The following is a 143647-nucleotide window of genomic DNA, read 5'->3' on the forward strand; positions in this document are numbered from 1 at the left end:
ATGAAGAACCTTTCACCATTCACGACTTGAAGGTACACTGGTGGCAAAACACTGTGTATGTGCTGTGAGCTCAGCAAAGTGCAGATTTTTCATAATGGGGTGGCACAAAGAGTGATCTCTCTGCACTGGTGAATGTGCAGAGAGGAAGAGGAGAGCATGGGAAGGAGGATACATTCTGCGGCCGGGGGGGAGGGGGCGGAATGTCACCCACAGAAAGAATTTTGGCTGACTATGAATAGATTCCTCTTAGGAATCACTGTCTCTTAACTGATTTGCCCATTTTGTATAGTAGCCTTTTAAATGACCTGAGTTTCTTCTCTCTTAGCTGTCTTTTTGTTCATTGTCTGCTGTGCTTTTGATCAATTCTAATGTTCTCCAACGGGAGCACAGGATTACCTGGCCTAATTCCCTCTGTAGCTAACAAACAACATTTCCTTCTTCTTTCACCTGAAAAGTTAACGCTATAGTCTTGAAGCAACCAAAAGCTGGTCCAATGAAAGCTGCTGTTCTCTTTCTAGGCAAATGTTGAACACTTGACTGACAAAATGAAAACGGACATTCAGAGAGGGCTAGTTCTGCGGTGAGTAGCCGTGCTGCCATGGCTTCCCAGGATTTGTGGCTGGCTTTAACTGTGTTCTGGTTTGTTTATTTGCCAGCTGCATCCCATACGGGTCTGGCAGAACAAAGGGCTGGCAACATTCTGCACACTTCCTGGGGTGCCTTGCTATCCATAACATTTTAAATTTTATTTTATTAAAAACCAAACATCCATCTTTACCTTGGAGTTATACACCAGAATATTTTGGGTATTGAAGCCTTATTTGTTAATGAAAACACAGAATAAAGTAGTAAATAAAAATCAGGACCCAGTGACTAACCAAAATCAGAATGTCTTTGGTTGCCTTAAGAAGATTAAAAGTAACTATTTCTGACATATTTCTGTTTGGAGTTCCACAGGGCTGGAGCTGCCATCAGAGGAGGGCCTGCTCCTTGCTGTTCATGAGGGGCAGTAATTAGGCTCCATCCTCATTAACTAAGAGTGTAGGAGAGCTCATATGAAGGGAACTGCTCTGTGAGATTCATGGGACTCGTTCACTGAGGGGCTTAAAGGTTTTGTCCCAGAAACTCATCAGCAAGCAGCCTCTCGTGGATGTGGCTGTATTTGTGTCATGTGTCACAGTGCCTTCTTTACCGCACTTCCCCCTCAGGAACGAGAAGTGCCATGAGCACTATACCACTGAGTTCCTGTACAACCTGTATTCCTCGGAGGGGAAAGGGATATTCGATTGCAGGATCAATGTCCTCGGTCACCTTCAGCAGGTAGGTGGAGCAGAATAGTGGGTGGCCCATAGGTGACATCAGCACTCTGAGGGGCTGCAAAATTACTGAATGATAGAACTGATTAAGGGTGTAGGTGGGCAAAAGGAATAATGAGAGGAAAGGTGTTGTCAAGGAGTCTTTACTCAGGTTGCCCTCATCAAAACTTGACACTCAAATCTGTGTGGTGCATGGCTAAGGGTTCCTTGACACAGAGAGAACTCCATCTTTCTGTGTTATACCTCTAAGGATGCCAGTCACAGTTACTGGCAAAATGTCAGTTTCTACAAGACCACAGCCACACAACCCAGAAAATCTACAGCAACTAAAGGTTCCATTTTCTGGGGGTTTTTTTCTTTTTTCTAAGTGAACCTTTTCTGTTTGTTGTTTTTTGGTTTTGTAATGGTGTTTTGTCTCTCACCATGGTCTTTTGCCTCCACCCCTGCCATTAATTTCCTATTTCTTTCTAGGGAGGTGCTCCAACACCATTTGATCGCAACTATGGCACTAAGCTAGGTGTGAAAGCAATCCTTTGGATGTCAGATAAGCTGAAGGAGGCTTACCGCAAAGGTATGTTGGTGTTATCACCTGTGTGGTGGAAGTGCTTGCTGTAGCATCTTGTAGGAGGGAAAATGCTTGAGACCCAGTCAGTAGAATGGAAAAAAGCTCTCATGCACCAGGCCTTGGATCCTCTGCCTACCAGCCAGGTTTGCAGCAACTGCCATTATTGCAAGTCAGCTTTAAGTCGAAGGTCACAGGACAGCTGGCACAAATGACTTCCAGAGGAAGCCCTACCATATATTGCTTGAGCTATTTGCCCCTAGGCCAAGGGACAGGCTTCCTGAGGATGCTCTCTAAGCTTTTCTGCTGACAATGTCACCATGAGGGACAGACCTTCCCTGGCAGCTTGCTCACCTCAGAGGGAGAGACGCACTGGCAATTCTTGGCCTCTAGTAGAAACTGTTGACACTCTGTGCTTGGCTAATGCATTGCATCCAGACAGGATTCCCAAGGTCCTTCTCCCTACAGACCTCTGTGTACCATACATGGAAGTCATTGCTCTGTTCTTATACCCTTCCATTTCCCTCTGCCTGCACCAGTTCATCCTGCTGTTCCAAAGATTACATTACTCATCCAGTAGCCAGATTATTCTGAGCTAACCTCTGCCCAGAGCACGGATGTCTTTTGGTTCTGAAAACTGCTGTTTCAAGGCTCTAGTAGTTCCCTTAAACCATGCCGTCACCTGCCCTCAAAACAAATGAGGCCTATAATTAATAATGTTCATCAACAGGCACCAGAGCCTAGGCATGACAGGACAGCATTGCGTCCCTCTTGTGTGTTTGGGCTCCTGAAGTTCAATCTCCTTGCTCTGCTGATGTTGTGAAGCCATGGAGTGTCTGTGCTCCACTACTTGACCATGTTCAGTGGAGAAAGCATGCAGCTGTTTTCCTTCACCCTTGCTTGATTGTAGAAACCTTTGCTTTTCTGTGGCTGCTGGCTCTTGACCACCTCACTCTAACATTTAGCTATTTATTGAATGTCGTTACTGTCTAGCACTGCAGGCACCCATCACATTTGCATCCCACCCTTCCACTCCTCCTCCGTTTGATTCTTGTGACAACCCTGTGATGTAGGTTATAAAAGTGCATGACTGGCCCAACCGGTCAACCAGTTAGCTTCAAGGAGGAGAAGGGATCTGAAGCCCAGGTGCCCTCAGTCCTAGACCACTCCATACCTCACACTGGCCCTTTTCTTTCCAAAGGGCGTGTATTTGCCAATGGTGCCGAATCTGCTTGTGTGATAGGCCTGAAGAGGAAGACTGTGTCCTTCAGCCCTGTGACTGAACTCAAGAAAGTCACAGATTTTGAGTAAGTAGCATTCCTTCCACCACCCAAGTCATGGGATTCGAGCCTCTGGCAATAGCAGGAGGAGCATATTCTACCAGAAATAAGACCAAACTCAGGGAAAGGGCTAGTGTGTAGATAATTGTGGCTGGGAGAACATGAAGCCAAATACGTCAGTATGCGATAAATCCAGAAGCACTCACTGTCTGCTAACCTTCCTTTATTACCTTTTATTGTTGTATTTTTTAAAAAAAATTGCCACCAAGTCACAGCTGACTTAATGGCAATCCTGTGGTGTTTTCAAGGCAAAAGACATTCAGAGGTGGTTTGCCATTGCCTGTCTCTGTGTCACAACCCTGGTATTCCTTAGCGGTCTCCCTTAGCTTAGATCTGACAAGATCAGGCTAGCCTGAGCTATCCAGGACAGACTCAGGTGGAACGGGTGGCTCTTGAACTGTCAGGGAAGCCCTTTTCATTTGACACTGCGGAGTGAGGAGGTTTCTTCCTTTCTGGTCAATACTTTGGCCTTTTCATACAGAATTGAAGAGGGAGCTTGGTGGACTCACTGTGTCTTTCTCACCATAGGCAAAGGATGGTTGTGTAGGGGAAAATATTCTGCACATGCCCAAAGCTGCTCTCTTCATCAGTTTGGTGTAGTGGTTAAGTGCACGGACTCTAATCTGGGCGAACCGGGTTTGATTCCCCACTCCTCCACTTGCACCTGCTGGATGACCTTGGGCAAGCCATAGCTCTGGCAAGAGCTGTCCTTGAAAAAGAGCAGTTTCTGTCAGAGCTCTCTCAGCCCCACCTACCTCACAGGGGGTCTGTTGTGGGGAGGGGAAGGGAAAGGAGCTTGTAAGTCGCTCTGAGACACCTTTGGGTAGTGAAGGGCGGGGTATAAATCCAATCTCCTCTTCATCATCATCATCATTATATCTGCAGCCCAGCTGAGAGCTGATGCCCTGGCACTGTGACCCTGTTCTTTTCCTCCCTGCAGGCACAGGCTACCCAAAGAGCAATGGTGGCTGAACCTGCGCTTGATGCTGAAGATGCTGGCCCACTACCAGATCAGCCTGACCGAATACGTAACTGGGAAGATGGAGCATGTCACCCGGCGAACACTCAGCATTGAGAAGGGATTCTAGCTATAACCTTTTCTCTCTCCTCCCTTTCACCGCCAGTTTGCTGTAATCCCACACCCCCTCCCTGGCCTTCTCAAGCCTTTTGAGTGCAGTGCTGGTGCCACTAAGAGCCTGCAGGAGAGTGGCCGGGGGCAGTCTGGCTGTCTCCTGGCCCAGGGCAAGGAGCTTCATTCTGCCTATGAGGTGGGGGGGAGGGCAGGCAGGCAGGCAGGATTTCCTTGGTAGCAAAAGTGTGGATACAGGCCTTGGAGCCCATTCCAATTTCAGAGGCTTTTGTTTTATTCTTCCACTTCAGGTGTTCCTTTAGGCACCTGATGAGTCCTGTTACGGCCTGAGAACTGCTGTTGGCCACTGTTGCGTCACCCAGCAAAATCTTATCTCGCAGGTCTTTCGTCTGCATGTTTTGCCCATGAAGTAGCAGCAACTGTCAGAAGAGCTCTTCTCTTCCCCTTCCACCAGGCTCTAAGTGCCAACTAAGCAAGAGCAGTGCGTCTGAATGCTGGGTTGGGAAGGCAGCATGTTGTGGCTTTGTGTGGAAAATGCTCTTCTCCATGCCATTCTGGCTTAGTGTGCCTGATTCATTGTCTGTGTCTAGTGCTGTGGGAGTGCCACCAACAACTCTGTGGCCATGTTGTGTCTGCACTCTCCCTGATGCAGTTCTGTGACCTCAGTATCATGTAATCCACCTGTGGTTGTCTGTAGCAATTAAAAAAAATCACTGAATCAAACCTGTGTGTTGGCCAATTCTGCTTCTGGTTGGGGATCAGACTCTGACTTCACAGAATGAAGTGAACTAATTATGTCATGTTCTGCAACTTTAGTGTAAAGGAGAAATCAAGTGGCAGATAGTGGGAGTTTATAATGACGACTGTTCTGGCACAGGCCTGTTGGTGCTCCAGGTAGATACTAAACTCCTCCCTGCACAATCCCATGCCTGCTTTCTGCTACAGGTGGAATACTGCTTCAGTGAGGTTAAATGATATCTGGAATAGCAGGAGATCTTGGTGCTGGCTGGATTTGTTTACTGCCAGGTATAATCAAAGGTACTTTTCAACACCTGCTTCAAGCCAGAGCCTAAGTTTGTGCCAAGTGCATACCTTTGCACTTGTCCAGGCAGGGAGTGGCGGATGTTTTGATGCGTGTACTACCAAAACAAGCAAGGCCGGTCCTGGTAATATTGTAGTACAGTGCACTAGGTAAGTTAGCATTGTTGAGTAATAGCACACCATGCCACCACAACTCGTCTGCCAATTCCCTCAGGGCTAAGAAGCATGATGTTTGGGGGGGAAATTCATGAATGGATCTTCCTGGTCTTTTTTAAAAGAGCAATAGTTGCCATAGAGCTCCAATTCAGATTGGAAACGAAGTGGGTAGGTGTTATCCTTTCTTTCCTGTGCGGTTTTGCCAATCTAAGTCTTTTTAAAATTGTAGGAAACTGTTAACAGACTCCCAACATTATATCTGTTTTGGTCCTTATGTTTGTTCCAGTAAACAGGAAATGCTAGAACTACTAGCAGGCTGTGGTCACACACACTAAATAGTGTACTTTCTAACTGGATTTTACTGTGTGAACTGGCAAAATCCAGTTGGAAAGTGCATTGAAAGTGGATTGTTTAGTGTGTGATGGCAGCCGAAGATACTATTCTTGGTGTTAAACTATCGAGAAGTATTGTCCCTGGGCCTTGGTAAGCGGAAAGTCTTTTTGTTTTCTAATTACTTGATCCAGGTCTCCTTGGGAAAGAGGGAAAGCGCCAAGGCTTTGAACAGAGTTCTCAGCCGTATCTACATAGAAACAGGAAGGCTCTGTAAAAATAGTGTATCTTTATTAGCCCTCACTAAGTCCCGTAAATGTACCAGAATGGAGTCTGAGCTGCACCCATCCTGATAGCCTTATTGTCTTGCAAGTAGAAACAGCCTAGCCTTAGCGCTGAAAACACCTCATACTCAATTTCTGAAGCCTAATTTTCATACCTCCATTAAAGTTTTCTACCATGAAATCTCCTTTCTGAAGCTCTAAAAACCCCAAGGTTTCTAGTGTGTGCTCATCTCTTCTTTCAGCTACCAGTAGTCCACTGTCAAGTTCCTGCCTGCTGTAACATCTATATTCTACTACAGTGCAGCCAAAGCTATTGCTGTCCTCCTTTCCATGTTCTCTTCCTATTTAAATAAAAGTAGCAGCTCTCTTATTTTCCTTTGTAACTCTCCTGGCATGCTACAGTGAGAGTTCATCACTCTGGCCCACCATGTTTAGTCAAGCCACAGTTGTTCAACCAACAGAGGCAGAGCTCATGCTCTGCATGTTCCTTTTAAACAGCATTTTCCCCTATACCTGTTCAGTACTATGAGTTTGTATTTCAAGACAAGAAGCGTAGCTTGCTTGTGTCAAAAAGAAGCAATCTTGGAAAAGGACATCATTGCAAAACCATTTTCCTCAGTACAGTTTTAGATAAATGGCTGAGGTAGACAGAAGGTTAAGAAATAAGCTATTTTTCTTTAATCGAGTTTGTATATTTTCTGCTTCCCAAAAAATGAAAAGCCTATATTTAAACACAGAACATTTATAACTGACATCCCATACTTTAAAAAATTCCCAGTTATCACTTATAAAGACAGCCTTTGGCTATCACTTCAACAAAATTTGAGCTTTTTCTGAAAATTATTACAACCATAAGACTGCCAGTTTTTACAGGCCGTTCTTAATACAAACCTCAAAAGAAGGGCAAATTAGAGAGCCATGAACTGTAGCTATTAAAATAAGGGTACAAATACATCTCTGCCAGTGCAGAGACATATGAAAGGCCCCTTTATGGCTCATTATCATGTATTGTGACTAATTTGAGACTCTTGGCCGCCTGAAAGAAGCTACCTTGGGACACATAACTAGAACTGATTCCCCCCCCCCCCTTAAAACTGAACTATTAAAAGATGTTTTTCAGCTTTGCAGTGGCTGGGCACAAAATAGTTTGTGCTCTTTTGGGCTAAAGTAGATGGACACTGACATGGGCGGGAGGGCCAAGCTCTATTATAAGGAGTGCAAGTACTGGGGGGGGGGGGTCCTATACTGGGGGCATTATCAGTATTCCACAGGGAGAATGCCAACTATAATTTCTGCTGTGACCAACTGTAGCTAAATGTTTTAGAAGGGGCTAAAAGTTACTTGTAGCACTCAGGATGATATTTTCGTTGAACACAGTATATTCTTGATTCTCTGTGTTCAAAGAAATTGTTCTCCTAAGTGTTACAAATAACTATTAGCTCCTTCTAAAACAGTTAATAACAGTTGATCACAGCAGAAACTGAAGTTGGCATTCTCTTTGTGGAACACTGATATGTGTGACTTGCTCTAGAAAGGTGGATAACCTTAGCAAATGTTACCTTTTGTTGGGTTAATCCTATAGCACATGAAGTAAGATTCCAGAACCCCTTTTTAGCTTTGAAAAGGTAATTTTCCATTGTTGGTATGTTTTCTGTCTGATTTCTTTCCTAGAGTAGTACAACTGACTAGCTGTACAATCACCAATCAAGGCAGGTATTCCAAGACACACTTTTTGCTTTTTAAAGTAGAACTGGACCCCTCTGAGCAATAGTGCTTCAGGAATACTAACAGGAGGACCAGCCATAGAAAGAAATGGCACTTTCTAACATAATACCATATCTCTCCATCACTGTGGTACCTAAAACAGCTCAATATTTCCAATACTCATGTTCATCTGCAGCTACTTTCTGGTGACTATCATTACTTTGAACTCCTAGTAGACTTCAGCACAAGCTAATCAAAATGAACACCAGGAAATCATTTATGCAACCAGACTGCACATTTTTAAAGCACCAATGCCTTGCACTTACATGCAAAAACATAAACCTTCAGTAGCTCAAGACCCAGAGCCAAGGTTGAGTGCTGAGGGTTCCGAGCTCACTTGGACCTGTGAGATAGCGGTCTATCACAAGCTCAACTGGAATTTACAATGGTAGATGACAAATGGTACATCCTTGAAAAGGCAACAAAAAATCAGTCCCATCTATAAAGAGGTGGATAACTTTCAGATCCTAACAAAGCATAATGAGGTGAACACACAGACACCCTACCTTCATGAAGGAACAGGATTCACAACTTTGCTTGTTGAGAAAGTTGTCCTTTCCTTGAGACAGGAACAAACTCCCTATTACAGGCTAGAAAACGTCAGTTTCTTAATATTATTTCAGTGTGTGGTGTGTTATACTGTACTGAGCAGACAGCCTATCTCTACAATCCCATCTGTCCTCGTACCATAACCAGATTCTCACTTCTCCCATGTCAACGTGTGTATGCAGCCCTGCCCCCATGCTAGTGAACAGATGAATTAGGCAAGTGAGTGGACAAAGCAGAAGCAGACTTCCAAGGATGCTTGACAGACTTCTTTATCAAACAAAAACAAATCACAAAATGATCTGACTGAAGCTGATACTCCTGTTTTCTAGCCCAAAGCACCATAGGGAGAGACTAGAAGGGTACCACTGAATTTGAAGTCTTTGTTGCTCAATTTAAAAGTTCAATGATTTTGTAAGGACTCTTCTGTGAACCTCTGGCCTTCAGTGGCCAAGTTATTGTCAAAGGCTCCTCATTGTAAGAGGAGGAAGGTATCAAATTCATTCTTGCACCAGCACAGCAGTGCAATACAAGGGAAGAACATCACGCTAGCAGAATCACTACAGTCCAGGCTTATTCTTAACAGAGTGAGACTAGGAGCAATTCTTCTAGCTGGAGGCACATCTTGGACACAGAGGGCACAACAGCTTTCCCCTTTCCATGTAAAAACGACCTTCCACAGTTCTGGGTATGCTTGTTTGCTCTCTTGATGGAGAGCCTTTGTGGAACACTGAGTAGAGGATGCACAGATACAAGCATGTGAGTTGTGACAACAGGTGAAGTCTCATTGTAGAGCAGGGTCCTCACACGTGAAGCACACGGGGATGCATGTTGTTTCTTCCCATGCATGACAGCACACCCCAACACCCTGCTCAGCAACGCAAAGCGCATTCAGTGAGAGCTGGTGATGCAAGTCTGATAACAGTTACACTGCCTGGCATTCGCTATCGCTCCTCATGAAGCTCCTTCTTCTGCAAGGCCTGCAGTTTGTTCCCAGATGTCTGATAGACGACTTCTAGGCCTTCCAAATCCAGCTCTTCCAAAAGCAGCAGGATGGCATTCAAGATGTTCTGTTCATCCAAGACATAAAAAGCATCAGAAAAGACTACAGAATAGCTTCTTTTCTCAATGCCTAGTCATCACTTGACTATTTTGTTCTTTCAAGTTTTATTCTGTTCAGTTCACAGCAATCCACCACTGAGATTCCATCATCCTTCTACCCCACTACTGGGGGGGTAGATGTCGCCCGGCAGAGATGGGGAGAATATCATTCCTGGTGCTCATGCCATTAAATAAGCCGGCCGCAAATGCGGAATGTTGCACATCTTGGTGATTTTATGTAAATTATTAGAGCACCGAATTTTATTATGTATGTAATATTGTTTTACTGTTTTAAATTTTTTAATTCGGCATTGCCGCTTGTTAGCCACCCTGAGCCGCTGGGTAGGGTGGGATATAAATCCATAAATAAATAAATGTAAATTCCCAAACTCAAGGAAGATAACTCTATTAGTAGCCACAAAAGCTAAAAGTGGGACCCCTTAATGAGCAATTGGGTTGACACACCATCATGGCCTTATAAGCTTCAGAGGGACACTAGACCAGGACCTGGTTGAAGGCCAAGGTAAAGGTTTCCCTTGCTCGAAAGCCAGTCGAATCCGACTAGGGATGTGGTGCTCATCTCCGTTTCCAAGCCGAGAGCCAGCGCTGTCCAAAGACATTTCCGTGGTTGTGGCCGGCATGAATAGATGCCGAGGCACATGGAATGCTGTTACCTTCCCACCAAAGTGGTACCTATTTATCTACATGCAATTTCTTGCTTTCGAACTGCTAGTTGGCAGGAGCTGGAGCCAGAGATGGAAGCTCACGCCGTCATGTGGCACTCAGGTCTTGAACTGCTGAACTACCGACCTTCCGGTCTGTGTCTTAACCACTTGAGCCACTGCAGCCCTTGAAGACCAAATACTAGTCTAAATAGAAATTGAGTCTGATTCAACAAGGCAACTCCAGCGTTCTTATGATCCCATCACATTCTCTAGGTGCCCCCTATGAATACTGCCAATTGCTTTGCCTCTTTCGATCCCTAAACGGGGATGTATTTATTTAAAACATTTCTATGTTGTGTTTCTTATTCAGGGTTCCCAAGGCAGCAAACATTAGAACAAAACATTAAAACACATGAGATTTTCAAACATTTAAAATACAAACATATATAAAATTTTGAAAACACATAATTTAAACACAGAGAAACAAACAGGTAGGAGGGCAAATAAGAGTTAGTGAGGAAACTATTCCATTCCAACTCATTCTGTTCCAATAGTTTCTTGTACCATTCATCTCTACCTGAGACTGCTCAAACACAATTCAGAAATACACTGCTATCGATAAGGAAGACCGATTCTCACACTCACCCGATTCTTTCGATTCCCATCCACTTCCCTTGGTGAGAAGGAGGAAAACTTATCTCTTGGAACAGGCTTCATACCAAGTTGCTGACGGATTTTGCTATATGAGAATGCAAGCAACAAGCTAAGCAAAGCAGCAGTCTTAGGTGATCATCACCCCCTGAAATGGGACAGCCTAGCAACTGAACACAAGAGTGAACATTAAAGATGTTTCAACATACATTGTGTGTCCTTCAAAATCATCTGCTAAGGGGACCTAAGGCCAGACCACAGCACAGACTCAGACATTCCATGAGAAGCCCAGTAAAGAAACCCCAATTACTGACAACCAAACCCTCCTCACTTTGTCTCCTCCAAACTGAAGTTCATGAGGTCATTTTCACTCTCTGCTGTAGAGTCTGTCACACTGGACTCCATGGTGGTGTTTTGGCAGCAGTTATCCAGGTCTAATTTGGCTGGGGGCGCTGTTATCTCTTCCCCTTCCAGAAGTGCATGGGACAATTCTTCCTCTGTCACCACTACAAAACCAAGAAGAAAGCAACCCTATGGCCACCACATACAGAAAGCTTTAAGGTGCTAAACATAGCAAACCATTAATAGTGTAATGGCCTTCTGAGTGATTTGCTCCATGCCACTGACAATGCTCATCACCCAAAGTCTCCTGCAGATATCTGGGGAAGGGGATTAGCCTACCTGCATAGTATGTTTCTGCCCACTAACAGCTCAACACAGCCATCAAAATACTAGCTCTCATGGGAGGTGATAAATCTCTACCGATTTGAACAAGACTCCATGTGGAAGGTCACATGATCTGAAGGCAAAAACATTTCCTGCACATAAAACCTAGCCTGTCAAGGAGCCTTGGGTTCAGACAGCTAGGCTTTCTATGTGGAAGGAATGTTTCCACATGGAAAAGCTTCCATTTGCAGACTCAAGTAATACAGTCCAGACACAGGTCTACCACCTCCATGCAAAGTAGGCCAGGACTAACAACTCAGCCAGTAGCAATTGCTCTTCCTGCACCAGCAACAGCATATGGGGAAAGTGGCCAAGCTTTAACTGCCCTTCCCTTCCTTCAGGCAGTTTGCACTGGTCCCCAGCAAGTAGCCAGGTTATACCAGAGGGTGAAACTAAACATTTGCACCTCCCAAAACCAACTGCTCATCATTCCTCCTCCAAAGAGATGCACTTGAACCTTTTAGAGAGGCACTTAGCCTGGACATCCAGCAACCACACCTCTACTTCTGTCTTGGTGCAAATGCAACCCATTTTCACAATATCAAACTGAAATCACAGTCCCTCAATGAGATTATGACAACAGGTTGTGCTTTGAAAGGGAGGACCCAGGAGGCAGTTTTAAATAGCTGATTGAAGCTGTTATGATGCACTTCATAACAAGTTAATAGGCTGAAGAACCCAAAGTGGCTTTTTTCATTACGCACACTGGTTGTCAAGTTTCTGGAGGTTGGGAAGGTTACGCAGCACAGTCATGCGATAACGATGAAGGTCTGGGCCACAGCAGGGATTTTCAGACAGCCAGAGGATCCTCAAGTGGGGTAGTTTTTTCAAGTGGAATAGCTCAGCAAGGCTTGCAATCCGGTTCTTCCTTAGATACAATTCAGTTAAATGCTGGCACTGGCTCACTGGCTCAAGGTCAGAGATGTTATTCACACTAGTTGGAAAGAACAAGTGAACAATGGAAACCAGAGACAAGCCTTATCTGCACCACATCTGTACAACGTAAAGCCCACAAGACAAGTTGCAGTCCTCTGTGCAGGTACAACCTCCCAAGCCCTTCAGCCATGAAAGTGGAGAGGAGAAAATGACTACATCTATACAGTCCCCTCTTCTCCCCAAGGTTCAAAGGCATGTGGAGCTTATGGTGCCAACTCTTCCAGTCTGTTGCTGCTATCTAGACATGCAGCACTGCCTGCCACTGAAATGACTCCTCCTGTCCAGCATGTGAATTTGATGGGAGAGTGAGAGACGTGTGCAGTGGCCACTGAACTTTGTGAAGAGGAGCAAGAATGTCTTGTTTTCAAAAAAAAGGACAGAAAATGAAAAAAACAGAGGGGCAATATAGTGAGATCTGCAGGGCAGGGGCAAAGTGGAAGAGGTAGAAGAAGGCAGAAAAAGGAAGAATGCAGGGTGCAAAGAGAATTGGAGGCAAGCAAAAGAGACACCTGCAAAGACAGAAGACTGCATGCATGTTGTAGGGTTGGGGGGGGACTCAAAATGGGTTAAAAATGTTAACTAACAAAAGTTGGTTCCTCCCCCATTGATAATGTAGTGACACAGCTGGGATAAAACAAGACTGGACCTCAGCATGAGCTGAGTTGTGCACTCTTGATCAACACACTCACTTGCAAGGGTGGGAGGACTACAATCTTGTCCCTCTTTATGAGCTGTTTCTGCATTGTTTCACAGCCAGCAAACTTGAAGCTGCAAGTTTAAACTTGTCACCATAAGCCCAAAATCTATGGATACTTCTTTATTTCATACAGTGTGCATTGCCTTTATCTGTGCTTGTCCCAGAGTTCTTCTGCACTGTACCATTCTCATTTGTTCTGCTATGTTCTTGTTTGTTCTAGTATGTAAATGCCAGTGCGGTGTTGTGGTTGAGAGTGTCAGCCTAGTATCTGGGAGACCTTGGCTTGAATCTGTACTCATGCCATGGAAGCTCACTGGGTGACCTTGGGCCAGTCACACACTCTCAGCCTAACCTACCTCACAGAGTTGTTGTGGGAATAATGTAAACTACGTTAGGTCCCCACTGGGGAGAAAGGCAGGGTATAAATGAAATAAATAAATAAATGTTCTGCCATGGTATATCTAATACTGTGAAAGGATACCCTCCCTGCCAGCCGCCCTGCCCTATGTTGACAGAATTCATTCTCAAGTCAAGCACTCTGATCAACAGTTAAAGTGAAATATTTATTTACTGTTCATTACCATTATACTTTGCATTTCACCTACATTGAATATTCAGATTTCCTGAGTTCAAATTCATAAAGCACAAAATACCTTGGAAAGACTACCCGTATTGTCCACCCTGCCAGTTAAGAGCCGCTTTGCAAGCCTTGCTCCCTCTGACCCCACCTTCAGAGGTGGTGTGGGTGGCAATCAGAGACAAGGCTTTTCCAGCACTCTCCACACAGTAGTGGAAGACCATCACTGGTTATGGTGCAACTGTTAGGACTTTCTAGAGAGCGTGGTAAAAGGGCCACTTCCCTCACCTTGCTGTGTTATGTCAGGTTCCAGCACTTACCTGAAAGTGATCACTTCAACATTGGGAAGCTCATGGCAGATTGAGATCTAGACATAAAAAGTAGCAGACAGCAGCTTTAGCAGCCTTGCACAATACCATGGAAAATGAAACACACATCCAACATTCCTGTTACCAATATTTTAGAATGGAAGTTTTGCATACTGAAGACAAATTCTTTGATGTTCACATAGCCAGAAGCCAAACCCAAAAATGCTGGATCAGACACTAACGAGACTTATTTTTGCACACAGTTGTAGAGGTGGACAAGACAACATCTACATCAAGGCAGGAAGCTCTATTCCCCACTACCGATAAAATATTGGCAAATATGTTTCCTTAGATGCTGCCACAGATGCTGGAAAAAGCAAGGGCACCAAGACTGCAGAGCCAGGAAAGAGACTGGTTTCACTGCAGAGCCTAGGAAGCTAAATGGCTCCAAGAGGGAAAATACTATACTCTGGTGTACAGTATAATACAGCATTTCCATTCCACTGAAAAGAAGCAGTTTGAGCTTGATTTTGTAAAAAGTAATAAACTGCAAGCATCTGCCCAGGAATGGTGTATATTTCCATACTAAGTCAAAATTTTGTGTCTGGGCAACCAAGATTTTACACCATGAAAAGAAGAGCTCTGTAATCTGTGTAAAGTATGCAAACTGAACAAATATACCAAATTTATATAGTTTGCATGTTCATTATCCTAACCATAAGAGTAAGGACACTGACATTCCAGCCACCAGATGTCTTATTTAGCCACTCCTATTTAGCCAGTCCCATGCCCCATCTAAACATAATCTAACCCCAATAAAGCTAGCCTTGGGTTTAAAAAAACAAAACAAAAACCAGTGGAAAAACTCACCAGAAATTACTCCCACCAAAACTAGGCCAAAGGCCAAGCACAGAAAGAGATTCCTTCTAGCAGGGTGCTTCCTCACTGGCAGTTCTCTCAGGGGCAGAGGTAGGCACTGACGTTTCCCACAAACCACTGTAATGCCACTTCCTTACCCACTCACCTCCATGGTTAATAGTGGCAAGAAGAAGGAATTTGGACTCAGATTCTCTCTCCTTCCATCCACCCCAAACGACTCTCAGTGCTCACTATCTCTGTGGGTTAGGCAAGTGCTCTGAGGCTACTCATACATGAGCTCACCCAGGGTCTCAGGCAGAGGTATTTCACATCACCTACTACCTGATCCCTACAACCTGGGACCCAATGGGGTGGATCCAACCGTCCTTCAAGTAGCCTTCCTAGAGCTTAAGTGGTTCTTCCGCTAACAGACTAATAAAACAAACAATACTTTGCTCAGTGGAGGGGTAGGATCCACCCCTCTGTATTCAGAGCAGATGCTCTAACACTGAACCACAGCCCCACTGTTATCCCCAGTCCTTTGTTATCTCTACTGACCACAGGAAGGGTGCAGACTGTTTGCTTCTTCAGTCCACCAACAAAAGAATCGAGCTCTCTGCCTCCCTATACTCTTCATTTTGAAATAAAGTTTGAATTGGCTTTGAACTTGCAAAGAAAGATGGTAATTCTGGAGCTAGCATGCTAAAAATCAGTGTAAGATGTAGAACAAAACCATTTGAACTGTTCTGTATCTCAGAGCAAACATGGCAATTTACAGTATTTTTAGAAAGACAGGAACAAGACTCACATCTGTTAGGCGGCTACCCCTAGAAAAGAAAAGAAAATTACTCAACAGAAGTCATATAACAGCATATGCTGTTAACAAACTGAAGCAGCATGGATACCAAGCAAAGAGGCAACATTGTTTATGCTATAGCAGCAAAAAACCCAGAAATGACTGAAGTGTATCTGAAGTCCACAGAGTTAGCATCACAAATGTATCCTTTACACTGGGCTATCTATTCCAGCTCTTATCCCAAGGCTCTACACATACAGGCCCCACCAACGGTTTCAATGGATGGGGAGTCAGAAAAGATATTGTACCTGAAAAGTTGCAACTCATTAAAAGGTGGTTCAGAAAACAAATGAATTCTGGGTATTCAGAGGGAATCAATGACACCAAAAAGCTAAATTTAAGCAAGCCATCACAAATCAGGCAACTGTGTTAGCTCCCAGGGCAGAACTAGGTGAGGGTAGCCAAATACTGGGGAAATCTGAAGGGAGGGCAACGATGCCAGTCAGAACCACTTCAAGGTAAAGATCAAGAAGTTCTGAACAGATGCTAAATGAACTGTTGAGAGCACCGCCAGGATAACAAAGTGGCTTTAATACTGTGATGTCAAAACCACTACCTGCAGGCCAAACTAGACAAAATGCTGGGAGATATAGAGAGGTGTTACAACCCTATCTCGGGCCCTTTTTTTTTTAACTGCAAACAGCTCCTTAAAGCTAAAATTCACCCCAGTGGGGGAAAGACACTAGTTACCTGTAAGGTTCCTTCATAGGTCAAAAGGGGGGGGGGGATCTTTGAGACAGGGAAAACAGCACAGAGGTAAAGCCAACTCCCTCCACCAAATGTTTGGGTGATCCAATCACAGTTCTAGGATTTTTGAGATGGGAGGCAGATTCAGAAAAGGATCCTTGAGGCAACCTGGCTTATCTCTGTCACCAACAGTAAGGGGCTAGAACTTTTTCCTCCTCGTCAAAAGGCTCTTCTTTCAAGAACTGAAAGGCAGGCAGGAATTCTGCAAGGAAAACATCCTCAATGAGCCTGCTGGGGAGGAAGGGGTGGGAACAACCTAACCGTTTTCTGCCAATTGTGTCGCTGTTACAGGCACAAGGAGTCCCGCCTGGGAAAAGCAAGCCCGGGAGGGGGAGGGGGGGCCTCGCCCTGCCTCTCTCACCCCTGCCTCTGCGGCTAAAAGGGTTGCGGGGGGGGGGAGTGGGTTACCCAGTCCCCTCCGCCGGGCGAGCTCCTCCCCGCCCCTCACCAGCAATTCAGCTTGCGGACGCTGCCCAGCTCTGTGGCCTTCGCCCGGGACAGCACCGCCTTGCGGGTGAGTTTCATGGTCCCGGCAGGGGCATCGGGCTTGCCGGGACGCGTCACCAAGGCCGCCTCAGTCGCTTCCATCGCGTTTCCAAGGGCGGGCCTGGACGCAGGCGCCATCGCATCCATCCCGCCCGCTCGCCACGGAGGGGTGGGGCTTCTAATAGGTCCCGCCCCACACGGTCCCGCCCCTTAACGGCACCGCGCGAGTCTGAGCCAACGACTGCATGGGCGGGGCTAGACGCGACAGAGTGTGGGGAGGGGAGGAGATAGCCTCCCTGCGAGTTACCTACGTCCTGGGCGGTGCGTCCCACAGCAATGGCTTAGGGTTGAAAAGGGAGCTTGTAGAATAAAATTCGAGTCCAGTGGCACTTTTAAGGCCAGCAAAGTTTTATTCAAGGTATAAGCTTTCATATGCATGCAGACGTCTTCAGATATATTGAAATGGAAGTTACCAGTCCATACATATAGGTAGAGGGTGAGCAACGAATTAGCATACAACATAATTAAGATGTTTAGCAGATGCAAGTAGGGTTGCCAGGTCTGGGTTGAAAAATACCTGGAGACTTTGGGGGTGGGGTTTGGGGAGGGGAGTACGAAGAAAGTGACCCTGTGGCCAGAAATACACTACCTAAATAGAGTGGAAAGCAAACAGCCCCAGTTAGCCTGTTTAGGGTTGCCAGGTCTGGATTGGAAAATACCTGGAGACTTTGGGGGTGGATCCAGGAGAGGGCAGGGTTTGGGGAGGGGAGTGGCCTTAGCATGGTACAATGCCATGACACCAAAAAGCTTCAAAGCAGCCATTTTCTCCAGGGAAGCTGATCTCTGCCAGCTGGAGATCAGCTGTAAAACCGGGAGATCCCCAGGCCCTATCTGGAGTCTGGCAACCCTAGATGCAAGTACCAAACAGGAATAGCAAGCTTAGTGTATATGGTCACCATTTGTTTGAATTTAATTCTGGGGGAAAACAGCGAAGCAAATAAATATATCAAAACTGGAGATCGATGTGTCAATATACCCTTCTTGATTGTGGAATGCTGAGAGTAATTAACTGAGACCCTGTTGTTACACTCCATCTGTCTTAAGCATGGAGGTAACTAACAGCATCCTTTTCTTTTAAGGTGGGGTGATTGGTTGTGCAGTGTTTTGTCTCCTCTCACCAGACCAGAGAAATACATTCCCATCTACCATTCCAAATTTCATCACATTCTGCTATTCATTGCTTTACATTATAATCACTATTCCAAATAAGAAATACAATAAAATAAAGAGGATGTATGGCCCTTCTTGGTGAGAATATAGATGTAAGGATTCAATGAGAGTAGTAGTATGTATTGAGATAAGAAACCAATGTCCCTGTTAAGCCCTGAGGAGGTTGTTCTGAGTGGTGTAATAACTTGTAATTCAGCAATTTCCCTTTCCAATCTCTTCCTACAGTTCCTTTGCCATAAAACAGCTACTTTGAGGTCACTCACTGAATGTCCTGGAAGGCTGAAGTGTTCTCCTACAGATTTCTCAGTCTTGGGAATGTTAATGTCAGATTTGTGTCCATTTAACCTTTGGCATGGGGTTTGATCAGTTTGTTAGAAGATGAGCAAGTGAATGAGCCTGAGATGGTGTAGTTGATGTTAGGTCCAGTGATCGCGTTGCCTGTGTGTATGTGGCAGCAAAGTTGGCATCTGGGTTATTGCAAGCAATGTTCCCTCTAAGCTGTGGAGCCTTGTGAGCAAAAATTCTACTTTGTGAGCTGCTGGCATTAAAGTTGTGAGTGAGCCATTTGGCTCCTGCATAAATCAGTTTGCTCTGGAGCCACCTCTCCTGAGCTAAGACAAAAATGTGTGAGCCGAAGGCTAAAAAACTGTGAGCTAGCTCACACTAACTCAGCTTAGAGGGAACACTGATTGCAAGCTCTGGTACCAGTGTCCATGTTCAAATTAGATGTTGTATCATTGTGGGCGAGGAGTTGTTTTAAGACTGGAGGGCTGTCTGTGTGCAAGAAAAGGTTTGCTCCTCAGTGCTTGTGAAAGAGAACTATCATTATCCAGTAGAGGTTGTAAGTCACTGATGATATGTTGAACAGTTTTGAGTTGAGAGCTGTATGTAATGTGACTACTAGCGGTATTCTGTTATTGTTTCTTTTGGGTTTGTCTTCTAATCGGCTTTCTCTCGGTATAATTCTGGCTTTGTTAATCTGTTTCTTGACTTCATCAGGTAGATATGTTCATTCCAAAAAGGTTTGTTGTAGATTCCTCAGGTGAGAATCTCTGTTTGTAGGATTGGAACAGATGTGGTTGTAGTGTAGAGCCTGGCTGTAGACAATAGATTGTTTGATATGTTTAGGGTGGTAGCTGGATGCATGTAGATATATTTGTTGATCAGTAGGTTTCTGCTATAAGGTGGTGTCTATGTGTTCATCATGTATTTGTACAGTAGTGTCTAGAACAGGGGTGTCGAGCTCATTTGTTATGAGGACCAGATCTGACATAAATGAGACCTTGTTGGGCCGGCCCATGTGTGTCATCAAATGTAATGCCAGGTAGCGGAGATATAAACTTTATAAAGAACACAAACGCAAAGGGTTTTTTTTACTTAAAATAAAAACATTTTTAAAACATTAGCACTCTTGCAATATTTTGTTTATTTAACAGTGTCTGATAACTGATACCTTTTGCTCTGGATTATTGCATCAAAATGTCTGTGCTGTTGCAATACTGAATATGCTGTTCAGGTGTGTATCTGCAAGCTGCAAACCTACAATGATGCAGCAGAACTGGAAGAAGAAGCAGAAGACAGCCAGTTCCACTGTGGGCCTGATAGAAGCCCTCCAGGGGCCTGATTCGGCCCCCGGGCTGTATGTTTGATACCCCTGGTCCGCATAGTCAAAGCAATGGTATTCCCAGTAGTCATGTATGGCTGCGGGAGTTGGACTATAAGGAAGGCCGAGCGCCGAAGAATAGATTCTTTTGAACTATGGTGCTGGAGAAGACTCTTGAGAGTCCCTTGGACTGCAAGAAGATCAAATCAGTCAATCCTAAAAGAAATCAACCCTGACTGTTCCCTGGAAGGCCAGATAATGAAACTGAAGCTCAAATACTTTGGCCACCAAATGAGAAGGGAGCACTCACTGGAGAAGACCCTGATGCTGGGAAAGCCTGAAGGTCAAAGAAGACGGGGACAGCAAAGGATGAGATGGTTAGACAGTGTCATAGATGCAACGAACATGAAATTGAGCAAACTTTAGAGGAAGGTGGAAGACAGGAAGGCCTAGCGTGATCTAGTCCATGGGGTCGCGAAGAGTCGGACTCGACTGTATGACTGAACAACAACAACAAGCACATCTTAAACTTCATCCTTCAAAAAGGATGTGGATGGAATGGAGTGGGTACAGAAGAGACCAATGAGGATGATCAGGAACCTGGAGACCAAGCCCTACAAGGAAAGGCTGAGGGACTTGGAAATGTTCAGTCTGGAGAAGAGGAGGTTGACATGTTTGCTTTCTTTAAGTATTTGAAAGGCTGTCAGAGGAGGGCAGGGAGCTGTCCCTGTTGGCAGCAGATAACAGGACTCTCAATAATGGGTTTAAATTACCAGTGGAAAAGTACCAGCTGGATTTTTTTTTACAGTAAGAATAGTTCAGCATTGGAATTTGGCTGCCTAGGGAAGTAGTGAGCTCCCCTTCACTGGCAGTCTTTAAGCAGCAGCTGGACGGACCCTTGTCTGATCCAGGCTTTAGTCTTATCCTGCATTGAGCAGGCAGGGAGTTGGACTAGATGGCCTGTATGGCCCTTTCCAACTGTATGATTCTATGAACTCTGTACACCGCACTCTTTGCTTTGGAACTGGCCCCAATGATACCAATAATGAAGCCAACAGCTAAGTAGCACAGAGAAAAATCCTATGAAATAAGTATTTTTTTAAAAGCCCACAGCAGATCTTTTCATTATCTTTTCCTGGGTCTTCTTTTTTAAAAACAACAACAACAACCCAGTTTTATTATTTTAAATAACAATAACAACAAATAATAATAATAATAATAAATTAAAAATCAAATAATAAAATAATTATAGCAACAGCATATTTCCAAGTTACACAGCTGGTACAATAGAGCAAGTGTTTTCCAGGATTGAAAAATTAAACATTTAGACCAACTAACCATTCTTACTATAACTTCATTGTTTATATAGCTAGGTTTGGTTCACGTGTGGTCTCTTGTCTGTTGCTTATGCTGATTAGAGGTATTTGTGTTAATTTATTGTTTGTTTTATTGCTTTATATTTTTGTTCTTGTTGTATTTTATCAATCGTAAGCTGCCTTGAGGATTTAAATCATTAAGGTAGCATATAAATATTAACAAAAAATAATTAAACACCCCCAACATATGACATCATGTACATCTTCTGCAACAAAAAATAACAATTCTGCATTTATTGTGTGGAAAAAATACATGTTTAAAAAGGCCCTCCATCTCAACCACCACAGTACCTTTCGCTTTGCTTTGCTTGATATCCTAGAAGCCCTTTGGTAACCTCAGTGTCTGAGAATAATGTAGTTTCCATCTTTTCAAAAATACATTTTACATAATTGTCGTTTGCTGTATCCTTTCAAAGAGCTATAAAAACGTGAAAAACAATTTTCTTTTCATGTGCACTCAGAGTCTCCTCCTAAACCCATTAGAGTTAGTAGGGACCTCATATGAGCCTAACAGTGCGGTCATAGGTGGAATTACACCCTTCTTAAGTCCATTGAGGTCACTGGTTTAGAGGGGTGTAACTCTGCTTGGGATGGCATTTTAAATGGACTTAGGTAAAGGTAAAAGTTTATCTTGCTCGAAAGCCAGTCAAATCCGACTCTAGGGTTGCGGTGCCTATCTCCATTTCCGAGCCGAAGAGCCAGCGCTGTCCGAAGACGTTTCCGTGGTCATGTGGCCAGCATGACTAAACGCCAAGGCATAGGGAACGCTGTTACCTTCCCACCAAAGTGGTACTTATTTATCTTCTTGCAATTTCTTGCTTTTGAACTGCTAGGTTGGCAGGAGATGGAACCAGAGACAGGAGCTTACTCCATCATGCGGCACTCAGGTCTCGAACTGCTGAACTACTGACCTTCCAGCCTGCAGTTCAGCGTCTTAACCACTTGAGTCACTGCAGCTCCCTTAACTGGACTTAGTCAAGGTCTTTAGTTTTACATTGTAAAGTCAGTATGTTAATGGGTGGTGGGAAAGCAGGCACTGGATGGCAAAGGAGCGGCTGAGCTCACATTTCATATGTATTAAGCACCAAGTTCATCTCCAGTTGAGAGCTCTAAGGTAGCAAGGTGGGAAATGGTCTGGATCAGAATGTGAGACCCTAGGCCATTCTGCATTGGCTTTTCCTTCCATTGTTTTACCAAAGGAGCAGCTCAAAACCACAATCAAATACGCTGGGGCAATGCCATACTGACTGTGAAGTCACCCCTGAACAGCCATAAATCTATGCAGAAGGTACCATAAAACCTGATGATCAAAGAAAGTGAAAGCGGCATGCAATGCAGAGGGGAATTTCTGTTCCAACGTGGGTTTGGTAAAACAATGGAATGAAAAGCCAGTGCAGAATCACCCAAAGTCTTCTGCCAGTCAAAGGAGACAGGACAGGAAATGATGATCTGAGTTTAGGGTTGCCAGCCTCTAGGTGGGGCCTGGAGACCTCCCGCTTTTACAGCTGATCTCCAGCTGAAAGAGATCAGCTACCCTGGAGAAAATTTGATACAAAATAACAACACTAAGACTGTAGCACTGTGTAAAAAATTCAGATGGACATGTAAAGTCCTAAAGATAATTTAATACAAAGTTTGTAATATAAACAACTAATATCTAATACAGTCATACATATTCAATATGGTCCACATAGGACTCTATAAACAGCTTAAATACATTAGAATACAGCCAAACTCTCTTCCTGTACAGCCAAGGTCTTCTCTGAAGTGGTCAGTATTCAATATGGTCCAATATCCCCTGGAGAAAATGGCTGCTTTGAATGGTGGACTCTATGGCATTGTACCATCCCGAGCCCCCCCCCCCTCCCGTGGATATTGCACTACTGATACACTGTGGTAATAGTAATTCACAACTGGGTGTTCCTATTCAGTTACAAATAATTGCTGTAGTGTGACAACAGCACATATCCAACAACGTAGGGATGCAGCCTAAAGGTGACAGTGATCGTAAGATTGCTGCCCAGAGTGGCATTCCTCTGTCCAGTTTCCCTTCCCTTTCATTTATAGAAACACGTGACATGATATTGTCATCATATGTCCCCACCCCACTTGTGGTTGCCAACAATGTGAAGCTAGGGTGGGGAAACACATACTGTGATGATTAAATGTGGAGGCAACTGAATTCAGGGTTGCTGTTTGTGGCTGTACCTCTGTGGTTGTTATCTCACTTCATTCCAGCTTTATATTCTTAAATGTTGTGTTTTTACTGATGGTTTCTAATAATGATATTCTTCCTCCTAGCAGATGTGCTGTTTCTTATACTTAAATTGACATCATATACCTCACATACAAATGCTGTCATAAAGAAAAATGGTCTGTTTGTTCTAATTTACTTATTTGTATCCTCCATTCCTTGAAGGGGCTTAGGGCAGTATACATAGAGTTATTTTATCCTCACAACAGTCCAGGTTAAGCTCAGAGATGATGACAATGCTAGCTTGTGGTACTGAGACAGTAGCTGGTCAACAACTGAATCTTTCAAATGCAAGCCTGATACCACTCTGGCTCTGGCCTGAGGCATAGCTCTTAGGTGGTGTGGCTGCTACTCATTATTGGCTTCCATCTTACTGTTTTCCCATAACATAAGAATATAGGCCTGGCAAGATAACATAAGAAGAACCACACTGATATTAGAAACTCGACAGGGGAGAAGGGTGTACAATTGAGCTACATGGGAATGGCAGTCATATGCTCCTACAAGATTAAAATGTGGCACACATAGAGGCCTTGAACACTTAGGAAATTAGTTCCCTCACACCTGACATCCGTCTCAGTCAACTTGCAGAACCAAGAAGCTCTGCTGTGTGTAGCCTGTTTGTGCACTCTGCTAAACTGATCCAGGTTCCTGACTTACCATAACAAGGAAACTAACATATTTTATCATTATTACTTTGAAGAACTTGAACTAAATGCAGACTTGTTTCTTAAAAGCAAGCACAGATACTATCAGGGAGGGCTGCTGGCTTTCCAAACTGGAAATGTGTTTAGTATTGCAGCAGTGTATAATATATGCTGATCAGACCCCAGGCATCTTCTGCAATAGCTTGGATAATATATTGGATAATATATGCTTGCCAATGTGGACTCTGTAGGTAATGAAACAGTCACATTTAAACAGTTTTGAAAAGCAGCTTGAATTTTGTCCCATGATTTGTAATACTCCTCCTCTGCCCCAAAGTTCCAAAGACTGGGCTGCTGTGAGGTGCAGCTGCTTTCTTTGTGGATCAGGACAGATGTGTGATTCACTGCACAGTTTGGCAAACTCAGGAGGGGGTGGTATTTATCATTCTATCCCAGGCTCCTGAGCTGGCTTGGGACTGGCTTCTGCAGTGTGATTTGCTGGCAATCTGTCAGGCCTTGGACCACAGTCTCCTCCTCCTAGCTGCAGTCACTTCAGAGAAGCTTGTGCCGATTCCTAGCTCTTCTGCCATAAAGTGACCTGCCTGCAACATGAGACAGAGGTACGTCTCTCATGTCTAGCAGGGAAAACATGAACAAGAATGGGATCAGGAAGATGCTGCAGGAAAGGTACATACATGTGGGGGGGGTAGTTGATTTTGTGTGTGTGTGTGTCTTCTCATTGCAAATTCTAAGACCCTTAAGTTGGACCCTTCCAGTGACAAGGCAGGGAATTTACATCTCTAGCCGGTGTGGAAACTAACCATGCCCTGGAGAACTACAGATGAGCAGAATAGATAGCACAAAATTGCTTAGCAGTTGTACTGACTGGAATGCAATCTTCTGCACTGCAAGGTCATGAGAAAAATCCGTAGTGCATTTTAAACAGTAGCAGCTTGCTCTGTGCTGTGCTGATGGAACTGGGTGCTCTTCTGCATAAAGTTATTAAGGATGTATTGTGTGTGCACTGGGGAGTCACCATGTAGTTTTTGCTTTTCAAACTGTGTACAGCCTGATTCTGTAGATAGCTGTAAGTCCCACTGAAGTCAATAGCACTTACATTTAAGTAAGTGTGCATAGAACTGTTGCCTGTGTCTGCAAAGAACTTACTGTAGAGTGCACCTAGGGTGACTAGTTCTAGCATATCCAAAACTGGAAAAAAAATATGTTGGTTTCTCTGAGCCAGCAACAATTTTTTAGGAAGCAGTTCTGCACGGGGATGCAGATATCCTGCAAAAGCTGGGTGGCAGGGTCTCCTATGAGCACAGAGAGATGTCAGGCAGGATGGCCATTTACCCTAGCATATGGGCCTTTTTAGCTGTGGTTCTGCCTCTCAAACCACTTTTGACACTGATTCAGCAGGGCTTCAGTTGCAGAAATAAGTAATGATGGCTTGAGTGTTTTGGAATCCGCTGGGACTGGTAGTGAACGCTTGTTTGTATGTTTGTTACAAACTTTAATTCCACTGAGGCTTGAGCCCTGAACAGTGTCTATGGATGCAGCCCTATGCCACTTACCTGGGAGTAAGCATCAATAAATCTAGAGGCACCTGCTTTTGAACAGCCATGCATAGGATTGTGCTGCAAAGCTTTGTTGGAAAACTAAAGAAAATATGGAAAGATAGTGAGATACATGGGGACAGAGGTCATTTCGGGGGGGGGAACGCAGTTCCCCGGGTGAGGTGCAGGGGGCGGGGCACATGATGAAGCCCCGCCCCCTGCTTCCGGCCGCCCCGCTTCTGACCCTCATTCAGCCAGGAGGAGGCAGGAGAAGAGGGAGGGTAAGTTGCTTCCTCCCTGCCTCTCCCCACCCCTGCCTGCCTGGGGCCAGGGAGGGCCTTCGCGGGGCTTCCTTGTAATGAGTTCCCCTAGCTCTTTTTCTACTAAATGACCCCTGCATGGGGACATCCAGACCAAGGCAGTGAAGTGACCTTTAAACTCAGCCTGTCTATGAATGCAACCCCAAGAAAGCAAGGGATGCCTAAATCCCATGGAACTATGACCAAATTATTCTGCACTGACATTCCATTGATTTCAGTGGGATTTAGGAACCCTGACTTTCTTTGGACCGCAGCTTAAATTAATACTTTTTCAGTGCAGCTAATTGAAAGCCAAGGGAGCTAACTGAAAGCCAAGGGAATTTGTGACTTCATGCCATTTCTGAGAATTACATCCCATCCAATCACATAAATTAAGGCAACTGTATTCTGAAGCCTGGTTTCCTACAAAGGATAAACTGATATGCTAACTAGCTAGCCTTGGCCAATCTACAAATGTTTTAAATAAATAAAACTGTCCCATCTGCAAAACTGAAACAATACAGAGCTGTTGTATGATTGAAAAGAAAATGATAGCATGGAATTTTCACATTACTTGTGAAGTTGCCTTTCACCAAGCCAGGACATAGGTGCATTAAACTCACTATTGTCTATTCTGATTGACAGCAGCTCTGTGGGATCTCAGGTGGAAAAAGGTCTTTCCTTTCTACATAAGCTCCTTGAACTGGAGATGCCATGGACTGAACATGGGACTATCTGCATGTGAAGCAAATGCTCTAAGCTTGAGCTATAGGCCTTCCTTCTAAGAGGAATAATAAGCAACAAGCAGTTTAACTGCTGGTTAATATCAACATGGTAATATGTTGATTTGGGGTAACTTTTTGGTTGCTTAATATTTTCCTTGGCTTGGGACAAGAATTACTTGAAAGGTGAGATGGTTAATGAGAATGAGGGCAACAGCACCAGAAATGTCACAGGGTATGGGGGTAATGATGAGTCATTAGCCATCCTATAACACTTGTGCAAGATCATCTCTCCTTATATATAATTGAATAGTGGGTGCCAAAGTTCTAATTCTAAAATGTACTCCCTTAGTGTATGGCTGATGGCACTGCTCCTCAGCATATATCGCCACCAATCAGAAGGCAAAGCCCAGGTCCCGCCCACACCACAACTGCTGCGACAACCAGGTCTTTTGCATATGGAAGCTGATTGGACTTCCCTCCATTCCCCACCTCAAACTCCCCCCCCCCCGCAAGGCAGTTGGAATGTCAGTTGCATATGGAATCTGCTGTATTCTGGTGGTGTGCAGGTCCCAGGTTCATGTTTTAAAAGCAGACTGACACTGTTTGCCCAAAGCCAGAGCACTCTCCCAGAGCCTCTTTCTAGCTCCCGTTGTATTTATTTCCACAACGGGCCTTATTTCTAGTTCTATAGATAACATGGAAAACTAGGTTGCATTCCTCACATTTTATGTTTTAAATTCTTCCAGGTTTCTGAGAGAAAGTGATATTTTTTAATTGTTGGGCTAATATCAACTGATGATAAGAATGCTGTTTGCATTCTCTAGCACCTCTCCCCATTCCTCTGGCAGTACCAACTCCAGTATCAAATACCACCTATTTGTAACCCTGTCAAATGGTGTTATCCTAAGCCAAGTTACATCTTTCTAAGTCCATTGAAGTCAGTGGGCCTAGAAGGGTGCAATTCTGCTTAGGATAGCACTGTGCGGGCAATGATCCCTGGTGAGCGACCAGAATCATCTTGGATATAGGGTTGTTTTTTTAATTAGGGAGAAACTAAATTACTAATCTAAAGGAAAGATTCAGCCCACCAACTATAACCAGAAATATGAACATCTGAGATCAGTGCTGACAATCGGGGTAATACAATCCATTCAGCTTGGTATTTGAGTAAGTAATATTTTGCCAGTGTGTTAACTCACCATCTGAAGTTTTTCGAATGCTTCACGGCTAGATGAAATAAACCAGAGTAAGGGTGGCTTGAAGAGAGGTTGCTATCTATGAGGAATGGACAGCACAGTCATCCCATTTAATTCAAATGGACTTAATCTCTTCTAAGTGATCTTAAAACTGTAACCTTAAGACAAGATGAACAGCTGTTGTTATGTCTTTGAGAAGAGATGGAGATAGTGGTGGATCTGAGAAACCACCTCCATTGGAGAATGTGGGCTACTGGACATAGCTCCTCAGAGCCTATGAAAAGTCCTATTCATTCCTTAAACCAGTGCTGTGACTAAACCATCCTAAACTGAGTTATACTCTACAAAGCCCATTGACTTCAATGGACTTAGAAGAAAGTTGTAACTGTGTTTAGGGTTGTGACCAGTAGATTAATCTCTACTATATCCTTGTAAATGGCCTGGTAATCATAGCATTGTAGCTTGGGAGATTCAAAAAGTTCTGGATTGCATGTTTACAAGTCCACCTCCTATTGTTAATTTATTATGTGTTTATGGAGTGATCAAGAATTGAACTGAAGAAAGTTTATGGACCCTGTTTTAAAGGTGAAGGATGCTTGTTTTTCTTAGATCCATTTCCGTTATTTCTATGTATCTAGGTTTCTGGAACTATCTGGATTTACTCACAATCAGGTAGACTGGTTACAGAAAAATTCTGGCTCAAGAACCCATGGAAATGGGGTTTCCTTATTCCTTCCTGATATATTTATGCTATGGCCAAATGAGATTAGATTCATCCTAGACAACTTGTGCCCAGCAACGTGCTTTTAAAAATGTATGTCTTGAAAACACATAACCCAGTCACAACCCAGGAAATAGCCTTAGTTATCTGTTTTGCTACACTTTCCACACATTTTTGAATCTTGCAAATCCCAAAACATGTTGGGATTGAAGGATGAGGTCTTTCTGGAAGCATTTCAAGTAATAAATTCCTTTTAGGGTTTGTGTGTTTGTTTGTTTTGGTGTTTTTAACATGCAGGCAGTAAGCTCCAGTTGTAATTGTTGTATTTTCTTAACTTCAGCGTGATGATTTCTTTGACCTCTTCTAGTCGCATTTGAGAAGCTTTGGTGGCTGAACAAAGAAACGTAGCCATGGCTGGACCTGGCAGGCAAATCAAGACACTCACATCAGAACTGAATAAGGTCTGCCCTGATGAAGGAGATGGCTACTCTGTGTATCCTAAGAGCTACTATGACCTTGATGTGGTCCCCAACCTCAGGCGGAGTAACAGTACCTTCAGTAAGAGCAAAAGGAGGACTCACTTCACACTCAGCACCAATGAAAAGGCAAGTTCATTGGAAAGGAGATAAATGGCTCATGGTAGAGGGATGGAGTGGTGGTCTATCATGGGATGGAAACCATAAATGCAGATGGAAGGGAAAATAGTTTGATTCTGCACCATTTTGAGTTGTATTAATTATATAAATTTGCAAACAAAAAAAAGGAGTATGTTATTTGGCCTCTGCTAGTAATGATTGCTATTTTGTTCACTGTTCCCACTGCAGGAGAATATTAGCTCATGGATCCCTGAAAACATTCGGAAAAAAGAATGTGTTTATTTTATCGAGAGTTCCCAGATGTCAGATTCTGGGTAAGTGAGCTACCTTTATTCTTTCCTCTAAAACAGCCTTCTTCCTCTTCCTTCTCCTCCATTTTTGCTGTTGGCAGCAGTGTTCCCTCTAAGCTGAGTTAGTGTGAGCTAGCTCACAGTTTTTTAGCCTCTGGCTCACACATTTTTGTCTTAGCTCAGGAAGGGATGGTTCCAGAGTAACCTAATTTATGCAGTAGCCAAATCGCTTGCTCACAACTTTGATGCCAGTTGCTCACAAAGTAGAATTTTTGCTCACAGGACTCCACAGCTTAGAGGGAACATTGGTTGGCAGCTGTCATGGAATTAGGGCCTGGACTGAGCCTCAGTCTCCTGTTACTTTGATTTCTATAGTAACTAGCCTCTATAGTTGAATCTTTGGTTCTGTTTCCCAGGAGGCTTCAGGACTCCACTGGTGCTGTGGCCTTCTGGTACTGATAGCCCTGTACATGATTTTTGCCTTAAAGGGTGTTTATACAGGAGATAGTGATGCCACTATTAGTGTCTTAGAGTTTAAACAGTATATCAGATAGGGTATCAGAACCTAGCTTCCTTGACTTTCAGAGAGCTTCCTGACTCCAGAAAAAAAGGGGGGGAAGGATTTGGGTCAATTCATAGAATCAGTTCTAGTTTGACCTGCATCAAATCCATGGTAGTCCAATGTGATTTTTCTGGAAAAAGAGGTGCCGGAACTCTCAAGAGGGAAATGAAGTTTTCAATCTGTACACTGAAAACTCATGAACTTTTAAACATTTACAAAAGAATTTTGTCAAAGAGGTTCCGGAACTCTGTTTTGGTGCATTCCCCCAGAAAAAAAGCCCTGGGTACATTAGTAGGTACGTTAGCAGCTATAGGCCCAAGAAAGATATATACCTCTACAAATGGTCAGGGCTGCTCATCCGTGCCAAGGGGCCTTGATGCCGTAGCTGGAATATGTTCCTTATTTGAGTGTACACTGTACATTGAACTATAAGTATTGAATTAAGAATTATGAGTCAATTTTGTATGCTGCATACCAGATGCTTATATGTTTGGAAGGTTTTACATTTTGGGTTTGAAGTTCAATAAATAAGACCATGGTTGGACCACCTTGCCCTGAGGGCCCATTTGAATGTTTCACCCCGACCTTGTTTGGGCGGTGAGCATATTTTAGCTTGCCCACGGAGCCAAACGGACCCAATGTGGCTTCAGATGGCTCTACAGGCTCTGATGCCCCCTGGCGACTCATCAGATGAGCTTGTAGAAGATTGGCATAGCCAACTCTCTACAGCCATCGATGAGATCTCTCTCTGACGCCCTCTATGCTCTCACTCTAAGTTTGCACCTTGGTATACCCAGGAGTTGCAGCTGATGAAGCGAAGGCTAATACGGCTAGAGAGACAATGGCAGCGTGCCCACAACAAAGCTACAAGAACATCCTATAGGATGTTTATGAGATCCTATGAGATGGCCGTCAAAGCTGCAAAGAAAGAGTTTTACACAGCTTTGATTGCATCTGTGAGCTCATACCCAGCCCAATTGTTTAGAATGATTCTGTCCATGACTACTCTGCCACAAGGCAGGTCAAACATTAGGGAATTGGACATTGGCTGTGAGGCTTTTGTGAGCTATTTCTCAGATAAAGTCTTGTCACTCCACCATGACCTCCCCGCCAAAGTTGAGACAGTGAGTGAACTCAATGCTCCATGCACATCTTCTAGTCGGGTTATGGATCATTTCAGTCCACTCAGTCCAGAGGAAGTTGACAAATTGCTCTTAATTGTATGCCCCACCACGTGTCTCCTTGACCCATGTCCATTGTGGCTAGTCAAAGCTGGTCGTGTTGGGTTTCAAGGTGTCCTAGGGGAGATTATCAACAAATCCTGCTTGGAGGGTCAGTTCCCTGGGACACTTAAGGAGGCCATGGTCCATCCCCTCTTGAAGAAAACCTCTTTGGATCCGGCCAAATTGGCTAACTACCAGCCGGTTTCCAACTTGACCTATTTGGGCAAGTTAATAGAGAGGGCTGTGGCAGTCCAGTTACAGAACTTTTTGGATGACACTTCCACTCTAGACCCAGTCCGGTTTTCACCTGGGACACAAGACGAAGACAGTACTGGACACCCTCACGGATGACCTCCAGAGGCACCTGGATTGAGGCAGATCAGCAGTGCTGTTGTTGTTGGACCTGTCTCCAGCGTTCGCCACGGTTGACCATCAGCTACTGATCCACTGCCTCGCTGACTCTGGAGTTGCAAGGGGCTCGCCTTGCAATGGCTTGCATCCTTCCTTCAGGATTGGGGACAAAGGGTGGCTCTGGGGGAACAGCTGTCCCAAAGGCATCCACTGACTTGTGGAGTGCCACAAGGGGCAGTACTTTCCCCGATGCTGTTCAACATCTATATGTGCCCCCTAGCTCAGATTGCCCAGAAGCATGGGCTGGGGTGTCACCAATATGCGGATGACACCCAGCTCTATCTGCTGTTGGGTGGCCAGTCTGACTCTACACCAGAAGATCTGGACCAGGCATTACAAGCTGCAGTTGGTTGGCTTAGAATGAGTCGACTGAAACTGAATCCAATGAAGATGGAGGTCCTGTGCCTGAGCCGGGGTAGCCCGAGGGTAGGGATACCACTCCTGACCTTTGATGGGGCACAGTTGGTGCCAGTGCTGGACATTAGGAATTTCAGGGTGCTCCTGGATGCCTTTTTAACAATAGAGGCCCAGGTTGCAGCCACTGCCAAGTCAGCCTTTTACCATCTTCTGCTGATTAGGCACTTGATTCCCTTCCTCGAACACAACAACTTGGCAACAGTGATCCACACAATGGTCACCTCGAGATTAGACTACTGTAATGCTCTGTACATGGGCTGCCCTTGTCCCAAATCTGGAAGCTGCAGCTGATGCAAAATGCTGCAGCCAGGCTGTTGACGGGTCTCTCTACGTGGGAGCACATCCAGCCTGTGCTGAAAGCATTGCACTGGATGCCAATAGCATACCAGATTCGCTTCAAGGTGCTGGTTTTAACCTTTAAAGCCCTTTATGGTCAGGGTTCAGCATACCTAAGGGACCACCTTTCCCAGTACGTTCCCCAGAGAGCACTGCGTTCAGGGGCCCAAAATCAGCTGGCCCTCCCAGGCCCCAAAGACACCAGGCTGGTGATAACCAAGGCCAGGGCCTTCTTGGTGGCAGCTCTGTACTGGTGGAATGAGATCTTGGAAGAGATCAGAGCCCTGCGGGACCTTTTACAGTTCTGCAGGGCCTGCAGAATGGAGCTCTTCCGCCAGGAGTGACCCTGTGCCCTGGCTTTACCACCTCAGCCTGTCTTGCCGCACAAATTAGTTGACCAAACTGAGCTGATGTGAGAATACCATCATGACTGTCACCTAAGTAGTATTATTAATCTAGAAATCTCTGCTCTTGCACTTTATTCGAGTATTGTTCCAGCACTTTATGATAATCAATAACTGATTGTTTATGGCTGTTTTTATGAATGATTTTAATTGTATTTATACATGCATTTTTATGCAAGCCACCCTGAGCCTGCCTCAGCAGGGAGGGCGGGGTATAAATTGAATGAATGAATCAATGAATACATAATTAGGGGTTTTTGAAATAACTGTCTCTTTCGTGATAAAGTTTGGATCCCTGCCAGTTTCTCTCCATCCCCAATGATCACAGTGGGGATGGGAGTCCATGAAAAGGTTCCTGCACTCCTAGTGTCCCCAACAGCAGCTATGGCAGACTTGCCCACTTCTCTCCCTCACATGCAGAATTTTCCCCTAAAATTTGTCTTTCTTTTCCTTTCTGGCTGAGCAGCCCCTTTTATCTATTTTCTTCTTATCTGAATGATAATAGCTGCCCCATCCTGTCACATTATTATATTTTGATGCTGGCTCAGCTCAGGGACTTGAAGGAAGAGACAAGACCACCTCCTTAATTTATATTTCTGAAAATGGCACAAGAAGCTTTTGAACGTTCAAAAATAAACAAAATATTTTGTTTCAATGTAGAGGGGGGAAAGATCAGGTGGAATCGGGGGTAAAATGTCTGAGGTGAATCAGTAATAACTCTGAGGAAACCTAGTAGTGTCACAAACTCCAGTTAATATGTTTCCAGCAAGTGAGAGTTTTAAGCTTTTTACAAAGTCTTAGAATCTTTGAGCGGAGAGGCTTTATTTTTGGTGTCTGCTAAATACTCCAGTATACATTTTTGAGATTAACTGACTCTTCAAGTTTCAGAAGAACTTGGTGTAGTGGTTAAGAAGGGCAGACTCTAATCTGGAGAACTGGGTTTGATTCCCCACTCGTCCTCATGAAGATAGCTGGGTGACCTTGGGTCAGTCACAGTTCTCCCAGAGCTCTCTCAGCCCCACCTACCTCACAGGGTGTCTATGGTAGGGAGGAAGAGAAGGGAAGCCACTCCAAGACACCTTCAGGTAATGAAGGGCAGGGTATAAAACCAATTCTTCTTCTCCTTCTTCCCTGACTCTTCAAGTTTCAGAAGGCAGAGATACACTCCCAAATACCCAAATTCCTTCTCTAAACAAGCCAGGGATCACTCTTCTCTTTGAGCTATCTCCTTTTCCAACTGGGCAGGGAATTACTTCTCTAAACTAGAAGCTCTGTCCCTTTTTCTGGCCCAAATGGGGGTCTTCAATGATCCTCCCACTTCTCCTTGCCAACCTTCCCCAGTCCTCAGTCAGTGCTAAACTGAATTCTCTTCAGCAGTAAGTTCCCAACTCGTTCTTCTTAACTGACGCTAGCCAATGAAATCTGTTTGAGCAGTTTGTTACTCAAAAGCTCTTTGGCTTTGTGAGGCATTAACTCTTCACAGTCTGTCACATGTTTATACAGCACTTATGAGTTTTTGAAGTACAGTCACAGCAGCAAAGACTGTTTTTCTGGATTGTGATTTTGGAAAAGAACTACCATACCAATGAATGAGTTATCAATAGACAAATAGGAGAGATTATGATAACAGGGGAGGAAAAACTAAGAGAAGACAAGGAGCTGGAAGGGAAGGTGGCATGGTATAGCCCGATCCCATCAGATCTCAGAAGCTAAGAAGGGTCAGTACTTGGAAGGGAGATCACCAAGGAAGACTCTGCAGAGGAAGGCAGTGGCAAACCACCTCTGCTTCTCAAATGCCTTGAAAGACCCTTGCTGGGGTCACCATAAGTTGGCTGCAATTTGATCACACTCTACACACACAAATACAGAAGACAAGAAAACCCAGAAGATTTCTTTTTAAAAATTGACCTTTGTGTATAATATTAAAAGAAAACAGCACTCAGAATCCCAGTGAACAAAACAAGTGCAAATGGTTTTTCTCATTGAAATCCATGGGACTTGCAAGTGCTCAACTTTGAATGGAACAAGCTGCAGTTGCTGACATATTCTGATCTTTAACCTGCAACGTGTTCACTAGCTAGAAGGTGGGAGATCTCTGATAGTAGTAGTTCTCACAAGATTACTGTGCCTAAAAGTCAGCCTTTTGCAAAGTGATTAAAAGCCCATAAACTGCATACTGTTTGCAGTTTGACAACTGTAGCAAAGCCAGTGTTAAGGGTTTGCAGCATGTGTAATGGGACTGGTTTGGTGCAGAAAAGGCATCTAGCTTTTTCTATAGTTTTCCTGTGGATATGGCAGGCTGTTGTGGCAAGGCTCCCAATGACTGCTGATATTCTGATTGTGTTCTTTTACAGGAAGATAGTGTGTGAGTGTGGCTATCTTAGGGAACAGCATTCAGAGGAAGCTATAAAACCTGCCATGTTCCAGGGGAAAGAATGGGACCCCAGAAGACATGTCCAAGAAGTACCAACAGATGCTTTTGGGGACCTGTGTTTCACAGGCTTGGGGCAAAAAGCAGCAAAGGTAAGTTAGCACACGACTATCATACAGGGGGCTGTGATTTATTGCATGAGTATGGGCAGTATTCACAGCTGTTAGTACTTGAAGGTTTTCTAGTAAGTGTAAGAAGGGATCATTAGTTGAATATAAGGACATGAGATCAATGAATCCATCAATTAAGTCTTTTGATTGTACATCCAGAATGCAAGTTCAAAAATTAAAGGCACCATCATTCCTGTTTTATGCCATCATTAAGACACTGTAGCAGGCCCCTAGCTAACGTGGGGCCCATGTCCCCCCCCCCCGCGTGGTTTTTGTGGGCACTACCGTCCTTTCGGCCCCCCCCCCCCCCCCGGCTCTAGACGTCTGGGCTCAAGGTGAAGTCAGCCCAGGCAAGCAAGCAAGCGGGCGGCAGGGTTTGGCCCTGGTAGCCACATTGTAGTGTTCTCTGGGTTTGACCTGTAAAGACCAAGGACCAAGCTAGACATGATGTAGTGAGATCTGTCTTCAGTTTCCCCAATGGATTTTTTTTTTTTATTGAAAGCAGCTGTCAGGAAAACAGGGTCTCACAAGCCCTTATTTGCCCAGTGGAGTGTATGGAGGACACGGCTTTTCTACCCAGCCAGGCTTCCCCTTCCCCATACTCCTGGTTACTCCTACTTTATTCTTGTACCACCAACAGCAGCTAGTTGGTTTCTAGAGCCTGATCCACCAGGGGCTAGCTCCTTGGTAACCTCTACTGTTTGGCCACTTAAAGGTTCAGCCTTGTTTTTGCATCTCCCACTTTGGCATCTCCCATTGGCTACTGCAAGAACTAAGTGCACTCACTTGTGCACTTTGGGGATGAAGGGAAAAATCACTGATCCTCCCCCCATTCCTCACTGATTCGTGATAACGAATAGGGTTTAACATGGATCATAGAGATCAGTCTTGTAGCATTCAAATTGTAATAAGGAAATGAAACATATACATCATTTGTAGACACAACAGACTGAGCAAGGACAACAAGGAAAGGTGATAAAACCTCAGTCCTGACTGTAATTCTCTACATACTCTAAATAATGGGAAATTAGGATAGGCTATTAATTATAGAAGTTGCAAGTAGCTAGAAAACATCTGTTATCTCAGTCTCATGCTCTGAGATTCTTCCCAGTGATCACTGTCACATGTGCTTAAGTAGGGCTGCCAAATGCCCCCGGGGGGCGGAATTCCCCCTGGTTTCGAGCCCCGATTCCCGCTCCCGCGGAATCGGGGCCCGGGGGAAACCCCACCCCCGCATCTGCGTCACCCGGAAGTGACATCGGACGCTGGGGGCGGAGTTTTCCCCTCAAATGGCATGGCTCCGCCCCCAGAGTGTGACGTCACTTCCGGGTGACGCGTGCGCGCACGGAGAGGACGCTGGCCGGGAGCCCCCCGCTCCCGGCCAATTTCAATTTGGCAACCCTATGCTTAAGATGGAGACTGCTTACAGAGGCATGCAGTCAGATGGAGACAGAGCAACAATGGAGGGCAGAGCTAACAGAGAAGAGCCTCATAGCAGCAGACCACTGAAGAGAGTTTCTTTCTCATGCCCAAGAGTTTTATCAGTTCCCTTCTGTCCACCTTCTGAAAACTTTCCTCCTCTTCCTGTTTCCTGTAAGGGACCCTTCTATATTTTAGCCTCCTGCCACTCTATAGCTCAGGCAGGGACTCTGACAGGGACCTCTCTACCTATTGTCCTTCCCCTGGCTAGGTCCATTTGCAATTCTATGACACTAGGTGCCTGGAAGGTCAGTTATTCCCACTCCTCTTTCACTGTTCCCCCGCCCAGCCAGTAAAAGGCACTTTGTAACCCATTCACTTATATGGAGTGCAGACCCAAGTTAAAATAAGCTTTGATACAAATTCAGAGGTATAAGGCATTTTACCACAGCACCCACAGAGGGCTCCAAGTCATATTGGGACTGCAGCACTGGGGGGGAGAGATTAATCCTTCCCCTCAGCTATTTTTCCAATGCAAACACATATCCCACAAGCTACTTATGTTTCAAGGTTTCAAATATTCTATAGTCTCAACTTTATTGAGCCTGTGGTACTGGGTGCCACCACAAAATGACTGCCATGGGGGCAGGGTTAATAAAAATGTTTGGAGGTTCCAAACCAAGCATCCCTCCTACAAATGGAAGTAGCTGTATGTGAATAGGGGCTTCCTGCAGACACAAAGGTGCTGCCCCCTGCTCTCTTCTGAAGCAGTTGCTGCTTCATTGAAGTGGAGAAAAGCCTGGATTGGCTGCTTACTTTGGGGAACAGAAGTTTTGAAGTAAGAAATGGATTCCAGGAAACAGATTGGCAAGTGCCATGATGGCCATGATCACTGCTATAACCCATCCACATTTGCTGCCTAATCCTACTTGATTCACTTGAAACTTTCCAGCTGAATTCAGCAGGGTTATTCCAAACTAAATGTTGCAGTCCTGAAATATTCTGCATAGATTGGGAAGTAGAAGACAGACAATAGTTGTCACTGAGTCAAGGTAAGCTGTATGAGGTTTGGGATGGACTCTTGCAAGATCGTTAGGGCTGCCAGGCCCCCCAGGGGGGATTGCCTGCCCAAAGGGCCCCCAACCCCGCCAGTCCGGATCAGGCTGGCGGGGGGAACCCTGCCCCCAAAGTGCCCGGTTCAGGCCAACGTGCCTGGCGCGATGACATCACCCAGAAGTTACATCACTTCTAGAGAGGCCCATCATCACGTTGGGCACGTCGCCAGCCGAAGGTCTAGGAATCAGCCTGGAAACTCTATGGTACCCGGGCAGCTCTCCCCCACTGTGCAAAATTTTATTTATTTATTTATTTATTTGACTTATATCCCACCCTTCCACTTGGGCTCAGGGTGGCTAACAAGAGGCAATTGCCATACAAACAGTAAAAACCAGATAAAACAATCAATTACATCTACATTTTACATATTAGAATCGGTGCTCACAACAACATATCATCCAAGATGGGGTCTCCAATGCAATGTTTCAGAGGTTCTACTGTCTCTTCTTGATCAGTCTGCGCTATGTCCGTTCTTCAATTCCAAGGCCAGTTCGCATTGCCAAAAATGGCAGCGCGGTGGTGGTACAGTGATGGTGGCGGCTCCTACTCAAAAGCCTGGCGGAAGAGCTCCATCTTGCAGGCCCTGTGGAACTGCATAAGGTCCCGCAGGGCCCTGATCTCCTCCGGGAGCTCGTTCCACCAGATAGGAGCCGCCACTGAAAAAGCCCTGGCCCTAGTCACAGCATATTTGACATCTCTAGGGGCTGGGACAGCCAAAAGATGTTTTGCCCCTGACCGTAGTGCCCTTGGGGGAACATATGGGGAAAGGTGGTCCCTTAGGTAAGCTGGACCCTGGCCATATAGGGCTTTATAGGTAAGAACCAGCACTTTGAAGCGGACCCGGTACGCTATTGGCAGCCAGTGCAGCGCCTTTAGAGCAGGCAGGATGTGGTCTCGCCTAGAGAGGCCCATCAACAGCCTGGCTGCTGCATTCTGCACCAGCTGCAGCTTCCGGATCTGCGACAAAGGCAGCCCCATGTAGAGAGCGTTGCAGTAGTCCAACCTCAAGGTGACCGTCGCGTAAGTGACTTGGCAACCCTAAAGATCACAGAAGATCGTTATATTGTCTTTGTCACTTTGCATTGCCCATGGTGTCCTCTGCAGACCCATTTTGTGTTGGGAGTGAAAGACTTTGTGCTGTCTCTTAGCCTCCGACTTCAGAGGGGGACTATAGAGTGGCAGAGAGAGAGATAGGTCGGGACCCTAATCATCCTTCCGTTTTGCTGCTCTGATGCTATCCCTTTGATGTGTAGATTGCTACTCTCAGAGAATCTTCCTTCCTTCTGGCCTGACACCTTCTCGCCACACTGTGCTACTCTTCTCCATCTTGGCACCATGGGGGCAGGACATGCTTCCTGCATCTCTATCCATCCTAGCTAGTTAGACTAGATAGGAATCCTGTTTCTATCCTGTCTAGAACAGAGTTCCTTACAATAAAGGACTCATATTAGCTTTGCAAAGGTAAAGAGGCTCCATCTGTAACTTTGTTTCTTGTCAGCACACACAGACTGGATAGACTCTGCTGCATTATGTGCCTTGAGCACTGTGCTAACCCAATAATCATTCATGTTGTACTGTCCTTCATGAAGGTAAGCAGGGCTGGGTCTATTAAGTGTCCGAATGGGAGACATTCTTGAAATTGAATGCATATGACTCTGAGTTCCATGGAAGACAAGTAGTACATAAATGTAATAATAAATATAGCACTCTGCTGTATTCAAAGCCCTGATAGTGAATGGAACTCTAATGAGCCTGGATATTCTTGCATACTGGTTAGATTTAGTAAATGTGTCCGTTATACATTGAATTTTCCAATTGCAGTTTGTGCGTGTGTCCCTTGACACTCCCCCAAGAGTCATCTACCAGCTAATGACACAACACTGGGGCCTTGATGTACCAAACCTCTTAATATCTGTGACAGGAGGAGCTAAAAACTTCAACATGAAGCTGAGATTGAAGAACATTTTCAGGAGGGGGCTCGTCAAAGTGGCACAGACAACAGGTAAACCAGCTTCCTGGCCCGTCTCTGTCCACAACAAATGCAAGAGAAATGTGGCAGCCAAGCCAGTCCATTCATATTCTTTGTTCCAAAGGTGCCTGGATCATCAGTGGTGGTTCTCATGCTGGTGTTATGAAGCAAGTTGGGGAAGCAGTGCGGGGCTTCACCATGAGCAGTAGCCTCAAGGAAGGCGAGATTGTCACCATCGGCATTGCAACGTGGGGGACTGTGCACAACCGCAACAGCCTCATCTGCCCCATGGTGAGCCAAAGGACCTCCAGACTTTCTGCTTACAGTACAATCCTATGCAAAGTTGCTCCAGCCTAAACTCACTGAAGTTAATGAACTGAGACTGGGTTAGCTTCTGCATATGATTGTACTGTCTGCTATATCCAGGGGAGGGGGTGGAAATAACAACAGCTTGTACTAAAGATGTGGCAATGATGCCTCTGTGGAAGCTGCTTTGTGACTGAAGATCATACCGTATCCACTGTGGGAATGGGGAGTCTGGAAAAAACGGAACCAGGTCGTAAAGCTCTTTTTGGAACCCTAGGTGCAATTGGGGCTTTGATCTCAAAACACGGATACTATCAGGGCTGGCATTATTTATATATACTATATAACAGTTTAATCCCTTCCAGGTATTAGTTATCATGTTTAAGAATAATATTTACCTTAATAGAGAAGGTAAGGAGATCAATAATATGATCACCTATGTAGACATCTTCAGTGGAATCTGTAAGGCCTCACAAGTCCTTTATTCTAACAAAACACAGCCAAACTAGACACTACATTTTTAAACAGGTTGAGTCAGTGTTTCTCCAGCCCAGTTCTCACCTGCCCAGTTGGGGAACTGCATGTGCGTTGTGGGCTGTACGTACAGTCCTTCCAATGGGCAAATAACTCCCCCTGGGGCCATTTTGAGTTGGGAAAAATAGGGCAGGAGGAAGGCTCATATCCCTCCTTCTCCCTCATCTCATTCCTGATCTGATTTGGGCCCCTACAGGACCTGGAAACATAGTTCCCAGCTGTTCCATCCATCTGAGCCAAATTAGAGTTGGACTGAAGAAACCTAACCCAGCTTGTTAAAAAAATATGTCTAGTTTATCCCTTTATAATCTGAGACCACTATTTCTGTCACAGTTCACTAATTTCATTTGACTCTTAATTTCAGTTGAGTTTTTGTCCTGAAACAATGTCCATATATTTCAAATACTCTACCTGGAATATCAGAGGGCTTTTACAATGTACACAGAATTTGTGCAGCTACATGCACACACAAAGGGAGATTTTCATGGAGTTCTCTTGAAAAAGGGATGGCCTGAGTAGCTTGTGACAAGACTGTGAGATAATTTAAGCTTTAAAAAATATTATATAACTCTGTACTCTTTCTTTTCCCTTCTTTTCCCTTTCCCCCTTTCTATTTATAAACTAATAAACAGAGTGCAGGGAGTTGGACTAGATGACCTGCAAGGTCCCTTCCAACTCTAACATTCTATGATTCTCTAATAAAACTCTATTAAAAATATTAGCAGATGAAACTAATAAAGTCTGTAGGTACAATTTGTTACACACAAATTCACCTTAATTTTTAAAAGTGCTTTGATAATGAAGGAATGGCCAACAGCCCAACAAAGACAGTATGAATTAGCTCTGCAGAGCAGTCATGCACGGGAGAAAATACCCTGGAAGTGAAGTGCAAATAGGAGCAAATCCTAGGCTGTTTGTGTGACTTGTTTGGTGTTGCCCCACTACCACCCATGAATATCAGTCCAGCTCTACAGTGATAGGTTTACTGTGGCTCAGTGCTAGGACTGAAGGCCACCATTTAGGAATAAGTGAGTGGTATTCTGATTCTTGTTTCGTGACAGTAGACATCCCAAAGGCACATTGCTACAATGATGGGACAAAGGCTTTATTGTTACTTAATATTAGAAATTTTAAAACTGCACCTGGGCTTCTCAGCATTTTCTTTTTCCTTTGTTACATCTTATAATACTTCCCCAATAGAAATGAGAGGAAAAACCGACTGTGAGATCAATAACAACGGGGGGCAAAAACAGACTGACTCTTCTTACTTTCTGTAGATCTCAACACTTTTCTTACACTGGTCAGATCAGTAATATTTGTCATGTTTCCTTTGGCATTAGGAAAATATCTCAGAATCCTGCCATCTTCCAAAAGATCTGCCATTCTTTTACAGAAAGATTTTAATAATGTCTAATGTGTATACACGTACCCAACAATGGATAGAACTACATATTACATGTATTTAAACTGGGTTTTTTTTACAGATTCACTGGGGCTACACTTTCCAGGGGAGACAGTGGGAGAATGGGAGAAGAGCTTCTTAGCCTTTCCCTCCATCCAGTTTCCCCCACCACCCAAATCAACATCTCTAAGCTGCTTTTACCCTCTCTGGGGAAAACGTACAGGTGCTCATGAAATTTTTCCCCTGTGGGGGTCAATGCAGCATGGAAATAGTGATGGTGAGCAGCACAGGGCTTAAAAATACCCTTTATGCCCTCATCAGTATCCCCCTGTATACCACAGCCTCAGGATCTATGATTTATAAAAGAAACAAAGTCCTTAGGAATGATCACAGAACTCCACATAACATGTCATTCCACCCTAAGGGTCAGAGGTCCAAAAATTACTGTCAGTTTGTCTATTTGTCACTTGCTTTCATGTCTGCAGGGCAGTTTCCCAGCGGAATACCTACTGGATGAGGAGAGCCAAGGGAACCTCTCTTGTCTTGACAGCAATCACTCACACTTCATCCTGGTGGATGATGGAACGCATGGGAAATACGGTGTGGAGATCCCCCTGAGGACGAAACTTGAGAAGTATATTTCAGAGCAAACAAAGGTGAAAGAAGGTATGGAGGCATCTGGAGCCACAACTGGAATTAATATTGGAGTATCACCTTATTCCTCCAGCCTTAGAAGTGGGATGGGAACAGTGGCGAACCTGGCCTCTTCGGTGCCCAGGGTAGATAATTTTTTAACACTCCCCTGTCCCTCCCCCCCCCTTTTTTGTTTTGCCATCGAGTCACAGCTGACTTATGGCGACCCCCTAGGGTTTTCAAGGCAAGAGATGATGGGAGGTGGTTTCCCATTGCCTGCCTCTGCGTCAGCCCTGCTGAGCGCCTGAGATCTGATGAGAACAGACTAGGCTGGGGCTGTCTCCTCTACACAACAAAATTATTTTCAGTAATAATCATGAAACAAAATGAATAATTATAATGGCCAGGAAATATATTCAGGTGGGTAGCCATGTTGGTCTGAAGCAGCAGAAAAAAGTTTGGTCTTAAAGGTTCCATTGGAACCAAACTTTGTTTTAATGGCCAGAAAATAAATGCAGACAATGAAAATTTTATTTTATTTAACTTTTTATGTATATACTAAATTATCTATGGTTCTCTTGTAAGCTGCCCTGAGCCTGCCCCAGCAGGGAGGGCAGGGTAAAAATCTAATTAATAAATAAATAAAATATAAATAAATAATCATGCCAGTAAAAAAAGATCCAAGTTCCAACATGCTATTCCATCACAAGAGGCAGCATGGTGCAGTGGTTAAAGTGTCAGACTAGGATCTGGGAAATCCAGGTTCAAATACCCACTCGTGCCGTGGAAGTTTGCTGGGTGACCTTGGGCCAGTCACATTACTCTCAGCCTAGCCCTGACCTGGATAGCCCCAGGACATCCTGATCTCGTCAGATCTCAGAAGGTATGCAGGGCAGACGTAGAGGCAGGCAATAGTAAACCACCTCCAAATGTCTCTTGCCTTGAAAACCCTACTGGGTCACCATAAGTCAGCTGTGACTTGATGGCAAAAAATAATAATCCATCACACCACTCATGTTCTGAGCAGGCCCTTCGGAGGGCTTCTGTTCTCCTTTCTAAAGCCCAAGAGCTGACCATCCCAAACATCTACAAGGCAATTTTGAGAGCTTGGGGGTCTGCCTTTTTGCTAGCTTTTACTAACACTAGCCAAAGCATCACCAAATAGTGATTGCAAGCTTCACCAGACTGAATGTTAAGAAACACACTATCCCCCAAAGAAGATGTCCCTACCCTCCATTGTTTCCAAAGGACTAAAGTCAAACCAGAAAAACTCTGCAGCAGAAACTGAAGGGGGGGGGATTTTTGCAGCAGAACTAGTGCAATCTACAGAGTACCTAGCAGTACCACTGCAATCACAGAGTGCCCAGCAGAACCCAGTGCCATTGTGGCAATGTCAAGCACAGAAGCACAGTCCAGGCAAGGGGGTTGGAAGCCCAGCATAACCAGTGCAGTGTACAGTGCCCAGCAAACCCAGTGCCTTCTGTTCATAATATTAACAACGGTTTGCTACTCTACTACTCTTAAATACATTCTGTCACCAAGCAGGAGAGGGATGAGAAGGTCTTGAGACCAAGAAGTGAAAATAAAGGGGGGGGGGACATGAAAAAATTAGGTGAAGGGGACAGAGATGAATGAGAAAGTTGTGGAAAAGAGGGAGAGAAATTAAGAGAGGGAAAGGTTGTTTTATCTTGTTGCAGCACCCTAGCTACTGCTTTGCCAGATCTGGCTGAGCTGGGTTCAAGGAAAGGAAGGAAAAAAGGCTAGACTATTGAAGAAAATGACCTGCAGGCTGGCAATTACAGCTACCAGCGTGCTGGCTTGGTTGTAGGATCTGTTAAGCAAGTTTGCTTCAGTCTTGGAGAAAGGGAAGTCTAGCCAATCCTAGAGCGCTCTTTGCTATGCTCAGACTTCCCTGTGCCCCTATTGGCTGCAGCCAGAACTGCATTTTAAAAATAAAAGGGAAGACGTTTGACTGGATGCAACATAACACTGGCTTCAAGGGCTCTGCTTCAAGGGCCTACCTCAAGCTGTTTATGGGGCAGACCACATACCCCTACCTCACCCTTGGTACACCAGTGGATGGGAAAGATTAAAATCACCTGTGTCACCTGGGCTGTAAGGTTCGTGTGTGCTCTCCCAAGGGCTTGCCATTGCCCAATGAAGCACTGTGACCATTGTTGATGTCAGTGCACTTATAGTCTGTGTTTATTGATTTAATTTATTTCACAGGTGTATAGACCTCAACTGTCAGCGAGTGATTCCTAGCTGTGTTGTGTTGTGATGAAAGAACCTAAATCTGGGATCAGCGAGCATCCTTGTCCTAGGGCATGACTGGGGCACTGTCATTTCTGGTAACTGAGAAGAGGACTAGCAGTTTCTTCAGATTTAGACTGAGTTTCCTGCAGCGTCTTCCATGTGGTTCTGCATTCTTGAGACTCCTTACAGAGTGCTTCTGGTGCCAAATTATTTATTGACCCTGTGATAGTGGGCACTAGCACACAAGGAGGAACTATGCACTGTATGCATGTGGAAATGACTGAGCTTTTATTTTCTCATAGGAGTTGCCATTAAGATACCAATTGTTTGTGTAGTCCTGGAGGGCGGCCCTGGGACTCTTGATGTAAGTACTCCACTGGACAAAACAGCAGCTCATTTTGGAAAAGAAAATGTTGTATAGGAGAATATTTCCATTTTAACACCTATCCTAAGCACTGCAGAACTTATAGTGCAATCCTAAGCATGTATACTCAGAGGCAAATTCCACTGAATTCAATAGGACTTACTCTCTAGTAAGTGTATTTAGGATTGCAACCTGAGTCACATAATGTCTCTGTTGGACATCTGTTGGCTGAAACCAGTTTTTCGGTCTTTGTTTGCAAGAGCTGATGCATCAGTTTGGTGTAGTGTGTGGACTCTAATCTGGGAGAACTAGGTTTGATTCCCCACTCCTCCACTTGCAGCTGCTGGATGACCTTGGGCAAGCCATAGTTCTGTCACAGCTGTCCTTGAAAGAGCAGTTCAAGAGCTCTCTCAGCCCCACCTACCTCACATGGTGTCTGTAGGGGGGAGGGGAAGGGAAAGGAGTTTGCAAGCTGCTCTGAGACTCCGAGTGAAGGGCGGGGTATAAATCCGACCTCCTCTTCCTCCTCCATGAGGAGGAGGTATATGTATAATGAGTAATGGTTTCTCTTCAAAGTGTTTTGATTTGCATGTGCCCTTTTATTGCACAAATGGCACAGAAATCCTGTATGGTAAGACATATTTGAACCAAAATGCCTTAGCGAGTGTACATTGGGCACATGTTCTCATGTGGAGGTTTGGGAGTAACATAGCTGGGAAAGAGTTAAAGAGTATGTTCCTCAAACTGTGAAGTTCTGTAGTCCAGAATGCTACCACTTCAATGCACCACTGAGCACTGTTGAAGAGGAAAGGGGATCTGTTATCTTTACTGGAGTATATCAGGAGGTGGCAATGGAAATGGCAGCCATATTGTGCAGATGCAGAGTTGGATAGCAGCTGAATGTCATTACATCCACCCATACTACTACAACATACTGAGCAGCCATGAGCTGGTTTGGTTCTGCAGGATCAGCCTCAGTCACTGCCTCATGAAGGCCTCCAATAAAGGCATCAAGCTTCCTTTCTCCTTGAAAGGCCATAGCTGGAGTCTTCCCAGAGAACCATCGCACAAGCCACCCCTGCCTGCTCTTAAACTGCTCAAAACCAGTCTGTGCACTGAAGCAGTAGGATTCTGGACTGCAGAACTTCAGACAGCTTGGGGAACATACTTTTTTGTTCTTTCTCATGTACAAAACTCCCTACATTTAGTATGATATCATGAGTAGAGTTATGTAGCCCTTTTGTAGGTGCTATATGGAGAAAGTATTTTACATGGGAGAGCATTCATAAAGACGAACCTTTACCCAGAGTCTGGAGTGGCAGAGTTCAAATGTCTAACATTGCAGTCTGCCCCCTTATTCTTCATAAGGCGTAGATTGGCTCTGAAGTCAGCAAGCAATACAACAGTAGACATTTGTAAGAAGTGGGGTTAAGTGACACCAAGATCTCCTGTTCTACAGACCATCTACAATGCAATCACCAATGGCACCCCATGTGTGATTGTGGAAGGCTCGGGGCGTGTGGCTGATGTGATCGCGCAAGTGGCTAACTTGCCCAACTCCAAAATAACCATCAACCTGATCCAGAAAAAACTGAGCACATTCTTTAAGGACAGCTATGAGCAGTTCACTGAAAGTAAGATTGTGGAGTGGACGAAAAAGGTAAGGCTGAAAAACACTCCCTGTGCAAAGGTGGGGATGTTACAGGTTTTTGTTGGGAAAGTTATATCCAGGGTTAAGGATAAGCTGTTTGAAAACCTGTTTCTGACCCTGGCAGTTACATGTCAATGAAAAATATGATCTATTACTTTGGTTCCCCAGTGTGCACTTATAAAATGGTCACTGCCTTTCTGCATTCCCTGAGGAAGCCTTGGCTCAACACTGCACAGATTATAAGCCTATGACTTGGTGGATAGCAAGTCCTATAGAAGAAATCTGTGCTGCAATGGGGCTTCAACCCATGGCTCAAGATCCTCAGGTGGGTCACAGAGCCTTTCCTGCTAGGTCTTGACCCCACCCCGAGCAATTTTTTGCTGCTTTCCAGAAGGACCTGCTGCTCTTCAGACAACGTTCGGCCAGATTTTTCTAAGATAGTAAGACAGGTGGCCTGGCCAGGGACTGAAGATCGGTAGAGACTGGGACTACAAAATGGAGGGAGAATGGTCATTGTAACATACACTTGCAGCTCAGTGGTTCCTAAGCTGCACCCTGAGGGTTAAAGGTGGGTCCCAGCCAATGCTCCCTCTAAGCTGTGGAGCCTTGTGGGCAAAAATTCTACTTTGTGAGCTACTGGCATTAAAGTTGTGAGTGTGCAATTTGGTGACTGCATAAATTAGTTTGCTCTGGAGCCATCCTTCATGAGCTAATACAAAAATGTGTGAGCCAGAGGTTAAAAACCTGTGAGCTAGTTCACACTAATTTAGCTTAGAGGAAACACTGGTCCCAGCTCCAGAAAGAACAAATATCTCTGCTATGTAATGTAGTATAGTGGCTCTGAGGATAAACTGTGAAATTCACTATGTGGTCTTTGTATAACCATGACACCATGCTGGGTTGCTTCTTATATAAACACTAAGTATCCTGGTGTCAAGGAGTCTGCTGGGGTTAGAAAATGTACTAGGTATAAAGACAGAAAATCTTCCTATCCCTATTCCCTACGGAAACTAAATCAGGGGATGTGCAACTAGAATGAAACACACTCTGCTGCTCTTTTCCCCCACCTCCCTCCCATCTCTCTGTTGTCTTTCTCATAATAAATGTTGACTAGTAAGCTCTTTGCGGCAAGGACCGGTTTGGTCATTGCAAACCTCCACGTAGATCAATGTACTGTACACATTAGAAATAATAATAATTACCAGCGCTTTTTTTCTAGAAAAAGCCCAGCAGGAACTCATTAGCATAATAGGCCACACCCAACAGCAGAAACTTATTAGCATATTAGGTCACACCCCTGATAGCACAGCTCATTGGCATATTAGGCCACACACACCCATGTTACCAAAAGTGTGGTCATCCATCCAGTCACACCCACCTTTTGCTTGTTATTCTGTTTACCTTGTTTGTTGTCAAAACCCAGGGCTTTTTTTGTAGCAGGAACTCCTTTGCTTGTTAGGCCACACACCCCTAAATGTAGCCAATCCTAATGAGTTTCTGCTGTTAGGTGTGGCCTATTATGCTAATGAGTTCCTGCTGGGTGTGGGCAACTCAGGAGCCAGCCGGAACTCCGTTCCTGTGCGTTCCTGCCCAAAAATAGCCCTGATAATTACAAAAACTCAATTTCAGAGGCTCTGGAGGTCAGTATATCTCTGGGAAAACTGAGAGGCCATGATCCTAAATTAAAGTCTTTATAGGGAGGAGAATTCATTACTGAATATAGTTATTGCAGCTGTACATTTTCTTGCAGATTCAAGATATTGTGCACAACAGGCAACTCCTGATGGTCTTCAAGGAAGACAAAGATGGGCAGCAGGATGTTGATGTGGCCATTCTGCAAGCAATGCTCAAAGGTGAGCCACGGCTATAGCTCGGCTGCTGCTGAGGTTGCAAGTGAGCATCCAGATGCACAAAATCTAGCTTTGACCCCTCGGTGAAGCATATTTTGGACATGCAGAGTCTTCTCCTTGAGGTCTGTCTGAGAAGAGATTTATTTTTTTCTGCTTGGGAACAGAAGCTGGATTTGCCCAGTCTTGATTGGTACAAAGCCACCACCTGCACTTCCCCAAAATGTTAAAAAGTGAAAAATCTGAGGAAAGCAAAAGTGTCAGATATTGCAGCATACAATTATGCCAGGCTCTTGGGGGGAAAAATCCCCCCCCCCAAAAAAAAAAACTATGTGGGCAGTTGCTTGTAAAGTGGGTGGGGAGGACAGTGGGTTCTGTGTTGAATCCAGAGGCTGTACCTATGTACAGAAGCAGAGGAAGAGGAGGAAGCAGTGCTAACTCTACAGCAGAAAAAAAACACCACCTGTTAGAAGGTGTCCTTGAAGATATGTCTGTATGTAACTGAATTGAAGGTCAGGCTAGACATAACACAGATGATCAGGATATTCTGCAAGCTGGGTTTGTTACTTAGGTAGTTGTGCGGGAAGAATGATCCATCCCACAGGTCTGCTTTGGAGACTGCAAAGTGGCATTGGAGTAAGAGTGTTTTAACCGCTTCCTTCCTTCCTTTCCCCCTGATTCAAATAGTCTCCTGCTGTTTGTTCTTTAATGGAAAAACAGATACAGAATGTAGGTTAAGCACTGTTCCCAACCAAAACGGCTTCTTTGGTTTTCAGGATGGCTATATAAAAAAAACATAAGAATAGCTATGCTGGATCAGACCGATGTCTTGTTTAGTCCAGCATTCTGTTTCATTCAGTAGCCAACCAGATGGCCACAGAAGGCCTACAATCAGGATATGATGGCCAAAGCCTCATCCTGTTGTTACATCTCCCTGCTCTGTTATTCAGAGGATTGCTGCTTTTGAACATGGAGGTTCCATTTCATCATCATGACTAATAGTCCTTTATGTACCTATGCTTCATTAATATATCTAATCCCCTTTTAAAGCCAAAAGTACTTCCCATGATGCTGTTAATTAGTAATAAAAAAACCTGAAATAAATCTTGCTCACAGATCTCCCACATGTCTAGTTCTATGCTGAAACTACATCCTTGTAGACTCTCTTGGGCCATTGCCTGTTCTTCTTGTTGATGACCCAGAATGTAGTTCTGCTTCAGGATTCAGCATAGGGTGCTGCAGTTATTTGCATGTGAAAGCTTACACTTCATTTTCCTCCTGTGTGCACCTCCAAAATGGGACAAATAAATCCCTCGCCATTTTGACTCAGTTAAGTGGTGTGAGGAGGAAGGTAAGCTCCTCCTCCCCCAGACAGTTCCAAGCTGAACTGGACCTCTGCAGACCTTTAAAATGCTATTCCCCTCAGCTGCTGTGTGGATGAAGGGACAGTAAGTCAGGTCTGGGTTTGTTTGTTTGGCCCTCTGTAGCTGACTCCAGAGAAGCAGTGGAGGAAGACAGGGTCACCATAACTAGTGTGCAGAATACTACCAGACATTATACCACGATTAGGGTGTGTCTTGGCATCGAAGTTATCTGATGTGAATAAAACCAAGAAAGATACAAAATGATTTGACACCAAAACATTTTATTTGATTTGTTTGTTTTGATCACTAGTTGCATGGCTTGGAGATTTAAAGTAATGATACACAAACAATCTGTGGATATGAAGGAACTGCTAGGCTAAGCTGACCCAAGTAATGATACTTTAAATACAACCCACTACAATACCCATTAAAATATGAAAACAAATGAAAAATGGTTCCATATCTGCACTGAACCCCAGCTATTAGAAATCAATTTACATTTTGGCCTTTCATTATCAGACTTGCAGTACATAATTTCACTGCACACAGTACTCTGGGTCACGCAGGTTTGCTCTGATGGTGGTGATACTTTTCTCTGGCACAAGGAGATTTTCTTGATGTAAGAGGCTCTTCCCTCGCAGTGCAAAGTGCTGCGCTCTCAGTTATTTTCCTAGTCATTGTACTCCACGTCACTACATATGAATTGGAGAGCAAATAAATACTAGCTGCATCCTGATTTCAGTAACTTTCTTCGGGGGTGGGGGCATGGCTCAATGGTAGCACATCTGCTTGGCATGCAGGAAGCCCCGGGTTCAGTCCCTGGCATCTCCAGTTAAAAAATAATCAAGTAATAAGTGAAGTGAAAGACCTAAGATGCTGCTAGAGCCACTGCCAGTCTGAGTAAACAATACTGACCTTGATGAATCAGTGGTCAAGGCTCAGTATAAGACAGGTTCAGGCATTCCTTACATCTGTGTTGCAGCTTCTCGATACCGTGATAATTTTGGCCATGAGAACTGGGACCACCAGCTGAGGCTTGCAGTCGCATGGAACAGGGTGGATATTGCTCGGAGTGAGATCTTCACCGATGACCATGAATGGAAGGTAGGTCGTTCTTAATGGTGACATATAAGCAATGACACAGTGGCCAGAAATACCAGTGCCATCAGGAGGTCCACCAATGGGGCCAGGACATTAGAAGCCCTCCCACTGTTGCCCCCCCAAGCACCAAGAAGACAGAGCATCACTTGCCCCAGAGTCCCTATCTATACCTTGTGGCTAATAGCCACTGATGGACCTCTGCTCCATATGCTTATCTAATTCCCTTTTGAAGCCGTCCATGCTTGTAGCCGCCACCACTTCCTGTGGCAGTGAATTCCAAGTGTTAATCACTCTTTGGGTGAAGAAGTACTTCCTTTTATCCGTTCTAACCCGACCGCTCAGCAATTTCATGGAGTGCCCACGAGTTCTTGTATTGTGAGAAAGGGAGAAAAGTACCTCTTCCTCTGCCTGCTCTTTCCCATGCATAATCTTATAAACCTCAATCATGTCACCCCTCAGTCATCATTTCTCCAAGCTAAAGAGCCCTAAGCGCCTTAACCGTTCCTCATAGGGAAAGTGTTCCAACCCTTTTATCATTCGAGTTGCTCTTTTCTGCACTTTTTCCAAAGCTATAATATCCTTTTTAAGGTGTGGTGACCAGAATTGCACACAGTATTCCAGATGAGGTCGCACCATTGATTTATATAGCGGCATTATGATATTGGCTGATCTGTTTACAATACCCTTCCTAATAATCCCCAGCATAGCATTGGCCTTCTTTATTGCAGTCACACACTGTCTCGACATTTTCAGTGAGTTATCTACTACAACTCCAAGATCTCTCTCTTGATCAGTCTCTGCCAGTTCAGACCCCATCAACGTGTATTTATAGTTAGGATTTTTGGCTCCAATGTGCATCACCTTGCACTTGGCCACATTGAACCCCATTTGCCATGTTGACGCCCACTCGCCCAACTTTGACAGATCCCTTTGGAGTGCCTCACAATCCTCACTGGTTTTCACCACCCTGAACAACTTCGTATCATCCGCAAATTTAGCCACTTCACTGCTTACTCCCAACTCCAAATCATTAATGAACAAGTTAAAAAGCAGTGGACCAAGTACTGATCCCTGCGGTACCCCACTGCTTACCCCCCTCCACTGGGAGAACTGCCCATTTATACTCACTCTCTGTTTTCTATTAATTAGCCAGTTTTTGATCCATAAAAGGACTTGTCCTTTTATCCCATGATTTTTGAGCTTACTTAGGAGCCTTTGATGAGGAACTTTATCAAAAGCTTTCTGGAAGTCAAGGTAAACAATATCTATTGGATCCCCCTTGTCCACATGTTTGTTCACCCCCTCAAAGAACACTAACAGGTTAGTGAGACAAGATCTTCCCTTACAGAAACCGTGCTGAGTCTGCCTCAATAGGTTTTGTTCATCTATGTGCCTACTAATTCTTTCCTTAATAATGGTTTCCACCAATTTACCTGGTATCAGTGTCAGACTGACTAGCCTGTAATTTCCCGGATCTCCTCTGGAACGCTTTTTAAAGATGAGAGTGACATTAGCTACCTTCCAGTCCTCAGGAATGGAGGCAGATTTTAAGGAAAGATTACATATTTTTGTAAGGAGATCCAGAAGTTCACATTTGAGTTCTTTCAGAACTCTCGGATGTATGCCATCTGGGTCTGGTGATTTATCAGTTTTTAAGTCATCTATCAGTTTTAGGACCGCCTCTCTCGTCACCTCAATCTGACTCAGGTCTTTCAACACCCCTCCTGAAATCAGCGGTTCTGTAGTGGGCAAGCACTTCTCATCTTCCACAGTGAAGACAGAGGCAAAAAATGCATTTAGCTTCTCAGCCATTTCCCTATCATCATTCAGTACTCCTTTTACCCCTTGGTCATCCAAGGGCCCCACTGCCTCCCTGGCTGGTTTCCTGCTTCTAATGTATTTGAAGAAAGTTTTATTGTTGGTTTTTACATTTTTTGCTATATGCTCCTCGTATTCCCTTTTTGCCTGCCTGACCACAGACTTGCATTTTATTTGCCATAGCCTGTGTTCCTTCCTGTTATTTGTTATAAGAAAGTGGGCAAAATATGTCGGCACAGTAATTCTTCCCCTGTTTTCTGAGGTCCCACTGTGTCTCATGGGAAACAGAGAACACCCATAATGCATGGATACACTTTTTGCAGGCCTTGGAATGTTTCTGACAGGCCTTCTTCATATGATTTGGGAATCAGGTTTGTGCAGAGAAATTTTGGGAGCAAAAGATCTGAAGGAGCTTTCACTCAACTGAAACTTTTTCAGTCTGGATGTGAATTTTAATAGCAACAGTGTCACTTACCTTTATGTGCTATACAGATTGAAGAGGTAACATCAACCTCCTCAAACTGCGTCACCCCCACAAAGAATGAATGTTGGCTGGACTGCCATTGTGGAAAAGAAAAGAAAGCAAGGTTATTCTCTCCTCAACAAAAGGCTCTGGGAGATAAGGGTAGAGTGGGTGGACCATGTGATTTGCCCACTCTTCTCTCACCAGTTCTGTTCCCATGTGTCACGGCTCAGGTGGGGTGTCACCTGACACTGCCACCACTCTGGAATTAGGATCCCTTGAGAAGGCCCAGAGCACCCTCCCAAGACCTTCAGACCTCCCTTTTGGCCAAATAATAGGCGTGAGGACCAGGCAAAGTACAACAAAGAAAAGGTTTACTTTATAGGAAGTCAAACAACAAGGTGCAGAATAATAACAGTAAGTGGGTGACAAGAAAATAAATCAAATGCCCTAACATGTCTAAATATATACTGTCCCTAGCTCACTCTCTCAGGTGGCTTCAGATTACTTACCCTTCCCTCAGGATGAGGGTTTCTTCCCACAGCAGCCTTCCTTCTGGCTCTGCCCTCTGGTAATAAGAACAGTTTTCCTTTTACCAGTTCCTATATTCCCCAGCCCTCTTCTTCCCTATTGGTCCAAATCAGCACCAAAACCTCCCAAGGCCTTCTGGGGTTTGTAGGCCCAGCCTCCCCTACTGTTAGCCAGGCTGCCTGGGCCTAGTAGGCCTCTGGTGGCACAGCCCAGATCATGACACCATGTTATTTACAAGTAGCATTGCTTCCAGCAGCAAATGCTTTCACATTTCTGAGAGATATAGAAACAGTCAAGGGCGTAGACTTTCCAGTTTCCTGGAGGGGGGGGGGCTGGGCCTGGGCCAGAGGCATTGCTAAGTCGTTAAAAGAACTGGGACCCAATGACATCATAGGGAGGAGCCAGTGACATCAGAGGCCATTGTCACTATCTATGGAGGTGGAGCCATGTGGGATTTAGGGAGGGGCTCCCCAAAGTTTCTAAATTTGCAGAGTGGAATGCCTCTCTAGCACACAGAGGTGTCGAACTCATTTGTTACGAGGGCTGGATCTGACATAAATGTCACTTTGTCGGGCCGGGCCGGGCCATGTGTGCCATAAAATGTAACACAACGTACCGGAGATATAAACTTTATAAAGATGATTTCAGATGCTGAATGTCAATAGCCAGCTTGATCAGATTGGGTGTGATATGCAAAGGGGTAGTAGGAGTAGAGATATCAGCACTGGTAATCAGACAGGAAACCTAGGTCTCAATTTGGTACAAGAGGATGCAGTCCAGGAGGATACAAAGAATAAATGGAAATAAGTCTGAAGAAGTGAGCAGTGACTCATAAAAGCACATACCCTACCACAATTTTGTTAGTCTTTAAAGGTGCTACTGGACTCTTACTTTTTCTACTGCTATTAGAAACCACAACATTCAAAAACCAGTGGGGGAACATTTTAACCTTCCAGGACATTCAGTTGCTGACCTAAGAGTAGCAGTTCTCTTACAAAGGAATTTCAAAGGGAGATTAGAAAGAGAGGCTGTTGAATTGCAACTGATCATGAAGCTCAAGATAATGCAGACTCCTGGACTGAACTGAGACCTAGGTTGTTCCTCTCATTAACAATGCCTGCTATTGTCATTTGGCATCTGAAATTGCTTCACTCTTCAAGATATAAGGACAGATGGACTCCCATTCTAGCTGTATCTGAAGAAGTGAGCAGTGACTTATGAAAGCTCCTACCCTGACAGAAACTTTGTTAGTCTTTAAGGTGCTGCTGGACTCTTGCTCCCTTTTACTAATAAGAATTGCAAGCTGTACTGTTAGGTTTCTTCTTCTCCCCCATCTGTTAGAAATGGAAAAGGGGATCCATATTGCTCTGCCCCTTCCAACAACACACTTATTCCCTCTCCAAGGGTTTTCAGAAAGCCACATACTCTTTTCCAATCTCACTTCAGTGCCAGTTCCTGTCCTCAAACTCACAGAGAGACCCAAACACTCTCATTTTTGGTAGAATGACACCCCTCCCCTCCTCCACCAGGCTGTTGTGCATCCTACATGAAGCAGGTTGATTCAGCAGATGCAAGCCAATGACAAGTGGTCTGCATCCACCGACACACAGCGGAACCGGAGCTTCCAGTTTCAGCACTGGAGCTAGGGGTGCTAGCCTCCAGGTGGGACCTGGGGAGTCCCTGAATTACAGCTCAGTTTCAGACTACAAAGATTAGTTTCCCTGAAGAAAATGGATGTTCTGGAGGGTAGACTCTATGGCATTGTTCCCCACTGAGGTCCCAGTCCTCCCCAGGCTCCATCCCTAAATCTCCAGGAGTTCCTCAACCTGTATCGGGCCACCCCTCCCCCCCATCCCCCAGCGGTGGACAGGGGGATCCTGGCAACCCTAACTAGGGATGTTTTAATGAGGGATGGAGGGAGGGGAGAGGAGGAAAGAAAGCAAATAGATGGGGAAAGAGGAAGGAGAGAGAGAGAGAGAGAGAGAGAGAGAAAGAAAGAAAGAAAGAAAGAAAGAAAGAAAGAAAGAAAGAAAGAAAGAAAGAAAGAAAGAAAGAAAGAAAGAAAGCTTTGTGGCACCAAATTAGTTTTAAGAAGATCTCAAAATTACACTCAAAACAAACTCAATGGGCTTTTCTCTCTCCTGGACTCACCAGCAACCAGCCAGCCAGGCAGAAGCCACCACGTGGAAGCCAGCTCCCCCCCCCAACAAACTTAAAACAAACTCAGGGGCTTTTCTCTTCACCGGGACTCGCAGGCAACCAGCCAAGCAGGTTCAAGGCTCCATGTGCATGCCGGCTCTCCCCCCCCCCCCAACAAAGAGGCCCATGAAGAGCCTCCCGCAACATTTAGCTGTAAAGCCCATTGGTGCTGGGGAGAGAAACTGCGGCATGGCTGCTGGGCCCTCCTGAGTCCCCCCAACCTTCCTCTTGGGCAGACATAAGCAGGGGGAGACTTACCTGATCCAGTGGCTGGTGGGCAGGTTGGGCGGCACAGCACAGGGGCTCTTCCAGCAGTTCTAGTTGAAGCAGGAAGTAGGGCAGGGCCTGCACACGTGTCCCTCTTTATACGTCCTGCCCTACAGCCAAGCACCTTCCAGCCATACCTCCAGCCAGGCAAGTTGATAATTGGGAGGGTGGGGCCACCTACTCCTCAGGACCTGTGTGCTGACCCTGGGATGAAAATCCCTGCGCTGGGCTCCAGCATGCAGCTTACAGAGAGCACTGCTCCCAACCCACCCAAAGTCTCAGAAAGTGGAGGGGGAAAATTGGGGGAAGGCGCCAGCCCCTGAGGTCCCCCCCCCAGTTTATGCCTATGGAAACAGTGGCATGAGTTTAAGGTTTCCAAGTCCCCCCTGGCCACTGGCAGGGGACAGGGAGTTAGAGTTGCCAGATCCAGGTTGGGAAACTCCTGGAGATTTGGAGGTGGAGCCTGAGGAGGACAGGGACCTCAGGGGGGCTACAGTGCTATAAAGTCCAGTCTCCAAAGCATCCATTTTCTCCAGGGGAACTGATCTCTGTAGTCTGGAGATGAGCTGTAATTCTGGGACATCCCCCGGGCCCAACTGGAGGCTGGCATCCCTACCTGAGTTCTTTGACCCCCCTATTGCTGCAGCAACAGCAGGGTTGCTTTTTTAGTTTTGGCTTGCTAAAGAATTGGGCTCCACGCTTACTAAACATTAATCTTGGCAGGTATTACCTGTGTCATGTGTGATTCATTTCCTAGAACAACAGGGTAACCTCCAGTTTCTTATTTGAAACAGAAGGCAGTATCTCCATGTGGGGCAAGATTGGGTTTTCTGGCTTGGCAGATATCAGTTGGATCCATAGTAGCATTTCCAAATGTGTTCCTGTGGAATGCAGATATTCCCACCTTCCTGTGGCAGCTCAATATTCCTCTCAAAACTCTGTTCTTGCAGGTTGCCCCTCATCTTGAGAGGGGGTGAGGGGAAATTGTTGTCCATGAGAAACACTCGTGTGTTTTGCTTGCTTGGAGCTGTCTGCTGTTTTCCTCCTTTCACTGAGGTACAGATGTAGTCACAGTGTGAGACACAACAGCTGAGTTTGTGATTGCTGGTCCCTTCCCATTAGCCGTCTTCTGCCTGCTTACTTTGGTTTCACGACTAAGCTACAGCTGCTGCTGTTACCAGAGGTGGTTCCAACTTCCTGCCTGCTTCCTCCTCTCTCTGCCTTTGGACTTCCTTTTCTTACATCCTCTCCATTTCCATGTCATGGGGGGGGGGGCAACCTGGGCCTGAGCCCTCTGTATTGACACTGTCTCCTGGCTGTTTTCCTGCCCAACAGCCCTGTGATCTGCACCCAATGATGGCGGCTGCCCTCATAGCCAACAAGCCAGAATTTGTGAAGTTGTTTCTGGAGCAAGGCGTGCGCCTGAAGGAGTTTGTTACCTGGGATACCCTCAACTACCTCTATGACAATGTGGTGGCCTCCAGTGTATTCCATGGGAAGCTGCAGAAGGTGCTGCTGGAAGAGAAGGAGCGTTCGGCCTTCTCCAGAGTGCCCAAGGTCCAGCTGCACCACGTATCCCAGGTGCTAAGGGAGCTGTTGGGGGACTTCACACAACCTCTGTACCCGAAACCGAAGAACACCGAGCGACATCGTCTCTCCATTGCCGTGCCTCATATCAAGCTTAATGTACTCTATTTTTTTCCATGTTGTTAACCCCTTAAGCCTCTAATGGCCCCCTAGCTTTACAGTAGGACTTCTCAGCTCTTTCTACTATGGGGCTTCCTTATCAAAACCTGGGCTGCCCATTCTTCCCTATCCTCATAGTGGAGTGTAGTGGCCCAGTATACCAGTCTAGTGCACTGTATACCTGAGATATATGTGCTTCAGCCCAGCACCAATCCTTGCTAAGCTCCTAATCACAGTTCCCTCTAAACCGCACTAGGGGGCACTGGTGCATAACATTTCAGAGGGCTGCTCAGAGCATTTTAGTTTCAATTCACATCACTTTCCCTTTCCATAGGAAACAATGAAGGATGGAGGCACCTGGGGACCATAGAATTGGACCCCCTGGGTCCAATCTTTTTGAAAGTTGGGGGTTTTTTTGAGGAGAGGCACCAGCAGCTATGCTGCAAATTTGGTGCCTCTACCTTAAAAAACAGCCCCCAGAGCCCCAGAAACCTCCAGATCAATTCTCGATTATAGTCTATGGGGCTCACAGGTCCCCATAGGCTATAATTGAGTCAGAATCACTGAGGTTTTTTTGCACACCCCTATTATGCTATTCAGTATGATTTGTAAGCTGCCTTGAGTAACAGGAAAAAGTGGGATATAAATAAGTCGTTTGGGCAGGTTGATAACAATTAAGCAACTTCATGTTTGTTAGGTTAGGCAGTGCAAGGCAATGGTCCAAGCCTCCCCTTCCCTTCACCAGCTGAGAAGTGGTTTAAACTTTAAACCCCTTCTCTCTCTTCTCCCCACGCCTGCCCGCCTTGGCAGGCCGGCTGGGAAAGGGGAGGTTTTTGAAGATGCCCTCCCCCTTTTTTGCTTCCTCAGCTGGCCTGCCAAGGTGGGGTGGGGGAGCGATAGGAGGAGTTTAAAGTTTAACCCCCTTCTCTCTCCATTCTATCCTCCCCTCCCCTTCCCCAGCTGAGAAGGGGTTTAAAGTTTAAACCCCTTCTCTCTTCGCTTCCCTGCCCGCCCGCCCGCCTTGGCAGGCTTCTGGGGAAGGGGAGCCGGGGGCGGGAGCAAAGAGAAAAGGGGGTTAAAAATTTAAACCCCTCCTCTCTGGAGTCGCACTGCAGAAGTGGCATGATCTCGCTATTCTATTCTATGGGAACATAGAATAGAATGATGAGATCGCGCCGCCAAGGCGCAACTCCAGAGAGAAGGGGTTTAAAGTTTAAACCCTTCTCTTTTTTCGCTTCCCCCCCCTCAGCCTGCCTTTTGCTTCTCCAGCCAGGCTGCCAAGGCAGGCTGGAGGGGAAGCAAAGAGAGAAGGGGTTTAAAGTATAAACCCCTCCTCTCTGGAGTCACACTGCAGAAGCGGCGCAATCTCGCCATTCTGTTCTATGGCCCCATAGAATAGAATGGCAAGATTGTGCTGCTGATGCGGTGCAACTCCAGAGAGAAGGGGCTTAAAGTTTAAGCCCCTTCTCTTTGGAGTTGTGCCGCAGTGGTGGTGCAAACTTTCCGTTGTATTATATGGGGCCATAGAATACAATGGAGAGATTGTGCTGCTGCAGCAGCGCGACTCTAAACTGAAGGAGCTGGGGGCGGGGTGGGGAGCTGGGGGCGGGGCTTGTTTCTACCAGGGCTGCCGGATCAGTGCACTGGCACACTCTCATCCCAAACGACCCCTGGATATTACTATTTGTAAGCCGGAAAATGGTGGGGAATTGGCAGCCATGGAGGGCTGGGGCAAGGAAAGTGAGGGGAAAACTGATGTGTGGATGCTCTGCAGCAGCAAGAGGTACGTGGAGAATCATCTCTGTGTAGAAGCCACCCTGATCATAGTGCCTCCAACTGTCTTCTTCTAATAATTTTTATTGGATTTCCAATCAAGTTTACATACACATCAATTACAAATTTACAAAGACATCAATCTCAATAATAATAAAATATACTGTTCCAACTATAACAGATCATCACATAGGTCATATATATCTTATACAACTATTAATCCTAACAATCATTTGATGCATTATTAATTATTTCACCATAAATGTAATAAATCTATAATATCGGGGATTTCTTTCTGTCTTAGCAGCTGTTGTTTGCCTCCAGCCTTTACAAGGAAGTTCTTTTCTGTAGGTACAAGGGGTGAGTCTTCGATCCCTCTACAAGCGTTCTGCTGGCCGCATCGCATTCACCATGGATCCTGTGAGGGACTTGCTCATTTGGGCAATTGTGCAAAACCGCAGGGAGTTGGCTGAAATAATCTGGGCTCAGGTAAAGACCTTTTCCCAAGTTGTATCCAAACAGGAGGGATATGGAATGGGATAGTATAGCCTGGTCTCATCAGATCCCAGAAGCTTAAGCAGGGTCAGTACTTAGATGGGAGACCACCAAGGAAACCTTTGCAGAGGAAGGCAATAGTAAACCACCTCTGCTTAATCATTTGCCTTGAAAACCCAATGGGGTCATCATAAATCAGCTGTGACTTCACAGCACTACACACACACACACATCCAGACTGGACTGTACCCACCTCAAACGATCTTTTGGGAGAGCCTTCAATTTAACATAGCTTGGTCAATGGTTCTGAGCCCTACCTCCAAGGGCAGTGACCTTCACTGACCCTGCTAGCAAGCCCCCCCCCCCCTTAGTGAGAAGGTTAATGAGGACACTTTTGATAGCTGGGATACACTTGACAAAAAGACTTTGGTCTTACTCTGGTCTCACTGAGAAGTGAAGATGCACATGATTTACTGGTCTTCCATTTAAAAAATTCTTCCATGTGGAAGACTATTTTTATTTTTATTTATTTCACAGCATTTATAGCCTGCCTTTCTGCCATCAGAAGGGCCACCAGGGCAGCTAACAAATTAAAACATACATGATAAATCACATTTTAAAATCAACCTCTCAAAATATACCTATTATTAAAACAATTAAAAATATAGCTGGAATATGTACAAAGACATAAAAACAGCAAAACATTTGTCAGAAGGGAGAGATCCCTGAGGGAAAGCCAAACAAAACAAAAAAGTCTTCACCCACTGGAGGAAGAGGGCAACAGAAGAGGACAGGTACATCTTCCTGGGGATTGATTTCCAGAGCCTTGGTGACACAACCAAAAAGGCCCTCTCCTGGGTTACCACCCACCTAATCTCAGAAGGTAGGGGCACCCAAAATAGGACCTCCAAATATTACTGTAGTGGTTGGTTTTGTTCACAAGGGATTAGGTGGTCCTTCTGGTATGTTGGTCCCAAACCACATAGGACTTTGCAGGTGAAAACTAGTCCCTTGAATTGTTCCTGGGAATAAATTGGGAGCCGGTATAGATGGTCCAAGACTGAGGTGATATGGTCCCTAAGACCAATTCCAGTCAATATCCTGCCTGCAGCATTCTGTACCAAGTGATGTTTCCAAACACTTCTCAAGGGCAGCCCCATGTAGAGCACATTGCTGTAATGTAACCAAGGCATGTATCACAATGGCCAGATCTTTGCTGCCCGGGAAAGACTGCACTGGCTAACCAGTCAAAGTTGATAAAAGGCACTCCTGGCCACAGCTTATCTAGCAGTAGGCTAGGATCCAAGAGTACCCACAGACTACAGACCTGTTCCTTCAAGGGGAGTGCAACCCCATCCATTGTGGGTGAGACCTTAAATCCTGGGTCAGACCTTCTGCCCACCAGTAGCACTTTCAACTTGCCAGGATTAAGTTTCAGTTCATTAGCCCTCATCCACTCCAAAACTGCTCCAGGCACCAGTTCAGGGTTTCTACGGTCTCCCCAGAATCAGCTGGAAGCGCAAGAGAGAGTTGAGTGTCATCCACATATTGATGACAACCCAGCCCAAATCTCTGGATGACCTCACCCAGTGGTTTCATGTAGATGATAAAGAGAAGAATGGACAGAACAGATCCTTGTGGGACCCCATAGGTCAAGAGGCTGAGCAGTAGTCCCCCGGAACTACCTTCTGAAGCCAATCCTCCAGGTAGGAATGGAACCACTGCAGAACGGTGCCTCCCAATCTCAGTCCAATTAGGTGGTCCACAAGGATACCATGATATATGGTATCAAAAGCTTCTGACGGGTCCACAGTAGGGATGGGCATGAACCGGAAAAATGCAGTTCATTCAGTTTGTGGTTCATGGCTGAACCTTGAACTGAACCAGGAGGTTCATTTGCAAACTGAACCGGTTCGTGGTTTGTGGCCCTGCAATAGAACAGCGGTCCCTTTAAACAGGATTTGCAGAAAGCCAGAAAATCAGCTGAGCAAGGAGGTGCAGCTTGCTCCTGGCTGCTCACCTGTTTTGGGCTGTCTTCTGCAGTCCCTTTAAAGTTTAAATGAACAGCACAAGACAGCTGGAAACAGCTGAGTGGCAGGGAGTGCCTCCCCGCTGCTCAGCTGTTTTTGTGGGGAACAGAAAGTGTGTTTAAAGGGACTTGGAGTCCCTTTTAACCCCCGCTTCCTTCCCTATCCACAAACTGCTTTAAAAGTTCATGGATGTTCATGACGGTAGACCAGTCATGAACTCCAGTTTGTTAACCATGAACAGGGCAAAATTTGTGATGAATTTTGCTTCTTGGTGTGGTTCGTGCCCATCCCTAGCCTACAATGAACAGCATCACACTCCCTTAGTCCATCTCCTAGTGCAAGTCATCCACCAGGACAACTAAGGCTGTTTCAGTCCCATAACCAGGACTGAAACCAGATTGAAATGGATCTAAACAATTTGCCACATCTGGGAAAGCTTGAAGTTGTCCAGTCACCACCTGTTCAATCACCTTGCTCATGAACAGAACATTTGAGACTGGTCAATAATGATTGAGATCTCCTGAGTGCAGGATAGTCATCTTTAGACATGGACACACCACATTCTGTTTCAAGGCTGGGGTGATCACTACCTCTTTAACCCAGTCAGCCTTCCCATCCCTGGCAGATTTAAGTAATCAGGAAGGGCATGGGCAACTAGTTGTCAAGGAGAAAGGTTCTTGTTTTTGCCTTGCTAGACTTCTGCATGCAGGGTTCTGTTGGTTTGTATTGAGAACCATTCAGTTATGTTATTGTAGCCCCCATCTGCAGTCTGAAGTGGACTTATGGTACAGACCAGACACATGGTTATTGCATCTAAGAACTCAATGAGGGTAGGCAGCCTGTTTGGTCTGAGTGCCACCCCCCCCATCTCTCCATGTGAAGATGTAGCTGCACTGCTGGGGAGTAGGTGGAGGAGAGACAAGGATTAAAAAGGGGTTGAATATAGTGGTTGTTAAAGTGTTGGACAAGGACCTGCAATATCTGAGTTCAAATCCCTACTCTGCCATGGCTAATTGGGTGACCTTGGGTCACCCAGTTCACCCTAGTCACTCCCTCTGCTTGTTCTACCAGAAAGGGTTACTGTTGGGATAAATTGGCAAGAAGAGCAATGTACTGTGCCCTGAACTCCTTGGCAGAAGGGCAGAATAAAAATGCATAGATAGACACTTGGCCAGACACAAAGAGCATGCCTTGCTGCCAGAATTTCAGGGTTTCAGCTTGGCTGCTTGGGCAGAGAACCAGCCCTGGCATGCCACCAATTGGCACACACAGTGCAGGTTGCCTGCCCCTGAACAAGACCATGAGCAGAGCATAGAGAAGTCAGTGGGAAGCAGAGAATTGCTAAGATGCTGGCAGGTTAGGAGTGGGAAGGGTGATCTGTGCTGAAAGAGCAACCTCCCTTCTAAAAGCGAGGGCTGCAGAAGGGTACACCATCGACCCAGGGCCAGAAGAAGTATCATGTTCTTGCTAACCTGAATTCTTTTGCTGCAGAGTCAGGACTGCATTGCAGCAGCTTTGGCCTGCAGCAAGTTACTGAAGGAGTTGTCCAAAGAGGAAAATGACACTGACAGCACAGAGGAAATGCTGACCCTGGCAGAGGAGTATGAACATCGAGCCATTGGTGAGTCAGGGTTGGGGTTGTTCGGCTTCATGTACGGGCTGAATAGCAACTCCGGTTTCCTCTTTCTGTGCTGCCACCTCCTAGACTGCTTCGTTCCTGTTTCACTCTCTACACTGCATTAACCTCATGCCGCTCCCAGCCCAAGTATCCTTTTAGAGAAAAACCGGCTCAACTCTGTCCTAGAATTCCATCCCCTGTGGCATGATCTCACAAAAAACTGGAGTACAATTACAGCTATACAAATCCTAGGGATCTGATTCAGACTGAAACGTGGCAAGTTTTATGTAGCTGCTTGTTAAGCAATGCTCTCAATCACTGGAATCTGCACTCCGAAGCCAGAGTACAACTAATAAGGCTTAACTACATGTTACACAATCTTTGGGTCATGTCCAGGTCTACCCTCAGGACTTCCAATCAGATCTTCATTGCAAGGTCCCTTCTGGGAACTCAGTTTCTAGGCACTCAGGGGCACAATCTAGATTGGAAGCACAGTGTATAAGCAAGGAGGCCTCAGCTTCTCCCTGCACCGCACTGTTTACCTGGCCTGAAATGTTCCCCCAGAGCCACTGTTTGCTCTTTTGGGGGGAAATGGCATTACCACAATGGTATACATGGAGCCCAACCCTCACCCCCAACAGGGCAAATAGTATTCACTGTTCTAATTGGGAGAATGGCACTGAAAGGAAAGCTCTCTCCATGTGCCATCCAAATGTGAATTCGGACTGCCAACCCAACCCGGAGGCATACCTCAGGAAAATGTATCATGCGGTTAGGCTCTTAAGTCCATCTCCTATCTGTCTTTCGGTGCCCTCCTCTCTCACTTTGTTTCCTTCAATTCTAGCCACACACTAGGGTTGTGTCCTCTGCTTTGGTGCCTATACACTGTGTGTAGTGCGTGGTGTTTGTACATGGGCAGCCAGGCTGCGCTTCTGTTGAAAGTCCAAGTGAAGGAGAGGACGGGGTTTCGGCAAGCTGATGGCGGCTGTGTCTCCTGGGATCTCCCAAGGAGGTGGCTCGCAAACTAGCAGTTAGAGAGGGGGGGAGAATGTCCACGCCCCCCGTGGACCTTTGCAAAGGGTCTCCAGTCGTGGAGTGCTGAGGGTCGCCTCTTTCCCAGCACGCTGTCGGGAAATTGAGGCGTCCCTTTGCTCCGATGGTCTCTTTGCTGTGTTCCGGCAAGGACTAAGCTACGCACACCCCATCAAGAGAGTGGAGGTTGAGTGCCAAATAAGCATATCTGTCGGCAAGATCTACTTGATCTACATATGAAGAGTGAGTAAAGTTGAAACGAAACAACAAAGCGAAAGCCCCCTGGGGAAAAGCAAGGGGGGAGAGGGGACTCTCCTCTGCTAAAAACTGTTTATAAGCGTTACGGAGCTAGAAGAAAGGGGGGGCAGGTTTAAAAGCGGCAATGAACTATACGGAGAGATTCCAGGAGGCAGTTAAGCATTGAAGCAAGTTTTCAGGATTTTGGCAAACTTTGTAAAAGTAAACATCCTTGAAAATGGTGACGGACAACGTTGTAAGAGGAACAAGCGATATCAAAGCTTTCTCCAGGAAGTGGAAGAGCTGCTGGTTAACCATCTGACCAGAAATAATCATAGACTCTTGCAAACTGTGTGTTAAGCCTTTGTTCCCTGTTGGTATAAATGAGGTACTATGCAAGAACTGTGCTACATGTCAGCTGCTGCTTTTTAAAGGACCGTGTTAATATTGGAGAAGCGTCTAACCCAGAGGTCATTTCGGGGGGGAACGCGGGGGAACACAGTTCCCCCGGGTGAGGTACGGGGGGCACATGATGAAGCCCCGCCCCCTGCTTCCGGCCGCCCCGCTTCCTGCCCTCATTCAGCCAGGAGGAGGCAGGAGAAGAGGGAGGGTAAGTTGCTTCCTCCCTGCCTCTCCCCACCCCTGCCTGCCTGGGGCCAGGGAGGGCCTTCGCGGAGCTTCCTAGCACTCCCGCCGGCCTTGGAGGTCCACCGCCGGGCCCCTCATGGGGCTCAGCAGTGGAGCTGCAAGGCTGGCAGCGGTGGCCGAGACCGTTGGGGGCAGTGTATGTGGCCTTATGACACATTTCCGGTGATGTCAGGGGGTGTGGCCTTATGACACACTTCCGGTGATGACAGAGGGTGTGACATATGCTAATGAGTTCCCCTAGCTCTTTTTCTACGAAATGACCCCTGGTCTAACCAATGATCATAGGGGCTTCCAAGATCGAAGAGGAGAGTCAAATGGGCATTTGCAATTCGAAGGGCCTGTATGCAGACCATAAGTGAGGCTTAAAGCGAAGGAGTATCCTCCATGGTTATATCCTGATTAAGTCTGATGGGCAATAAGGCGACGAGACTCTCTTCAAGTCAGGCAGTGAAAAGCAAATTGGAACGACCCCTATGATTGAAGGCAAGAATTTAAGCGGAACAGTCCTGGAAAAAGGAGAAGGGACTTTGTTTTGAGATGGCCAGTTCCTGATACAGCAAGATGGTGCCACAGGGAAGAAGAAAAAGGAAAACAGCAATGGAAGAGAAAATGAGATTGTGTAATATCTACTGAGGGTGACTTACTGTTAATTTGCTTTTAATGGTGGAGGGAAAAATAATGGTTAAATGAGATGCCATTGTTCTCTGTAATTTGTGTTTAAGTTAAATAGTGATTCTCCTGGACTACTCTTCATATAGTCAGATTTGTTGGGATGTTTTTACAAGCTATGATGATGATTGATCACTCTCAATGTTAAAGAAAGCTTTTTATTATTGTTAAGGAAATTTTTTACAAGCTGTATGTGACCTCCAACCCTTGGGGGTTTAGTGGGTTTTCTTTTCTTTCTCCTATAGTGTGTAGATTCCCTCCCTAATTTCGTTGTAGTTTTTAGTAAATGCAAATAAAAAATCCCCTACGGGGGGCCATAAAAAAAAAGAAAGTCCAAGTGAAGGCAACAGATGCCTTGGAAATCATAAATGTCTCTGCCCGTTGTTGCTTTTCTAGGTGTTTTCACTGAATGCTACCGGAAGGACGAGGAAAGAGCCCAGAAGCTCCTGATCCGTATCTCAGATGCTTGGGGCAAAACTACCTGCCTGCAGCTAGCCCTGGAGGCAAAAAATATGAAGTTTGTGGCTCATGGGGGCATCCAGGTGTGATTCAGTTTTTTGGGGTGTTTCCAGACTACCACACAAAAATTGCAATTTTTTTTACTGTTACTGTACAAGAGCAGCTCAGTGATGATTGTTCATTAAGGTCATCCTCATGCCTTTTCGAGAAGGGATAGCTATGCAGGGGGAAGTTTATCCTCCCTCCTTTTACTGGAGAGTTCGTCTCCACTGCTGCTGGTGGGGGAACTTCAACCATTACTTTTTTCCAGGCAAAAAGTGCCTTCCACCACCAGTACTTCTGCTCCTGCTTCTCTAGGGATAAAAACCTCAAGGGGAGAGTCCCTTGAGTTCCCACCAATTGCTGCTACTTCAGAACTTTGCTTGCCTGTACTGTGCCCCATAAGAACTCCCAGGACATTTTTGGTTTCATTTCATGGAGGAAAATAAAATGAAGTGAGATGCTGAGCGGCTTTCTTTCTTTTCTTTTCTTTCTTTCTTCTGTCTCCCTCCCTCAAAACTACCAGAAGTGACTACCCAACTGAAGGGAAGCAAGACTCCTCAATTTTACTTTTTCTGATTTGTAAGAAATATTTTATTAATTTTCAAAAAGAAAGAATACAAAAGTGAGAGTATTACATTGTCATAGTATCTATTCAAAATTCTCATACATAACAACAATGTTAACTAAACCTTCACCATAACCAAGACTATTATCTTAGCAACACTTTATCTTACTAACTTATGTCTAAATAAACTACTAATATTTCTAGTATATATTGTCAAAAATTCAAACTATTGGTTATTTTTCATCCTTGTTAAAAGTTTCCATCTATTAATATATCTAAACAGACTACTATTGTTTCTACTATATATAATCAAAAATAATATGCTAACCAACTTTCAGCTATAACTCATTTTAGTCAATTACACATAAGCTAGGATTCCCTTTATCATTTTAGTTATAATACTTGATCCTTTTCTTCTTTTTCTGTGGTCTTTTTTTCATTACAGTCATAATTCTGTGTCTTTTCCCTTTATATACGGAAAGATTTGTTTTTTCTTCTTCCATTCTTAAAATAGTTGAGGATTCCATTAGCTCTGTTTTAACTTCTAACAAAAGTATATTCTCCCTTTCCACTTCAGAAATCGGAGGGTTCTCTTTGCCTGAAAAGATCATCCCATACAATGAATCTTGTATATTCTCATTTGCCGTTTCAAAAGTTGAAAAGTTTAGCATGCTTTTCATGGATCTGTTGTTTTGTGCTGTGTAGGTTCTTGCCATTTCTTTAGCTGAGGAGGCCATTCTATGAGCTGAATCATTGATTGAAGTCCTGTTGTTTAGCTTGAATCTGTTGTCTGTGTGTGTCTTCCCTCTTGGTTGTAGTTTCTGGTTGAATGCTCTGCTCCTTATCATAGAGTCTCTCTAAGACTTTGATTGCCTGTTGAATTTCATTTTCTGGTATCCCTTGGAATTGTTTCCAGGAAAATTGCATCTCTTGTATAGCATCTAAACCATCTGGGTTATCTGTCTCCTTACATGTATTTTGAAAAACCATTTCCTTACTGGATCCAAGTTTAAGTCTATTCAGCAAAGTCAGCAAAGTCCGTACTTGTGTTTTCAATGAATCTCACCAAGCTGACTGCTGTTCCCAGATACAAACCTCGGTAGCCATATTAAAGTCTAATAATCTTTCCACGTAGCCCAAACAATATACAGTCTCTTAGAATACCCAATCTTCCTTAAATTTTTAGAAGTAAAGTACAGTTTTATATTAAAAAGCTACAAAGTTAATGGAGATTATAATCCATCTGAGGGAAACATTCTCTGTAAATAGTATTGATCAGCCTCCTTTTTAAATCCCATATGGTAAAACAGGAGAAGTTATATTTTAAATTCAAATCAGTAGAGAAGTTGTGAAAGTTGTTGAAATGTTGAGATAACAATAGTTAATCTTTATGCCCCAATGGTGTTTTGTAGATCTTTACGTCCCAGTCTCATCGCAGCTGCTTACGAAAGAGGAAAGCGGGGGGTGGGGGGGAATCTCCGGTCCTCATTTCCTTAACTTGTTGGGCAATTTAAAGGGGTTTGATCAGAAGGTCATCAAAGTCTTAGATGTTGCATTTACAGGTACTCATGGTGTAGATCTTATCTTTATCGATGTTATGATAAGGCTCGATACTTTCTTGCGCGGGTGCTCACAGCTTATGCAGACATGGCTCCATGACTGCGCAACTCCATGCTTTTGCTTCAGGACTTCCCGGGCTTTCAGGCACTACTGCCATTTGGGCGGAGTCCAAGACAAGTCCACTGCAACCAGATCTCCCTCTGAGAGAACTGGTGGGATTTCGGGAGGCCCCGGAAAATCCCCTAAAAAGCACGGAGAGGCGGTGATGCTTGGGAGCTCTCTGAGAATTAACCGCTTTGCCGCGGCGCAGCTCCACCTCCTCCCAAGTTTAATTTTTCTTTTCAAATTAAAACCAGTGTGTGTGACCTCTAGTGATAGAAGACCTCCTCTCGAGACACCTCCATTTACACTTGCTTTTTGTTTTCTTGTTTTTTTGGCAAGCTCTCAAGGAGAAAAAATGAGCCTTTTGGAATGCTCATGAAGAAATATCACAAAATGATGATCCTCCTACCACCATGAATTTGTGTATACACGCTTTTGCCTCATTCCTGTGAGCAGCTGCTTGAGTTATTACCAGATAAAAGGGTTACTATGATGCCACCCATAGTCCCAGGTTACAAACATGTAGCCAGGTGGTCACAAAGGGGCACAATAGTCAAGTCAACTTCTTATCCATGCACTTGGAATAGACCACAAGGGAGGGCAGAGCTATGTGGTCTAACTCAGCCATGGCTGGAACACACCTCTCCTCTAGAGGTTATTTTGGGGTCTTTTTGGTTGTCATCCTTATTCTGTGGTATAAAACCCACAGTGGCCTCAGGCATGGAATGTCCTCTCTACAAAAGAGCATCCCATCCTTCACCGTCTGTCTGCCATCTTATATAGGATGTAGAAGCAAGCCCTAGCCAGCATTGTGCCTTGTTCTCACAATACCCCTCTCCCTTTTGCAGGCCTTCTTAACCAAAGTCTGGTGGGGAAAAATGAGTGTTGATAATGGAATCTGCCAGGTCATCCTGTGTATGCTGTTCTTCCCCCTGCTCTACACTGGCCTCATCATGTTCAGGTATTTGCAGGGCTTGGCTGCACAGCATTAAGCTTTCATGTTAATCCACACCAGTTGTGTGTGTGTGTGTGCATGCACAAGACAGCATACTGATGCGATACCAGCTAGAAGTGGTAGAGTCCAGTAGTACAATATCCACGCTGCATGCAGAAGGTCCCAGGTTCAATCCCCGGCAATTCAAGTAAAAAGAATCAAGTAGTAGTAGGTGATGTAAAAGACCTTTACATAAGACCCAGAAGAGCTGCTGCCAGTCTGAGTAGACAGTACTGACCTTGATAGACCAAGCGTCTGACTCACTATAAGGGAGTATTATGTGTATACAGAGAGAGAGAAATATCGATTAGCAATGCATTTCCAATACATGTGCATACAGCAACACAGACATACTAATTAATGTTTGTGATAGTGACACCCATAAAGGAAAAGTGTCATGGGTGAAGCAGTTCATATTTTTCAGCAGTGTCCTCACCCCACATTAGAATCAGCTGTTTTCCATCTGAATGTTGATAAATCATAATACACACATGAGCAACAAGCCTAAGGACTACTCTGTTAGCAATTCAACTGTGACCACATCGCATAGGTAGAGCGCTAGATACTGCAGAATCATGCAAAGATGTGAAATCCCTGCTGCAGTCATCTCTACCCATACCATTCTTTCCCACTTCCTTCCTTTCCACAGGGAGAAGAGGCTTCAGCCAATGACATGCCTGACTCGCTTCCGAGCCTTCTTCATGGCTCCCGTGGTCATCTTCCACCTCAACATTCTGTCCTACTTCAGCTTCCTCTGGCTCTTTGCCTATGTGTTGATGGTTGATTTTCAACCAGTCCCATCCTGGCAGGAGTATGTCATCTATTTCTGGCTCTTCTCCCTGGTGTGTGAGGAAACACGTCAGGTATTGGCTGTGCCGAGCATATAAGACGCATTGGTGATAATGCAATTGAAATGCTGTTTTCCCTCCAGCTAAAGCATCTGTTGCAGTATCACTAGTATTATGTTTGATTGTCATGGGCATCTACTGGTCCATACCTATGCTATCACTGGAGACCCTCAACACTCTTTTTTTCCTCCCTCTCTCTTGCCTGTGTCATTTTTAGAACTTTTAGAGTTTTTATAATGTCATTTATTTTTGGTAATGCAGTCCTAAGCACTAGTCCGTCAACTGAACTTAATGAGCTTAGAAGTGTGTAACATTGTTTAGGATTGCACTGTTACAGATCCTGTATCAGAACACTCATTAATGAGCTTCCTCCCATGGTAAAATATAGTCTCTGACTCTTCTCATTGATTAATTACTCCTGATGAGTTTCAGTGGCGACAAGCAGTACATTCTAAACCAATAGATACCTTTCAATCCCAAAAGTATGCAATCTTTTTTTAATCAATATGAACTGGATAATTTGATTTCTAGGACTTTTTGAAACTGTGAGTTTTCCACCTGTCTGGAATCTCTTTCAAAGTATGACTGAAGTAACATCTCTTTAGACTAACTGAATTTAGTTCAGCATAAGCTCTTGTATTCTAAACACTACTTCAGATGCTGGAGTGGAATTCATTTTACTCTGAAGTCATCTTTTTGTGACTACCTCAGACTGACTTTCATAGGTTTAGGTTTTTTCGTGATACTTGGTGGGATGAAGCAACAAGGAGCCAGCAATTCACTGCACTGTACTGGGCATTCTGTTTTACTGCTTAGATATCTACCCAGCTTGTATTAAATTCTGAAGTAGGTCTGAGCAGAAACTTTGTGGAGCTAAGGGAGACACACATTTTCCTTCGCTTTTCTGGGATGGATTCTGCTTCTGCTTTATATGGTAGGAGCACATGATCCCATTAAACACTGTCATTTGCTTCCATGCTTTAGGGGCCCCTGAATAATAAATTTCTGTTTAGAAAGCCCTAATAACAAGGGCTTTATTGATACAGCAAAACCACTCCTCTTCTCTCAGCTTTTTTATGATCCTGATGGGTTTGGCTTCCTGAAAATGGTTTCCTTGTACCTCAATGATTTCTGGAACAAACTAGATCTTTGCGCCATCCTGATCTTTATAGCTGGGCTGACATGCAGGTGAGTTACTATGCAAAGGTGCCAGAGCACTTTTTCTGAAAAGTGAAGAAAACAGGGCATTTTCAGGCATCACAGCACTATTTTTTTGTTTGTTTAAGTCTCAATGCTGAGGTCTGCTGAAAATGTTCTGCAGTGCGTGGCTCAGTTTTTGTCCATTCCCTCGGTTTCCATATGCCTGGGCATCAGGGCTGCAGCTGCATTCTGGTTTTGCCTCCTTTACCTTGGGGTGGCTGCTTGGGGCTTCTGTTTCTGGCTTCACTTGTGGGGAAATGGCCTTTGATGGACTCCTCCATCCCTTGGCAGGGACTGGAATTGTTGGTGAAGTCACCCAGTTCTTTTGCTTCTCCCACTACTCTTCTCCCAGGCAGGCTTTTCAAAGCCCACCTCCAGGAAAGTTCAGTCCAGTTCCTCCTCGGTCCTGGTCTGTTCTATTTCTCGTGGGCTGTTTTCATCTTCTGGCTGCTGAGCTATGCACGCCTTAGGTCCCAGAACTATTGGAGCAAGAGCATGTGCACATTCTTCTTTGCTGATTGCTGCAGGGGGGACGGTGGGGCAGAAATTGGCCTTCCTTGGCAATCAAGCCTCCTCATGTTTGGGAATATGCTTATTTTATTTTTATGCATTTATTTAAAACATCTGATAGCCGCCTTTCTACCTAGCAGAGCTCAAGGTGGCTTACAATGTAAATAACAATTATTAAAGACACCTATAAAAGGCCACAATTTAAAATCTCAATTAGGACTGCGGATAAACACAAACTAAATTAGTCAAATGCAGTCCTAAATAAAACAGACTTTAACTGCCTCCTGAAGACTGCGAGTGAAGGGGCCAGGGGCCACCTCCCTGGGGCTGTAGCTCCATAGCCATGGGGCTGCCACTGGAAAGGCCCTCTCTTGTGTACTCACCAGATGAGCTTCTTTGGTCAATGGGACAGTCAAAGGGGCTTCTTTCTGTGACCTTAGACCCCAGGCAGGAATGTATGGGAGAAGATACCCCAGTCCCAAGCCATATAGAGCTTTAAAAGTCACAAGCAACACCTTAAATGGAGCTTGGGAGTGGCTCAGAAGCCGGTATAATTGCTGTAGGATTGAGATCACATGATCCTGGTAACTCTCTCTGACCAGCAGTCTAGCTGCAGCATTCTGCACTAGCTGCAACCTCCAAATGCTCTTCAGGGGTAGCCCCAACTAGAGAAAATGTCACTAGTCCAGTCTAGATGTAACTAAGGCATGGATCACTGGGGCTAGATCTGACTGACCAGGTGCAGCTGGTGCACTGGCAGAAGCTGGGCAAAAGTACTCTGAGCCACCGCAGGTGTCCAGCGGCAGTCCAAAGCTGCAAACCTGGCTTTTCAAGTCGAGTGTAACTCCATCCAAGACAGGGGAGATCTCAGGTCCCTGATCTACCTTTTTACTAACCCAGAGCACCTCTGTCTTGTCAGGATTGATTATGTAATTTCCTCTGCATATAGAAGAGCCTCAGAAGGTGAACCCAGTTAATAAATATGCTTTTCATTTCCTTTCTCTGCGCTAAGATGGATCACAGCCACTTTCTATCCTGGAAGAATCATATTGTCTCTGGCTTTTATTATCTTCTGCCTGCGTTTGATGCACATTTTCACAGTCAGTAAAACTTTAGGACCCAAAATCATCATAGTGAAGAGGATGGTGAGTTGCCCTTGCTACTGATAACACACCACTCGGGGAAGCACCATGGTAGCTGCATGCAATCCCTGACCTTCGTTTCCTGCTGAGAGTGCCAGAGCCATGACAACAGTCACTGTATGGGCAAAAATGATTTCATTCCTGCATTCTCTTTGTGGATTCGCAGATGAAGGACGTCTTTTTCTTCCTCTTCCTCTTGGCCGTCTGGGTTGTGTCCTTTGGAGTGGCCAAGCAAGCCATACTGATCCATAATGAGAACCGCGTGGACTGGATCTTTCGAGGCGTTGTTTACCATTCTTACTTGACGATATTTGGGCAGATCCCTTCCTACATTGACGGTACAGAATTATTTTGTGCTCTGTGTTGAGAAACTTAACTTGAGGACCTGCCTGTGTTAAGCTAGTTCTGGCCTGATTAAATGACACATGAAGTGTACGCACAAGTACACACGCGCACACACAGCTTTCTTTCTGAGACACAGGGCGGCTGCCTGACTGTGCTCCTCAGCTCTCGTTTTTAGAGTGCTGCTATAAATAGCACTCCGAGCAGCTACAGATCCCCAGGAGGTGAGCTCTTCTTATTTTTCTCCAGCAACAGTTCAGAAGTAGCACGTTTCCTAAGAGAGGGGAAAAAGTGAATGATGTTGTGAATCAGCCTCTGCTCCACCAGATTTTCAGTCAGCTCATGTAGGACATCATACATTCCACCTCTCCAAAAACCACTAATGTTCCTAAATGCTAATAACAGAACCTGTTGTTATCTGTTATAGAAAATGGAATATAGAACACTCCAAACAAGCAGTATAAGGACTGGGCTTCCTTCTGTTGCTGGGATAACTCAGTATACTTTGCTTTCTATTTTTATAATGGCAGGAGTTAACTTCAACCCGGATCAGTGCAGCCCAAATGGGACTGACCCCTACAAGCCCAAGTGCCCTGAGAACAAGTCCAACCAGCAGCCCATCTTCCCTGAATGGCTGACTGTCATCTTGCTCTGCCTGTACCTGCTCTTCACCAACATTCTCCTCCTCAATCTCCTCATTGCCATGTTCAAGTGAGTCCCACCTTTAGTGTCCTCTTGTGCTGTTGCCATGTCCCTGCTGTCTCTTCACGCAGTGGCCAGCCAGGTGCTCCTGGAAGACCTACAGGCTGGGCACAGCAGCCAAGGCCTCTTCCCAATGTTGCTGTCCTGCTCATATATTCAGAAATTACAGCCTCTGAACATGGAGGTTCTGTTCACTCAGCCATTAGTGGATCTGTCCTCCACGAATTTTTCACGACCCCGTTTAAAGACAGCTAAACTAGTGGCTGTCACTATGACGTTTTCCACGCTGCAGCTGACTTTTGGGGTTTCATGGGAGTTGTGGCAGATCCGATGATCATACTATCAGTGAAATCAGTTCACACTTACATTTTTTCCCTGTCACAGATCCATTGAGGATTGATTCCGGGGGGGGGGGGGGGGTGTTGAAGGGTTTTTTGCACATGTGCCAAAGTGCTGCAGTGTCTCAGCAGCCTCAAGGGGGCTGCACAATTCCCCTTAAAGTACATTACGCACCTATCAAACTACAACTGAGGGTCATTTCTGGTGTGCCTGAGGAAGTGTGCGGGCACACGAAAGCTCATACCTTGAATAAACCTTTTGTTGGTCTTAAAGGTGCCACTGTGGACTCAGACTTTGTTCTACTGCTTCAGACCAGCATGGCTGCCCACCTGAATCTATCTTAATGGGATTGACTGTTTGTTTCAGCACTGGCATGCAAATGGGGGGAGGGGGGAGTTTGCCTTCCAATCTGGGTAGGTTTGGGGCAGCAATCCATAAGGTGGGGAAAAATGTTTAGATTCCAAGCAAGAGACTATCTTGCAAATTAATTCTGCAATGGTGATGGTGGGGGGAGTACAGGAAAAACTAGTTTGGGGAAAAATAAGGAAAGACCGGGATGGCATGGGAATGTTAACTAAGTTGTCTGGACATACGGAACAAAAAACCCAGTAACATTGGGGAATGAAACTGGAACATTAAGGCAATCTGGAAAAGGCCTACATCTTGTGGCCATGAAGAACTTGCATATTTCTGTCCTGAATCTACTGTTCATCAATGTTACTGGGTGCCTGTAAGTTCTATAGTTATGGAAACAGGAGATATCTCAACCCATTTTCTCAACACCATGCATGATTTCATAAAACTCTGTCTTGGCTCCCAGTTGTCTTTCCTTTAAACTAAAAAGCCCCAAGCGCCGTCCCCTTTCCCAGAGTAGAAGGGGCGCCGACTCCTTGTTCATTTTGGTTGCCTTTAATCTGCACCTCAAATATACACTTATATTTAAATGTTGTTTGAATGTTGAAATATTTTAATGTTTTGATGTTTGCCACCTTGGGGGGCCCTGTTTGGATGGAAAGATGGCATAGAAATGTGTTACATAAATAAATAAATTGTCCAGTGCTGTACTATCTTTTTTGAGATACAGTAGCCAACCGTATTAAATATGGCCACATCATAGATCTATAAAAGGGCATCATGATACTGGCTTTTTAGTTTTATTTGCCCACCTCTCTCCCCAGTTGTGGCTTACATTGTTCTCTCCTCCATTTTGTCCTCAAAAGAACCCTGTGAGGTAGCTTAGGCTGAGAGTGTGTGACTGGCCCAAAGTCACCCAGCAAGCTTCTGTGGGAGAGCAGAGTTTTGAACCTGGGTCTCCCAGATCCCAGTCCAGTACTTTTACCACTGATCACACTGGTTTTCAGTTCCTTTCCTAACCATTCCAGCACAGAGTTTGCCCTTTTCACTGCTGCTGCATGCTGAGTCAAGATTTCATTGATACTATAAATTCTTCCAGTAATCTCAGTAGGAGTGTGATTCTGCAAGACTTGGCCCATCCATTCCTACTGCCAGGATATTTGGGGTGGGCCACCACTGTCCCTGGTACAGGAAGGCTATTTAGATGACAAGCAGCATGTGACAGAGCCTCATCCTTTCTCTCTCTTTCTGTCCCAGCTACACATTCCAACAGGTGCAGGAGCACACAGACCAGATCTGGAAGTTTCAGCGTCACGACCTGATCGAGGAGTACCATGGCCGGCCCCCTGCTCCACCACCCTTCATCCTCTTTAACCACTTGCAGCTTTTTGTCAAGCGGGTACTTCTTCGGAAACCGGCCACACGTCGCAAGCAGCTCAGTAAGAAGCTTTGTTGTGGGAGGACTCACTGAAACAGTGTTGAAGGTCAATTTGGTCTGTGGGATAAACTGCGACCATAGGGTGATTTCTGCCCTTATTATAATGGAATGACACTCTCTGATCATGGAACAAAACTTGAGTCCAGTGGCACCTTTAAGACCAACAAATGTTTATTCAAGGTATGAACTTCCATATGCATGCTCACTTCCTCAGGTATCTTCAGTATCAGATATCTTCAGTATCTGAGTAAGTGAGTATGCACACGAAAGCTCATACCTTGAATAAACCCAGGGCTATTTTTGGGCAGGAACGCACAGGAACGGAGTTCTGGCTGGCTCCCAATTTGGCCACACCCAGCAGGAACTCATTAGCATAATAGGCCACACCATCATAGGCCACACCCAGTGGCAGAAACTCATTAGGATTGGCTACATTAGGGGTGTGTGGCCTAACATGCAAAGGCGTTCCTGCTCCAAAAAAAGCCCTGGGTTTTGACAACAAACAAGGTAAACAGAATAAGAAGCAAAAGGTGGGTGTGGCTGGATGACCACACTTCTGGTAACACGGGGTGTGGCCTAATATGCTAATGAGCTGTGATGTCATAGGTGTGGCCTAATATGCTAATGAGTTCCTGCTGGGCTTTTTCTACCAAAAAAGCCCTGAATAAACCTTTGTTGGTCTTAAAGGTGCCACTGGACTCAAGTTTTGTTCTACTGCTTCAGACCAACACAGCTGCCTACCTGGATCTAATTGATCCTGGAAGGAATGGGAAGAAATTGGAAATGTGATTCTGCTTCAGTTGGGTGAGACCTCATCCCTTCGATTGGAAGTAACGCCCTCCTGTTTCCAGTGCCAGGCTTTTTGAGAAGCTCCACTCTGACACTACAGCTTTCTTAATTACAAAATTCTCTATAGGTGGCTTTTTTCACAGCTTCTTGTGTCCCCCCCCCCCAGTTCTTCTTGACAAGTTGCCGGGGGGGGAGGAAACAAAATTCCTCTATATTGGCTTGTGCTGCTTAACAGTCAATTCACTCTGCAGTTATCACCTTTGAATTGCCTGTGGCACCAAATGACAGGGCCCTTGTTGCCCAGGGCCACCACCTGCCAAGAAGTATGGCGGGAGATGCCCAAAAGGCCCACTGGCAGAAGCAGACGCCAGGTGCAGAAAGGTGCACTGAACACAACCAAGCACAGGGGCTGCAAGGCTTGATGGACTCAGAGGAGGAATCACATGCAACCCGAGCAGGAGAATGAGCCTCTGTCCATGCAGGCCCCTTTTCAGTCATTGGGCTGACTAGACCCTCCAACGATTTCACCCGCTTCCCTTTTCCTATTCCTTCCCTATTTGACTTGGACTGCAGAAGAGAAACTTGAGAAGAATGAAGAGGCATCACTCTTGTCTTGGGAGATGTACCTGAAGGAAAACTACTTGCAGCATCAACAGTGCCAGCAGAAACAGAACACCGAACAGACAATCCAGGAGATTGCCAATAGGTGAGGGCTGTCTTTCCTTGCCTAAGTTGTCAGTCACCAACACCAGATCAACTGGCTTTCCAGCTCCAAGCACCATGACGGTATCACTCAGAAGAGCTCAAGAGGGTTCAACAGCTCTGTTGGTTCATGCCTTGTCACCACTCCCAAGTTCTTCGCTACAACTTCCACACTATCCCAGTCAGCCCCTCATGAGCTCACGCACCAGTTTAGCTGTACAGGTGGAACTGTATAGGGACAGATATGCCTGAGTGCAATGACAGATGGACATCCTGAATGGGGATGTAGCTTACCCTCCCCCCCTACAAAGAGCTGAGAGGACGTGGCAGCTTTCCACAGAATCTAATGCCTTGGCCATGCAGTGAACCCAAATCTCTTTTTTTAGGGTGGATGTCCTGGCAGAAACATTGGACCACGATCAGGTGAAAAGGACAGGGCTGGTGGAACAGAGGCTAGCATACTTGGAGGAGCAGGTAAAGCAGGCTTCCAAGGTTGCCGCTCACATTAGTCCATCTAAAGAAAGCTGAAAACTCATATGGAGGGTGGGTTCATTCTGGGGAGAAGGCAATCTGGTCCAAAGGCTAGAATATATGGGGAGCAAATTGGGGTCAGATTACCTTGTGAGACATCCTACTTACTGCATTATTTAATGTGTTTTTATACAAAGAAGAAGAGTTTCTTCAGATCCCTAAATTCCGGCTTGTCTGTGTCTTGTAAGCACAAAAGGAAGTAAAATGAGTTTTCTGTCCACATGCTTAACTAATACCTGTGCTGAGAGATTACTCTCCAAGGAAAGACTCCCTTTGAATGATTTGCCAGTTTTATAAAGCATTTCCTGAATATACCCAAGTTCCTTCTTGGGATATAGAGTCCCTCAACAACTATCTCCATCGTTCTCCTTTGGAGGCTGGTTAGAGAGACATTAACTGTTTTGTTTTGACCTCTAGATGTTCCAGTCTGCAAAGGCACTGCAGTGGATTGTTCACTCACTGTCTAGTAGTGGGTTTGGATCAGAGGATGATGCTCCCAGTATCGGTATGTCTAACTGCAAGCATTTCTAGATGGGTTATCCTCCCCAAGTTCAGTGTCTTTGGGAAGTGGGTGTTTTTCCTTCTTCCCCACAGCATTGTAGTGCATTTGTGTTAGGTTGTCAGCCTTCAAGTGGGACTTGGAGATCTGACAGAACTGCAACTGATCTTCCTGGAGAAAATGGCTGCTTTATAGGGTGGACTCTGTGGTATTATACCCTATTGAGGTCCCTGTCCAAACCCTGCCCTTACCAGGCTCCACCCCCAAATCTCCCAGAATTTCCCAACCCAAAGTTGGCAACCCTACTTATTGCACCTCCAGTGGTTTCCCTGATCCCCCCCCCCATCTTCCTCAAACCAGCTTTGTTCCAAAGTTTTGCAAACAAATGTAGTAAACCCTGGATGGCTGCTGTGTTGGTGGGAAAATTCAGATTTTTCTGGCCCATGTGGCAGCCATTTTCCCTGGTCTTGTCCCCACAGCAGCTGTTCCCTCCCATTGCCACTGGGAGGGTATTTTTTTTTAATCAGCACTGGAATATTGTTATATTGATATACTGTTGTAATGATAGGTGTAGTAGCTTCTCTATGTATCAGCTTTCATTTAAAAAAAAAGTATCCATCACTTTCCCTTGCAGAGATGTAAGGAAAAAGGCATATCTTCACAAGGGGAAAAGGCTAGAGACTTACTTTAAAAAAAATGAAAGCTGGGAATTTAGAAAACCTGCTACACTTATAGCTAAAAATAGTATATTGCTATAATAATATTCTTGTACTGATTTTTTTTTATTGCAAAAGGCCTTGTGGCCCAAGGGAGGGGAAGTAGTTGATTCTAGGGGGATTGGGGACAGGGACACTGCAGAGAAACCTGCCATGTGAAAGCCCTGTTGGTGCTGTGCTTTATCTGCAGCCACACCATCAATAGGGAACATGAAATCCCATTCCCGTATGGAAGCTACCAGAAAATAAGAGCCCTGAAATCATGTCTAGGACTCCATACAGAGAGTTTTTATCATGACTCAGCAAGCCAAACTCCTCTAAGAGCCTAGCGTGAAGGCTGCTTAAGTTGGTTAATAGCCCACTTTTCCTTGCAAAGGGCTTTAGGGCTAGAGACCCCCTTTTTGTGGGAGACTGGCCCTAGATCATGCAGAAGAAAAAGACCAAGTGGGAGCATTAGCCCCAAGAGTTACCACTATCAAGGGTCCTTCTGTAGGATTCTAGCTGTTATATGCATTTGTACCTGTTAGCCAAGGCATGCAATGTTGGCTCAGTCAAACAGTCTTTTCTGTCCGCAGACACTCCTGTGCTTATCACCTAAAAATGCCAAGCTAATGCTTAGCATGCTCATTGCTGTCAGCCAGCATTCAGATGCTCAGAGAGGTTCAGAAGCAGGGCTAAATGAGAGTGAATGGGTGCGTTCAGACGTGCCATTTGATCTGGTTTTGTGACAGTTCAGCAACGAATTTTATATGCACGATCATACAGTCAACATCTGCCTCCCGTCCCCAGCCGTTGGTTTCCGGCTCAAAACCGCTTTGACCTAGTGTATTTTGTTACCAGGTCCCAAAGTGGTGTTTTCTCAGCTCTCCGGTTTAAAGCCACATTTCCCCCCTGTGTGATCGCTCCTCTGGTGTCAAGCCACTTCCGGTTTAAAACCCCACACACACTCGAAAGCTGCCCGAGGCTTCCACTTTTTGCCCACCTTTTTTTTTTAGCGTCGGCGGTGCGTGCACAGGTGGAGCTCCGCTACCGTGTTTAGAAAACCAACATTTAAATGCTCACTTATTTTAGAGTTTAGATGAGTATGGGATCTCACGGAATCCATTTTCGGGTCAAACGTTTAAAGGGAAGTCTTTTGTTGGAGGGGTTGGATTGATTTGCCCTGGTAGTTCCCCCCCCCAATCTACGGATAAGCGCCTATGCGCATGTGCAAACTGAGGGAAAATTTAAAAAACCTGCCAACACACGTTCCCGTGCATCGGTAGTGTAGACACCGGAGAGCAACGTGACTGCGCGGTGAGGCAGGATAAGGGAGGTAAGTGTGATCACGATTATCCAGATCAAATATAATCCGGTCAAAACCGGAGCAGTTTAACCCGCTCTCAGCACACCATCTGACCGGCACCCATTGTGTAGCACATGTACAAGGCATTTTGTTTGTCCCAGTCCCCAGCAGAGCCCCTGAGATGAAGGAGTACCCTGAAGAAGAGGTCCCAGAAACTTTTCATGCTCCATACCACACGAGCGCCAGGAATCTCTCATATCCCAGTTCCATTGCTGTCCGTTTTCCAGTGCCTGATGAGAAGGTGCCATGGGAGGTGAGAGCTTTAATTCTTATAAAGCAGGAAAAAAATAGAAAGGAAAGAATAGAGCCAGGAACCATGCCTTACAACTGCAGTGACTTCAGTGTTGCTGCGTAACAGCTTACTCATGTCTAGGAAACGATGGATCTCCTCTGGAGGAGGAGGGCATCCCCACTTGACTCATTCTTCCCACTTGCTCCAAGGGGAAGTCATGAGACAGCCATACCTCTCTTTGGGAGATGGCTCCTACCTCAGTTCCTTCTCAATACCCTCATGAAACTACAGTGCCCAGGATTATTTGTGGAAAGCCACGTCAGTGAAACAGGTAAGTGTGTAATGCGAGGCCAAAGTAGACGTTCAGATTTTTGAAGAGTTGGGTTCCCCGCAGCCATACAGCAGCTGTGGCAAGTGGTGTTTAAAAGATAAAAGAGAGCCTGGATGGTCTCAGAATGCTGCCGGGGGGGTGGGAAGGGCTCCTGCCTCCCCCTCCCAAGCTGTTTTCCTATGCTGAAACAGTCCTGGGGGGTATTTACCTATTTTTGCTGCTCCACATGCACAGAATACTCCATGCTGAATAGCAAAACAGGAAAATAACCCCCTCCTGGTGCTGTTTCAGTGTGGGGAAAGGGCTGGTGGGGGGGAGAAGCCCTTCCTCCCAGCCCATCTGAATTTTCCTTCCTTCCTTTTTTTTTTTTTTTTTTTGAAAGCCATTCCCCACAACTGCTGTGTGGCTAAAAACCCAAATGTGTAGGCTGGTACACATAGATATGTCCTGGTCCCAAGGAACTCAGACCTAAGTTCTGGGCTCTCAGCCCTGCCTACACCGGAAGTGGCTGGCAGCATTCTCCTCAGCTGGCCCTGGCACAGGAAGACCGCCCTGGCAAGACTAACCTCAGGGGGGTCGTCTTCAGCTTTCACTAAGGATATGCACTGCACCGTGTCAGGGCTGCCACAGAAAGAATCTGGATCCAAGAAAAGTCATACATGGGGCAGAGGGTTTCTTCCCCCCCCCCCCCATTGTTATGTTCCCAAGTACATTTTGTGGTTGAAAAGTGGGCAGGCATGTTTTGTAGATTCTGAAATACACTTGAAGCAGCCTCTTATCCTGGCAGGTGGAGTTTGAGATCTACAACCCCCCCTTCTATAGTGAGGAAAGAAAAGAGACAGATCCTCCCGAGTTCTCAAGAGAGTAAGTATACCCTCTCTCTCACTCACTGTCGTGAGGCCTGTCTGTACTGGTTTCTTCTAGGGGGGGGGGTGTTTCCACCACTCTCTTGTCCTTCCGGTGTTTGCCTTTTGCTCCTGGCACACTCTACCTTTGGCTCCATTTTTCAGGTAGCTCACATGATAAGACTTTGCTTCTCTTTCAGTACCTTGGAGAATCTTTCCAAAATAAACTTCAACAGTATGGATGGGGAGGTCAACAGACAGAGCTTTCACGGCACCTACATTGTTCAGGATGGCCTGCCACTGTGAGTCTGATAGCATTGATGGGAACCTCCACTGCTGTGTCATATGTTCTTTGCTTTGGGTAGAAACTGGGTGTCCCGAGGCGTCACAGTCAGATTTGGCCCATACAAGGACATCATGCAGAAGCAATTCAAAGGAGAAAAACACACTACCTTTGTTCCATTCATATTTACAGATGCAAATGGGATACACAGATCAAGTCTCATGACAATGAACAGTAGATTGGATAGAGCTCCAAATATGTCTGCTCAATTTCAGACTAAGAGGTTTAGGCTAAGGGAGTGTGACACAAAATAACCAATATTACAAGTAATGAAAAATTGTATTATGAGCCTGTTCCTTGACAACATCATCAGCATCACTAAATATGGAATTCCCTTCCTAGGCATAGTTTCCTCTTGCTGTCATTGTTATCCTTTCGATGCCAAGTTATGGCCATCTTGCTTGCCAGAACATTTAACTACAATTAATATTGCTTTTACCAGTTCTTTACTTCCACTGTTTTGTGTGGTATAGGCTTTACCACTTTTATTATCCCTATATTCATATTGGTGTTTTTTTAATTAAATTGCCAAGTTGCTTTGAAAGCAAGTACAGTACAAAGGTGGGATTGATTTTAAAAAAAAACACACAACAGCTGTAATAAGTAAATGTCTTGAATGCACCCAGTTCAAACAATGGTGCTTCCATTTATAGGAGCTCATTTATAAAAAAGACCTCTGGGAAAACTTCCATCTAAGACCTTGGGGAGTTAAAAATATATGGTGGCGCTTATAGCCAAACTAGACATGACAATAGGAGTTCTGTGAATGGATCTTTTGCACATATTGAAAGTGAAAGAAGTAGGAGAGCTGGTAAGGAGTGGGAAAATGTGGAGGGGGAGTATCGCTTTCCCTCATGCCATTTTGATCTTGGTCCCCTCCACACACAAAGAACTGCTACATGCAAATAATAATAGGAGATCCATTTACAAACCTCCCAGTATCACATCTTGTTTGACCCCTAATATGTACTTGCATCTACTTATTTATACCCTGCTTTTCTCTCCAATGAGGACCCAAAGTGGTTCAGAGCATTGCTTTCCCCTCCTCCATTTTATCCTCACAACAATGCTGTGTTAGGTAAGTTAGGCTGAGAAAATGTGATGGACCAAGGTCACCTGGCAAATCCACGGCAGAGTGGTCTTACTGGTTTATTATACCATCGACTTTCCTAGGCAACATCATACTTCAGATGAGCAAAGTGGACTGAGGACTTTGCTCCTCTTGGTCTGAAGGTGGAAGTAGAGAGTCAGTCAGTGGTCAATGTCCGGGGGGGGGGAGAGAGATGCTGGGAACCTATCCCATACACAGTGGGTGCGTTCAGACGTGCCGTTTGATCTGGTGTTGTGACAGTTCAGCAATGGATTTTATATGCACGATTACACAGTCAACATCTGCCTCCCGTCCCGAGCTGTTGGTTTCCAGCTCAAAACCACTTTAACCCTAAGTATTTTGTTACCTGGTCCCAAAGTGGTGTTTTCTCAGCTCTCCTATTTTAAAGCCGCATTTCCCCCCTGTGTGATCACTTCTCCGGTATCAAGCCACTTCTGGTTTAAACCCCCTCCCCGCTCAAAAGCTGCCCAAGGCTTCCGCTTTTCACCCATCATTTTTTTAGCGTCGGCAGTGCGCGCATAGGTGGAGCTCAGCTACCATGTTTAAAAAACCAACATTTAAATGGTCACTTGTTTTAGAGTGTAGATGAGTTCGGGATCTCACGGAGGCCATTTTCGGGTCAAATGTTTAAAGGGAAGTCTTTTGTTGGAGGGGTTGGATTGATTCGCCCTGGTGGTTCTGCGCATGCGCCATGGTAGTTTCGCCCCCCCTTCTACAGATGAGCGCCTATGCGCATGCGCAAACTGAGGGGGGGGGTTTAGCCCCCCGAAGGGTTTTTTTTTTTTGCATTTTTCTATCAATTACAACGAAAAAAGGGAGGGGGAAATTAAAACTAAGGGAGAAAGGAAAGTAAACCACTAAAAACCCAAGTATAGGAGATCATTACAACAGCTTGTATCAGTTTTAGTCTAAAATGCTATCATTACCTTGAACGTGGTCATTTAAGCTATATTATTTATCTTTATAGTTATTACTTTCACTGTTTAAAGAAAACCAGAAGAGCATCAACATTTAATAAATGCTTATAAGGCACAATTCAGAGTTCTTCAGCCTTCATTTTATTTTGTCCTTTCTAATCCTCAATTGGTAATCGCGTTTGGGGGCCGCTGCCCCCTTCTCAGAAGCAGAGTCCTCATTGGAAGTAGAATTAGAGGAAGTAGCTATATTGCTAGGTTTGTTGTCTCCATCTTCTTTGTCATCCTCACCAGACTCTCCCTGTTGCAGTCTCAGAAACTCCCGCGCTTTGAAGACAGAGTCAATCTTTTCTTTTTTATCCTTGAGTTTGAAAAGGACACCTTCAGGAACCAACCATCTATAAGGAAGGCTGTTTGTTTGTAAAAACATAATCAAGTCTTTATATTCCTTTCTCTTCTTCCTTATTTCGAATGGGATATCTTTTAAAATCCTGATGATTTTGCCTCCAATTTTCAAGGGTACTCCTGATGTTGCTTTCAAAATTTGATCCCTCACATGTCTCTTTGAGAATCTTACCACTATCTCTCCAGGCAGATTATTAGGCTCTATAAACCACATCCATTTCACTTTTAAGATGTTCTGCTTTTAAATCTGCAGTTGGAGCCAACGCCTCACTCAACATCTATAAACCACATCCATTTCACTTGTAAGATATTCTGCTTTTAAATCTGCAATTGGAGCCAATGCCTCACTCAACATTTGTTTTAGATTCTCATCTTTAGCCTCAGGGACTCCTTGAAATCGAAGAACAAAGTTGGCTTTCTCCATTTGTATCTGCAATAGCTGAGATTCGGAGCTGAGATTTCCAGTGACTGCACCTTTTTTTTTACCTTTTTCAATTTGGTATCCATTTCCTTCTCCTTCTCAGCTGCATGCTCCAACAATTTTTTAGTTTCATTCAATTGGAGCTGCTGAGCTGCAAAGTTCTGATTTAATGCTGTCAGCTGTTGGTTGATATTTATCATCTGATCCAGTAGAGGGCGGAAAGAGTCCGCTAACAGTTTAGAAAACTCGGTGGTATCTTCCGGTCGTGGGCTCATACTTCCAGGAGGTTTTAGTTTCATCTGCCTTTCCTTCTCCATTCCCCCCCCCCCGCCATGTTAGCAGATTGTTTACTTTTAAAAAGAAATTACTAAAGTCTCTCAAATCCTCCCCAAACATTATTGGTGGCGCTCTGGTGTGTTTCTCAAAACAGATTTCCACGATTATACTTCAGCTCCCCCTTACAAAATAACTACTTCGCTCATGCGTAAGGGAGGGGCCCCTCCCCCGCTCGCTAGTCTCGCCTTTCCTGGGGGAGCTTTCTTTTATAATCCCAGTGTTTTCATTTGACTCGACTCACTGTTCATTGTTGGTCCGGAGACTTCGCCAAAGGTATGTGTAAAACACCCGATCTCCAACGCTTGTCCCGGTCGGCGGCTTGAATTCCATTGCGGACACACAACAGCCGGACCGTTGGGGTGGAAGAGCGCCTCAATTCCCCAGCTTCGCGCTGGTGAAGAGGTCACCCTTCAAAAGCCCCATGGCTAGGAGCCTATCACAAAGGCTCCAGAGGGGTGGCGGACAATCGCCCCCCCCCCAGCCACTAGTGCGTGGATCGCCTCCCCGGGAGCTGCCAGGGACACGTCCACTAGTGGGTCGTCATAAACCGGAAGTAAAAAAATTTGAAAAAGCCACCGACACACGCTCCCGTTTGTTGGTAGTGTAGACGCCGGGGAGCAACATGACTGAGGCGGGATAAGGGAAGTAAGTGTGATTGCGATTATCCAGATCAAATATAATCCTGTCAGAACCGGAGCAGTTTAACCCACTCTCAGCACGCCGTCTGACCGCACCCAGTGTGAAGCAGCATCTGGGGTTTTTGAGTGGCAACTGACAGACACTCTGCACATGCTCATTGATTGTCTCATCTCTATGTGTCAGAACTCCTGATGAGTTCTAGGTCAGATTAAGCCCCTGTTGGTTATTACTTGTGCTGAAAACCTTGTGACATTTCTCTACTTGTTATTCTCCCCCTTTAAAACAAAGATTTTTCCCTGCAACTAAAACATAGCCATGACCCCAGCCCATGATAGGACCAATGTGGCTCTTTTCCTTACAGGAATCCCATGGGAAGAACTGGATTGAGGGGCCAGGGGATCCTTCGGTTCTTTGGACCAAATCATGCACTTCACCCTGTTGTAACACGGTAAGTGGAATGAGAAGGCTCTTCCCCACCCCATTAGGGCAGCCTGCTACTCGAAGAGGTCAGCTCTGTGGTGATGACAGTGCTAAGAACCCTGAAAGAAGCTGGAAATGAAATGCTGAAATGATTTCTACTAGGGTTTTCCCCCCAGAAGTCCCTTAAGAGTGACAAGTCTGTCCTTTCTCCTGGTTCACTGAGAACAATTTTATCTGGGTCATTTTCAGAGAAATTGGATGAGTTTTTCTCATCATTTATACCCATCCAGAGGCTAGAACCAGCCTTCTTTTTACTGAGTGAACACTGTGAAGTGCCCTGCCTGTTTTTACAGCTCTTTTTTAGCCTTAGCTGATGGCTGCAGCATCATAAGAGTTGTATCCATGACAACGGCAGACTAAGAAAAGGAACACGGGCACCCCTGAAATCTGGCTCGCTTCCTTGCTTCAGGAGACTTTCCGTTGCTTCCAAAAGTCAGAGTTTTTGTCACTCAGTCTGAAATCTGATAACTGCTCTGTGGCAGAGAAGGGGTGGCTGGAGGTTGAGGACATCACCACATGTGCCAGGGGAGTTTGTCAGAGTAAAAGGTAAAGGTTCCCTTGCTCGAAAGCCAGTCAAATCCGACTCTAGGGTTGCGGTGCTCATCTCCGTTTCAAAGCCGAAGAGCCAGCGCTGTCCGAAGACATTTCCATGGTCATGTGGCCAGCATGACTAAACACCAAGGCGCACGGAATGCTGTTATCTTCCCACTGAAGTGGTACCTATTTATCTACTTGCAATTTCTTGCTTTCGAACTGCTAGGTCTATCAGAGTACCAAATGCCTATGCCTATCATGTAATCTTCCTCTCTGTCTTTTATAGCTGGAGGAGGAATCTGGATGGATCCATTGCTAGGAAAAGCTTAAATAAAATGCTGGAAGTCTTAGTTGTCAAATTTCCCTTGTCAGATCATTGGGCTTTACCTGGGGTAAGTGGTTATGAGACTCTCCACCAAGAGGCTGGGAGGTGTATGCAGGCATCTTAATTAAGTGGCAGTGTGACATATGCAGTCAAAACACTCATGTTTGAACTCTACAAAAATCTTCTGTAATGGAAGGAAGCAGAGCAGGCTGCTAACAAATGCCTTGCAAAATAAAGCTTGGGGAATGAGTGGCTACTAGAAACAGGGTCCAGAGCATTATTGGCTCAGTAAACCAAGCTACTTTACTGGAAAGCTGGCAGATCTCTCTCTTTTTCTGAGCCAAATTCTGAAGTCTTGGAATGAATGAAAAAGTCCATGACACTCCCAGTGGCATCAGCAGTAGCACCGTGGGCTTTGCCAAAAACCTCATATTGAAGATGGATCATTACAGGCCACAATAGCTCTTTTTCTGCACCCAGGAAACAAAATTCTGGCAGCATCTCTAAGGCCCACATTAAGCCATCCCTCTTTCTTGATCCTGTGCCAATGAGGTCAATGGATGTATTATATTAGGTGTATCATTCATCCCTTATTCCTCCATGTGTGCTGTAATTTGTGCCCAGTTCCTAGAATGTGATTTTGTCACCAAGATCCTCTCTGACTCTTAATAATTCAAGCTAGACAGTCTCAGAATTTTAGTCTGCAGCATACATCAAGATGGCAGCTATGATGCCTGATCCAACTTTCTTGCATCTTGGAGAAGTGTGCACTTGCTGGAAAGTGGCTCTTAGCCCCATGTCTTGATCATCATCATGCAAAAAGCCTTAGCTAGTGTTTACAATGAGTAATATTTTCATTCTGTTCAGGGATCTCTGGAGCCAGGAGAAGCATTGCCACAGAAGCTGAAATGGATCCTGAGACGGGAGTTCTGGCCACAGTTTCAGAAATTGCTGAATCAGGGTACAGAGGTATTGACTGGGATCTGGCAAAAGCAGAGAGGCATTATATAAGCACTGTCTGAACACTTTTATTTCCTTTTTCAAAATGCAGAGCAAATGGTGGAGAAATGTCATCAGTGCAGCGTTGGTGCATAATTTTCTAAATGGGCACATGATGTAGCCTTGAATCATTGTTTATAAACTAAACATCAGTACTTTGCAGTGGCCTATCATCACTATAAATACTTCTCAGCTATGCCATTTTTGCAGATACTGAAGCAATTCTGAAACTGGAAGACCCACAGTATTTTGCAGAATTGCATAGTCATCACTCCCTTCATCATGCCTTTCCCACAACTTTCTCACCTGAGAGCTAATCAGTCCGACATGGGTTTGGGGCAGAAAGAAGGTGAAAAAAAAGAATTAGGGTAGAAGGGGTTGCTAAGGGAAAAGAGGAGGAAATAATCGAGGAGGCTTGACTTGGGGCCTGTGGCTCCAGAAAGTGGCTCAAATAGTCTTCTGTTAATCAATATATGAATTGCAGTAAGTTTTTGGTCAACCCTATTTGGAGCCTGGAAAGTCCAGGCACAATCAACAATATCCTAGCCTTACGTATTTTCAACAAATATTGCATGGTGCTTGGCTATTCAGGGAGGCAGATTATATGAACCCTTGGTTCTGAGGCACAGGCATGTGAACACATGAATATACCTTCATACCATTTTTAACCTCTTTCAGATTCAACAAAACCTACCTTTTCTCTGACACCTGTGACATAACCCAAAGAGTCCCTTGTTTAATCAGACTGGTAGTAGCTCTCCAAGGTCCTAGCCCTGTCACTGATTTCTGGACTGAACCTCAGACTTGTTTACTGCATGAGCCTCATCACAGAGCTACAGCTCGCCATTTGGATTCTAAACAGTGAACAGTACATAAGAGTTTCTGGGCAACTAGATCCTTCTCATTGGCACTCATCTAGAATGTAATTAGTCATCATTGCAGGAAGGCTAGATGTAAGACAGGATGAGAACTTCTGATTGTGTCAGGTCTAGGTGAAGCAGTCAAAGCACACATACACACACTAGCAGTCCAAGAATTCTCTAGATTCTTGGGCATTTCCCTATTTTCTGCTAGCAAAGCCACCAGCCATTTCACAGCCCCCTCCCATGCCCCACCTTAAGAGAGAGGAACTTTAGAACCCCAGTGAATTCTCGTGACCTTCAGGAAGGTTCCATCCTCACCAGCTTCTCTCTTTCCATCTCCATGTATCCCATGCTCTTCCAGGTTTATAAAGGATATATGGATGATCCGAGGAATACAGACAATGCCTGGATAGAGACCTTGGCCATCAGCATGCACTTTGAAGACCAGAACGATGTGGAGATGAAGCGTTTAAATTCGGTACATATCTGTAATGCCACTTCCTTCATAGATCGTAATAGGGTTCTCCTTTAGTTGCAAATTCTGTGATGAAAGTGTCCAGTGGGTGCCACATTTTTGCAAATCCAGTTACGTGGCTTTGACTATACAACAGGGAAAAGGGTAGTTTTGTGAACCCTGGGCACCGTGGTAGGCATGGTATCAGGCTAGAAAGAGAGAATGATGGAAGGCTTTAAAAAGCACACTGATTATGTGGAAATGGACATCACTGGGGAAAAGAGAAGAAACAGCTACTAGAGTAGAAGTGCAAAGAGTTTGTGTATGTGAAAGAGAATGGCTGAACATTACATAACAGTTGCACAGAATGCTGTAAGCAGAGGGACATTCACTAATCCTTAGTGCGTGTATTACTGAGATCTGGATGCATGAGCAAGGTGGCATGAGTTTATCTCAGCTGTTCCCACCAGAGTTTTCAATTCAATAGCAGGCATGCCCTGGAGGCTGGGGTGGTGGTAGTGTTGCCTTGGTCTGTCATGATTCCCTCACCCTGACCAAGGTGGTCTGTACCAAGTTCACCAAATTTGGAGTGCTTGTTCCTGTCACTTGGCTCCCAACACTGGACTGGGGTTCTGGTGGTGTATCACCCAGCTCACTATCTAGCAGGCTCCCTGTCTGAACTGGTACTAGTGTTGATACTGGAGTTCATCAGATTGTTGATTGTGAAGAGTCTTCAACTTCCACACTGAGGCCTTCCTATCTGGAGCAGCTCAGGATTTCATGGCCCTCATAACAACCATGGGTCTGTCTCACTGTCAGCTGGCACCAAGTCTGGTTCACAGAGCAGGTTTCATCCTGGATTTCTTAATGATGATTTGGGAGTGACTCCATTGTCATGGACTGATCACTGTCTTGTTGGGTTTAGATTTAAGGAAACACAGAACAAAGGATGGTGGATCAATTAGAATGAGCAGGCACTGAGAATATGGCCACTCTCAGCTTAAGCTTTTACATGCGCCTAGTTTCCAGCAAGAAAGGGCACTAGATGTTCCAATAGAATATACCAAAATTACTGGAACTGCGTCTGCTTCCCCATGATTTCTGGAATTAGAGGAGTGCTAAATGGCAGCTCACATAGAATATGATATGGGTATTAGCTCGATCACCAAGTTATCTTACACTGAAGGTTGGTACTATTAAGCACTCAAAGGCTGGATAGATGGTTGCAACATAGTTTATTCTGTGTAACTTACAATGGGCGCAGTCTTGTTTATATGTTTATTATTTTGTTTGGTTTTTTAAACTCTGTTTTGGCAGGTTTTAGACGTTTGTATAACACTGCTGTTGACTTATTGTGTTTCTCTTAATAAATATATATATATTTAAAAATAGAATAACTTCTGTTCTTCTCATCTCTCTGGGTCTTTTTCCATCAGTTTCTTCAGGGCTGTGATCTTGAGGTGACTGTCCGGTGGCAAGTTGCGGACAGGAGGATTCCCCTTTATACAAACCACAAGGATATCCTGCAAAAAGCATCTGTCCTCTTGGGGGCACACTACTGATGATGATGCAGCCCCCTGCACCAACAGCTGCTGTCCAATTTCCTCTTTTTCTAAAGAAAGCAAATCTGAGTGGTTTATCTCTGGTTGTTATCGTGGTACATGTTTCCTATGCACAGACTACCATTCAACTCACTCTGGACTTTGGAGTCATAAATGAGATCTTAGAAATCAGACTTATCTTGGCTCACTCAAAGGTTGGCCTACGCTCTCAAAAGAGAAGGGACAGAACACTGTATCACCTGGAGCAGGGGTACTGAAACAAGTCATTCCATTTCCAGCTGTGCCACAGGCTCTGTTGGGGACTGTGATGAAATCCCTGCACCTCTTTTGTGGTATTCTGAATCCACCAAGCACCAGATTCAGAACAGGATGGCTGTTATAATGCTAATGGCAAAGGGGCCAGTGACAGTGCCTTCAAGATGGATGCCCTGTCATCAAGGCTGCCTTTGGAAAGTCAGCAGTGTACTCCATATGCAAGCTGTTGCCCAAAGACTCCTGGGCCAGCCATTTATTGGAACCAAACAGCTGTTAGATTCCAGCAGATCCATAATACATGGCAACCACTGGCATGCTACTGAGCTGGAGTTTGGAGAATTTCAAGAAACCATCTCCAAAGTTGGGAGGAATGACTGTGAAGGTGGAGCCATGAGACTGAATGTTGCTCTGTGGCTTTGTTCTGGTTAAGGGGCTGTGTGGACTTCTGACCAGGATAAGGCTGGAGATTCTTCCTGACCCCAGATTTCCATCAAGTATAACCAGTTGTTTTATCTGATGTTCCAGAACTGTTAAAGCAAGAGTAACCTTTGCTTCATACTTCATCCCGCTGAGCTAGACCATGTGCAGGTGCAGAGAACTACAAAAGCCCCAGTTGAGTTTCTCCTCCTTTTTGAGAGAGGAGAGAGAGAGGAGAGATTGGATTTATACCCCGCCCTTCACTACCCAAAGGTGTCTCAGAGCGGCTTACAAACTCCTTTCCCTTCCCCTCCCCACAACAGACACCCTGTGAGGTGGGTGGAGCTGAGAGAACTCTGACACAAACTGCTCTTTTTCAAGGACAGCTCTTATCAGAACTATGGCTTGCCCAAGGTCATCCAGCCAGGTGCAAGTGGAGGAGTGGGGAATCAAACCCAGTTCTCCCAGATTAGAGACCACACACCTAACCACTACACCAAACTCTGCAGCACACATACAAAGGAAGTTATTTATAGTACCTACATTGTTTACACATCCTTCATCATTTTTTCCATTTGTGTATTCATGTTCATCCTTTCGCCACACAGCTGATAGCATGTTGAGTCTTTGATTCACATAATGTTGCCTTTTTCCGTTTCTCATATCTCAGGTAGCAACCACCCATAAGGATATAACAACACTTCTCTTTTGGCTCAGATCAAAGATCCACCTCATCCAGTATTTATTTCTAGCTATGACTAGCTAGACAAGTATGATTTGACGGAAGTAGCATTTCCAGTTGTTTGGCCCCAGCTTCTGGCAATCAGATATACTAAAAATCTACTTAGAAATTAGGTGAAACTGAAACATGAAGGTCTATACAATATTTGTAGTTTTGGTTTTAGCAACAAATAGTACTGTCCTCAAGAAATGTATCTAACCCACCTCTTAAATGATTAGCCAGAGCAGTAACAAAAGGCACACAGCTCCTGCTGTTAATCAATGTATTGCCTTTCACACTCGCACAACTTTGCATTGCTTACAGTGAGCTTGTATCTGGTTGTCTCCTTACAGTGCTCTATATTTATAGGTGCATCCTACTTCCATACACATTTGCCTATGCTGGAAGGAATAGACTGACCTTCAGGAGCTCTCCACTCTTGTCCTATATTGTCCTTAAAAATACAAATAAATAAATTATTCCTGCACAAGAATTACACACCGTTTTGTGATTTCTGTGTTATTACCCATGCTAGAAATTGTTGGGGTTCATTTAGCAGATCAGTGTAATTTAACAAAATATAATCAACTAAGCTAAACTTAAAAGATCAAGAACTCTGAGGAGCTGTAGGAAAAATGAGGCCACAAATCTGATGTAACATGGAAGATTCTGATTTTAGGGTTACTTACTCAAATGATAGATCAGGGATTTACAGCTCCATCATAGACATTTAAACTCAGAATTAAGTCCTGCTTTATTCAACATAACTTTATCTTAAGTACATATAACAAAGGTGCAGGTTGCATAGGACTGTATCCTTAAACAGGAAACTGGTCTCCAAATGTCATGAAATCAATCATGTTACTGGAGACAGTTCAGCATGGTAAACAATACTTGTGACTGGGCATGCCAGTTTCCAGCCTGTGAGAGTGCAGATTTATATACACAAAGCTCTGCCATCTATAATAGATGTTCTACTAGTTTCATTGGAGAAAGCCAATCTGCACATGTTTTTTTTTAAGTTTTTTATTAATTTTCTCATAAACAGATTTCAGTAACATTACTATTAACAGATTTCAACATTTTTGCATACAATTTATCTTGCAGAGTCATTAATAAAACTTTCATATATAGACAATAACAACATCTAAAAAACAGACTAACTTTAACTATAGGCATGCTAACAAGTATTTCGATTTTAACTAAGTTATTTATTAGTTTCAAGACCAAGGTAAGTGATCACTTCTCCTATTCATTCAGAACCAAATCGCACTTTAGCATTATCTTCCATTATAATTCCAGTGTTATGATGACAATTATTGGTTTAGTATGGATAAGTATGTAGATTTACTAGGTTGCAGGTCAGAGGCAAAAATGAACTCCATAAAGGGAAGCCATTTCTTCGCAAAATTGGACTGTTTAGGGTAGATTTCAGATCAACGAATGTGATCTGTTATCTTTTCCAAGATTAGGTGGTCCCACACTTTATTCAACCAGCAGGATCGTGATGGAGCTTTATCTGCTTTCCATCTAGCTGCAATGGAAGTTTTAGCTGCTACGAGAAGACTAGTGATAAGGTCCCGATGAATTGATGGTATTACTATTGTGTCCCATCTATCCAAAAACAATAAAGCTGGGTCAAATGGTATGACAAAGCCGGTGATTAGTTTGATTTGGCCTAGCACATCATGCCAGAACTGTTGGATGCAGTCACACTGCCACCAACAATGTGCGAAGGTGCCGATGTTTCCACATTTCTTCCAGCAGAGTGGTGAGTGACTTGAAGTCATCTTGGAGAGTCGCTCTGGCGTCAGGTACCATCTGGTGACGATCCTGTGCGTCTGCAATTTCGTTGAGATGACCGGCGAAGTCATCAATTTAGATTTCCATATTTGCTGCCACTGAAGGGGAGTTATGGTGTTTCCACAATCATGTTGCCATTGTTGTTGCTGTCTCGTTGGTGCTTCTCCTTTTTGACGAATTAGGACATCGTATGTCGCTGTGATCATACCTTTAGACACTGTGTTTTTGGGATCAATTAGTTTTTCAAAGGGAGTCATTGGGACTTTCAGTAAGTAAGTTAGATCCAAGTGTTGAACCATGTGGTTTAGTTGGAGGTAAAAAAACCTTGGAATAGGTTTTTCCAATTTGTTTTCTAGTAGCATTTTAGATGAGAGGCCATCTTTTGTCATAATATCAATCAAACGAGTTAAGTCTGCTCTCTTCCAGCTTTCTGTTATTCCAGTGTCACATCCAGGTAAGAACCAGGATTGAGAAAGAAAAGATGTGAACCTTGAGTATTTGGGGAGTAATAATGAACGACAAGAGTCCCAATTCTTCAGGATGGCTGTCAGAAATATGTTGTCTTTTATGCTGCGAGGACGCTCACCTGATGCATTCCAAATGCACTCCTGGATCGTGATAGAAGATATCAATGGGGTTAATGGTTTGACCCAATCTATGTTGTTGCCATGGCGCAGCATCTTAATTATAGGGACCAACATTGTCGCTTTGTAATACAGCCGCAAGTCTGGGTAGTTTAGCCCACCTTGTGAAGGCCTCTTCCTAAGTGTCATAAAGTTTGTCCTCGGTCGTTTACCTTGCCAAAGGAATGAGTTTAATGTTTTTTGCCATTTGTTAAGTGTGTCATTTGATAATTCTATAGGAATTGTACGAAATAGATATAATAGTTTAGGTAGAATGAATGACCTAATTAGGTGCATTCTGTCTAAGTGGCCCAGTTGAAGCTTTTCCCATTTGTTCAGTTCACTTTTGATTTCTGTGAATTTGGATTGCACATGTTTTTCATTTTAATATAAGAAATTGATACACACACACACAGGAGAATACCTGAGCATGCTGGAGTTCTGTGTATGCATGCAGAGGTCCTACTAATGCAAATTCCCATTGACCAATAGAGGAAGGTGACCAGTCTATAGAAAATAAAGGCACCAGTAGATCAGCTCTCTCCACTGAAACAAATGAGGCACTTGAGTATATACATGGAACTGTGAATTCGGGCACCAGATAAATTAATAGGGTTGTAGTTTATTTTAAAAAATTAACATTTAAAAGAAATGTAAATCTGAGATGGAGATAGGTAACTACTAAGAAATTACAGAAGCAGTATCGAGAAAAGGAAGAAAAAGACAGACAAATGTAGCCAACCTTTGACACAGATTATATGTAAAAATAATAGAAGAAACCAACCTTTATGACACAAAGTCAACAATCTTCTTACACAAAATACGCATAAACCCATTGGGGTATCTGTGGATTCAATCATGATCAACTTTGTGTTGTGAAAATGTTAGTTTATTCATAGTAAATCCTAATAACAGCTTTAAACTTTTTCAAAAGTAAGATAGCCAGAATTTTTTTAAAAAAACAACACCCAGAGATCTTAAAAAAAAAAAACATTTGCTTTATTCTGGCACTTTCTCTCTTCTTGGTTAACCTGAAGCCACCCACAGTTCCTGTGGAACATAGAAGCAAAGTTGGGGAAGGGAGAATTAGGAAACTGCACTTCATACTTACTTCCACTCTTTAACATATTTTTTTTTCTAGCTAGTGCCATCTGTAAAACTGACACATGTTGATTAATCTCCAGAGTCTTTTATTAATATGTTGTTGAAGGCTTTTTCCAGGCTGTGTGGCTGTGGTAGATTTTCCGGGCTGTATGGCCGTGGTCTTGGCATTGTAGAACCTGACATTTCGCCAGCAGCTGTGATTGGCATCCTCAGAGGTATAACACCAGAAAGCTGAAGGTGAAACATCAGGTATTACAATACCAAGACCACAGCCATACAGCCCAGAAAATCTACAACTAAAGTCTTTTATTAATTGTAAATGATGCTGGACTGATCCTTTATTTAATGTAATACATTTAAAAATAATTAAAATAAATGGGTTCATATGTTTACTTAAAATGCTACCACTGAACTGCATGGTGTTCCTCATGCTCAGTTTAGTATTTGGACTTCTACCCTCTCATATTTTAGTCTGATGGTGGTAATGTTAATGGTAATGCATAATTATAGGATGGGGGAGACTTGTCTTGACAGTAGTATGTGCAAAAAGGATCTAGGGGCCTTAGTAGACCATACACTGAACATGAGTGTGCAGCGTGATGCAGTAGCTAAAAAAGCAAATGCAATTTTGGGCTGTATCAGCAGAAGTATAGTGTCCAGATCACGTGAAGTGATGGTATTGCTTTACTCTGCTCTGATTAGACCTCCCCTAGAGTATTGTGCTCAGTTTTGGGCATCACAATTTAAGAAGGAGATAGACAAGCTGTCCAGAGGAAGGCAACAAAGATGATGAGGGGTCTGGAGATCACGTCCTATGAGGAAAGGTTGAAGGAGCTGGGTATGTTTAGCTTGGAGAGAAGATGACTGAGAGTTGATATGATAACCATCTTCAAGTACTTGAAGAGCTGTCTGTGTACAGGATGCTGTAAAGTAGTTTTCTGTTGCCCCAGAAGGTCAGACCAGAACCAACAGTTTGAAATTAAATCAGAAGAGTTTTCTGCGAAAACTGACAAAGAACTTCCTGACAGAGCGGATCCTCAGTGGAGGTGGTGGGCTCTCCTTTGGAGGTTTTTAAACAAAGGCTAGATGACTCTCTGACAGCAATGCTGATTCTGTGAACTTAGGCAGATCACGAGAGGGAGGGCAGGAAGGGTTACCTCAATGCTTAGTTCTTGTGGCCCTTTCTTACGTGCCCAGGGAAATGCTGATTGCCACCTTGGGGGTCAGGAAGCAATTTTTCTCCAGGCCACTTTGGCCAGGGATCCTGGAGATCTTTTGTCATCTTCTGGGCATGGAACAGGGGTCACTGGGGGTGTGGGAGGGAGGTATTTGTGAATTTCCTGCATTGTGCAGGGTGTTGGACTAGATGACCCTGGAGGTCCCTTCCAACTCTATGATTCCATGATTCTATGAGCTTAACATACCAATTGCCACAGCTCATAGGTCTAGGAAATAAGGTCTTAGGGCCTACCTGAAGGCACTCTTGATCTGACACAATCCCATCAAAAACACAATGAGATCCATCATTGCTGCCCCCCAAGTGGCTGCCCAGAACCCCCACTATGATAAAGCTTATTGAAACTGCTTCCACTGGAGCCCAGTTGGGTTGTTCCACATCAGCTATGCACATGAGGATAGCTACACAACTCAGAAAACAGTGGGTAGGTGAGGGGTTCATCTTCTGTGACCCAGTATTATAATGGCCTGTCAGCACTGCCATTGCCTTCTGCTCAGAGAACCTGAATCATGCCTTTAATGGGACATCATCATAAACAGGAATCCATTTGCATTAGCAGAAAAGAATATACGAACATTATGAGAGTTCTGCTGGATCAGACCAGTGGTCCATTCTGCCTCACACAGTGGCCATCCAGTTCCTCTAGAAGTCTAAGGACAGGGCAGAGAGGCCGATGCCTTCCCCTGATGTCATCTCCTAGCACTGGCATTCAGAGGGTTACTCACTGTCTCTGAATGTAGATTCAGGTGGGTAGCCATGTTGGTCTGAGTAGCAGAACAAAGTTTGAGTCCAGTGGCACCTACCCACCCCCACCTACATGTAATGGCTGAAGTTTTGTTTTACTGTACATGAAGAAGTGTACACGCACACAAAAGCTTATACCTTGAATAGAACTTTGTTGGTCTTAAAGGTGCCACTGGACTCAGGCTTTATTCTGCCTCTGAATGTATTTGTTCCCTTTAATCATCATGGCTAGTAGCTGCTGATTGACCTATTCTCCATGAATCTGTCTAATCCCCTTTTAAAACCAACTATGCCTGTGGTTGTCACTACTTCCTCTGGCAGAGAATTCCACATTTTAATCACTCGTTGTGTAAAGTAATATTTCGTTCTGTAGGTCCTGAACCTACTGCCCATCAGCTTCATTGGATGCCCTCAAGTTCTAGTCTTTTGGGACAGACAGAAAAGTTCTCTTTGTCAAATCTCTCCACCAAGGATTGCCAGATGCATGTTGGGAAACTCCTGGAGATTTGGGAATACAACCCGGGTAAGACAGGGACCTCAGTGGGGTACAATGCCATAAAGTCTGCCTTCAAAGCATCCATTTTCTCCAGAGGAACTGATCTCTGTAGTCTGGAGATGAGCTGTAATACAGACTCTGTAACAATATGAATTGGTACAAATAAGCAGAACAATAAAATTGAGAGGGTTGCATATATAATACAGCAAAAAGCCAAGAACCAAAGAAGCATACTTTAAGAGTAAGTTGCTGATCTGTGCATCTGTATAATTAATCAAGAGGAGCCCTGTAAAACACACCACTTATGAGTTGCCTGGAAGTCCTGTCTACTGGTAAGGATAATAAGTTCAGTTAGGATAACATGTTGTCTATATATTGGGAGTCTTATTTAATCAGAAGTGAAGCCAAGACACAAAACTCGGGTTTTGTGGCAGTAGTTCTTTTTCTGTCATGTACTGAAGGAATGGAAACTAGGTGCACACGAATTTGGATTGTTTCATACCAGATTTTGATTGAGATGTGATCAAAGTATTGATTTTGTCCATAATAAATTGCTCCCATACTTTATTTCTCCACTCCTCCACTGTTGGGGGTTTGGTCGATTTCCAAGCGGCTGCTATGGTGAGTTTTGCTGCTGCAAGTATGTTGTTAGATGCATGAGAGAGTCTTCACCTTTTGCTCGATCTCTGAGATGTAGGAGAAGGGGTTTTGGTGTCATTGGGAGCATTTCTGATGTCATTTTGGATATTTCAGCAACTACAGTTTCCCAGAAATGTTGTACATGGGGACAATTCCACCAGCAATGCAGGTAGTCTCCCACTGCTCCGCAGTTCTTCCAGCACAGCGGTATGTATTGTTCATGTGATTTAGACGACTTGGGGTATAATACCAGCGGGAGATTAGTTTGAAAAATTGAAACCTGATTTTGTACACTCTAGATCTATTTGCCCCTGTGGACCAAATCAATGCCCATTGATGGTCTGACAAACTGATTCCGATGTCTCGTTGCCATGAAGTTTGATATGCCAACTTCAGTGTGCTGTAAGAAGCTATAAGAATTTTATACAATTTTGAGAGCAGATGTTTTGAGTGTTCTGAATAAGTCTCTAGAAGTACTTCAAATTGTGACTTGGGTCTCTTGAAGACATCTTTGTTTGATATGTGTTCTATGAGGCTCCTTAGTTGGTAATAGCGGAGCCATGAGATTGCTTTGCCGATTTGTTCCTCAAAGTGTGCCTTTTCTAATAATTTTCCTTGTTTGACTAGGTCTTGAAGACAGTTGAAGCCCACTTCTGTCCAGTCTCAGAATGCACCTGGTTCCTGATCTGGGAGGAACCAATCTTGGTAATTAAAAGTCAGAAGTGGTGAAATAGATGATGCCAGTTGTTGTCTCTGTCTGTCCCAGATCTGTAACGTATGCATCAAATACGGATTGTTAGAGACATATTTGGGCCTCTGCCTTTTGGGGCTCCAGAAGTCTTCTTGTAAAGTGAGTGGGGCAACAAATTCTTGTTCTATAGACATCCAATTGGTCATCAGTGTGCCTTGCACCATTTGCAGAGCATTTGAGATGGCTGTTGCTTGATAATAACACCTTAGATTTGGCAAGTTAAGACCACCTGATAGTGCAGGTCGGGATAAGATTCGCCGATCAAGTCTAGACTTTTTGAATGCCCATATGAATTAGGTTAACATGTCTTGCCACAGTTTGAGGTCAGCATCTGGAATTATGATGGGAAGTGCCCTGAAAAGGAAAAAAAAGCTTGGGAAAATAAAATTCTGAATTAGATGTAGTCTATCCGGTAACGTGAGTGTGAGGGTATTCCATTCTTGTAGTCATTGTTGGGTGTCTTTGTACAACTTATGGAAGTTACAGGACAGTAAGTTCTTGAAGTCAAGTGGTATTTGTATTCTGAGATGCCTCCATGAAGATTGTACCCATGAAAAGTGGAACTGTTATGTCAAAGCAGCTTTCATGTCTGGAGATATGGAGATGGGATATATTTCCAATATTTGTGTGTTGACACGGAGACCAGAGATTTTTTCAAAACCATCTAAGATTTGACAGATGACCGGTAAAGATTTTTGTGGATTGGAGATGTAGAGCATGAGATCATCTGCATATATTGTCATTTTGTGTTCTGTGCCATTAATTTTTAGTCCTGATAAGTCTGTCGTCTTACGAAATTCCTCTGTCAATGGTTCAATTGCCATCGCAAAAATCAGAGGAGACAGCGGGCAGCCTTGTCACATTCCTCGTGTGGGATTGAAGAAGTGAGAGTTGTGCCCATTAACTCTAATTCTAGCTGATGATTAAGATAGAAGAAGGAGTAGCACTGTCAGGAATCTAGATCCAAAACCTAGTCTTTGGAATAGTGCTGTCATAAATGCCGGTTCTATCAAGTCGAAGACCTTCTCGAAATCTAATGTGAGAATTAGTGTGTTGGAGAGACTCCCAGCTGTGATGATGTTCAGCGTACGTCGGATGTTATCAGTTTGCTGTCTAGCAGGGATAAAGCCTGTCTGGTCTGGATGAATGTATTCCAGTATCATTATTTTCAGGCTATTTGCCAACACTGTGGTAAAGATTTTTGCATCATTGTTAATCAATGCGATTGGACGGTATGAGGCTGGGTTTGTTGGGTCTTTTTTATCCTTGGGAAGTACAATTATGGAAGAATGCAGCCAGGATTTGGGCACTTGACCGTTGCTAAGTACTTTATTGCAGACCTGAAGAAGAGATGGTATCAGATTACTTCAAAGGGATTTATAAAATTCTGTCAGGATGCCATCTATTCAGGGCAATTTGCTAGTTTTCAAATTTTGGATTGTGTCTTGCAGTTCTTGAGCCGTGATTGGAGTGTCCATAAGGTTGGAGTGAGCTGAGGACAGGTGTTTTTGTATGCCGATGGATTCAAGGTAAATTGAAATATTCCCTGTGTCAGGGTGATTAGATTTATATAATTGTTCATAGAATGTAGCAAATGCCTGAGCGATGTCTTTAGGTGCGGTGAGAATCTTACCTGAGTGATGTTTGAGAAACCTCACAACCAATGATTTTTTTCTCTCTTTCACTCTCCAAGACAAAAGGTGGATGTTCTTTGGCGATTTTTGCCAGTAGCATTGTTTCGTATACAAGAGGTTTTGTTGGATTTGCGTAATCTCCATGGATTCCAAAATCTTACATTCAGATAATAATTTGGCATAAGTTTTCTTTTTTCCTGTGCGCTTGTGCTCTTTTTCTAGTGCAGCTATTTGTTGAGATGTTTCTAGTTTAACTTTCTCTCTTTCTTTTTCCAGTTGTGACGTCAATGAGATTATTGAGTCCCGGATCACCGCCTTCATTGTGTCCCATGTGTTGGCCGGTGTTGAGACTGAGACAGGATTTTCTGCAAAAAACATGTCAATCTCCTTTTCTAGTTTATTCCATATAGTTTCCTTTAATAAAAGACTCAAGTGACTATTGTCTGTCTGTGTGAGTTTCTGAGTTTTTTTGGAGAGTACATGATCTGTGAGATGACGTGTGCCAATGTTCGCAGAGCTGAGCTGTGGAAGGAGTGATCTCGAGATTAGCAGGTAGGCTATCCTTGAAAAAGTATTGTATTTTGCTGAGAAGAATGAGTAGTCCTTCTCTGTGGGATGTATCACATGTATATCCATGTATCACATGTATCTCCATGTATCACATAAAAGAAAATTTTCAAACAGTTTAGAGAGACGGTTTGCCCTGCGGGCTGAGCTCGAGTGTCTTGTTGATTAGTTTGATCTGTCCATTTTATTATCTGCAGCAAGATTCAAGTCCCCACCAACTATTAGGTCACCCTCTTTGAAAAGGTTTAAAGAGGTAAAACTCTCTTGTAAGAAGGTAAGTTGATTTTGGCTTGGTGCGTACACCATTGCCAAAGTGATTATATGACCATCTATTGTCCCCTTTGCGAATAAAAATCTGCCCTCAGGGTCCATTTTTGTATCTTTCAAAACAAAGTTGATGTTTCTTGAAATCAGGATTGCAACCCTGCGGGATTTGGAGGAACCCGGGTCTTGAAGTTGTATGAGAAACAACGGAGTCTTCAGTACTGGAATAGTGTTGGCTCTTATGTGTGTTTCTTGAATAAATATAATAGATGCATGAAGTGATTTCACATGTTGCAGCACTCGTTTCTTTTTGATTAAATTGCCAAGACCTCTTATGTTAACTGAACTTACTTTTAAATTTTCCATGACCAGTATGGGTTCAAACAGGCAACTTCTTACTGAATATTCTGCCTAGCTATCCATGGGTTAAAAAACTTTAACTCCTAAGTAGACACCAGATTGCTCCCTTTACTCTTCCTCCTACTAAATTGAACTGTTACAATTAAGCTCAAAATTGATTAATAAAATTTAAAAAATTCTCAATTCTTAAGGTAATCACAACAATTAGTAGCAATTGATTAATGAAATTAGTTAATGAAATTAATTGATTTGTCAGCTGCCCTGTTGTTTACAACAATCAAAAATAAGCAATTGATCAGGTTTAAAAAGGCAAGTAGCAATATTAATGTACCAAATAGCACTCAATACAGAGAATTTAATACGTTAAGATGTGTTGCATATTTGCACAAGACAATTCTGGAAAGTACACTGTAAACAGGTGAAAAAACAGGTGAATGGCAGTTATTCTCTTCTTTTCAGCGTGCTCCTAGTGGTGTGCAAAAGATGTAGGTATGCAGTAATACTATATTAAGCTATCAATTTATTTAGTTTTAGATTAAAGTCAGAAGATATATAAGAGCTCTTGTTCTCAAAAAGAACTGCTTGGGTAAGCTTTCACAAGTGGTCTTTGTTAACCTTGAGGCAAAATGTACCCAAAACCCCCCTCCTGTCCCCTCCCGCCAACTTGGTTCAAGGAAACTCTTAACAACTAGATTGATACTTAAATAGTGAACTTACAGGCTTTAACAATAATACAGGTAACCTTGATGATAGTTTTAGCATAGCAGTGTTGGATTACTTTAGGAGCCCAGAAGGTTTTCTTTCTGTCACAAACAATTAAGCTTCTCATATATTATGCAGCGGAGTCATCTGCGTGCATAGGCGACCCATCATGGTGCGATGGTACTCTTTTTTGTATGTCAGGTGGCGTTGGCAAACGGGTCTTTCTCTTGTATGAGCAGCATGTGCTTTCTGACCTGTCCAAGAGTCTGAGGGATTCTAAAAGACCCATTCCTGTTTCTTCGTCTGAGATCAAATATTGAGTGCCCTTATGGGAAGACCTGCATCTTTCCCTTCTCAAGCCATTTGTATCAGATATTGGCAGCTTGCAGACAGATCGAGATTGGTTTTAGTAGACACCTTATGTTAAGCACTTCTTTGGGGACATTCGGGAATACCGCTATCAGTAGGTTATTGAAAAGTAAGTGTCCCCATGATCTGGCTTCATCTAGGATTGTTTTTTTTACTCTCCATTCTGTGAATTGTAGCATAATGTTCCCGGGGCCCGTCCTTCTCAGGTTGTTTGGCGCGCTGAGCCGATAGGCTCATAAAATGGCCGGCTTCTTTCCCTGATTCCGATTAACAGCGGAGGCGAGCCATATAGAAATAAAATCAGTTAAATCTTTACCTTCCTCCACTCCCTCCAGAAGTCCTTTTAATTTTAAATTCATTTGTCTGGCCTGAGATTCCAGAACAAGGAGCCTGTCTCTGAAAGAGGATTCTTGCACATACAGCTCTCGTACGTCTTCTTTTAATAAGAGTCCTAGATTCATAGCCGATTCCGCCGTCTGTGAGGTCTTGTTTAGGAAGGATTGTATAATTTCAAGTTGATCTCTCTCCAGCTGAATTGTAACATGGAGTTGATCTGTGATCCTGCATTCCATATTCTTCAACAAGATTGTTAAGTCAGGTGGTAGTCTGTTTATTTCATGTTGCTGAGGCGGGTTCTGGTTTCCCACCATTTTCACGGCACTGGTGTCTGATCTCTTGTAGTCTGCTTTGCTTTCTTTCACTGAAGAGAGAGTTTGAGGTGCTCTGAGAGTTGTTTTAATGCTGGTAGAGGGACCCCCGTGATTTCTGCCCATATCTTGAAGAGTAAGAGTTGTTTGATGAGTACATATGTTAGGAGGGAAGAGGGCAGGAGACAGAGCTCTAGGTTTAAGCGACTGCCATTGTCCTTGGCGTTGCCATGCCCCCGAGGCTGGCATCCCTAATCTTTGGTGAGGAACTGTGTCAAAAGTCTTTTGAAAGTCCAAGGATATAATTTCTACTGGGTCACTGTTATCTACATGCTTGTTCACTCTCTCAAAGAACTTCAAAAGGTTGGTGAAGCAAGATTTCCTTTTACAGAAGCCTGTCAGCAGGCTTTGTCTCTCCATGTGCCTAATAATACTATATTTGATTACAGTTTCTACTAATTTGCTAGGAACAGACATTGGGCTGACTGGCCTATAACTTCCTGGTTCCCCTCTGAACCTTTTTAAAAAAATCAGTGTAACATTTGCTATTCTCCAGTCTTTTGGTACAATAGCTGAAAAGTGAAAACTTACATATACAGGTTAGTAGATCAACAATTTCACATTTGAGTTCCCTAAGAACCCTTGGGTGTATGCCATCAGGACTTGGACTTAGTTATTTTTAATTTCCCCTATAGGTCTAGAACTTCTTCTTTCATCTCCTCAATTTGAAGCCAGTTTGGTGTAGTGGTTAAGTGCGCGAACTCTAATCTGGAAGAACCGGGTTTGATTCCCCACTCCTCCACTTGCACCTGCTGATGTGACCTTGGGTCAGTTGCAAGCTCTGACACAGCTGTCCTTGAAAAAGAGCAGTTTGTGTCAGAGTTCTCTCAGCCCTACCCACCTCACAGGGTGTCTGTTGTGGGGAGGGAAAGGGGTTTGTAAGCCGCTCTGAGACTCCAAGTGAAGGACGGGGTATAAATCCAATCTCCTCCTCCTCCTCCTCCTCCTCCAGAGATGCAAAGAATTCATTGAGCTTTTTTGCCATCTCCCCATCTTCCTTTAGATGGCCAAGGAATAAAAGAATTGCCAAAGGAAGGCGGGGAGATGGTGTATAAAAATATTGATTCCTATAAACCCCTGCCTCCCCCTAGAATGTAACTTGCTGATCCCCTGCTGTCTTGATTTCCTGTTGAAGCCAAATAGAGGGGTCCAGATGGCCTCTATTGCCATGCCATAAAAACATGCCTTCACACTTACATGCTGGCAGAAGACCAGGTGGCCTAGCAAACAAGCAAACAGGCTACAGGGCCCATGTCACGTAGGACATGGTGGGTTAGAGTTTGGAGGGGCACATGACCCAGGTGTGTCCTTCAGAGCTCTGAACATTCAGAAGTTGTAACCATGACAACCCCAAAAGTTGGAAATTCCCTGTCTGCTTGCGATTGGCTGAGGGCCACAGCCGATTATAATTAGATTGGGGTTCTTAACTGTCTGACCCTTGGAGGAGAGTCAGATTTTTTCTCTTGCTCTCTCTACTGTTAAATTGCACCTGGGAAATGCTGTCCCAGGCAGAACAAAGGACTCCTTTGTGAGCTGACCATGTGCTTGCAAGGATGGAACTATTGTTTCTCAAGATACTGGGACTCTTCCAATGGACAATATTGAACTCTTGGACACTACCTGATGTTGGTAAATATGCTTCTTGCGGCGTAGTTAAGGCAAAACTTGCCTAGGCTGTTCTTTTAAATCCTCTTAGTCTGATTGCAAGTTCTCTACTGAATAAACCTTATTCTTGTTTATAAATAGTGTCTGTTTTGATGTGTAACTGGACTTCAAACTAAATCTTTCAATCTAAACAGCTGACCAATTGTGCTACCATGTAAGAGTAACTGTGCAGCTCTGGACAGAGTTGCTAATGTGTAAAACCCACATGCCAACTGAGATTCTGGGGATCTCTAATCTCAGGTTGGTGAGGGGTTAAGCTTAGAGGTTCCTGGTGGCTGTTGTCTGTAAATTCAGAGAGGCTATCTCTCTGGATTCTTGTGTAATGCATTGTTCCAGTGTAAAATTCTTTCCCCTCCATTCCTGGACTGGCCTGGGGGAGGCAGAATCTATACAAATGGCAAAAAAGCTCAATGAATTCTTTGCATCTCTGTTCACTGTGGAAAGTGTGGAGCATGTACCCATGCCACAGCTAATATTTTTAGGAAGGAAGTGTGTAGAACAAGACAAATATTTTCTGGCTGGTTTCTTGCTCTGGATATATTTAAAGAAATATTTGTTGTTTGTCTTGATGCTTTTAGCAATCTGCTCCTCTTCTCTTTTCACATGACTAATTGTTCACTTACACTTCTGTTGCCTGAGCCTGTGGTCCCTTCTGTTCACTTCACTGGGGCAGATCTTCCAGTTTTTAAAAGAAGCTTTTTTTTGCTTTTGCTTCCTTGACTTGCATTCTTCACCATTCTTTAAAATTTGCCAACACCTTTCCTAACCTAGGGAATGCATTCTGTCCGGGCTTCGATTTGTGTCAAACCCTCCCAACCAAAAGTACCAAATAATTTTTATGGTGGATATATATTCAAATGCTCTATGGAATGGTTTTTAAATAAAAATGAAGTAATTTTAACAGTCTAGCAGTGCCATCCTAAGGAGGTCTACTCAGAATCCTACTCAGATCTATTAAATGGGGCTTATTCCCAGGAAAATGTTGTAAGGATTGCACTGTAAGTGTGGTAAGATTAGGCAGATTTGAGAACATTATGAAACTATAAGTGGGAACCTGTGAGATTAGGGGGGGGGGGAATCCCATAATCTCCCACTCTCTCTTGGAGCCCATCTTGCCCTCCAGGCTCTCCAGCAGCTGCTACTGGGCTCCGTGTGGAGCCCTGGGTGTTTAGGAGCTGCTGCCAGGCCAGATGCAGGCCCCTTGCTCTCCCTGGTCTGTGCCACCACTTGTACCCAGTGTGGAGCCCTGGGCTGTGCTACCCCCAGTCCCACCACGGCCCCCAGGCTGCTGCCACCGGGCCCAGCACAGCTCCTGGGCTTCACAACTGCCACCACTAGGACCAGTGCCAGGCCCGCAGCCAGGATTTTTTTGATTGGGGGGCATTTAAATTTTTAAGGGGGCAGTTAAATTACAGTTAATTACATTAATCTGAATGCCTGTCTTTAAAGGGGAAGGCTCTGAGCCTGTTTCTAGCCCTTCCTTTCAAGGGACAGGGCAGCGAGTGTGTCAGTTCCTAGGGGGGGGAACAGCTCAGAGGGCATTTAATCGCCTTAAGAAGGTACTTAATTGCCTTTTTAAGTTCCCTTCCACAGGGCAAGAAAGCTTAGAAGGGCACTAAAGAGTCATACCTTCAGTACATCTCCAACAATCCCCCTTTCTGATAGCCCAGTCCTGCTGTATAGTACCACCTAGGTCATGGTGAGACTTTTGAAAGCATTCCCATGAGCCTTTGGGAAACATGCAAAAATAAGATTTCTGGCATGGATATCTGTGGGGCAGGGATTTTAATTAAGGGGGTGAAACCCTGAAATGCTCCACTGTAGCTACAGGCCTGCCCAGCACAGAGACCCAGGGTGCACTGCTGCTGCAACCAGAACAGCTCCCAGCCTTCTCCAACTGCTGGAGGTAGATTCATTCTCTGTGCTTGCCCAGAGAATTCTGGTTTACTTTGGAGGGAATTTAACCCCTCCCCCAGTGGGTTGGGGTTTTTTTTTGCAAGATTTAAGATTTTCCTGCAAACCTAGGAGTCTCCCAAGTTTGTAAAAAACCTCTTAACCATCCATATGGCCCCAATCTGTGGATTTAGATAACTGCAGATGGGGGCCACATGTTACTAATAATATATAGATTAAGTACTGTGCCCTTTAACAAGGACAAATTGGAATGTTTCCAGATACCAGGTTTTGGAAGTTTTGAATAATAATTTTTTGAATAATACACTCACCACTGGGATTTTAGGAGAAGTTGTGGGGGCGGGGTCTTACATAAAAGCTTTGGCTTCTTACTTGGCAATAGTGCCTCGGAACAGGAGTCAGATTGCCGTTATGCTATTATCTCCCCCGAGTCTTCATCCAACAGCCAGGGCTGGAACTCCTCCCTGACCTTTAGTTTTCACAAAGGAGTGTTTAGATTCTTTATCCATTCACACCTTACCCACTCCCAAAAACCATGTGCAGCCATCACAGAAGAAGAAAAATGCACTGGAAATCTCATCATAGTTTCCCCAGAATCTCAGTCACTGACAGCAAAAGTCCAGAGAACTTGCTCATCCTCAGTGGGCCCTAACTGAACACTCTGCAGCTGTTTCTGGGTCAGCTTTCACTCCCTGAAGGTATTCTTCAGACAAGCTCCTTTCCTAACAGGCACTGGCTGTTTTAGGACTTCTTTTAAGTATTCATAAAAATGCAGCTGCAATGCTCTGGTTTCTTTCTGCAGTGCCTTTATTTGCTCCATAGTGTCCCAGCTCATAGTTTCTTTCCTGGGAAAGACAATCACACTCTCACATTAGTGCTGTGCACTTCCTACTTCCATGAGTGGTAAGAAATCCCTACAACACCTGGAAACAAAGAGGTATTCCCACCGGGTAGCAGACCCCACATCAGATGCAGAGAGAGAGAGAGATGCTCCTTAGGTGCTTCTCCTTGAGCCAGTTCCCAGCTTTGTCTCTTCCAAACCTTCTTTTCCTCTTACACAGCTGTTATGTGTGACCTTTTCTCTGCAGATGGAGGAATGACTCATTCTCCAAGCTCTGATGGGTATCTCATTCAAGAGCAATCAGGAGACCATCTCTAAACAATTAGCTCCCATTCAGGAAACATCCACCACCATTAAAGAACATCAACAATTTGTCTGACAGTAGAAAAGAGCAAGAGTCCAGTCTTTAAGGTGCTACTGGACTCTTGTTCTTTTCTACTGCTACAGACTAACACAGCTACCCATCTTAATTTGGTGGTTAAGATGCTGAACTGCAGGCTGTGGAAGGTCAGTAGTTCAGCAGTTTGAGACCCAGGGTGCCGCATGACGGAGTGAGCTCCCGTCTCTAGTTCCAGCTCCTGCCAACCCAGCAGTTTGAAAGCAAGGAATTGCAAGTAGATAAATAGGTACCACTTCGGTGGGAAGGTAACAGTGTTCCGTGCGCCTTGGTGTTTAGTCATGCCGGCCACATGACCATGGAAACGTCTTCGGACAGCGCTGGCTCTTCGGCTTTGAAACGAAGATGTGCACCGCAACCCTAGAGTCGGATTCAACTGGCTTTCGAGCAAGGGAACCTTTACCTTTACCTAACCCCAGAGGGGTAGCTGTGTTAGGTTGCAGTCACACGCGCCAGAAAAAAACAGGGAGGGGGGGAGCGAGGCTGTTTCCTCCAGAGGAATTTGACCCGCAGTTGCATGATCACCCCTCCCTTTGAAGCTGCGGGCGCAGTCCGTCAGTGTGTGATCAGACGCAACTGCGGGTGAGTCAGGGGGTTTGTGCCATTTCCCCCCATGTGCTTAAATGAGGGATGGATGAATCACACCTCTGCACCGAGGGCTCCCTATGGAGTTTGCAATGATGAGCATACTGGGAAGGGGGGGGGACAACAGCATGGAGTCAGGATGGCCTGATCAGACCATCCCGACGCCATGAGAGCACGCTGGAGCGATCAGACATGACAAAGTCCATCTGTGGCCCATCGCAACTTGTTTAACTACCGGATTTCCCCCAGTATCTTTTAACTCCACTTCTGCAGTGGAGTAGGGTTGCGGGGCGCTTCCCAGATGTTGTTGTCTGATTGTGCCCTTTAAATATGCCCAGCATTCACACCTATGTCTGGTCTAATTGTGCGTATGATCGCAGCCATAGTCTGTGGCAGCAAAAAATAAACAGGAGTCTTTAAAAAAAAAATTCCCAGCAAAAGCTTTTGTGGACTAGAGCTTTTTCTTCTGTGCAAGATGATGCCACCAAAACTTTACTACAGCTATTACGGGGGGTTAGTCTTTCACTAGATTCCTGTTCATTTTCTTTGACAAAGGCCTTGACCCTCTCCCTCAAAAGATGACACTTTAGTCCAAACCATGGTAATTGCCCCACGGCACAGTAATCAGCCAGTAAACTCACAATAAGCATTTTCCAATACAGAATTATCTTGTTTTACTGGCGGCTGCAGTATGTATAAGTCCTTAGGACAAACAAGTGAGGGATCACATCACAAAAAAGGAGGGGGGGGGATAAAGGGTTTATAGTGCATCCTGCAGTGAACAGCACCACGATGTCTTAAGGGCATCCATGTGCCTCACCCAGCATACAGACAGGCCCCTGTAAAGATGAGGGTATTCGCCACAGGGAAAGGCTTGCTGCAAACATCTCCAGTCTGTTTGTGTGCCCTAAAGCGCAGCAGAGGTTCTGGTCTGTAATTAACGCGCATCAACCACAAACAGTAATTAAATTCCGATTGTCTCTGGAGCGCCACAAAGCCACCCTGCCTGCTGGCTGAGAGCCGGGCTCCCCAGCTGGGAATTAGAACACAAATGGAACGCAGCGGCGGGGTGTGTGTATTGCTCTCCCACCTGCTCCCGGTTGTGTTATTGCTTTCCACGAAAATGCACAGCCCCCCTGAGCACGCAAGAGACTGAAGCCGACCCTTCCAAGGCGGACTGAGCGGAGCCTGTTAGTGAGCTGCCCCTTTTAGGGGAAAAAAATATATCCTAGGATGCTCTGTTACGATGTCAGCGACAAGCAGATGCTATCCAATTACAGCCCATATTCACCATGAATGGCTCGGTGTGCGACTGACAGGAAGAAAAGAGGCCAGCAGCAACAAGTGCTGTGCGCAGGCTGCAAGTCCCCGCTGTTGCTGCCGCCGCCGCCGCCCTGGACTGCCCCGCACCCCTGCTCCCTGCTCCGGGAAGGGTGTGGCAGAGAGGCAGCTTTGCGCCTCGCTGCTAAGGAAACTCGGGACGGGGCGAGCCAATGGGATTCCGTCGACCTCGGCTCAGGTAAGGCGCCTCCGTCGTCGTCTTTGGTGAGGAACGGGGGAGGGGGGGTAGGCGAGTCGGGCAGGGGAATCGCGCCAGGGGGTGGTCGGCGGACGGGTCTCTCTGGCGGGGGAACCCCAGGAGGCCCCGGAGGCCTTGGGGCGAGTGGCTTCGGAGCTCCGTGCTGCTTCCACCACCGCAGAAACTCCGAGAGGAAAACGAAGGCGGACGCTGCAGCCAGCCGTGTCATATTTGCCTCCGGAGGGAGAATCAGATTTAGCGGCTGTCTCTGCTGTGGCTCTAGGAGGGGGTGGCCGACCTGCCGGCGGTGTTATGACTCACGTCCCTTGAATAGTTGGGGGGAAGGCAGCCAGTGCCTCTTGTCAGCTCACAAAAACTACCGGGGGAGGTTTTTGAAAAACTGCGCCTGCCAAAAATGCCCTCTTCTGTCACCGTGCAAATATGAATGAGGGGGAATGCGGAAAGGTTGGCCAACTAGGGGGCTTGTGGCGAGGCAAGGGAGGAGACCTCTCCAGGGACAGGAGGAGGGATCTCCCTGGGAAGGTTCCCTTGACGCCGAGGGGCAGAGGGCACGGTGCCACACACCAACGCCCCGGATTTTGAAATCTAAAATTGCTGACTTCAGCTCACAGGGGCATATTCATACTTCACACTAAAGCTGATCTAATACGGTATTCCTTTTCCCCAAAGGGGCTCTGGGAGTTATAGTCCTGTAAGGGAGGCAATGGATCTCCAATGGAAGGCTTAGCACCTTCCGTGGACTACAATTCCCAGGATTCCTTGGAAGAAGCCATAACAGACGTAAGGTATAAAATCGATTGTATTGTATGACATATACAATAAAAGCTGCAAATGTAAAGTGCTGTATAGATGGTTAATAATAATGTATCTTCAATAATATGTGAGTAGATGATACTATCAGAATTTAAACTGAATAAACTAGACAGAAGTAATCTCACCTCTCCCTTGCATACCTTAGGGTCTAACCATATGTTGTGGTGGAAAGTCCAGTCAAGTTGCAGCCGACTTATGCAACTCCTGTAAGGTTTTCAAGACGTTCAGAGGTGATGTGCCATTGCCTGCCTCTGCATAGCAGCCCTGGGCTTCCTTGGTGGGTTCCCGTCCAAGTACAAACCAGGGCCGACCCGGCTTCGCTTCTGAGATCTGACAAAATCAGACTAGCCTGGGTGGCTATCCAAGTCAAGGCACCTATATGTTACTTGTATCAAAACCTGCTTTGGAAGGTTTTGATTTAGAGTATAGAAACAGCAGAGAGAAACAGTGCTTAACTGTCTTCCTGCCTATTTTTCTTTGCTCCAAAGCGGCCATCATGCCAAGTTGTTTTTCTCTCCAACCTTTGCTCTCAGAACTGTGGAACTCCCTAGAGTCAAATCACCTTGGAAGGGCAATTTGAAGTAGAGACGTGCAGGCTGGGAAAAGATTAAGAATCCCCGTCCCTCCCCACTGCTCTTTCGCCACTCTTGCAGCAGGAGATATTCACAAATCCTATGTTTTCCTCATTGGATTAAGTCTCCTCCACCTGACTGACTCTCGCCAATGAAGGTCCCCATTGTTTTTAAACTCCCACCCCACCACTGGACTCTGAAACTGGGAAGAACTGGCAGATGCCTGATGGAGTTAAGCAACCCTCACACCCATAGGCCAATTCTCCCTGCAAGTGGCAGTTTGCTGAGTAGAAACTTCTGTTCCAAGCCCCCTTCTTACACACACCCAAAGTGGATCTCTCTCTCTCTCTCTCTTTTTTTTTTTTTAAAAAAAATGCTGTTTGGGGGTTTGTTGCGTGTATTTGCATGTCATGTTTAGCTGGGGCCCCAGACACTGTATAAATCAGCTGCCCTGTGATGAAATATATTTTAAAAAGTTAACTGTATTGTCTGCCCCTGTAGGGGTTGCCTGCCCTCCTTTCTCTATTCTGAATGACAAGAGGAGTGAGTGGATGGCTGGGGTACACCTGAACCAAATACAGACCAATCCTCAGTTGCCTGAAGGACGTATTGTGAAAATTGCCAGTGCAACAGACCATTAGAAAGACTAACTTTCTTCACCATAGCAGCCATGCTGGACTGCACACTGCTGCTTGGATGAACAGCATGTTTCTGGCAGTCAGGGCACTTAGGCCTGCACCATTGTTGTGGTCTCAAGTTCTCTTTGGTCTCCTCTTCTGTGCCCTTTCCTGTTATTGTACTTCCTGCCCCCAGCAGTGCCAGTGCACCAACTACTCAGGAGAAGCAGCTGTCCTGTGCAGTGCTAGCAACCTGGAAGAAATTCCAAAGGATATTCCCAAAGACACCATGTTCTTGAAGCTGGATGCTAATAAGATCACTGCAGTCCCAAACAGCACCTTCAGGAATCTGGCTCACTTACAAGAGATAGACCTCTCTAAAAATGCCATTGAGAAGATAGATTCCGCAGCATTCAAGGGAATGGCTGATGGCCTGCGATTGCTTGACCTCTCTGGCAACCACATTCAGAGAATCCCAAAGGAAGCCTTGGTCAACTTGAATGCCATGATTCGCCTTTCCAACAACCCTTGGCACTGTGAATGTACTTTGCAGGAGGTCTTGGAGGAAGTGAAGCTAGATCCTGAATCAGTCAATGAGATCACCTGCCAAACATCTGTGCAGGAAGAGTACGCTGGAAAACCTCTCCTCCATATCCTTGATTCAGGCATCAACTTTTGCAACATGCACCAGAAAACCACTGATGTGGCTATGTTCGTTACAATGTTCAGCTGGTTTACCTTGGTAATCAGCTATGTAGTGTACTATGTTCGCCACAACCAAGAGGACACAAAGAAGCATCTGGAATACCTGAAATCTCTTCCTAGCACACGGGTTCCTAAAGAAACCATCAGCACTATCCTGTAGTAAAGAATGCAGATTCTTTTTTTTCTTTTTTTAAGTGCTCCCACAGAGCAGAAATGTTTATTACCGTCAAAAGGAAAGTATGTTTAAAAGTAATAAATTCCCTCCCACAAAATTACTACATCGAATCTCAAGAAACCTTCACCATCTCTTTAAGCCCTGCCACGATTGATTCTTGGCTGGACATCCAGTTTTCTAAAGGAGAGAATGTTGGGTTGGGGTATAGAACTTTTATTTCATATTAATTCTGCAAAAGGGTTGGTTTTTTAAAAAAGGGGTTCAATTAATGGGGGGGGGGAATGTTTCTGTTCTAAACATAGTAAGAATTCCAACCCAAGATTTACCACATTCTCAGTTACATTCCCAGCAGTGGGGTCCTATAGCAGAAATTAGAGAGAGCTTTGTAAAGGGGGCTGCTATTCAGGAGAACACTGATATACCCCACATATGTCAACAGAGGCTTCACACAGTGGGAGAGAACTTAAAGCCCCACAGCAGAGCCACCAGAATCTTGACCAAGATGCTCATGGTATCACAGGAAGCTTATACGTGATTGACTGTTGTTTGATAGATCTTACCTTTAAATACTGGGGGGGGGGACACTCCTCAGGAGTTTTTGGAACCACACAAAGTCCTGCCTCCAAATTTGTAAAAAAAATTCAAGCATGCACACATAGATCGATGACGTTTAACAAAGCATATTATGCTTCTCTTGGGCATACCAACTGCTGCAACAGGAGCCCATATCTCTGTACACTTTCCTTGGTTGTCATTGCAGCTGCTATTAAAGTGGGTACAAAGCAGCACCAGAGAGGACAATTAGGAAGTGTTTATATGAACCAGCTTGAAAAGGGAGGAAGCATGAGTAGATGGGAAATGCTTATTTCTAAATATGCTTCATATGGCAAACCCAATTCCTCAAGAACTGAGCAAGACTGAAATACAAATTGTACATATAAATAAGAGCTTATGCCAATGGCACCATCCAGAGCCCAAGTATTACCGGCCAATGAAAATCCCAAGTGACAATTCCCTTCAGGGTCTGAAAATAAAAAATTTAATAAATGTCCTTTGATGAAAAAATAAAGTTGAAGCAAAATTCTAGATGGTTCTTAATTCTATTTTAAATGTTCATAGATCTGATATTCCCCTAGCTTACAATTTTCCATCCTTCAGTGACCTTTGTGAAAAATGGATAGCACAAACAAGGATAGTACAAAGCCAGAAGAAGAGGTTCTCCTGTAATCTGAAAAGGCCTTTTCCACACAAGCAGCTTATAGTGCAGTACATGCACATTTGGTTATTAATTCGTTGTGAGAGCTCTAAGTGTCTTCCCCGAAGATTGCACCTGGGTTGTGGGAATTATGTTTATATAGCACTCAGATCGTTATATTTTGTTCAGGAAAAATGCAATTATTCTCCCAGACAGGTCACACATTGTTACTGTGAAGACTGTGGTTGCATTTCTCAGGGACCTATGGGATAGTGTGTGTGACATCACTAGGAACTAGTTATCTATACAAATTCATGTACCAGTTGTGTGGACTTAAAAAAAAATTGTTTGTGCATGCTCCTGCCAACAATATTAGATTGCTTAAGCAATGTACTTTCTTTTAAAAGATCTCAAAAGTAGAAAGCCTGACCCTGTTTTGCTGGAATTTTTTTGTATTTCCCTACCAGACATAAATTCCCTCGCAGTGCAAAGCCAGCACTGAAACACTCATCCAGCACAAGTAAGATGACAGCAGGTCTATTCCCATATCAGTAAGGAAGGCTACTTGCATTCATTATATTTGTTTGAGATATGCTTTCTGGATTAGGTATACTGCAGGGGCAGCACTATGAATAATATCTGGGTTTTTACTGTCTAGAAAGCTGGTCATAAAGATTGTGAGGCATGAATGCTGAAGCTTAAATCAGGCGTTCATTGCAAATCAAGTATTTTCCAGCAATGAATTATACTCCGTGGACCTGGGACATGAAGATTGACCAGAAATATGGCCTTTATCTTATTTTAGGCAGAAGATCAATGTGCAACTCATTACCAAAGAAGAACAATTGGCAAGTTTTGCTCAGAGAATTTTGCTCTGCATTTCATTATCTCTGTTTCCTCGGCAACAGATACATACAGTAACATTTAGCGACAGGTTGGGCCTTCTTCACATATTACATGTTCTAACAGGGTTTTTAATTTAGTGCACACCTAAAAAAAATTATGTGACAATCTGACATGCTGTTCTGTAATGCATGAAATATCAGTGCATGTACACAGTCTAGTAGAATCTGGAGAAGAATGTTCCAGTGCAAGTAAAGACCTGGAAAAAAATTTATAGAGTGGAAGGGAGAGAAGGGGCACATGACAAAGAGCAGAAGACTTCTCTACCTCTGTACGCGGCCACACCCATTCTTGTCCGTGTGGACTGAGGACACTTATTCTTGTCTGTGTGGAACTAGTTCTGAGGACACTATTATTCTTGTCTGTGTGGAACTAGTTCTGAGGACAGCTGCTGCTTCCTTTCTGCTTGAGCCAAGAGGTTCCAGCAGATCTCTAAATGTGGTTCCATGGAGACAACATATAGTACAGTTGATCCCAGCTTGATCCACTAAGTGCCTGATCTGAGCAGAGGGGCTTTGGTGGACTTCTTATAAGGCTTGTCTTAACAGTCCCTTTATTTTTTTTTTAACACCAGCAATGGTACATTTCTTTAAGGCTTTTCCATCTTCCATACCAATAAGGCAAGAGTGTCCAAGAAAGTGGAGCTAGGCTCATACATCCTGCCAGAGCAGCAAGGCTATCAAAACTGGATGGTCAGCCTCGCTCTGAGCCAATACAGTCTACATTAACTTGTATAGACTTGCCTGGAGCCAGAGGAGGCATGACCAAATCAGTTTGGATGACTTCCCTCACTGAAGGAGAAGTGCCTGATCTGACCAAAGGAGCTTTGGTGGACTTCTTATAAAGGACTGAGCTTGCAGAGGAGTCATGTGAGTAAGCCCTCCATTCCCATGATCCCTTAACCTTAGAGTAAATAGTCCTCACAGTTTAAAGAAGATATGTGGAAAGAGATATGGGCTTAGCATATATGACCTCAAGCATACAGCCAGTTCCTCCTCCCTTTAGACCCTAGGCTGCAGAAAATCAAGCAGCAGCCTCTTTGCTTCCCTTCAATTGAAGCTGCCTCAAATACAGACATTAAGGCACCCCACCTCTGTTTTTAGCTTCCCTTTTACTAAACTCCAAGCTTGTTGGGGCAGTATAGGAGTGGTATGACAAAACAGATGGGGGGGGGCAGATAAAACTGAGTTGCCATCACATTTCAAATTAATTGGCCATCCCTAGTCTGCAATACTGAAACAGTATTTGATCCATGTCACAAGTCATCTTTGTACCAGTAGCCAGAAAACCCACTATGATTTATAGTAGCTATCAGTAATTATCCCTTCCCTCCCCATACGCAGCATCACATGCCTTCATACAGAATCCCCAAATAGGTACTCCCTAGCAACTATAATAGCATGCTTTGGTTCATCGGAATAGTCACCCCTTTATTTTAGACCTTTCAGGCTTCTGGCTTTAATGTCTCCTTTGGGCTCTGGACTGCCAATAATAATGTGTGGCAGATACCATGACAACATTCCCCTAGTCAAGGCCAAAGGGAACAGAAGAACTGAAATGTATGGGCTGCCTTAAGTGTCATTTTTGTACATACAAGATGGTTGAAATATATGTCCCTATAGCCTCAATCTTAATTACAGATAAGCATTACAAAACTACAGAATTACAGATAAGCATTACATTTTAAGGCTCAGCTACATTTGACTGTATGTGAAATAGACTGACAGACTATCCTTAGAGAGTAAGACAAATAAACTGAAAATCCCAACCCAAAAATGGCAGCAAACACTAAATCATCTGGTCTTGTTTTACTTGCAACTGGTACTCTCCTCAGAGGGCTAATTTGGGGGGGGGGGTGCTACCAGCACAAATGAATGGCAGTGGAGCAAGAGGATGCTGGATGGGGTTGGCTGTGAAACAACTGGTGGATTACAGCCAGAGTCTCAGAAAAAGAGCAAGTCTAACAGGGAAAAGGGATTCATTATTTTTGTCCTTAATTGACTGAAGCAGACTGTGCATCTTTGCAGAATTACTAAAAACATTGTTCTTTTTTGCAGTGTCTAAAACTTAAAGAGCAGTAAAATTCACTGACGTGTCAAAATTTCAGGGCAAAAGAGTTCAGCAGATTGAAGTGGATGGGGGCAATACCTAAGCAAATTAGAACTGTCAAGAACAACGCATTGCAGTAGAAATCAGCAGACCAAGCTTAGGGAAGGCTTTTTGTTTTCAAGTGGAATATCAGGAACATGCCTATCTGCAAAGCAGCAGCCTTAATACAATTAGAAATCTACAAAATTGGGACATTTTCTCAAGCACACACTAAAATGTTTGGTTCAGTATTCAACTATCTAAGTGCTTTCCTTTTATATTTTGCCACTTGAGGGTTTTTGTTGTTGCTGTTTGTCTAACTTGGGATCTAGGGAGTTATGGCAATTATCACTGCAATTGTCTATTCATATAATCTGGGCTTGTGCTCAGTTACATTATGGAACAAACCCATAAACTAAACATTCCCTCAGTCAGAACTAAAATAAACATCTGGGATTGTGCCAGTCACTCTGTCAAAGAGCACTTTGGATACCTCAGATATTATCCTGATAATAAATAATTTCACCTCCATGTAAGAAATATGGTTGTCAATATTAATTTATACAATAGAAACATATCATTTATAGACAGTGATTGAAACTCTTTGTAACAACAAATAGAGGCTATACAGACACTACAAGAGGCCTTGGGGGGTTATTCACAGACTAACATGAAAACAAGGACAAAGAAAGCACCAATAATAGTGGGGATGGAGACTCTTATGCCAAAGTCAGAGATCCTTTCCCCATCTCAATAAGTACCAATCTGTGCAATTCAGAACTCCAGTTTTCCTAAAGCTGAAGCATAAAGTATTTAAATATTGACTTCCCATCCTCTCATGTTATGTTGAAAATCTGGAAGACTCAAGCACAGACCACAGACACTTTGTACAGGAAAGGATCTTCTCTTTATCTCACTGACCTGATCAAATGCTGGTGTAAGTATTCATTACCTCTGACTAGAGTACTCGTGGAATGTGTGACCTTCTAATTTGCTTTGCAAACCTCACAAGTTTCCCCTTGAATCTCTGAGATCCAGAGCCACTAAAAAAATTTTAAGCTGCTTCTTACCCCCAAAAAGCAAATGACCAGCCGGTTCTTCAGGTCTCACACAACAAACATACTACAAAGCCCCATGTTCTGAGGAATCTTCCCTCAGGTCTTCCACAATGTGGCATAGCTCCAGTTCTTTTGATAGGGTCTTATAATGGACTGTTATAAGCAAGTAGGTTAGAATCTGTCAGCGTGGTGCACACCCGTTCTTTTCCCCATGAAGGGACAAGCAGCAGCTGGAGGAATCTATGTACTTATGAACTGGAAGGAGTCAGTTCAAATATTAATATTTGTTGTATACTTATGCTGTTGATTGATAGCCAGGGGTATAAAGGTACACAACTTGACATAGGGGTGTGAATTATATCAGCAGCTCCATATGGTCTGGAATATGAGATAGGGTCTATGGGGGTGTGGGGGTGCGAGTGAGAGAGGAGAGAACCTGGGTTGCTATGAGAAGTGGTACCATTAGACTGGTCTAATTAATATTTCTAGCCCACTCCTGGAATCAAAACAAGGGGGAGGGCTAAAACCTCAATGCTAAAGGCCCCATACTGAGACTAGCAGTGCCAGGAAAGCATTTGCCCTGTGGCATCAGTAACATCCACTGCACAGACTCCAAGATACAGCATTCTGTGTTCTAGCCCTGAGTCACCAAAGTAATTCCTCACAAGTCCAGGCTTGCTCCTTGTTTGCACCAAATGAAATAATATCTTTCCAGGTCAAAGGGTTTTCAGCTTCAGCACCCTGGAGAGTGGTTCTTTTGCACTGGAATACATGAGGTAAGAGCCAGCTGTAGTGTTGAAGGCTTCCCAGTCCCTACAGCCAAATGTTGGAAGATGGTGAACCGCTACAAACCCTTCATATCCTTGCCATCTGCAGTAGAAAGAAAGACAGTTATTCTATGCCCAAGAGCCTCAAACTTACAAGAATCTGATTCTCTTCCCACTATTGTCTCCAAATGGCTCTTTCTCTTATCCAAAGAAACTGATAGAAGAAACCCCTATCCCAGCAAGCTTACAATTTTCCCCATCACTGAAACTGGACATGCTGCTCACACCTGCTATACATATGACAAGGTACCTCACCAAAGACTCCTGAGTAAACTTAGCAGTCATGGAATAAGAGGCTGGGTTCTCTTATGGATTAAAAATGGTTTACATGATAGGAAGCAAAGAGCAAGAATAAATGGACACTTCTCACAACAGATGGAAGTAAGAGGGAAGGGTTATTTATTAATTTATGCATAAATGATCTGGAATGAGGGATGAGTAGTGTAGTGGCCAAGTTTGCAGATGACTCAAAATTATTCAGGATGGTGAAAACAGAGGCTGACTGAAGAGCTCCAAGAGGATCTCCACAAATTGGGTGAGTGGGTGACGATGTGGCAAATGAAGTTCAGTGTTGGTAAGTGTAAGGTGATGCACATTGGGACAAAAAAATCCCAGCTTCAAGTATAGGCTAATGGGGTCTAAACTTGCTGAGGCTGAGAGGGCAAAAGAACTTGGGGTCATAGTGGATAGCTCAATGAAAGTGTCCACCCAGAGTGCTGCAGCAGTGAAAAAGGCAAACTCTATGATAGGGATTATTAGGAAAGGGATTGAACATAAAATGGCTGATATTATAATGCTCCTGTATAGATCTGTAGTGCAACCTCATTTGGAATACTGTGTACAGTTCTTGTCACTGTATTTCAATAAGGACATTGCAGAGCTCAGAAAAGTACAGAGGAGAGTAACCAAGATGATTAGGGGGTTGGAGCACCTTCCCTATGAGGAAAGGCTGAAGAGTCGGACTTTTCCGTTTAGAAAAGAGACGATTAAGGGGAGACATGATAGAAGAATATAAAATTATGCACAGGGTGGAGAAAGTTGACAAAGAAATTTTTCTCCCTCTTCCAAAATACTAGAACTTAAGGGCATCCAAAGAAGCTGATGTCCAGTAGATTCAGGACAGACAAAAGGGAATAGTTGTTTACACAATGAATTATTAAAATGTGGAATGTGCTGTCAGAGGATGTAGTGATGGCCACAGAAATAGACAGCTTTAAATGGGGATTGGACAGATTCAGGGAGGACAGGTCTATCAGTGGCTACTAGCCATGGTGACTGAGGGGAACCTTCATGTTCAGAGGCAGTAAACCTCTGAATCCCAGTGCTCACCAAGTTAGGTAGAAATAAGTAGCCCATCATCAGGAGGCAAACACTAAGCAGTGGAGAGATCTGTTTGATATGGGAAATGTAGAATGAGAATAAGAAAGAAATTGTCTTGTACCTTGTAGCATGGTGAGGCAAGGCAGACAAAATTATGTACTTGGACCAGGGAGCTCTTAGCCATAAATCTCAATGAATGGCCTCAGGCATAGCATTAATGTTGGGGGATAAAAATGGGACAACTTGATGTTTGGTGCCCTGTGTTCTCTGAAGGGAGGCAGGATACATATGTGATTTTAAACATAGCTGACAGTGCCCGTGTGCAACTGCCATAACTATGTAGCATTTACCATGTCAGAAAAATCAGCAACCATATGCATTAGCTTGTTTGGTGGAAAGTGATACAGGCTTAATCTAGCCCTCAATTTCCCTTTCAGAACAGCTGATCAATGCAATTGCCAATTTTCTGTCTGGGACTATGCATGCACCACTCTAATAGCTGAACTGGATAGAATCTACATGTGTAGCAGCTCTCATTCTGTGGGTTTTCACGCACTTTGGGGATCTGTGTGCAGAAACTTTCTATGGGGTAATGGAGTCCAGGACCCAGTGATGAACGACTGCTATTGCTTGGAAGTATACGAGTTTCAGTTTAGGTTAATTTCCTGCCTGTCTTTTGGTTAAGGTTCATATTTCTAGCCTTCAAAACAAATTGTATGTAACCGCCTCTCCATGAAAATGTGCATTATGTTACCGAAAAAGAAAACAGCATTGGTCCAGCCTGGTCCCAGAAGATTGGAAAAGACCCAAGAAATCTATTTTTAAAGGGGGAAGGAGAAATCCAGAGACTGGATAGTTTAGCTTGAAAAACACTACAGGAAATAATGAAATAAAAATTGATGTCTTCCTAGAACCAAATGGATTAGCTGTCATCATGACTTCATTAAGAACATGTCATAGCTTGTGTTTGTGTTTGTAAACTGAAACAATATTTTTATACAAAAGAAAAAGAGCATGTCATAGCAAAGTTGGTGTATTTTGCTGATTTCAGCAAGGCTCTGAGCCAAAACTAAAATGACATCCTCCTGGAAAAGCTAAAGAAACTTGGGGTAAAGGGGGGGGGATTAAAATATGTAGCTGGGCAACTGTAATCAAAAGATAATCAACAATGATACCTATTGGTATTCTATGGGGTCAGTCCTGCATTCAGTACTTCCAGATACCGTAGGGTTTATTCACACATGTTGAGTTCTTCCAATTGATTTCTTAAAACTGATTGTGTGAACAGATTCCAGTGAAAACTACAATGTTTTAAGTGATACGAGGAGATAAGAAAGTTCTGTCATGTACAAACCAGTCCTCAGCTAATAATGTGCAAGAAAGAGTGAACATATAAATTCAGGATACAGAAGTGATAGGCATTTGTCAGGGATAATTCAAGAACAGAAAATCTTGATCTGATGATAAAGGTGCCATTGGATCCTTTCCAGTGTCCCAGTCCCTTATGATATCTTATGATTATGTCATTTGGCATTCAGTGGCAGAAGCAGAGGGTGAGGATGGACTGATTCCCCTCACACTTTTTCTTCCCTGTATTGGCTAACACTACAAGATAACCCAATAGTATCTATTCTGCCTTTTGAACAATGGAAGTGGTCATCTGGGTTGGATCCCACTGCGATTTTTGTAGACAATTTTCTCTGTTTCCCCCACTCTGCAGCAGCCCAAAATGTTACTGTGGGGGGATGGGATCTTTCAGCAACATCTTGGAGGAATCAGAAGTCTATTGCAGGAGGGGGACTGTTAAAAATTACCCCCACTTTGTGTGTATGGAAATCTAGGTGGGATCCAACTAATCTCTCTAGTTCTCATTCACCAGAGAAATGATACAATTATTAATTGACTTATGAGACAGAGGGAAGTTCTGCTCGTGATTTCTTACCTGTAAATAATACTGTTTACAGAGAAGGTTACACCATCAAAGGAATTTGCTACTACCAAAAAGTAATCTTCTCCCACTGAAAAGAACTCCCAGTCCACAGCGCTGCAACAGAAACCAGCCAAACAAGAAGAAATGGCAACAAACCCAGAATCACCAATGAATATATCTTGTTTCCATTTCATATTTACAATGGGAAAGTCTTGCTTTCCAAAATAAAGGGTAATTTAATTTTCAGAGAAGTGAATGTTTTTGTCTTTGTATATATTCTACTAGCAATATTTTTTTAAATCTAGAATTGCACTTAACATCTGAAAAAGAATCAAAACATTCCTGAAGGCAAAAATGTATCAATTTCTCTGTCAGGATAACACAATCCCAGTGTGAGCAACACACAAAAGAGGCACCTGTAAGTAAGAATATCCTGGAATTTGACGAACATCTGTGCAGTCACGTTAAGCTCATAGATGGAGGAATTGATGGCATAGTTGTTTGGGGCAATAGGTCCACTGTCATAGCTGTGACTGTTTGCCACAGCAAGGAAGACTCTGTCTTGGATGCAAAATACTTCCCAGTCAGCAGCACCAAACGTCTATAGGAGGCAGGAGGAAATTATCATCAGAAAATTTGTGGCAATTGTAGAAAGATGAATTCAAAGTAATACACAGAGGAATCTTATAGACTACTTGTACCTGCAATTCAGAGAAGAAATTTAGCTCAAGTATAAGTCTCCATTAACAGCTTGTGCATTAGATCATAGTATCTCCATAACTCCTCAGGCTGTACCTCCATCACAGAGAACTGACATTACCAGCACAAGAAACACAAATCATAATGGGTTTTCTACCAGACTCTTTCGCCCTGATAAATTTTGATGATGTATATAAAGTAACACCACAGGCTGTGTCCAACAGGTGTCTGCAACATTTGCTCATGACAAGAGTGCCTCAGCAATTCTGGAGGATTTTTTTTAAAGAGAGCCCTTGCCCACATAAGTTGCTTGGTAGATTCCCTGTACCGGGGAGCCACACTGGGTCCAGTGGCAGCTGTGCAGCCTGGCACAGCGGTGGCTGCACAGGGCGTTAAAGTGCCTGGGAGGAAGTCTCTGCTGTCTCACTCAGAGTAGCTCCAGGCAAGCTAGCAGACACTCCCCCCCCCACACACACACACATTGCTCTCTGAAGCTCTCCCGGAGCTGCTTCAGGTGAGCTCCCCCCCCCCAGCTCTCCAGGGAGCCACAGAGAGCTGGGGTGGGAAGACTGTACTGGCTCGGCAGGAGCTGCTCCAAGGGATCCACAGAGAGTGGCGGTGGGGGGAGTCTCTGCAGGGTCAGTTGGAGCTGTTCCGGGTGAGCCAGCACATCCCCCCCCCACCAGCTCTCTGTGGCTTGCTGGGATCCCTGCCCATGAGTCTCACAGGCCCCCACATGTGTGTGTGTGTGTGTATGTGTGTGTGTGTGAGCAACTCAGGTCAATGTAGTTAATCCTTTTGCTTTTAACTGGAAATAGTGGTTGCCCTTAAGAATGCAAAGCTGCAGAGCCTCACTCCACTCTCATTGATGGCTGGAATCCACTGAAAACACTGTTAAGAAGCCCTGACCTGGATAGCCCAGGCAAGCCCAATCCCATCAGTTCTCGGAAACTAAGCAGGGCCGACCCTGGCAAGGGAGACCTCCAAGGAATACCAGGGCTGGGACACAGAGACAGACAGTAGAAAGCCACCTCTCTGAAACATCCGAACCCCACTAGGGGTCGCCAGAAGTTAACCATGACTTCCAGGCACACACAAACAAATACTCACCAAAGAAAAGAAAAGAAAATACTGTTAAGAAGATGGCAACTGCTTTTATTGTGCTCTCTGTTTTCATGCACAATCCCATCCTCAGCTACCAGCCCAATGAGCTAAAGTAATTTCTAAATTTGTGCAAAATAAAAAAGTTCCCACACTACCCATTTGGCAACATGTTCACATGCAGACAGCCTTGTCGTTGTTGCACATCTACACTGAGTTTAGGGTTGGGCCAAAGAGAATGGCAGGGTGTGACATTAGGTTTCCCTTTGTTTCGTTATTTTTTGGAATCATATCCCCAGAACTTGTATTTTGCCACCAGAAGCAAAGCTCCAGGAGCCTGCCATTGTGGCAGAGATGGACATAAGCCTCCGCTGCTGCTACCAGTTTGGTGCAGGCGGCCCCTAAGCAGGGCCCTTCCAATTGTGCTGCTCGAAGTGGCTGGCTGGGTCATTTGGGGAGAGACCCAGCCCTGCAGACTCTATTGAGGACTATAACGAGAAAACATGTTCAGAATTGAAAAGCCTCATACATTTTTCCAGAGAGCTCCTTGAGCTCAGTCCTGGATCCCTTCTGGGTTTTGCCTGAGTTATTCATATGCATTTTCAGTATTGATGTAATATTTTCCAAGGGGTTTCTTCCATATTCCAAAAGCAGCAATATGGGGGGGGGGGGGGGAGGAACCATAGCCAGCTCCTTGTTTTTGTTACCCAGCTTCGGCCAATAGCAAAGTGGACTACGGCCAAGGCTAAGCACTTGCTCGCCATTCCCTGCAGTTCATCCTGTACTATTTACCTCAGCCACTAGGTCTGGTGCCACTGTTTCTGGCGTGTCCAGGGATGGTGAGTTCCCTTTCTCCCCTTAAGAGGGACAGTGACTGATCCCCCTTCACACGCATATACTAGAGCCACTTGGCTGACTGAAAAGGGAATTACAGGACAGCCAGAAAAGGTACAGCTGTCATGTTGCCATGGCAGCAGGGATATACTCTAGCATGGCTGCCAGCTCCTGCTGGGAAAGACCCAGTAGTCAGGGTGACCAGAATGCATATCAACAGTGCCACAGAAATGTGGAATCCCCAAGTCATTAGTGGGAGTGAAAGAAATTTGGCCCAGCAGGAGAAGCATAAAGAGAGAAGGACGAGGTCTGGCTTGGGAGGATTCTCCCGAGAACCCTCAACAGGAGCACAGGGGTGAGGACAAGGTGGTCTGTGGCACAGACCTTTCTTCCTGTAACTTGAAGTTACATGGGGTGGGCTGGGGAGGGGCTGACTCAGACATGTGGTCAACAGTAGTAGCATACAGGAGGCTGTGCTCACAAGGAGTGTGGCAAGCTGCTGCAAAGCCGGGTGTGCTTCTGAAATAAGCTGTGGTGGTGCCTCTTCTTTTTCAAAGCATCAGTGTCATCACCCCACTCTCCTTAACTCCTCATTGACTGCTTCAAGAGGCACCTCAGCAAATATGGCAGCAGTGTTTCTTCCCAGTGTCTCTGGTTAGTGGAAGCATCCTCATGGGATTGTGGGCCCATAAGGTTTGCAGCCATGGTAGCTACTGACACTGAATTGGGGGGGGGGTTGCACTTAGAAGGGGCTGAGATTGCAAACATTTCAAAAAACTGGAACTTTTTTTCAACAAGACCTCTATAAGTTACGGATTCCAAACGATTTATAAAAATCAAATATATCACATCCTAACACCAGTTTGCATACTCAAAGGAATGCTGCTGATCTTCACCAAAACAATCTACAACATACAATGACCCTGACTTGCCTTTCTCACTCTCATTAAAGTAAATGGCTCTGACCCAAACATAATAGTATTTCACATTACCCTTTTTAAACCGTTATTGTACCATCATGGAATAAACTGGTTGTTTTACACAGCCTTTCCCTTCCAGTAAGGAGCCATCTCTGTAGTGGTGTGTCATTTCAAACTGCACCACTTTCTTTTCCTGCCATTCCCCAACCCCCCCCCCCCCACAAACACACACGATCTCCCTGACACGTTTAAAAAAAACCAACTTTCTATTGGGAGTGCTATGGTGCTGAAGCAGGACTACAAATCAGCACCATAGCAACCCCACCCAGATTCTGGACTCCATTTAGATACACTGACATTTCCTACTGCTGTCACTGAAACCAGGGGTCTCCCGGTGACCACTCGTCGACCCCGGGGGGGGGGGGGGACCGGACAGTTTTGAAACCCAGGAAGCTTTCCTTCCTTCCTTCCTTCACTCCCACAAACCATGGTGTGTTGTGTGTACCTGAGTCTACACTTCCTCTAAAGCAAACTTTTTAAAAATCGACCAAACATCTGTCTCATTATTCACTTATGCCCCTGATCTCCCTTATAACATGCTGTCCAATCAGGTACTTGTTCCAAGTGACAGCAGTAGCAAATGTCAGTGTATCTAAATGGAGTCCAGGAAACTCAATGGGGTCACTATGGTGCTGATTTGTAGTCCTGCTTCAGTGCCATAGTGCTCCCAATAGAATGTTCAAAAAAAAAAAAAAAAAAGAGGACAATCACACGTGGGGAGAAAAAGGGCACAAAAAGAACTGTAATCGCAGGAAGTGCTATGGGGCATTTTATACAGCACTCCATAGCACTTCAGAAGCGGTAGGAAAGACTGAAGATTGGAGGAAAGCAGTTTGAGTCAACAATGCTTCAGGCACGCTTCCCAAATGGGACAGAAGCGTGTTTGTCTGAACAGGTAAATATATTCCATCAGGGACCAGTTACTAAAATGGTCTGTCTGAAATGACAGGAAAAAAACATTAGTGACCAGTTCCTGAAATGGAATATATAGGCTGTCTGAAATTGACCATAATACCGCAAAAAAGAAAGTGTGGGCAAAAGAGACGTACAGTGACTCTGAACAATGCATGGAGATGTTCGTTCCCATCCAAAGCAAGTTATGTGCACTTTCATTGGCACAGTGCAGGGGCAGTAGCCAAAGAATTCAGTAGTGCACATCCACATCCTGGCCCTGCTGATCTTACCCATATCTGCACATGTAGACTGGGGTATGCTATTACATCTCACACAAATTTATTTGAGGGGAAAATACACTTTTTTGCCTGCAGCAAAATGCAGATTTGTGCAAGGAGGGCATCTGCAGATTTGTGCAAGAAAGACCACCTTCCTGTACAAGTCATACACACCATGGATACAAACTGATTACCTGAAAGACACTGTCCAAGCACTTAGACAAGAGGTAGTGGTTTGCCTGTTAACAGCATCTTACCTAAATAAAGTTTATTGTGAACTGTTTGATGTATATGTTGGTTTTGTCGTAAAATAAAAATTATAAATTAAAAAAACAAAAACAAAAAACAGCATCTTACCAAGATTGACTGGAAGAGCTGGAAGGCTCCACTAAACCAAATGTAGATGTGAGAGTAGATTCTGGTGGATGTTCCATTAAATGTGTTGGCCACCACAAGGAAGGAATAAGGCCCAACGGTGAAAAATTCCCAGTCGTAGGCTCCTGAGGTAGGAATGGTCTGGTTGGTTTCAAAAAGTCCTGTTCTGGAGTTCCACCTATATATTACACTGTCTATATTGTGGTTATCCCCTATGGAGGAATAAGAAGAGAAGATCATGTATGAAAATGGCACAGAAACGTGGGAAGGAATGAAGGAGAGGAAGATGCTTAGGCAATAGGAATGAAGTTGGCTGCATCTGATTTGAATATTTGGGCTTTGTCTGGCCATGACAGTCATGTCAAAGTCTACTGATAGGTTTATGGAAACTAGATTCTAATTTTTATATGATAAATAAGAATGATAAAGTGCTATTCATTTCATCTGAGAAGATTTCACACACAAAAAAAGTAAATTAGCAGGTTCTAAAATGAAAGACTAGAAACCATACATTACAATTCTTTGTAGGTTCCTTTCGTTTCTTCCTGCATTAATTCTATGCTTAATTAACTGTACACTGCATCATGGAAGTTGGCTGAGCATTTTGAAATTGGAAGAATTTTGAGATTAAAATAATTCAAAATTGAAACAAATTTTCTAGTCCCAAGCATATAGATTAAAAACAGTCACTAAGAGTGGTATACTAGAATGAGAAACAATTCTGATCAGTGCAACAGTAGGTTTTGATTATCCCCCCCCCCCCAAAAAAAGGAAAAAAAACAAAAAGGACAACTGAAAGCTACTGTAAGAATTAAGACAATTTACTTTCACATCACCTTTTTGTTCACAGATAAGTCAGAAACCATGAAACTAACTTCTGTGCTAACAGACTCCACTAGGTGGCAGCATATGGTAATTTTATCAACGCTCAGAATGCCCCAAAATCCAATATCCGAAAATAATTGATTACAGATCCTGAAGAGATTTTAGGAGGCTTCATTTCTGTTCAAGTTAACATGCCTTCCAGATGCTTTGGAGGGATGTTGTGGTATTTGAATGCAAATGGCTGCAATCTAAACACTACAAGTCAAGTTCCTAACAGTTAATTAGCATCTCTAAGTCACTCGTCCAAATCAGATAATCAACTGCTTGTTCTCACAGCTTGGACTGACACACAGGAAACATCCCATAGCCATTAGCAAACTTATAAAATACATAACCACACAGTGCACACACAGCAGGTATAAATTTGAAATGTCTGGTGTGAAATGAAAAAAGGTACCCATTGCTTAGCAAATTGAGGCCCTGTTCACATGAGACGTTTGGGGCCGGGAGAGGGACGGATCGGGGCCGCAGCAAACAGGCGCGATCCCACAGCAACATCTGGGAATCGTGCTGCGCCCGTTCCCAGCCCGTTCCCAATCCGCCCCTCCCGGCCAAACCCCGCAGCAAAAAAGAACCACCTACCTAGGTGGTTCTTTCCGAAAGGCCGCATCACTGCCAGCCATGGGATCGCCGGCGCGTCTTTCCGCCGGCGCATCCCCGCCCCCCGGGCGTACTGCGCATGCTTGAGCATGCGCAGTTCGGCAGCCTCCCCCTCCCAATCGTCTCTTCCTCCCCGGCATCTGATCGTGCCGGGGAGCAATGGCACCGCGGCTCAGGGGATCGTGGGATCCTGCCGCGGCGTCTCTTTTTTGGTGCGGCTTTTAAAAGCTGCACTTTGGCCAGTGTTTTCCCTGCCGTGTGGCAGGGGGCCTCATCTAATGTTAACATATTCACCCATTTTCTTTACATCTCATGAGTGTACTAACATAAAGTTGATCTACCTGCACACTTCTGCAGGCATCCTGCACAGACTCTTTGAACAGCAGGTGTGCCTGACTTGTTCTTCCAACAAATAACATCCTTGTCTAGCAAAGTGTTGGTTAGAGTAACGTTGGCTAGAGTGATAACCATTCCCTGCAGTAGTCCCTCTTGTCAGACTTACTTTTAGGAGGAAGGTTGAATGTGCACATGCTGTCAAGAAGGTTAGGATATGATTGTAAATTACCCATCTTGCAGGCACATTAACCCTGTGCGAGTGCATTTAAAATTGTCTTTTTCTGATTTTCACACATACATATATACCCTGCCTGTGGGATTGAAAAGTGCTTTTAACTGGTATAGCATTAGCACCTAAATACCTCTTCTGTGATTAGCCACTGCTAGGAAGGCCTCTCCATCAATGACAAATGCCTCCCAATCTCTAGCACCATATGTTGAGATCCTCTGGTATGTGACAAATTTCTCTTTTCTGTAGTTCCACTTGTAAATTACTGAGAGCTCCTGGCCCCTTTCATTCTGTTCAAAATTAGCGACTGCAAGGAAAATCTGAAAAACAGGAACAACTCAGATATTCTTCTTGCAGAAAACTATCAAGAAAAGCACACAGATCATTAGGTTAATCTTCAACAACATGTGAATTTTCCGTAACAGCCTAACAAGGGATACTGGGTAAGCCAGCATCAGGTAACTCAGAGTTCATATCTATGGCTTCTTCAGAAGATTGTCCTTCTTATTCTTCCCTCACCCTTCCCACAGTAGCTCAGCCACAATCACAGCAACAAATAAAACTTTCCAGCCTTTAACAAATAAACTTCAAAGGGAGATTGCAGAATGAAACAGCTGACTTTGAATTCATCTGGAAGTTTAACACTATCTCAATAGGCCTTATAAACCATCAACAGAAGGAGGTCATAGAACGGAGCTCTGCCTTTCCTCCCAACTGCAACTTCCAGACCTCCCCCACACCAAAAAAAGCTGTTCCTGGCAGTTGGAGGGTTCTTGGGAATACAGTGGGATAAACGGGGGGGGGGGAGGATGTAGTTTGAATGGAAACCAACAGAAATTTCCCCTCCTCCCTCTCGTGTCAGCTCCTCCATAAGTGAGGCAAGCATTCACACAAGGAGTGAGGAGGCAATGTCTTGTAATTTCTCCAGCATTCACTCCTGTCCCCAAGGCCTCCAAAATCACTTGGGGCCGAGAAGTCACACAGTGATGGAGGGTGGACACACACACACACACACACACACACATACACATACAGAGAGAGAGAGAGAGAGAGAGAGAGAGAGAGAGAGAGAGAGAGAGCTCAGATTTTGCTGCTGTGAATGGATATTGCTCTTATCTTACATAAAGGTGAGCATTGAATAAGAAGGCCACTGTAATTCTTGCATTTCATTGCCTTTTGACTTCATTTTTACAATTTTATCTTTGTCACAATAAAGATCTTAAGATGATGATGAACAAGACTTCTTTTTTTGTGGAGCAAAAGAGAGGCGGGAAGACATGGAACAGAAAGACTGCCAATGCCAAAGGAAGGTTGCCTTCCTGCATTTTTAGGAACACCCAGCAAATATAAGGAATCTGAACTACAGGACTGCCCTTTGTGGTTAGTACTATTTTCACTGCCATGTCCATGCCACTAGAGAGCCAACTAGCAGACCTAATAGCTTATCAACATTATTCTGCTCCTCTCTGATCATGAGGAAGTGCCAAGACTTTAGCATGGCATTGCAACTCTGTTCCTAACAACTGGAAATCCTGCCCAGTGCCTGCCTCCCACTTTCCAAGATTCTTTTTTTTAAAAAGTGCGAAGGCTGGCACTGAATGTAATTGAAAGAAGGTGCTCTTCCTAGCAACAGCCATTATCCATTAACAAGGCTGGGTCTAGGAGCACCCCCATACTCTTAAATTTGATCTGCTATGGAAAACTTAACCCCATTTAAGTCTGGCAAATAAACCCCAGCCAAAACTTCTACTTTCCCAACTGGTATCACATCTTGTCTCTATTAAGCTTCAATTGTTCACCCCCAGCCATTTGACCATAACATCAAGATACTGGTCCAGAACTTTCATAGCTGTCTTCATAGGCTTATCTGAAACATTTAGCCTATACATGGTGAATTCACAGTCTGCTCAGTGGCTGGGAGGAGGAGACAAAGATGAAGAAGAAGGAGAAGAAGGAGAGTGACTGACCCAAGGTCACCCAGCTAGCTTCATATGGAGGAGTGGGGAATCAAACCCGGTTCTTCAAATTAGAGTCCATCGCTCTTAACCACTACACCAAACTGGCTCTCCCCTGGCTGAATGTATGACTCAGGCACAGGGCAGCAGATTCATCAAGTGAAGTATTTTCCATGTATATGGAGTAACACAGAAATCTTCACTTGATTTAAGTCACTACTACAGGTGCAGGAGCCCTGCTCAAAACAGTTTGCAAAACCAGCAGAAATATTTAGGGTTACAATTCTTTGCACACTGGGAGCAAGTTTCTGTTGGGTACTTTTCCAGCACTCATGCATAAGATATATTGGGAAATGCTTCAATTATCTTTCTAACATTATTCCTCTGATTATTTTTTTTCGGGGGGTATTTCTTTGGTATTTGTGTCTTTGTGTGTGCACCTGTGCCAGGAAGTCATAGTGACCTCTGGTGACTCCTACTGGGGCATGGAGGACGTTGTGGCTTGATAGCTTGCCTCTGCCTCCGGGCCCTGGTATTCTTTGGAGATCTCCCATCCAAATACTTGCCAGGGTTGGCCCTGCTTAGAGCTTCTGAGATCTGACGAGATTGGGCTTGCCTTGGCTATCCAGGTCAGGGCGTAATTATTGTGATTCTGATGTTCTGGAGCCAGACACCAGCAAAAGCAAAAGAAGAAGACTAAGGCACAGAAAGACAAATATCACCACTCATATAGTTCTCATACTTCAAAGACATCTAACAAGATTCATAAGCTGTTGAACATCTGCAAGAGGAACCCATACCACTAATAAGCAACTGGCTTTCTTCAGAGAGGCAAAAAATACATCCTATTGCCAATAGCAAAACACTGGTACTTGGCAATCTCCTTACATATTTCATGTTTTTCACGCGTTGGCCCGGTCTTGTAGTTAATGAATTCCTACGGGAATATGGAATGAGTAACAAATGGTCTCTGTGATCTGGAGAACTGAGTAGTTTCTTCCTCCAATGGGCTAACTAGAAATAGTCAAGAGATGTACATCCCCTTCAAAGTTTGCCATCATCTCACAGGCTTTGAATTGTGCTCTATCTGATTTGGCATGAGTCTTCCACCATCAGCACTCAAGATGTCTTCCACCTCTCTTAAAATCTTTTGGCTTCTCATAACACTAAGGAACTAAGGCTCTGTTTGTGGAGGGGATACCAAGGAGCAAATGCCAATTGCTCCTAAAGACCGTTTTGTTCCATGGCCCCATCAAGGCATTCACAGAGCTGCTGCTGTAATTTTCAAAATCCCCTAGAGCAGGTGTGTCAAACTCATTTGTTACGGGGGCCGACTCTGGCCATGTATGACATAAAATGTAATGCCAGGTACCAAAGATATAAACTTTATGAAGGACACAGGGAAACCCAATTGACAATATTACTTTAAATCAAAATACAAACAAAAGCAATTGATTCCTAGCAGTAAAAGCAAATGATTTACTGGGGAACCCATGAAAGCCCTTATAAATGTATGTAATCATATGCAAGGCACATTCTTGTTCAAGGGATACCATAAAAGGGGGGGGGTATCTTACACTTCCATATAAATTAGCTACTTTTTGTATACATAGCCCTTTTAGGAGATGTCATTGTCCTTGCAAGTAAACAAGGTAGTTTTTCAGCACTCCCCCCTCATATGCCCAGCCTCAGCAGCTGAGCATGGTTACAATCTGTCTCTCGCTCTTTGTTTCTTCTCTTCCCCCATCCTTCCTTTGAGGATCTTGAGGAGGCACACCACATTCCCCCCTCCACTACCCCATCCCCACTACCAACAACAAAAACCCTGTGAGGTGAGCCAGGATGAGTGACTGGTTCTGGGTGATCCAGATGACAGGGTCCTGGCCAGTGTTCCCTCTAAGCTGAGTTAGTGTGAGCTAGCTCACAGTTTTTTAGCCTCTGGCTCACACATTTTTGTCTTAGCTCAGGAAAGATGGCTCCAGAGCAAACTAATTTATGCAGTAGCCAATTTACCTGCTCACAACTTTAATGCCGGTAGCTCACAAACTAAATTTTTTGCTCACAAGAGTCCACAGCTTAGAGGGAGCATTGGTCCTGGCTCAGGAAGAGGGGAGTCTGAACCAGGCTCTTTCATCTCCCCCAAACCCTAGTTCTCACCCCTCCTGCTTTTCCCACAGAAATGGTGTGGCTGAGGGAAGGACTGATGGAAAGGCTGTTTCTGAAACCTCCAGGGGGTGCTTTTTGTCATCCCATGGCCCCTTTTCCCTCATGGGCTGAGAACAGGTGGTGGGGAAAGGGAGGTCACCATCCCCCACCCACCCCAACACTCACTCTGCATCCTGGCTCTGCGACTACTCAGACCTGCGGTGGTGCAATCAGCGCACCTTTTTCCCTTTGCTCCTCTACTCACTTCCAAGGCCAGGAGGTCTTTTGTCTTTGGAGCGGCATGCACTCCCACTTGCCTCCCAATCCATGTGCTGGCCCTTGTCCTCCTCTCTTTCCCATTGGCCTTGTCTCCTCATCAGCTAACTGCCACTCCATGCACCTGCTCTCACCAATTCCCCTCACAGTCGCCATTTGAAAAAATGCAAAGCTGGTTGGTGTTGCGGTGGCAGCACTGGCCACTCGGCTCCCCCCCCCCCCCCATGTAATGGCTTCTCCAATCCTCACTGTGCTGCAGTCAGAGAAAGGGGGAGGGGGGAAACACCACATCTCTTTCTCTGCTTTTGCTTCAATTTTCTCCACACTATTTCAACTTACCCTCTTAACCCCACCCCAGTCATTTCTTTCTATTTCTTCACAGCTTCAATCACACACATACTTAAACATGTTCTAGGGCTGCCAAGTCCCCCCTGGGGGCAGAAATCCCCCCACCCCAGAGGCCCGTTCCCCGACGCCGGGGAATCAGGCCCCGGGGGGAACCCCACCCCAGCATGCACGTCACAGGGAAGTGACGTTATGACACCGGGCACGCTGGGGGCGGGGCCACAGCCATACAAGGGAAAACTCTATGGTAGAGCAATGCTCTGGTTTTGGGGCAAAACTCTATGCTAGAATTCACTTCAAATCATAGAGTTTTGCCCCAAAATCAGATTGTCCCCCCCGAAATCCCCAATTTGCCTATGTCACTTCCAGTTTTCGTAGGCATATCGCAATGGGTTCCTGCTGGTAAGAGAGGGTGGTTTGGGGGGGGGAGCGCCCAAAAGTGGGAGAGCCCTGCCCACACTGGCAACCCTAGTGGGACTGTACCTTGAATCCTGCTATAAAGGCTGCTCTTTCTGTATGCAAGGTTGCCCACGAGTGACTGGCAACCAGCAGAAGTCCAGGGGGCAGGGAATGGGGGTGCCATAGGGCAATGGCTTTATGTCACTTATGAGGGAACCCAGAAGCAACACCATGCCTATCTAGGAATCACCAAAAATTCTATGGGAAAGCCAAAGAGTTTTCAGTGATTCCTAGACAGGAGTGACATCACTTCTGGGTTCCCCCAGAAATAATATAATGCCATCATCCAGCAGTGACTTTTAATTTTTCCCCCCTCCCGCCAGACACTGGAGTGCCAGTGGGCAACAGGAGGTGGTGTTGGGATATCTTCCAACACCAGCGGGCAAATGACAAGCCTACTGCATGCACACTAGTATGCAGGTCCTTCCAAAAAAAAAAGCAAATGTATAGGAGTTTGTAATCCAGCAAGTTGTGCAGCTCCACAACACACCTGAAGGTCACAATCCATCAGGTGAAGACCACTACCGTAAGGGTCTTCAACCCCAGGCCAGAAATGCTGTTCTGGATCCAAACCTATACCTTATTATGACCAAACTGTCACACAGTACTGAGCAAGCTCAGAATTCCACATCAGCTTGATGAACAAAATATTAAAAAGAAGTAAGATGTTTCAAAGCCATCTTCATACAAGCAGTAGAAACTCATACTAACTGCTGCTGCCTGTGCATAACCATGATATGTCACCCAAGTGTTAGGGGGCACATTTCTCTCCTCCATACATCATATGTTTACTGCAGTATTAACCAATGTATCCACTGTGTTGTATGGAAGTGTTAAGCAGCTCAAAGAGAGCTCTGTGTGGCACATGTGAAATAGCTCTTGCACACAGTCTAGTATTATCTTAGAGGCATGTATTCCTATGTGTTTCTAAGATCTGGACTTTTCTGGAGACAAGAAGTCCCGAGGTAGGGTATCTTACATACACTTGAGATCATGTGTATTTAATCTGTTTGTTAAGTCACCCCAGATGAGCTCAGCCTGGGTGGTAGAGGGTTCTTAAAACCAACATCTTGAGCAAAGCTCTTCTTCCTTTCACAAGAGCTATTTCTGCTAACAAAATGCCTTCCACATGATGTTCTTCCAAATTATTCATGTTCTTTTTTGTATAGGGCCTAGTATATTTAATAATTCCAGAGGTTTTGCTGCAATAGTCATGTTAGTTGCAGCAAAGAAGAAATAGGAGCCTTTTAGCACCTTAACATCTTGCCAGTTTTTATTCTAGCATAATCCCTTGTGGACTAGAGTGCACTTTGTAGTTCACTAGGCATGTACTTTGTACTTTACTAGGCACTAGGCATGTGAGGACCCATTTCATGCACAAGATGAAGTGGGCTCTGGTTCAGAAATTCTTATGGTAGAATAATTTTTTTTAACTAATTAATGACCAGCTGAGAGGCTGCAAGGAAATGTGGGGAGGATAAACCCATAGGAAGGTGGCTGAACATTCAGGATTAAGTAAGTAACACTTCCATACCATTGGATATTGCACTATCATTGTGCTATAACACTGGATTGGCTTGTCCACACAGGGAAGTCCAGTTGTGAATGATTGCTATAGTCCAACACCCAGTGATGTGTGAACATAAGAACATAAGAGAAGCCAGTGCTGGATCAGGCCAATGGCCCATCCAGTCCAACACTCTGTTACAAGGTGGCCAAAAATACCAGGTGCCATCAGGAAGTCCTCCAGTGGGGCCAGGTGTAGACCAAGGCTACTGAGACACTTGACCTAGAGTTGCCAACTCCAGGTTGAAAAATACCCAGAGATTTGGGGGAGTGGAGCCTGAGGAGGGAGGAGTTTGGAGAAGGGAGAGACCTCATCTGTCCCTTATATATAAAGCCGTTTTCGCCTCCAATGCTCGATGTGCACCAACAGTGGTTGGCCGCATTAACTGTCACTCAGAAGGTCTCCTGAGTGCCGCCCACAGAAGCCAAAATTCCCCTCGCAACACACCTGCAACGGAGGAGAGATGACGTCCTTAGCCTCTTCAGCCTTTCTTCCGTGGGGCCATGCAAGCGTTCACAGGGCACTGGTAGGACGCTGGTAGGGGCAGGTAGCCTCAGGGCTCCCCTTCCACACGGTGGCATTCACTTGGTGCCTGTTTCCCACACACACACACACAACATCGCCAAGCTTCCCATTCCAAGCCCAGCAAGCAGGTGGAAGGGAAGGGGCGGACAGAGCGAACTCTCCCACCTTGGAGACCATCCGAACAGCGGCATCTTCCAAATGAAAGCGTTAAAAGAAATCTCTTCGGGAGGTGCTTCGATTGCTGTCTTTGAACCCCTTGCCAAGGGAGAAAGGGGAGGAGGGACTTTTAGTTGGAGGAGGGTGCAAGTATGGTTGGCAGAGACCTAGAAAATAGTGGCCTGTGCCCTCCTGGCATCCCAAAGGGGTTGAAGGGTCTTTCTTTCTTTCTCACTCTCTTTCTTTCTGTCTCTCTCCCCCGTCTTTCTGTATCTCACTCTCCCCCCTCTTCCTTCCTTCCTTCCTTCCTTCCTTCCTTCCTTCCTTCCTTCCTTCCTTCCATCCTTCCTCCCCACCTCCCTCCCTTCCTTCTTTCTTCCTTCTTCCCTCTCTCCCTTCTCTCTCTTCCTCTTTCCTCCCTCCCTCCTTCCTTCCTTTCTCTATCTCCTTTCCTCCCTCCCTCCTTCCCCTCTTTCTTTCTCTTTCTCTCTCTCTTCCTCCCTCCCTTCTCTCTCTTCCTTTTTCCTCCCTCCCTCCTTTCCTTCCTTCCTTCCTTCCTTCCTTCCTTCCATCCATCCATCCATCCATCCATCCTTCCATCCTCCCACCCTTCCTACCATTCTTCCTACCGTTGTCTTCCTCCACAACGTGGTTTGCTCCCTAGTTGAAATATAATGCCGTAGAATCCACCCTCTAAACATCCATTTTCTCCAGGGGAACTGGTTGTAATTCTGGGGTGTCTCCAGGCACCCCCTGGAGGTTGGTAACCCTAACTTGACCATAAATATGTTATTAGAGTGAACAAGATGAGGACCTGTGAGAAATCATGGGAAGGGGGAAAAGATTGGCATATCTATGCATGTAAAAATAACCCCACTATTTTATTCTAGAATGGGGAAGATCCAGAAATATCTCTGCTCAGTCATGAAGCTCTTTGAGCAAGCTCTGGCCAGTCATCCATCCATCCATCCATCCATCCATCCATCCATCCATCCATCCATCCATCCATCCATCTCTCTCTCTCTCTGCCTTGTTGGAATACAGCAATGTCTTGTGTACAAAGAAAAAGAGAAAAGAAGATCCTGCAGAGGGCAGCAAACTCTAGCTAGACAGAACGGTAGGGTAGCCAGCTGTAGGTTTGGAAATCCCTGGAGATTTGGGGGTGGAGAATGGGGAAGGATCTCAGCAGGGATAATGCCATAGAGTCCAGTCTCTGAAGCTGCCATTTTCCCAGAGGAACTGATCTCTGTTGTCTAGAAATCAATTGTAATTTCAGGAGATCTCCAGGCCCCACCTGGAGGCTGGCAACCCTGCCTAGGAGGAGCACCTTCTTTTTAAAGGGATTTTTGCTTTACAACAGAATGCTATTCTTAGGCTTTTCTTACAGAACAGTCTAGAACTCTCTCTCTCTCTCTCTCTCTCTCTCTCTCTCTCTCTCTCCCTCTCTCTCTCAGCTAGTCAGGCAACTAGGTTTATCTCTTCTCATCCCTATCCAGTTTGTTAGTTCTTAAATGAAGCTTTTGTCACTTTTTAATCAATTCAGTGTCCTGACTGCTGCATAGGCACTCTGCCAACATACCTCATGAGATTGTTGTGGGAAGAATGTGGAGGATGGAACATAAGAACATAAGAGACGCCAATGTTGGATCAGGCCAAAGGCCCATCCAGTCCAACACTCTGTGTCACACAGTGGCCAGAAATACCAGGTGCCATCAGGAGGTCCACCAGTGGGGCCAGGACATTAGAAGCCCTCCCACTGGGTTTTTTTTTTAATATAACACAATTTTTATTATTTGGATATATTAGCAAACAACATTACATTTTGTATACTTTCATCCCCCCCCCATATATCCCTTTCTTCCACTCCTTCCCCCCTTTTTCCTGGCCTCCCGCAATGCTCCACCCTCTCGAATAATACAGTATAAACTTTATAAACCTATGAACTTGGCTTGTAGCCTATGAACTATAGGCTTGTAGCCTATGAGCTATGAACATAACCCCGATATCCTTAGAAATAATGGAGGAATAAAAACATACTAGATAGACAACTGATTTTTTTAGCTTATTGTCTTATTATTTCTACAAACTGCCTTGTATGGTAGGAGTGGCACAATATAAACCATACAAATTAATGATAACAGTTGGGGGGTTCTGGTGTGCACCATCTGTAAATCTGTTCAGAAGAAATTCAGGTTTGGCATGCCCCATGGATCCCAGTTCTTGTGGCTTAACAGAGTTTCTAACAACACTGAATGATGATTTACAACATACCTTTTTCCCAACAGTGAAGAATTTCCAGGACTGAGCTTGGTAGGTTGGAAGATTTTGGTAAGCTACAAATTTCTCATCAGTCCATTTGTAGATGGCTGAGCCAGGTGGAGTGTACCGATTAGCAGTTGCTGCAAAGAGTCCAACCTTGGGAATGATAAAGACTGCAATGCCCATTGTTTCAGAATTTGTAGCAAAGCTCTGATATTCTTCCAGATAGTCCAACCTTTCTTTGACTAGAAAGTAACACAGAACAAGAATTCAAATATCACTAAATTATGCAGGCCTGGTCCAGTAGAAAGAGGGCATGTATGCTACCACCCCCCTCCGCAAAGTGTGAAGCCTTCCTCGAGTCTACAGTAGGCTTGCTAAGTCCCCCTGGGGGGTGGGAAAAACCCTGCCCCAGAGGCCCGTTCCCTGCCGCTGGCGGATAGGGCCCCGGGGGGAACCTCACTCCCAAAGTACGCGACGTGCACGTCACCCGGAAGGGACGCAACCACATTTTCCCTCAGATGGTCGTGGCCCTGCCCCCAGCGTGCCTGGCGTGGTCGCGTCACTTCTGGGTGACGGGGTTGCGGCGCGCGCGTGCCCCAGGAACAAGCCGGGAGCCCCCCGCTTCAGCAGCAGGTAAGACTTAGCAACCCTAGTCTACAGAGCTCCAGGGGAAGAGCCACCTAAGCTGGAGGAAAGCTTCAAACATTGCTGAATGGAATATCCAATACATGCTGGTGGGATATCTAAATTTGTGTTGTCATTGGTTTGTGGGGTTTTTTGGTCCTCTTCACTCTGTAATCCTGTTTCTTGAGCCTGTCGTCCCTTCCAAAATCTCTCCCAGGCTTGTCTGGCCTACCCTTGTTTTGTCCAAGTTTACCTTCTAAGCATTGATCCAGCCACACTAATCGAGTAAAAAATTACTGTACAATGGAGGAGAGGAGAACAATATAAGGCTCTTTGGATGCCCATTTGGGAGAAAGTCAGGGTACAAATGAATAAATAAATATTATTTGACACTGTGAACCTTTGCAGTGTTTGTCATATATAACCCCAATATAATCAATGGGCTTAGACCGAAATAATTCTGCATAGGACTGAACTGTAAACTATCTGATAGCTTTGTACTGGGGCCAGTGAATCCCTTCCACCCTGACAAATTCCTTCCTATTGTAATGATGTCTATAATGTCTTGCCTGTCCCTGCAATGTAAAAGAAAATGTGGAACTGTTTATAATACCATACTTCAGGTATATCTACTTTATATGTTTATAATAGTTTATATATCATTTTAACTGCCATGGTTTCCCTCAAAGATCCTGGAAATTGTATCAAGAGGAGCTGAAAATCCTCTTTTACAGATTCCACACACATATTTCCATTTTC

The 143647-nt window shown here is 44.6% G+C and overlaps 5 protein-coding genes across 6 annotated transcripts in view; 3 read left to right on the forward strand and 2 right to left on the reverse strand.

The window, feature by feature from the left end:
- PFKL (phosphofructokinase, liver) overlaps nt 1-5018 on the forward strand; it is a 45535-nt gene extending 40517 nt beyond the window's left edge. Inside the window, exons 17-22 of the mRNA XM_015406867.1 lie at nt 1-32; nt 519-580; nt 1209-1320; nt 1788-1887; nt 3080-3185; nt 4159-5018. The exon at nt 1-32 is cut by the window's left edge and continues 133 nt beyond it. Of these exons, the coding sequence (XP_015262353.1) occupies nt 1-32; nt 519-580; nt 1209-1320; nt 1788-1887; nt 3080-3185; nt 4159-4306 (560 nt within the window). The 3' untranslated portion in view covers nt 4307-5018. The remainder of the gene's footprint in view (nt 33-518; nt 581-1208; nt 1321-1787; nt 1888-3079; nt 3186-4158) is intronic.
- Nucleotides 5019-8772: 3754 nt separating this feature from the next.
- Nucleotides 8773-17136, reverse strand: LOC107106678 (chromosome unknown open reading frame, human C21orf2). 2 transcript variants are annotated; one of them, XM_015406862.1, is made up of 7 exons: nt 17000-17136; nt 15757-15775; nt 14103-14149; nt 12277-12506; nt 11178-11352; nt 10841-10934; nt 8773-9499 (listed from the first exon to the last, which is right to left on the reverse strand). In XM_015406862.1, exons 1-7 carry the CDS (start codon nt 17074-17076, stop codon nt 9374-9376), a joined length of 768 nt encoding a protein of 255 aa, XP_015262348.1. In that variant the 5' UTR covers nt 17077-17136; the 3' UTR covers nt 8773-9373. The 2 variants fall into 2 exon arrangements, with proteins under 2 accessions (XP_015262348.1, XP_015262349.1); XM_015406863.1 differs by lacking the exon at nt 17000-17136 and adding an exon at nt 16495-16524.
- An 11918-nt stretch (nt 17137-29054) lies between these two features.
- Nucleotides 29055-92825, forward strand: TRPM2 (transient receptor potential cation channel, subfamily M, member 2). Its single transcript, XM_015406855.1, has 32 exons — nt 29055-29249; nt 29469-29554; nt 35238-35406; nt 39781-39961; nt 40053-40219; nt 42656-42836; nt 45362-45423; nt 46883-47083; nt 48825-48927; nt 51268-51389; nt 58000-58350; nt 60475-60612; nt 64140-64269; nt 67249-67394; nt 70429-70541; nt 71224-71437; nt 72492-72610; nt 74145-74277; nt 74441-74612; nt 75147-75327; nt 77269-77450; nt 78812-78944; nt 79327-79414; nt 79889-79976; nt 82133-82284; nt 83382-83458; nt 83640-83741; nt 87970-88056; nt 88909-89014; nt 89815-89916; nt 91171-91287; nt 92700-92825. Exons 1-32 carry the CDS (start codon nt 29055-29057, stop codon nt 92823-92825), a joined length of 4524 nt encoding a protein of 1507 aa, XP_015262341.1.
- Nucleotides 92826-113043: 20218 nt separating this feature from the next.
- LRRC3 (leucine rich repeat containing 3) lies at nt 113044-116231 on the forward strand. Its single transcript, XM_015406865.1, has 2 exons — nt 113044-113139; nt 115047-116231. The coding sequence occupies exon 2, from the start codon at nt 115242-115244 to the stop codon at nt 116025-116027; it is 786 nt and encodes a 261-aa protein (XP_015262351.1). The 5' UTR covers nt 113044-113139; nt 115047-115241; the 3' UTR covers nt 116028-116231.
- A 5771-nt stretch (nt 116232-122002) lies between these two features.
- TSPEAR (thrombospondin-type laminin G domain and EAR repeats) overlaps nt 122003-143647 on the reverse strand; it is a 46913-nt gene continuing 25268 nt past the window's right edge. Inside the window, 6 exon segments of the mRNA XM_015406856.1 lie at nt 122003-122156; nt 125376-125477; nt 125780-125964; nt 130507-130736; nt 132708-132894; nt 142274-142506. Coding sequence (XP_015262342.1) covers nt 122003-122156; nt 125376-125477; nt 125780-125964; nt 130507-130736; nt 132708-132894; nt 142274-142506 — 1091 coding nt within the window.

The sequence above is a fragment of the Gekko japonicus genome, unplaced genomic scaffold (assembly GCF_001447785.1).
Source record: "Gekko japonicus isolate JY-2015 unplaced genomic scaffold, Gekko_japonicus_V1.1 scaffold1023, whole genome shotgun sequence".
Taxonomy (NCBI): domain Eukaryota; kingdom Metazoa; phylum Chordata; class Lepidosauria; order Squamata; family Gekkonidae; genus Gekko; species Gekko japonicus.

Coding starts and splice junctions, on each gene's coding strand:
- LOC107106678 (XM_015406862.1), bottom strand. CDS start 17,076: ATGAAACTCACCCGCAAGGCGGTGCTGTCCCGGGCGAAGGCCACAGAG. Junction 12,507..14,102: donor GTTGAAGTGATCACTTTCAG/GTAAGTGCTGGA, acceptor CTTTCCAACTAG/TGTGAATAACATCTCTGACC. Junction 10,935..11,177: donor TTCAGTTTGGAGGAGACAAA/GTGAGGAGGGTT, acceptor ATTCTCATATAG/CAAAATCCGTCAGCAACTTG.
- TRPM2 (XM_015406855.1), top strand. CDS start 29,055: ATGGCTGGACCTGGCAGGCAAATCAAGACACTCACATCAGAACTGAAT. Junction 29,250..29,468: donor CACTCAGCACCAATGAAAAG/GCAAGTTCATTG, acceptor TTCCCACTGCAG/GAGAATATTAGCTCATGGAT. Junction 74,613..75,146: donor GATCCCTTCCTACATTGACG/GTACAGAATTAT, acceptor TTATAATGGCAG/GAGTTAACTTCAACCCGGAT.
- LRRC3 (XM_015406865.1), top strand. CDS start 115,242: ATGAACAGCATGTTTCTGGCAGTCAGGGCACTTAGGCCTGCACCATTG.